The sequence below is a fragment of the Callithrix jacchus genome, chromosome X, assembly GCF_049354715.1.
Source record: "Callithrix jacchus isolate 240 chromosome X, calJac240_pri, whole genome shotgun sequence".
Classification (NCBI taxonomy): domain Eukaryota; kingdom Metazoa; phylum Chordata; class Mammalia; order Primates; family Cebidae; genus Callithrix; species Callithrix jacchus.
The window spans coordinates 98,539,571-98,683,749 of NC_133524.1; the positions used below are offsets into that span (position 1 = coordinate 98,539,571).

At 42.1% G+C, this 144,179-nt stretch overlaps 2 protein-coding genes across 16 annotated transcripts; both read right to left on the bottom strand.

Annotated features, from left to right (window-relative positions):
• Window positions 1-28,927: 28,927 nt before the first annotated feature.
• Window positions 28,928-99,014, bottom strand: LOC128930704 (nuclear RNA export factor 2-like). Of its 12 annotated transcripts, XM_078363314.1 has the most exons (26): window positions 88,638-91,452; window positions 88,382-88,465; window positions 87,613-87,757; window positions 86,299-86,385; window positions 68,875-68,982; window positions 48,598-48,693; window positions 38,564-38,732; window positions 38,183-38,336; window positions 37,792-37,875; window positions 37,576-37,680; window positions 37,378-37,458; window positions 37,155-37,224; window positions 36,908-36,996; window positions 36,680-36,787; window positions 36,380-36,489; window positions 34,588-34,624; window positions 34,141-34,209; window positions 33,999-34,054; window positions 33,751-33,858; window positions 33,572-33,630; window positions 33,334-33,449; window positions 33,203-33,245; window positions 32,543-32,615; window positions 31,827-32,009; window positions 29,351-29,411; window positions 28,928-29,201 (listed from the first exon to the last, which is right to left on the bottom strand). In XM_078363314.1, exons 4-26 carry the CDS (start codon window positions 86,306-86,308, stop codon window positions 29,157-29,159), a joined length of 2,034 nt encoding a protein of 677 aa, XP_078219440.1. In that variant the 5' UTR covers window positions 86,309-86,385; window positions 87,613-87,757; window positions 88,382-88,465; window positions 88,638-91,452; the 3' UTR covers window positions 28,928-29,156. The 12 variants fall into 12 exon arrangements, with proteins under 12 accessions (XP_078219440.1, XP_078219443.1, XP_078219444.1 ...); XM_078363317.1 differs by lacking the exons at window positions 68,875-68,982; window positions 86,299-86,385; window positions 87,613-87,757; window positions 88,382-88,465; window positions 88,638-91,452 and adding exons at window positions 48,886-48,944; window positions 49,591-49,722; XM_078363318.1 differs by lacking the exons at window positions 68,875-68,982; window positions 86,299-86,385; window positions 87,613-87,757; window positions 88,382-88,465; window positions 88,638-91,452 and adding exons at window positions 48,886-48,944; window positions 49,584-49,722.
• TCP11X2 (t-complex 11 family, X-linked 2) lies at window positions 62,653-115,879 on the bottom strand. Of its 4 annotated transcripts, XR_013531626.1 has the most exons (12): window positions 115,843-115,879; window positions 115,245-115,382; window positions 107,351-107,483; window positions 104,203-104,323; window positions 103,278-103,498; window positions 102,060-102,196; window positions 101,595-101,812; window positions 101,315-101,496; window positions 100,401-100,564; window positions 99,345-99,493; window positions 68,875-68,982; window positions 62,653-68,398 (listed from the first exon to the last, which is right to left on the bottom strand). XR_013531626.1 is itself a non-coding variant. In XM_078363326.1 (11 exons), exons 2-11 carry the CDS (start codon window positions 115,369-115,371, stop codon window positions 68,980-68,982), a joined length of 1,455 nt encoding a protein of 484 aa, XP_078219452.1. In that variant the 5' UTR covers window positions 115,372-115,382; window positions 115,843-115,879; the 3' UTR covers window positions 62,653-68,979. The 4 variants fall into 4 exon arrangements, 3 of the variants coding, with proteins under 3 accessions (XP_078219452.1, XP_035143717.2, XP_078219453.1); XM_078363326.1 differs by having other exon boundaries at window positions 62,653-68,982; XM_035287826.3 differs by lacking the exons at window positions 62,653-68,398; window positions 68,875-68,982 and having other exon boundaries at window positions 94,317-99,493.
• Between the last annotated feature and the right edge of the window lie 28,300 nt (window positions 115,880-144,179).

Genomic DNA, 144,179 nt, shown 5'->3' on the forward strand with positions numbered 1-144,179 from the left:
TGTATTTCTATAAAGCTAGAAATTAGGGGGATATTGAGCCGTGTGTGGTGCTCACACCTATAATCTCAGCACATTGGGGGTCCGAGGCAGGTGGATCACCTGAGGTCTGGAATTCAAGACCAACTTGGCCAACATGGTGAAATCCCACCTCTACAGAAAATACAAAAATTAGCTGAGCATGGTGACAGGTGCCTGTAATCCCAGCTAATCAGGAGGCTGAGGCAGCAGAATGGCTTAAATCCAGGAAGCAGAGGTTGCAGTGAGTCGAGATCACACCATTGCACTCCAGCCTGGGTGATAGAGCAAGACTCTGTCTCAAAAAAAAAAAATAATAATGGGATATTGAATTAAAGAAAGCTTTGACTGTCTTGTGTGTCAACTTAACATTCCATAGGCTAGATACAAGGGTAGTTTTTATTTCCTTTTATATGAAGCATAACTAAATGGTAATTTAGAATCACAATTATGCAGTTAACATGTCATAAATATTTTAAATTACTCATTTATGTTATTTTATTAAATAGTTGCCAAGCAAGAAAGCTATCAAAGGCTATTGGGGTTGTGTCAACAGCATCCAGGAGCCAACTAGAAAAGGGTTGCAACAGTAAATTTGAGCATCATTAAAAACAATAACTGCAATGAACTGATGAGTTGAAACACATCAAATATGTTAAACTCTAAGAATTCATAATAATACCAAAAACATCTTTATTGGCCACCTTTGGAGGATGATACTAAGGGAATCCAAATTGTCCCCTCACAGTGACCAGTTTTTGAGAGGAATTTTCCATTTATAGAAGGTTTTTTGGCCAGGTGCAGTGGCTTACACCTGTAATCCCAACATTTTGGGAGGCCGAGGCTGGTGGATCATCTCAGGTCAGGAGTTCAAAAACCAGCCTGGCCAACATGGTGAAACCCCATCTTTACTAAAATACAAAAAATTAGCGGGGCATGGTGGTGTACATCCAGTAACTGGGATTACAGGGAGGCTGAGGCAGGAGAATCACTTGAACCCAGAAGGTGGAGGTTTCAGTGAGCCAAGATGGCACCACTGCACTCCAGCCTGGGCAACAGAGTAAGACTCTGTCTGAAAAAAAGGGGGTTGGGGGTTTTTGCTTGTTTGTTTCTTCGTTTTTGAGATGGGAGTCTTGCTTTGTTGCCCAGGCTGGAGTGCAATGGTGCAATCTCGGCTCACTGCAGCCTCTGCCTCCCAGGTTCAGGCTATTCTCAGCCTCAGCCTCCCAAGTAGCTGGGATTACAGGTGTGCACCACCACACCCGGCTAATTTTTGTATTTTTAGCAGAGGCAGATTTCTCCATGTTGGCCAGGCTGGTCTCAAACTCTTGGCCTCAAAAGACCTGCCCACCTCTGCCTCCAAAAGTGTTGAGATTACAGGTGTGAGCCACCACTCCTGGCCAATTTCCTTTTTTTTTTTTCTTACTAATAAATGAAGAAGGAATTATAGAAATGGAGTATCACCGTCTTACAAATCCCTAATGAAATAATGAATCTAGGCTATTACCATTGATGGCCACTGACATCAAAACAAAAAGAGCTTCAGTCAGATACTATGTACCTCTTGAAAGAAATACAAACAACACTTATGAAACATTCCTTCCAGAAAATCAACCCTGAATCAGAATAAGCCTCTAGATCTACCAGTTTACAGGAAAATAGGAAACAAAATAATATGTTAGACAATACCACATGGATGCAGTCAGCAAATTCCAGAATGTGGAAAATTTTACAGGCTAAACAACCTGTTTTCTTCAACAAAGAAGTTGAAATAATTTTAAAATATAGCTAGGTGTGGTAGCACATGCCTGTAATCCCAGCTACCTGGCAGGCTGAGGCAGAAGGATCACTTGAGTCCAGAAGTTCAAGTACAGCTTGGACAACATAGCGAAACCCCACCTCAAAATAAAATAAAATAATTTTAAAATAAAATAGGCAGAAAATTAATGAATTAAGAGAAACTTCTAAAAAGTCAATAAAATACAATATATGGACTTTGAATCCTGTGTTACAGAAATTATAAAAGAAAAATTAGGCAATTAAGAAAATTAGAACAGTAAATGAAGATTTAATAATTTTAAGGAACGTTGTCAATTATTTTATAAATAATAATACTGAAGTTATGGATTTTTAAGTCCAAATTGTTTAGAAGGATTAAATGAGACTAGTTATGAGTTTATAATTGTTGAAGTTGGTTGGTGAGAATATGGCAATTCATTATTAATCTACCTTTATATCTATTTGAAAAAGCCCACAATAAAAAGAAGCACATATAGGTAGTACTTTAAAATTCAACAATCTGGCCGGGGGTGGTGGCTTAAGCCTGTAATTCCAGCACTTTGGGAGGCCGAGGCAGGTGGGTCACGAGGTCAAGAGATGGAGACCATCCTGGTCAACATGGTAAAACCCCATCTCTACTAAAATACAAAAAATTAGCTGGGCACGGTGGCGCGTGCCTGTAATCCCAGCTACTCAGGAGGCTGAGGCAGGAGAATTGCCTGAACCCAGTAGGCGGAGGTTACAGTGAGCCGAGATCACGCCATTGCACTCTATCCTGGGTAACAAGAGCGAAACTCCATCTCAAAATAAAGAAATAAAAATAAAAATAAAAAAATTCAACAATCCAAAAACAACAGCATTAAATATGGGCAATAGACATGAACAGTACTTCTCAAAAGAAGACGCATACATGGCCAACAAATAGTTGAAGTGTTCATCATCACCAATCATCAGAGAAATTTAAATGAAAACCGCAATAAAATACCATCTCATGCCAGTCAAAATGGCTTTTGTTAAAATTTTTTTAAAAGCAAAAAAACGGTATTGATGAGGTTGCAGAGAAAAGGGAATACTTATACGTCGTTGGTGGGTGTGTAAATTACTTCAGCCACTAGGGAGAACACTTTTCTCAAAGAACTAGATTCTCAAAGATGTCTCAAAGAGCTAGAGTTGAACTACCATTTAACTCAGCACCCCATTACTGAGTATATATCCAAAGGAAAATAAATTGTTCTACCAAAAAGACACGTGCACCAGTATGTCATTGCAGCACTATTCACAACAGCAGACACAGAATCAACCCAGGTACCCACCCACCAATGATGGACTGAATAAAGAAAATGTGGTATATATTCACCATGGAATACTACAGAGCCATTAAAAATAATGAGATCATGTTCTTTGCAGCAACATGGATGCAGCTAGAGGCCATAATCCAAAGCAAACTAATGCAGAAACAGCAAACCATATACCTCATTTTTCACTTATAAGTGGAAGCTAAACATTGGGTGCACGTGGACATAAAGATGGGAACAATAGACACCAGGGACAGGGGAGGCTAGAGGGGGATGAGGATTGAAAAACAACCCATCAAGTACTATGCTCACAATCTGGGTGGTGAGATGATTCATACACCAAACCTCAGCAACATACAATTTACCCATTTGACAAATCTGCACATGTACCCCTGAACCTAAAATAAAAGTTGAGAAAAGAGACATTCATATATCTCCCTTTTATACACAAAATCATAATAAACCAGAACAGAATTATCTATTTGTGCCTTTGTTAAGATGCACATTGTAATAGTTGTGTAATTCTTAAGTAGATTATAAATTATCTTTAAAACAGTTTAGTGGTGATAATCTAAATTTTTTTTGTTTTATTATTTACTATAAATATGCTCTTTGTGGAGTATCTAGTAACATACTTTGCTTAATAACTTAAAAAAATACAAATAAATGCAATTAATGGCCTAAGATTTGAGCTCATCACAGACATAAATGCAGCATTGGTCTAGTTGATGGAAATGATTTGGCAAAAGCAGTAATGAGATCAGAAAAGAGAGTATAATTAAATGTATTCTGTAATTAAATGTTTGCCTACTTGGAGACTTAGGACTGTCCACTTCCACTCTAATTTGTAACTTATTACCAAAGCACCATGTTTCCTATCACCTTGGGCCATTTGTACCTGTCATTCCTTCCACCTGGAATCCCCTCATTTGCCCTCTACATTTGATGAGCTACCTTCTGCTTATCCTTGGAATCTCTTCTTACTCATTGGAATGGACTAAATGTGTCCCTCCTTCCCTCAAAAAATCCATATGTTGAAATCCCAATGCCCAATGTGATAATATTAGGAGGTGGGGCCTTTGGGAGGTAATTAGCTAATAAGCATGGAGCCCTCATGAATGAAATTAATGCTCTTATAAGAAGAGTCCAGAAAAAAAAAGGATGAGTTCATGTCCTTTGCAGGGATATGGATGAAGCTGGAAACCATCATTCTCAGCAAACTGACGCAAGAAGAGAAAACCAAACACTGCATGTTCTCACTCACAAGTGGGTGTTGAACAATGAGAACACATAGACACAGGGAGGGGGACATCACACACCAGGGCCTGTCGGGTATGGGGGGACTAGGGGAGGGATAGTAGGGGTTGGGAGGATTGGGGAGGGACAACATTAGGAGAAATATCTAATGTAGATGACAGGGGGATGGATGCAGCAAACCACCATGGCATGTGTATACCTATGTAATAAACCTACACGATCTGCACATATGACCCAGAACTTAAAGTATAATAAAAAGGAAAAAGAGGAGGAGGAGGAGCAGGAGGAGGAGGAGGAGGAGGAGGAGGAGGAGGAGCAGGAGGGGGAGGGGGAGGGGGAGGAGAAGGGAGAGACCAGAAAGCTAGTTTGCCCTCTTTCTATCATGTGAGAGTACAGTTAAAAGTTAGCTGTCTGCAACCCTGGGAAAAGGACCCTCACCAGAGCCCAACCATGCTAGCACCCTGATTTTAGACTCAAGAAAGGTGAGAAATAAACTCCTGTTGTTTACAAACCACCCAGTTTATGGTATTTTGTTATGACAGTCCGAACTGACAAAGATATTCACTTTGGGAAGGATTCACTACCTCAATGATGTGCTAGAGTCAGTTTGGCCTGACTTAAAAGAGCCAGTTACGAACATCTCTTCCCAATTACGTGTTCAGTGACATCAAGTTAGTACCTTGAAATTCGCCGTGATGAAGTATTTACACCATGGAAGTAAAGAAACACTACACATCAGGGCTTTTATTTTTTTCAGAGAACTGATTGTTAAATATTTTTCAACACACCACTGCCCTGCTCCTTCCCCACCCCATCCCAAGTGTGGGTTAAATGGTTCTGCTCTAGGCTCTGATAATGCCCTAAACTGACACCCATCACTATGTTCTCTGGTTACTTATCAGTCTTCCCCTCCAGGCTAAAATTTTCTTGAGGTTAGAGACACTATATCTCTAAAATCTTACTCAGCTTCTGGCTTACAAACATATATAGGGATTTTTGTTTTGTTTTGTTTTTTGAGACGGAGTTTCTCTCCTGTTACCCAGGCTGGAGTGCAATGGCGCAATCTCGGCTCACCACAACCTCCGCCTCCTGGGTTCAGGCAAGTCTCCTGCCTCAGCCTCCTGAGTAGCTGGGATTACAGGCACGCGCCACCATGCCCAGCTAATTTTTTGTATTTTAGTAGAGACGGGGTTTCACCATGTTGACCAGGACGGTCTCGATCTCTTGACCTCGTGATCCACCCACCTCAGCCTCCCAAAGTGCTGGGATTACAGGCATGAGCCACCGTGCCCGGCCAGGGGATGTTTAAACGTTCTAAAACTCTTCAGGGTCCAGGCTCCCTCTCTCTCCTCCCTATCAAGCAACAGACGGCTACTGTGCTTGCCTTTCTGATTCACCCTCTTCTAGGCTGCCATTGTACATCATCCTCTTATTATTAACATCAAGGGACTGCAATAGCATGCAGATCCAGTAATACCTGGCATAGCAAATTTTCAAATCCACTCATATACAGGAGATAGAAGTAGTACCACAAGTAGAGTTCTGGTGTAGAGGAGAACCCTTGTAAAACGGCTGTCACCAGAAGCCTCAGAGTTCTAGCTCAGCTGGCCATCCTTGTCCGAAACTACAAATTCTTAGACCGCTGGAAGCAACCCAGACATTCCAAGAGTATTTAAGTCTTGCTACTCCACAGGCTTGTTACTCAAACTGTGATCTCAAGACAAGCATCATCAGCACCACGTGAAAGCCTGTTAGACATTAGACAGGCAGAAGCTTAGGCCCCACCCCAAGACCTATTGGATAAGCACCTGCATTTTAACCACATATCCCAGGTGATTTGTTTACACATTTCAGTTTGAGAAGCATGGGTCTATAGAACATTGAATTTACTGAAACTGAGCAATTAGGAACTTAGAGCCACGGAGTTTAGGGTATTAATGTTAGTGGCCCTTCATAATAACAAATACTATTTTTGTGTCACGAAAGTATGGTAAAGATTTATATTCATTTTGGCATTGAATCAAAAAAGAACTCTATAATTTAGCGAGTTCAAATCGACCTAACCCTGAATCTTGAAAGCACACCATCTCAAAATGAAGTACCGTAATAAACACCACAGTTAAACAAAGCCTGGACTTGAGTCCTTCCTGTTCCACTCACTAGTTGAGTGATCCTAAAAAAACTAACCTTTCTAACTGGTCATCTCCTCATCTGTAAAATGGTGATAATAGTACTTTATTTTCAGGATGGTAGTAAGAATTAAATAAGAAAACTGTCTAAAGTAACTGGTGTGTTGTAGTTGCTCATTCAATGTGAGTTCCCTCCCTCCCTACTGCCTCCTTTCTGGGAAAAAAAAAATCGTAATTAAAAAAAAAAACAGCTTGGCTGGGCACAGTGGCTCACACCTGTAATCCCAGCACTTTGGGAGGCCGAGGAGGGTGGATCACCTGAGGTCAGGAGTTCGAGTCCAGGCTGGCCAACATAGCGAAACTCCATCTCTACCAAACATACAAAAATTAGCTGGGTGTGGTGGTGCATGCCTGTAATCCCAGCTACTTGGGACACTGAGGCAGGAGAATCACTTGAACTCGGGAAGCAGAGATTGCAGTGAGCTGAGATTGTAGCAGTGCACTCAAGCCTAGGTAACAGAGTGAAACTCCATCTCAAAAAACAAAAAACAACAACAACAAAAACCAGCCAACCATGTCATGGAGAACCTTTGGAAATTTAACAGGAAAAAAGAAAATAAACAGTATTTTGTACATTATATGATAACTTTACATTTAGATAAGTGTCAATGCCTTGTTTTGGAGAAGAAATCAAGAGATTACAGATTAACTCTCTTCTTCGTTGTTCTTGCTCTGTAAATAACTAGGAAAGACCAGAGACTAGACTTCCCCCTTCCAATCACTGATCTTTGTTATAGACTGCCTCCTTTATTGTCCTGCATCTAACTCAGATCAGATAACACCCCCAAACAGGTACTCCATGCAGTTAGGTCTTCACTGTGGATTGTTAAATATACCTTTCTCGCAAGAAGAAGACCACCTCGACGATTGGTATCATTGCAACCATAAGTTAAGCCTTCCATAGAAAGACACTGAAATTCTGCTAAACTTCCCTGAACCTTATCTATATAAATGATCTTGAACTTCTACTCTTTGGAACACTGACTTGCATTCTTTGGAATCTGTGCTTCCTGGGCAGGCCGTCCCCAACCTTTTCACTTGCATAAACTCCCAAACTAGATTGTGATCTTTTTGCTTATTTTAGGTTGACATAGGGTTGAAGGAAAAAAACATTACGTTCCTTTTAAAGGATTTGGTAGGATTTCCTTTCATTCTTTGGACTTTCTAGATTAGCATCAGGAGTAAATGTTGTATTCATTTATGCTCTCTGGGAAGCTCATTTTGTCCTTATGTCTTCATCTGTCAAAATACATACATAGAGCAGGACAGGGCAACATGGCTGAATAGAAGGCTCCACTGATCGTCTCCCAAACACAAACACCAAATTTGTCAACTATCTACACGAAAAAAGCACCTTCAAAAGAACCAAAAATCAGGTGAGCACTCCCAGTACCTGGTTTTAACTTTATATCACTGAAAGAGGCACTGAAGAGGGTAGGAAAGACCATCATGAATTGCTAATGCAACCCTTCCCCCATCCCCTGGCAGCAGCCACATGGCATGGAGAAAAAAATTCATGTACTTGGGAGAGGGAGAATGCAGTGACTGTGAGACTTAGCATTGAACTCAGTCATGCCTTGTCATAGCAGAAAGCAAAGCCAGGCTGAACTCAGTTGATGCCTGCCCACAGAAGGAGCATTTAACCCATCCCTAGCCAGAGGGAAATTACCCACTCCAGTGGTCAGAACTTGAGTTCTGGCAGGCCTTGTCACCACAGGCTAAAGTGTTCCGGGGCCCTAAATAAACTTGAAAGGCAGTCTAGGCCATAAGGACTCCAATTCCTAGGCAAGTTCTAGTGCTGAACTAGGCCCAGAGCCAGAGGACTGAGGGTCATGTGACCTGTTGAGACATCAGCCAGGGAGGCTAAGTGAATGCTTGTGCCACGCAACCTCCAACCCCAGGCAGCACAGCTCACAACTTTAAAAGAGACCCTTCCTTCTATTTCAGTAGAGGAGAGGGAAGAGTAAAGGAGACTGTCTTGCATCTTGGATATGAGCTCAGACACTGGATAGGGCACTGGGCAGAGTTATGAGACCCTTATTCCAGGACTTAGCTTCCCCAAATGACATTTCTAGACACACCATGGTCCAGAAGGAAACCCACTCCCTTGAAGGGAAGGACTCTGTCCTGGCAGGAAACCCACTCCCTTGAAGGGCAGGACTCTGTCCTGGCAGGAAACCCACTCCCTTGAAGGGAAGGACTCTGTCCTGGCAGAACCCATCTCCTGCTGACTAAAGAGCCCTGGGTCCCCGAATAACCAACAGCAATACCCAGAAAGTACACCGTGGGTCTTGGGTTCCGAGATGTGCAGGTTTCAGGAGAGACCCAGCACATTCCAAGCTGTGGTGGCTATGGTGAAAAACTATATCTGTTTGAGAAATGCAGAGAGAAAAGTAAAGCGAACTTTCTCACCGGGCATGGTGGCGCATGCCTGTAGTCTCGGCTACTTGGGAGGCTGAGGTGGGAGGATCGCTTGAGCCCAGGAGTTTTGGTCTGTAGTGCGCTATGCGAATCGAGTGTCCACACTAAGTTGGACATCAGTATGGTGACCTCTTGGGAGCAGGGAACCACCAGGTTGCCTAAGGAGGGGTGAACCAGCCCAGGTCGGAAACGGAGCAGGTCAAAACTCTCTTGCTGATCAGTGGTGCGATCTTGCCTGTGAATAGCCACTGCACTCCAGCCTGGGCAACATAGTGAGACCCTGTTTCTAAAAAAAAAAAAGAAAGAAAGAAAAGAAAAGAAATAGATAAATAATAAAAAGTAAATAAATAAATAAGAGAACTTTCTCTTGCACCTTAGATATAAGCTTGGTCCTTGGAAGTACAGCACTAAGTGGGTTCTCAGCGTCCCTGATTCCAGGCCTTGGCTCATGGACAGCATTTCTGGACCTGCCCTGGGCCAGAGGAGAGTTCATTGCCCTGAAGGATGAGTCCCAGGCATGGAAGCACTCACTATAAGCTGACTGAACAGCCCTTGGGCATTAAGTGAACATTGATGGTAATCTAGAAGTACTCCCCCATGGGCCTGTGGTGGCAGTGACCATGGAGTGAGGCTTCTCTGCCTATGGGAAGGGGAGGGAAGGACACAAGCCTGGCTGGCTTTGCCACCTGTGAATTGTAGAGCCCTAGGGCTTTGAGCAGACATAAGTGGTAGCCAGGTAATGGTTACAGAGGTCCTTGGGCAAGACCCAGTGCTGCGCTGCCTTCAGGTCTGACCCAGGAAAGTGTCAGTGGTGCTGGCCACAGGTGCACTTGTGTCACTTCACCCCTAGCTTCTGAAGGCTCAGCACAAAGAGAGAAAGAGAGAGAGAGAGAGAGAGGGGGGGAGAGAGAGAGAGAGAGAGAGACTCTGTTTCTCTGTTTTAGAGAAAATAAGGGAAGAGAAAAAGAGTCTCTTCAACATCCAAGTCCTTTTGAATACCCAGAAAGCCTTCCCAAGAAAGATGGGTACAGATAAGCCCAGACTGTGAAGAATACAATAAATACCTAACTCTTCAATGTCCAGATGCAGATGAATATCCACAAGCATCAAGACCATCCAGGGAAACATGACCTCCCCATACAAAATAAATAAGGCACCAGGGACCAATCCTGGAGAAAAAGAGACAAGTTGTCTTTCAGACAGAGAATTCAAAACAGCTGGATTGAGGAAATTCAAAGAAATTCAAGATAACACAGAGAAGAAATGCAGAATTCTACCGTATAAATGTAATAAAGAGATGGAAATAATTTAAAAGAATCAAGCCGACATTCTGCAGCTGAAAAATGCAATTAGCTTACTGAAGAATATATCAGCGTCCTTTAATATCAGAATGAATGATGAAGAAGAAAGGATTAGTGAGCTTGGAGACAGGGTATTTGAAAATATAGCCAGAGAAGACAAAAGAAAAAAGAATTTAAATAAATGAAGCACAACTACAGGATCTAGAAAATAGTCTCAAAAGAGCAAATCTGGGCGAGGCATGGTAGCTCACACCTGTAATCCCAGCACTTTGGGAGGCCGAGGCAGGAGGATCACAAGGTCAAGAGATTGAGACCATCCTGGCCGACATGACGAAACCCCATCTCTGCTAAAAATATAAAAATTAGCTGGGCATGGTGGTGCATGCCTGTAGTCCCAGCTATTCGGGAGGCCGAGGTGGGAGAATTGCTTGAACCTGGGTGGTGGAGGTTGCAGTGAGCAGAGATCATGCCACTGCACTCCAGCCTGGTGACAGAGTGAGACTTCATCAAAAAAATAAAAGAGCAAACCTGTTATTGGCCTTAAAGAGGAGATAGAAAAAGAGATGGGGTAGAAAGTTTATTCAAAGGAACAGGAACAGAGAACTTCTGAAGCTAGAGAAGGATACCAACATCAAAGTACAAGAAAGTTATAGAACACGAAGCAGATTTAATCAAAGAAGGCTACCTCAAGGCATTTAATTATCAAACTCCCAAAGGTCAAAGATCAAAAAAAAAATCCTAAAAGCAGAAAGAGACAAGAAACAACATGCAATGGAGCTCTGAAACAAATAACATACATCTGGCAGCAGACTTTTCAGTGAAAACCTTACAGGCCAGGAGAGAGTGGCATGACACGTTTTAAGTGCTAAAGAAACAAAGGTTTTACCCTTGAACAGTATATCCAGCAAAAATATCCTTCAAACATGAAAAATAAAACTGAGGAAAAATGAGAACACATGGACACAGAAAGGGGAGCACTAAACACTGGGGTCTATTGGGGGGAAAAGGGGAGGGCCAGTGGGAGGGGGAGGTGGGGAGGGATAGCCTGGAGAGAAATGCCAAACGTGGGTGAAGGGGAAAAGGAAAGCAAAGCACACTGCCATGTGTGTACCTACGCAACTGTCTTGCATGCTCTGCTCATGTACCCCAAAACCTAAAATCCAATAAAAAAATTAAAAAAAAAAAACTGAGGGATTTCATCAATACCAGAGCTATCCTACAAGAAATGCTAAAGGTAGCACTTCAATCAGAAAGCAAAGGACATTGATGAGCAATAAATAATCACCTGAAGGTATAAAACTCACTGGTAATATGAAGTGCACAGAAATACTCAGAATATCATAACACTGAAACTGTGGTGTGTAAACTACTCTTAGCCTAAGTAGAAATACTAAATGATAAAAACCAATCAAAAATAATAACAACAACAAGTTTTCAAGACATAGACAGTACAACAAGATATAAATAGAAACAACAAAAAGGTAAAAGCAAGGTGGGGGAATAAAACTAAGGTGTAGAGTTTTTATCAGTTTTCTTTTTGTTTGTTTATTTCTATGTTTATACAAATAAAGTTAAGTTGCTATCAGCTTAAAACAATGGGTTATAAGATAGTATTTCCAGGCCTCATGGTAACACCAAATGAAAAACATACAACAGATACACAAAAAAATTAAACAGCAATAAGCTAAATCCTACGATCATAGAAAAATACCCTCACTGAAAGGAAGACAGAAATAAAGGAGAGAAGGAAGTGAAGCCCACAAAACAACCAGAAAGCAAATAACTAAATGGCAAGAGTAAATCCTCACTTATTGATAATGAAATGGAATGTAAATGGACTAAACTCTCCAAGCAAAGGACATAGACTGGTTGAATGGATGAAGAAATAAGATATAACAATTATAAATATATACGCACCCAATACTGGCACACTCAGATATAAAAAGAAAATGTTTTTAGAAGTAAAAACAGATAGGCCTCAATACAATAATAGCTGGAGACTTTAACACCCCACTTTCAGCATTATACAGATCTTCCAGACCAAAAAAAATCAACAAAGAAACATCAGACTTAATCTGTACCACAGAACGAATGAATCTAATAGATATTACAAAATGTTTCATCCAATGACTGAAGAGTATACATTCTTTTGCTCAGCTCACGGATCATTCTTTAGGGCAGATATATGTTAGGTCACAAAGCAAATCCTAAAACATTCAAAAATTGAAATAACATCAAGCATCTTCTCTGACCACAATGGAATAATCTGGAAATCAATAACTAGAAGAATTTTGCAAACTATACAAACACATGGAAATTAAACAATATGCTCCTGAACGATCAGTGTGTCCATGAAGAAATTAAGAAGAAAATTTTAAAAATTTGTGAAACAAACGATAATGGAAACACAACACACCAAAGCCTTTGAGAAAAAATGAAAGCAGTACTGAGGGAAGTTTACAGCTATAAGCACCTACATCAAAAAAGAAGAAAAACTTAAAATAACCTAATGATGCATCTTAAACAACTAGAAAAACAAGACCACACCAAACACAAAGTTAGTAGAAGAAAAGAAACAATACAGATCAGAGCAGAAATAAATGAAATTAAAATGAAGAAAACAATACAAAAGATCGATGAAAGGAAAAGTTGGTTTTTTGAAAAGATAAAACTGACAAAACTTTACCCTAACTAACCAAAAAAAAAAAAAGAGGGAAAAGTCAAATAAAACCAGAGATGAAAAGGAAAAGACATTACAACTAATACTGCAGAAATTCAAAGGGTCATTAGTGGCTACTAAGAGCAACTACATGCCAATAAATTGGAATATCTAGAAGAAACTGATATATTCTTAGACACATACAACCTGCTAAGATTAAACCAGGAAAAAATCCAAAATGTGATCATACCAATAACAAGTAATGAGATTGAAGCCATAAATAAAATGTCTCCCAGCAAAGAAAAGCTCAGGATCTGATGGCTCCACTGCTGAATTCTACCAAATATTAAAAGAACTGATACCTATCCTACTCAAACTCTTCTGAAAAATAAAAGAGGAGTGAATACTTCCAAACTCATTCTACAAGGCCAGTATTACTCTGATACCAAAACCAGACAAAGACACATAAACAATATAAGCCAATATCACTAATAAGTATTTATCCAAAAATCCTCAACAAAATACTAGCAACACAAATTCAACTACACTTTAGAAAGATCATTCACCATGACCAAGTGGAATTTATCCGTGGGATACAAGGATGGTTCATAGGCAAATCAATCAATGTGGTACATCATATCAACAGAATGAAGGACAAAACCGTATGATCACTTCAATTGATGCTGAGAAAGCATTTGATAAAATTCAGCATCCCTTCTTGATAAATACCCTCAAAAAACTGGGGATAGAATGAACATACTGCAACATAATAAAAGCCGTATATGACAGACCCATAGCTCTTATCATACTGAATGGGGAAAAACTGAAGCCTTTCCTCTAAGATGGGGAACATGACAAGGATGCCCACTTTCACCACTGTTATTAAACATAGTACTGTGTATTAGTCCGTTCTCATATTGCTACATAGAAATACCTGAGACTGGGTAATTTATAAAGAAAAGAGGTTTAATTGGCTCATGGTTCTACAGTCTGTACAGGAAGCATGAAGCTGGTATCTTCACTTCTGGAGAAGCCTCAGGAAACTTACAATAATGGCAGAAGTAGGCATGAGCAGGCATATCTTACATGGCAGGAGCAAGAGCAAAAGAGAAAGAGGGGGGTGCCATTCACTTTTAAACAATCAGATCTCACAAGAACTCTATCATGAAAACAGCACCTAGGTGATGGTGCTAAATCATTCATCAAGGATCTATGCCTAAAATCCAATCACCTTCCACCAGGACCCACCGCTCCCCAACAATGGAGACTACATTTAGACATGAGATTTGGTAGGGACAGAGATCCAAACTATATCATAAAAGAAATCCTAGTGATCGCAATCAGGCAAGAGAAAGAAGTAAAGAACACCCAAATCAGAAAGGAAATAGTCAAATTATCTTGATTTGCAGAAAATGCGATCTTATATTTAGAAAAATCTAAAGACTCCACCAAAAACTATCAGAACTGATAAACAAATTCAGTAACGTTGCAGGATATAAAATCAACATACAAAGGTCAATAGCATTTCTATATAGCAACAATGAACAATCTGAAAAAGAAATCAAGAAAATAATCCCATTTACAATAGCTACAAATAAAATAATATACCTAGGAATTAAGTTAACCAAAGAAGTGAAAGATATTTATAATGAAAACCATAAAAAACTGATTAAAGAAATTGAAGAGGACACAAAAAACTAGAAAAATGTTCCATGTTAATGGATTGGAAGAATCAACATTGTTAAAATATCCATACTACCCAAAGCAAACTAAAGGTTCAATGCAATCTCCATCAAAATACCAATGACATTTTTCACAGAAATAGAAAAAAAAATCCTAAAATTTATAGGGAACCACAAAAGACCCAGAATAACCAAAGCTTCCCTAGGCAAGAGGAAAAAGAATAAAACTGAAGGAATCACATTATCTGATTTCAAATTATACTACAGAGCTATAGTAAAAAAAACTGCATGATGCTGTCATAAAAATAGACATATAGGCCAATGGAACAAAATAGACAACCCAGAAATAAAACCCTATATCTACAGTGAACTCATTTTCGACAAAGTGTCAAGAACATAGATTGGGGAAAGGATAGTCTCTTCAATAAATGGTGCTGGGAATATTGGATATCCATATGCAGAAAAATGAAACTAGACCCCTATCTCTCCACATACAAAAATCAAACCAAAATGAACTCAAGCCTTAAATCTGAGATCCCAAACTATTAAACTACTAAAAGCAAACACTGGAGAAACTTCCTAGGACATTGGAGTGGGCAAAGCCTCTTGAGTAGTACCCTGAAACCAGACGAAAAATGGGCAAATGGGATTACATCAACTAAAATTAAAAATAAATAAAATAATTTTTTAAAAAAACTTCTGCATAGCAAAGCACAATCAACAAAGTGAAGAGACAACCCACAGGTTGGGAGAAAATGTTTGCAAACTAATTATCTGATAAGGGATTAATAACCAGAATACATAAGGGGTTCAAACAACTCTATAGGAAAAAATCTAATAATCCAATTATAAAATAGGCCAAATATCTGATGATGTTTCTCAAAAGAAGACATATCAATGCCAAATAGGTTTATGAAAAGGTGCTCACAACACTGATCATCAGAGAAATGCAAATAAAAGCGACAATGATAGGTTGGGCGAGGTGGCTCACGCCTGTAATCCCAGCACTGTGGGAGGCCAAGGTGGATGGATCACTTGAGCTCAGGATTTCCAAACCAGCCTGGCCAACCCGGTGAAATCCCATCTCTACTAAAAATACAAAAATTAGCCAGTGTGATGGCACCCACCTGTAATCCCAGCTGCTGGCTGAGGCACAAGAATTGCTTGAACCTGGAAGTGGAGGTTGCAGTGAGCCGAGATAAAGAAAACTATAAAAAACTGATTAAAGAAATTGAAGAGGACACAAAAAACTGGAAGAATGTTCCATGTTAATGGATTGGAAGAATCAACATTGTTAAAATGTCCAGAATGTTAAAATGTTCTGTCAGATGTCCAACAATGTTAAAATGTCCCCACTTGCTCTGTATCAGTTACAGAGCAAGACTCTGTCAAAAAAAAAAAAAAAGTGGCCAGGCACGGTGGTTCACACCTGTAATCCCAGCAGTTTGGGAAGCCAAGGAGGGTGGATCATGAGGTCAAGAGTTTAAGACCAGCCTCCAGCCTGACCCACATAAGGAAACCCCTGTCTCTACTAAAAATACAAAAATTAGCCAGGCATGATGGTGTGTGCCTGTAGTCCCAGCTACTCGGGAGGCTGAGGCACGAGAATTGCTTGAACCTGTGAGGTGGAAGTTGCAATGAGCTGAGATCGCGCCACTGCACTCCAGCTTGGGCAACAGAATGAGACTTCTCAAAAAAAAAGAGAAAGAAAGGAAAGAAACCACCTGCAATGCAACAATTCGATACCATCTTACCCCAGTTAAACCGGCTTTTATCCAAAAGACAGGCAATAACAAATGCTTGCAAGGATGTGGAGAAAAGGGAACCCTTGTACACTGTGAGTGGGAATGTAAATTAGTACAACCACTATGGAGAACAGTTTGGAGATTCCCTCACAAAAGTAAGAACAGAGCTACTATGTGATCTAGTAATCTCACTTCTGGGCATATACTCAAAAGAAAGGAAATCGGTATATTGATCATATATCTGCACTCCCATGTTTATTGCAGCACTATTTACAATAGCTAAGATTTCGAAGCAACCTAAGTGTTCATTAATAGATGAGTGGATAAAGAAAATATCGTACTGGCTCGGCGCAGTGGCTCATGCCTGTAATCCCAGCACTTTGGGAGGCTGAGGAGGGTGGATCACGAGGTCAAGAGATCGAGACCATCCTGGTCAACATGGTGAAACCCCATCTCTACTTAAAATACAAAAAATTAGCTGGGCATGGTGGCACGTGCCTGTAATCCCAGCTACTCAGGAGGCTGAGGCAGGAGAATTGCCTGAACCCAGGAGGTGGAGGTTGCGGTGAGCTGAGATTGCACCAGTGCACTCTAGCCTGGGTAACAAGAGAGAAACTCCGTCTCAAAAAAAAAGAAAAGAGCATAAATGTGAATAAATCAATATTGGCATCCATGCTGAACCACAGGAACTTCGGTGAGTCCCTCCTCCTGTGCTGGCCTCAGCTCTAACAGAGAAGAAGACTCAATACAGAAACAGTGGTTGTGAGCATTGGGCTTGTAGAGTGAGGTACATGTGGAATTGCCCTTTAGTTGAGAGACACTTAATCTTGAGTAGGCAATTTCTTTTATCTGAATTTCAACTTTCTTCTTGTGCTACATGGGAATTGGGATGGTACTTGCTCCTTAAAGTTGAGGTGAGGATTAAATGGATTGTTGCATTGAAAGTACTCAGAACAATGATCTATTAGTCCGTTTTCACACTGCTGTAAAGAACTATCCAAGACTGGGTAATTTATAAAGAAAAGAGGTTTAATTGACTCGCAGTTCTGCAGGCTGTACAAGATGCATGGCTAGGGAAGCCTCAGGAAACTTACAATCATGGCGGAAGGCAAAGGGGAAGCAAGGCATGTCTTAACTTGGTGGCAGGAGTGAAAGAGAGAGAGAGGGAGGGAGAGAGAGATGGGGGAGGGAGAGAGAGAGAGAGAGAGAGAGAGAGCGAGAGGGAGAGACAAAGTGCCACACTTTTAAACCATCAGATCTTATGAAAACTCACTCACTATCAAGAGAGAACAGGAAGGGGGAAATCTGCTACCTTGATCCAATCATCTCCCACCAGTCCCCACCCCCGATACTTGGGGATAATAATTTAACCTGAGATTTACGTGGGGACATGGAGACAAACCATAGCAAATGTCCAGCATCTTCTAGTGATGAATATGCATTTGCATCATTCATGTATTTATTCTTACTCCTCCCAACCATCCAAAAAGAGAGTTGTGTGAATGAGGTTTGCATTGCCAGGCAATGTAATTGTTCTGTGGTGCTGCGCCTTCATCTGTGTTGGGAACAAACTAGTTGACATACAGTTTAAAGGAAGACTATAAAAGCTCAGTAGCAGTCCCAGATATGTAACATTATTTAATATATAACAGATTTGGCATTTCTAACCAGTGCATTAAGATGCCTGATTAAAGAAATGAGAATGTATCTGTAGATGGTTCAATAAAAATCAAAGTTCAATACTGTCCCCATGGTAAATTATTTAATATTAATTAAAACATCAACAAAACAATAAAGCCCCCAAAATTATGTATATATCACAGTTCTATGAAATGTCACTGCAATATACATGCAATATATTCGCACGTATGCAAGCAAACCAAATATAAAAAAATAAACCACAGGAAAACGTTACATTTTTTTTTTCCAGTGACAATGGGATTCCTGGTTATTGATATTTTCTTCTCTATGATTAACTGTATTTTAATCATTTGAATCATTTGGTAAAATGAGTATACTTTTGTGATAGAATAAACTTTAGGCTTCTAAAATTTTTGTTACTTATCCAACACATCAAATATGCAAAATCTTATAGAGAGCCATGAAGTGAACACTTGTGTATCTACTACCCAGATTAAGCAATAAACTTGACAAATGTTTGAGCCCATCCCGTCATTTCAGTTGTCCTTCCTTTACTCTTCAAATGGAACTCATAACCAGAATGTGGCGTTTATATTTTCCATAAATTGCTTTATAATTTTATCGTGAATAAAAGCATTCTTAAAGTATTATATATGTTGAATGCATGAATTTTCATACTGTAGGTGTCTTTATTTTCCATATGATCATGAACTGAAATTACATTTTTCTTATGTATATATAGTCTTATTCTTATAGGTCTAAGGGATTTATTTTCATGGCTATAGAATATTCCACTGTAAGAATGAAACACAATGTATTTTTTTGACTAATGGTGATGGACATTTTTGCTTTTACTATAGTTTTGCTCTTACAAACAATGCTGAAATTACCATGATTACAGATGAGGCCATGTACCCACATGCCGACATTCTCTAGTTTCTTGCTGCTCAAAGTGTGATCGATGAAATAGTAGCTTCAGTATTACCTAGTATATTAGCCAGGGATCTACCAAGAAACAGAACCAATAAGGTGTGTGTGTGTGTGTGTGTGTGTGTGTGTGTGTGTGTACTTTTTAAGGAATTGGCTCCAGTGAATGTGGAGCCTGGAAAGCCTGCAGGGAAGTCTGGCAGGCTGGAGACCCAATGAGGAGCTGCAGTTCAAGTCTGAAGGCAATTTGCTGGCAGAATTTCCTCTTCCTCAAGGGAGGTAAATCTTTTCATTCCTGAAGGCCTTCAGCTGGTTGGATAAGGCCAATCCACATTCTGTAGGGTAGTCTGCTTTACTCAAAGTCGACAGATCTAAATGCTAATCTCATCTAAAAATACCTTGACAGAAACATTTGGAATAATGTTGGACCAAATATCTGGGTATGTGGATAGGTACATGGCCTATTTAAGTAGGCCTAAGTTGATACACAAAATTAACCATCAGACCTGGGATCTTGTTACAAATGCAGATTTTAAGGCCTTGTTACAGACAATCACATCTCCAAGCTCCCACAAAGTGTGCCCTCCTGTTATTACACCACCACCTTTCTTTGATGCAGGTTAGAGTGCTAAGAACACCCAGATACCGCTTCTACCCATCTTATTTTATTTTGGTGGGGGTGAAGAACAGAGTCTAACTTTGCGTGACCTAGGTTTGAGGTTTCTGCTCTGGGATATGGCCATCAAAGGGGAGAAAGGTTCACATCTAACCACTGGCTTTCTCCAGCACAGGAGTAACAGGAGGGTGGGATCATAAGGAGTGCTGCATAGAGGAGGATTCTGAGATCATTAAGGGGATGAAGCTATTAAAGCCTCATGAGCAGACAACTAGGATTAATGGAATCCATATTTGCCACGATCAGCAGCAATTAGGCACTAGGGCTGAGGGCAGGAGCTATAGGCAGGAATCCCAGGCAGGAACCTGGGGTTCCTGACTATCATTAGGGGTAAGGGGATCAGTTCAGAGGCAAGTCCTGGGACAAACTATTAGGAGTGCAGATTAACACACAAGAGCCAGAGGTATTCTAAGGTAAGGCACAAAAGTTACTTGGAGAAGACAGATAGAAAAGGGCATCACGAACCCAGGATTGGAGCCCGCGTTGAATTCGCAAACGGTGAGTCAGTGCTGCATTTCCAGACTGATCTTTGTTGCCCACAGAACGGGGAAACTCCCAAGTATAGAAAGACACGGGACGCCAGGCAGCCGGGGCGGCGGCGGCCGGCCCTACCCAGCAATCCCCACAGGGCGCGCTTGTCCGGGTGCCTTGTTGAACCGGCAACCTGAGACTTGAGAGGGCTGGACTTGAGACTGAAGGAGACTTGCACAGTAGCCCAGCCCAGGGGATTGCAGGGACAGATCGCTTGGGATACCCAGTGGGACGAACAAAACCGAGATTTCAAACTATCCCGGGCAGACGGTCCAGACGCTCTGTGGGGGAGGGGCGTCCACCACTACGGAGGCAACCTGCCCCAACTGATATACACGCCCACTGCTGAGGCAGCCAGCCGTTGCCAAGGCAACCCGCCCCAACTGAGATACACGCCCACTGCTGACGCAGCCAGCCGTTGCCGAGGCAACCCGTCCCTACTGAGATACACTCCCACTGCTGACGCAGCCTGCCGTTGCTGAGGCAACACGCTACAACGAAGAGACTCCGCCGCAGGGCGTGGCGGAGACCACAGCAGAGCCCGCAGGAACAGCGCGAATCACACAACAGCAGGGCGGAGCCTCGGCAGCCAAACACTGGCTAGTCTGCCTTTGAGCTGGGCAGGACACCTGATCGGACATCCAAAAATAAAGCCCAAACCCCTCAACACAGAGCATTTGAGAAAAAAAAAAGGGTTGTTTAATGAGCTGTGTTGCAGCAGAATCAAACATAGCAGCCTAACAGCCCTGAATGAACAACAGAGTGCACAGCTCAGCAATTAAACCCCTATAAAGTACAAACTGTCTCCTCAAGCAGCTCCCTGACCCCTCTATATCCAAAAGACTGTCATTAGGCAGGCATCATCCTGGGACAAAGAGAGCAGAAAAAGAAACTGGTAGCATCCCTCGCTGTGCCACGGCTACTAGAGGTGCACCCCAGACAAGCAGGGTCTGGAGCGGACCTCAACAGTCGTACAGCGAAGGGGCTAGACTGGTAGAAGGAAAACCAAGCAACAGAAATACTTCATCATCAACATTCTGGGTGTCCACTCAGAGACCCAAACGAAAAGTCAGCAACTACGCAGACGACCAGGGGACAAATCCACAAAGATGGGAAGAAACCAGCGCAGAAAGGAGGAAAACACCCGAAACCAGAACACATCGCCTCCTAGAAAGGACCAAAACTCCTCACCAGCAAGGGAACAAAGCTGGACGGAGAATGACTGTGACGAAATGACGGAATAAGACTTCAGAAGATGGATAATGAGAAACTTTTGTGAGCTAAAAGATCATGTATTAAATCAATGCAAAGAAACTAAGAAACTTGAAAAAAGATTCGAGGAAATGATAACAAGAATGGATACCTTAGAGAGGAATATGAATGAATTAAAGGAGCTGAAAAACACAATACGAGAACTTCGCGAAGCAAACGCAAGTTTCAATAGCCGAATTGACCAAGCAGAAGAAAGAATATCTGAAGTCGAAGACCAACTCAATGAAATAAAACGAGAAACCAAGATCAGAGAAAAAAGCGCAAAAAGGAATGAACAAAGTCTCCAAGAAATGTGGGACTACGTGAAAAGACCTAACCTACGTTTGATAGGTGTACCAGAAGGGGACGAAGAGAATGAATCCCAGCTGGAAAATACTCTTCAGGACATCATCCAGGAAAATTTCCCCCACCTAGCAAGACAAGCCAACACTCAATTGCAGGAAATACAGAGAACACCACAAAGATATTCCGCAAGAAGAGCAACCCCAAGGCACATAATCGTCAGATTCAACAGGGTTGAAATAAAGGAGAGAATACTAAGGGCAGCCAGAGAGAAAGGTCGGGTCACCCACAAAGGGAAGCCCATCAGACTCACAGCAGATCTCTCGGCAGAAACACTACAAGCCAGAAGAGAGTGGGGGCCAATATTCAACATTCTTAAAGAAAAGAACTTTCAACCCAGAATTTCATATCCAGCCAAACTGAGCTTCAGAAGTGAAGGAAGAATAAAATCCTTTGCGAACAAGCAAGTACTCAGAGATTTTGTCACCACCAGGCCTGCTTTACAAGAGCTCCTAAAAGAGGCACTACACATAAAAAGGATCAATCAGTACCAGCCATTCCAAAATCACACTGAATGCTAAAGAGCTTCAACATAATGAAGAATCTACAACAACTAACAGGCAAAACAGCCACTTAGAATCAAAATGGCAGTATCAAATTCACACATAACAATATTAACCCTAAATGTAAATGGACTAAATGCACCAATCAAAAGACACAGACTGGCAAATTGGATAAAAATCCAAAACCCATCAGTGTGCTGTATCCAGGAAACCCATCTCACATGCAAGGATACACAAAGGCTCAAAATAAAGGGATGGAGGAAGATTTACCAAGCAAATGGAAAGCAAAAAAAAGCAGGAGTTGCAATTCTCATCTCTGATAAAATAGACTTTAAAGCAACAAAGATCAAAAGAGACAAAGAAGGCCATTACATCATGGTAAAAGGATCGATACAACAAGAAGAGCTAACGATCCTAAACATATATGGACCCAACACAGGAGCACCCAGATACATAAGGCAAGTTCTTAATGACTTACAGAAGGACTTAGACTCCCACACAATAATAGTGGGAGACTTTAACACTCCACTGTCAATACTAGACAGATCAACCAGACAGAAAATCAACAAGGATACCCAGGGCTTGAACTCAGACCTGGAGCAAGCAAACCTGGTGGACATTTACAGAACTCTCCACCCCAAATCCACAGAATATACATTCTTCTCAGCACCACATCACACCTACTCTAAAACTGACCACATAATTGGAAGTAAAGCACTGCTCAACAAATGCAAAACAACTGAAATCATAACAAACAGCCTCTCAGACCATAGTGCAATCAAGTTAGAACTCAGAATTCAGAAACAGACCCAGAACCGCACAGCTTCATGGAAACTGAACAACTGGCTCTTGAATGTTGACTGGGTAAACAACGAAATGAAGGCAGAAATAAAGAAGTTCTTCGAAACCAATGAGAATGAAGACATAACGTGCCAGAACCTCTGGGACACATTTAAAGCAGTCTCTAGAGGAAAGTATATAGCAATAAGTGCCCATATGAGGAGAATGGAGAGATCCAAAATTGACACCCTATCATCAAAATTGAAAGAGCTAGAGGAGCAAGATCAAAAAAACTCAAAACCCAACAGAAGACAAGAAATTACTAAGATCAGAGCTGAGCTGAAGGAGATTGAGACACGAAAAACCCTTCAAAAAATCAATAAATCCAAGAGCTGGTTTTTTGAAAAGATCAACAAAATAGACAGACCACAGGCCAGACAGATTAAAAATAAAAGAGAGAACAACCAAATAGATGCAATAAAAAATGATAAAGGGGAAATCACCACAGATTCCACAGAAATTCAAACCATCATCAGAGAATATTACAAACAACTCTATGCACATAAACTAGTAAACCTGGAAGAAATGGATAAATTCCTGGACTCCTGTGTCCTCCCAAGCCTAAACCAGGAGGAAGCTGAAACTATGAATAGACCAATAACAAGGTCTGAAGTTGAGGCAGCAATTAAGAGCCTACCTCACAAAAAAAGCCCAGGTCCAGATGGGTTCACAGCCGAATTCTACCAGACACACAAGGAGGAGCTGGTACCATTCCTTCTAAAACTATTTCAAACAATCCAAAAAGAGGGAATCCTTCCCAAATCATTTTATGAGACCAACATCATCCTGATACCAAAACCCGGCAGAAACCCAACGAGAAAAGAAAACTTCAGGCCAATATCCGTGATGAACATAGATGCAAAAATCTTCAATAAAATATTGGCAAGCCGATTGCAACAGCACATCAATAAACTTATTCATCATGATCAAGTAGGATTCATCCCGGCGATGCAAGGCTGGTTCAACATACGCAAGTCTATCAACGTAATTCACCACATAAACAGAACCAAAAACAAAAACCACATGATTATCTCAATTGACGCAGAGAAGGCATTTGACAAAATTCAACAGCCCTTTATGCTAAAAACCCTCAATAAACTCGGTATCGATGGAACGTATCTCAAAGTAATAAAAGCTATTTATGACAAACCAACAGCCAATATCATGCTGAATGGGCAAAAACTGGAAGCATTCCCTTTGAAATCTGGTACTAGACAAGGATGCCCTCTCTCACCACTCCTATTCAATATAGTACTGGAAGTTCTAGCCATAGCAATCAGGCAAGAAAAAGAAATAAAGGGTATTCAAATAGGAAAGGTGGAAGCCAAATTGTCTCTATTTGCAGACGACATGATAGTATACCTAGAAGACCCCATCGCCTCAGCCCAAAAACTCCTGAAACTGATAAACAACTTCAGCAAAGTCTCAGGATATAAAATCAATGTGCAAAAATCACAAGCATTCGTCTACACCAATAACACACTTAAAGAAAGCCAAATCAAGAGCGAACTGCCATTCGCAATTGCTACAAAAAGAATAAAATACCTTGGAATACAACTCACAAGGAACGTAAGGGACCTCTTCAAGGAGAACTACAAACCACTGCTCAACAAAATCAGAGAGGACACAAACAGATGGAGAAACATTCCATGTTCATGGTTAGGAAGAATTAATATCGTGAAAATGGCGATACTGCCCAAAGTAATTTACAGAATCAACGCTATCCCCATCAAGCTACCATTGACTTTCTTCACAGAACTGGAAAAAACCACCATGAACTTCATATGGAACCAAAAGAGAGCCCGCATAGCCAAGTCAATTCTAAGCAAAAAGAACACAGCGGGGGGCATCACTCTACCGGATTTCAAACTATACTACAAGGCTACAGTAATCAAAACAGCATGGTACTGGTACCAAAACAGAGATATAGACCAATGGAACAAAACAGAGGCACCGGAGGCAACACAACATACATACAACTATACAATCTTTGATAAACTTGACAAAAACAAGCAATGGGGCAAGGATTCCATGTTTAACAAATGGTGTTGGGAAAACTGGCTAGCCATGTGCAGAAAGCAGAAACTGGACCCCTTCCTGACACCTTACACTAAAATTAACTCCAGATGGATTAAAGACTTAAACATAAGACCTGGCACCATAAAAACCCTAGAAGAAAATCTAGGCAAAACTATCCAGGACATAGGAGTAGGCAAGGACTTCATGAACAAAACACCAAAAGCATTGGCAACAAAAGCCAAAATAGACAAATGGGACCTAATGAAACTCCACAGCTTCTGCACGGCAAAAGAAACAGTCACTAGAGTGGATCGGCAACCAACACAATGGGAAAAAATTTTCGCAGTCTACCCATCTGACAAAGGGCTGATATCCAGAATTTACAAACAACTCAAGCAGATTTATAGGAAAAAAACAAACAAGCCCATTCAAAATTGGGCAAAGGATATGAACAGATACTTTACGAAAGAAGACATATATGAGGCCAACAATCACATGAAAAAATGCTCATCGTCACTGGTCATCAGAGAGATGCAAATCAAAACCACATTGAGATACCATCTCACGCCAGTTAGAATGGTGATCATTAAAAAATCTGGAGACAACAGATGCTGGAGAGGATGTGGAGAAAAAGGAACACTTTTACACTGTTGGTGGGAGTGTAAATTAGTTCAACCATTGTGGAAGACAGTGTGGCGATTCCTCAAGGCCTTAGAAATAGAAATTCCATTTGACCCAGCAATCCCATTACTGGGTATATATCCAAAAGACTATAAATCGTTCTACTATAAGGACACATGTACACGAATGTTCATTGCAGCACTGTTTACAGTAGCAAAGACCTGGAATCAACCCAAATGCCCATTGATAATTGACTGGATTGGAAAAATGTGGCACATATACACCATGGAATATTATGCAGCAATCAGAAATGATGAGTTCGTGTCGTTTGTAGGGACATGGATGAATCTGGAGAACATCATCCTCAGCAAACTGACACAAGAACAGAAAATGAAACACCGCATATTCTCACTCATAGGTGGGTGATGAAAAATGAGAACACATGGACACAGAAAGGGGAGTACTAAACACTGGGGTCTATTGGGGGGAAAAGGGGAGGGCCAGTGGGAGGGGGAGGTAGGGAGGGATAGCCTGGGGAGAAATGCCAAATGTGGGTGAAGGGGAGAAGAAAAGCAAAGCACACTGCCATGTGTGTACCTATGCAACTGTCTTGCATGCTCTGCTCATGTACCCCAAAACCTATAATCCAATAAAAAATTTAAAAAAAAAAAAAAAAAGAAAAGGGCATCACTCACCCTGGAGTTCCTGCAGTTGCTTCTGGACTCCTTCCACTGAGGTTCCCTGGCTCTGATGAGGATAGGGAGGGCTCCACTACCCACCCACACCAACAAACCTTGTAAGAAGTGCAACTTTGGGCCAGGCGCAGTGGCTCACGCCTGTAATCCCAGCACTTTGGGAGGCCGAGGCGGGTGAATCACAAGGTCAAGAGATCGAGACCATTCTGCTCAACATGGTGAAACTCCGTCTCTACTGAAAATACAAAAAAAATAGCTGGGCATGGTGGCGCATGCCTGTAATCTCAGTTACTCAGGAGGCTGAGGCGGGAGAATTGCCTGAACCCAGGAAGCGGAGATTGCGGTGAGCTGAGATTGCGCCAATGCACTCCAGCCTGGGTAACAAGAGCGAAACTCTGTCTCAAAAAAAAAAAAAAAAAAGAAGTGCAACTTTGCTGGGTGACTGTAATCCCAGCTACTTGGGAGGCTGAGGCTGAAGTACTGTATGAGCAGAGGAGTTTGCACCCAGGAGTTTGAGTTCAGCCCGGGCAACATAATGAGACCCCAAACTCTAAAAACAAGTACAGCCTGTTGGAGGTTTCTATAAACTTGATGCTATCATAAGCAATGGGCAGGAAAACAAATAACATATGGGAAATAATGTCTCTTCTCAGGGATAAGGCCTTACAAATTCCACAGCCCCAGCTTCCCTGCCACCCTATCTCTAAGGAGAGTGTGCCAAGGCCCAAGGAAATGAACACAGCAGCTGTGGCTGGACTCTCCTGGCTGTGGCTGCCATTTGCTGCTTTCTTTCCTAACCAGCCTTTCCAGTCCACACTCCACACAATTGGCACATGGATGAAAAACATCAAGAATAAAGTCATCACTGCAGAACTATCTATATAAAATTATAGCATAGTGACATAAATACCTTTATGCCAATGACTTTGTTGACTAAAATGGATATAAAACTGCATCTGCATTATAATTTATTTTATATAAAAATATGTGTACATATATATATTTATGTGCACGTATAAGTTTATTCAATCATTTATGACTGAATTGTTCTCAATGACTCTAAAAAATGGCTGTCAATTTACATGCTCAGGAACAATGTATGCAAATACTCATATGTCCTCCCTTCAACTTCAGAAATAATCTTGGGAAGCATACACTTTGCCTGACAATTTAAACTTCCACGATTGTGTCCTAATGGACAATTTGGAGAGAGTGTGTGGGCGTGTGTGTGTGTGTGTAGAGCTAGAGTGCTCAAGAGATAAGAGAGTGAGTTCAGGTGTTCAGAGTTAGCATTTACTGGGAGCATAGAACCACAGGAATCTTGGGAAGTGGCAGAAGGATGAGTGACTGAAAGACCATGGCATCTGAGCTGGCTAGAGAAGGAGGTCAAGGCTGTGGAAGCCTGATGATGTACATAGAGGAAGTAGAGAGGCCATGTGATGGGTTCCATGGTTCCTGCCCACAAAGGAGCCCTGGCAGCTCTCAGATCCTGAGTTGAACAGGCACTGTGGTTGATGAATAACATGTGAGACCATCTCTAGGCCCCAAGATGACGCTGAGAAGCACAGCAGTGCTTAGCATCTCTGCTCCCTAGGTGAGAGAACCAAGGCTTAGAGAGATACGGGAGGTTGCCTTTGACTGTTGAGGCATTACAGGGAAGAACAAGATGGGCATTATTCTTTTTGTAATGACAACTATCCCCTTAGTTCCTAGTTTTAAGAAATTCACACTCCAACATACGGATCCCTAATGTACATGTACATAAAGAGCTGAAAGGTACAAGTGGTAGGAAATAATGTATGCCAAACACAGAAGTGGAGGCATAATTTATAGGACTATGACTTGACAACGTCATACTGCTATTATTTTAATTTTGAAAAGTATGCCTGCTGATTGTCTAATGTGCAAGCATCACAGAAGTGTGGGCAATAAATTGGGCAAATGTCCCGCTCAACTCTTGCCTGCAATTTGGAACTGACCACCTTACGGTCAGTTCTCAACAACTGCTAAATGCCAGTCATTGAGAACTGACCATAAGGTGAGATTCTATGCTACTGCTGTTTGTTTAGAAGTGAAAATAAATGGCTGAACACCGTTGAGAACATGGACATGGAGCACCCGATGTCAGCTCTCTGAGGAGTGCGCTGGGCCGACGAGCTGAGTCTTCTTCCCCCTGCAGGTGCTGACCTCAGGCTCCTCCTCGAATAGTGCACCTTCAGGAAAGGGAGGGGTCGAGACGGTGGATGAAAGCTCCTGGTGTGCCAAGGTAACATGCCTGCTTCTGTGGGCCTCAGATCGAGCATCTGGCAGGGTTCCACTGTCTCTCAAGGTCAGTCTCTGGAAGGAGCGTGTGTCCTTTCTCATCAGGGTTTATTGACAAAATTACCTATGAAGGAAAGCCAGATTGATGTACCTGCTAAGGCCAGCCAGGGGCGAACAGCTATGCAGGGCTTTCAGCCCTGGCCCCACTGGCGCATGGTTGGGGCAGGAGAAGAGCAATCCAGGGCACACAACGTACACCGTGCAATGTCACTCTTTATTATGAAAATAAACAGGGATCATGAGTGGGGCAAATACACAGGGCAAGTGGCTCTTCGGGTGGTTATGGCATTGCAGCCTGCCCGTTAACTTTGGCTTCCTGATCGGCCAGGCCTCCAATGCCGCTCCTGGGCATGGCCTTCGGCTGGTGAAGAGAGGAAACAAAGAGGATGTGAGCGAAGACAAAGAAGACGTGGAAGGGCTTCTTTCAGGGGGTCTGTTTGAAGGCCTCCACTGGGATCTTGCCCTTGGTCTAGAGGAAGTAAAGAAAAGAAGGAGTTGGGATGTTAGCAGAGCCAGGTGCCCTGAGTTCCATCCCCATGCTACCCGGACTCCATCTTCTTGGCCCTCCTGACGGCCCAGAGACAGCCGTCTTTTGCCCACTTGATTCCCAGACCTCACCTGGAGCACAGTGAAGATCTGACCAGCTCTGGTGTAGTTCCACTCATTGTCCTGAAGGCACCTGGGGTGGCAGAAGAACAGGTGCTCTCCATTACTGCCCCAGGACAGGCACGCCGACCGGGCAATGCCACACTTACTCTATGCTACCTTTCTTCCGGGACACACGTACCAATATGAGCACTCTTGTAACCATGAAAAAAGGCCTAGGGAAAACCAAAACGCCTATCCCTGACATTCATGCCCACCAGAATCCCAATCAGAAAAACAGGGGTATTGAAATGAACAAGGGAGCTTAATACATACTGGTAAAGAAAGATGTTCAAGAAATAACAAGTGGAAATTCAATAATACGTTTCTTTTTGATTGAGATATAACGCACGTACTGTAGCAGTCACACCATTTTAAGGTGTACAATTCAGTGCTTTTACGTATATTCACAAGATTGTGCAACCATCACAACTATCTAATTCCAAACTATTTTGATCACCTCAAAAAGAAACTCCTTAACTGTTAGAGACGACTCCCCGTCCTCCCTTTTCCCCGGATCTTGGCAACCACTACTCTGCTCTCCGTTTCCGGGGACCTGCCCGTTCTGAACGCTTCATGTGAATGGAATCATGTAATTATGTGGCTTTTTCTGACTGGCTGCTCTCACTCAGCACACAATGTTTTCAAGGTTCACCCATGTCATAGTATACATCACAACTACATCCTTTTGTATGTATGAATGAATAATATTGCAATAGTATTCCACCGTATGGATGCGCCACATTAATCTATCCATTCATCAGCTAAAGGTCACTCGATGTGTTTCCATTTTTTGGCTATTTTGAATAATACCACCATGAAAATTCATGTGCAAGTTGTTGAATGGGCATATATTTTCATTTCCTTTGGCGTGGGATTACTGGGTCATGTGTTAACTCCGTATTTAAGATTTTGAGGAACTGCCAAAATCTTTTCCCCAGCGACTGCTCCATTTTGTGTTCCTAGCAGTGATACATGCGATTTCCAGGTTCTCTGCATTCTCCCCGACATCTGTAATTTTTCTTTCATTGATTAAAGCTATCCTAGCAGGTATGAAGTGGTAACTCAGTGTGGTTTTGATATGCATCCCCCTAACGACTAATGATGTTGAGAAGTTTTGCACGTGCTTGTTGGTCTTCTTTGGAGAAACGTCTATTCAAATCATCGCCCCATTCTCTAACTGGGTGGCTTGTCTGTTTCTTGTTGAGTTGCAAGGTTTCTTCTTGTCAGCGATGTGATTTGCAAATCTTTTCCCGTTTCACCGAGTCGGTTTTCCACTTTCTTGATAGTGTCTGTTGATGCACCAAAGCTTTTAATTTAGATGAAGTCCAATTTACCCTTTTTTCCCCCTTTGTTTGCTTGTGCTTTTGGTTTCCTATGTAAGAAATGGTTGCCTAATTCAAGTGTACATCTTCATGAAGAGGTATATCTTCATGATGTATACATCTTATAGTGTTTTACAGTTCTAGCTCTTACTTTCAGGTCCTTGATCCATTTTCAGTCAGTGTTTGCACGTGATGTGAGTTAGGGGCCAAAAGTAATTATTTTGCAAGAGGATATCCACTTGTCCCAGCAACATCTGTAAAGAAGACTATTTTTTTCGTCCGCTGGATTTTTTTCAGCACCCTGAATGATAATCAACTGAACATAAATGACTCGGATTATCTGTGGACTGTCAATTCTATTCCATTGATTCCCTTGTCTGTTCCTACGTCCAGACCATGCACTCTTGATTAATATAGTTTTGTAGCAAGTTCTGAATTCGGCAAGTGTGAGTTTTCTAATGTTGTTCCTCTCTTTCAAGATGGTTTTGGCTGTTTTGGGTCCAGTGCATTTCCACATGAATTTTGGGATTACCTTGTCAATTTCTGCAAAGAAGACAGTTGCGATTCTGGCAGGGACTGCAATCAATCTGTAGGTTGTTCTGGGCGGTACTGGCATCTTAATGATATTAAGCCTTCCAATTGATGAATAGGGGATGTCTTTCCATTTATTTAAATCTTCTTTCGTTTTTGTCAGCAGTTTTGCAGATTTCAGAGTGTAAGATTTGTGCTGTGCTTAAGTTTGTTCCTACTTATTTCTTCTCATGCTACTGTAAATGGACTTCTTTCCTTAATTTCATTTCTTGGATTGTCCCCTGCAACTACGTACACAGAAGTGCGAATGATTTCTGTATATTGTATCTTGCAACCTTGCTGAACTTTATAGTAGTCTGTTGTGCTGGATTCTTGCAGATTTTACATACGGAAGGTAATGTCATTTGGACATTGTGCCATTTGAACACTTATTTACCTATACCTTTAAAAGCATGATACCTTTTTCATGGGCCCACTTCTTTTTCAAAGCAAAATATCCCGGTTGTTATTTATTCCAAACTGCACGTGAGTCTCCACTGCTCACTCCTCTGATGTCCCAACCCCCCCCATCCCCATGTACTCCCAGCACTCACTTCTGAGACCATTCCAGCTTCATCCCAGACTGGGCAGAGAAAGCCTGCACCATTTCCTGCCGCTCCTGGGAGAGGGAGAGCTCAGAGCTGGAGGAGGGTGTGGACACTGGGATGGAGAAGGTACTCTGAGTCTCTTGGGGGCTGGCGTCCCTCACAAATAGCTCGTCATTCACGATGCACAGACTGGAGGAAAGAAAAATGCACCCTCAAACCGGATAGGTAGACAACTCCACACCCCCGACAACAGGATCCTTCTTAACCACTGCCACTCAACAACCAAATTCCTTCCATATCCCTACTGTGGCCCCCTCCCAGAGTTTTTTGGCTGATACCCTCTTACCCTCCCACGGAGTCCACTTTTGGAGAGACTGTCTACCAGCTTCACTAGATTTTCAGATCTAAGCCCAACACGTTTACCCTGCACAAGTGCCCAAGGAAGTGGATAGCCTTATTCCGATTTTCAGAGAAAGGCACCGAATCACAGAGAGGTCGGCTAAGTTGATGAAGGTCACACAGTTTGTGAGTGTTGAGGTGAGGAAAAGAACCCTACTCTGACTCCAGGGCCCGCACTCTTAAACACTAGGCAAGACTGCTCCTTGGATCTACCCGTCGGCCTTCCACAATATTGAGAACACTCCAAGGACTGCACCCACCACATTCCCACAACACTATCCCCAGGCTGGGATGGGTGCTACCACCCACAGCACAGCACTAACCTGGAACTGCTACCGGGGGTAACGATGAAGGTCCGGGTGAAGGCGAGAACAGAACCCTGAGACTGTCCTTCCACTTCAAAGACAACAAACACCACCACCTTAGAGTTGTACAGGCTTTACATGCTCACACAGTGATCCCCAGTCAGTCTCGCTTGACACTCACACAGAAGGGGGGTAGACCAGGACAACTGTTCACATGGAGTCAGGAGGACATGGCAGGAATGGGGAGGGCAACAACGGGAACAATCCGCTCCCAGTGATAGGGCCCCTATCATGTGTGGGGCCCCGTGAAAACCACAAGTTCACTTGATTCCTATTTCACAGTAGCCCAAGAGATGGGTTATTGTTGGTCCGATTTTGCAAATGAGGCAACTGAAGGGTTAAGTAACCAGCACAAGTTCACAGGGTAGGAACCTGGGATGAGAGCTGTCAAACTCCACAGTCTGTGTCCTTAAAGTACGCCTGAGCTGAGCAGGGCAGACAGGCATGGACCTAGTTCAGACCAGGGTGGTTTGCGGGCACAGTGGGGGTGGGAAAACGTGGAGGGAAGAACAGGAGGCAAAGGGACAAAATCAGGGAAGCTGGGAGAGTTCTGAGAGGGAGCCCAGCTGGTGGCGGGAAGCAGTGGGGATCTGGGGAGGGGACTCTACAGACACTCACCTTCCTTGAACACCCCGTTGACAGAAAAGCAGAGCATCCACTTCTGAAAGGGAAGGGCTCAAGTGCTCAGGATCCTCATTAACCTCCTTACCCACCTCCTTACCTTCCTCTGGGAGGAAGCAGGTACTCACCGTCTGGTACCACATGTCCACCAGGATAGAGCTGAGGTCATGCTGAGTCTTGGGCAACGTGCTGAGGAAGTCCACAATGTCACGTTTTGTGTGCTTCAGCAGTTCCTCCCTCAGGTCTGTAGAGGAGAGGAGAAGGAATGAATGGGGGTCGGGGGCTGCCACACTCTGATCTGTGGCCTCTGTGATTGTTCCCGCCACACCCCCTTACCTTGCCCACTCTTCCCCCTCACACACTTACAGGGGTCCTTGAGTGTTTTTATATTCCTGCTATCCTCGAAGTACTGGCTCAAGCTCTTCCTAGGAGAGAAAGAGGAGCAGGAGTGGGTGGTCCGGCCGGTGCGGACATTTCCAGGAGCTGGCCTGTGTCTGCTGGGGAGACACACGGCCACGGAGCAGGGTCTGAGCCCTGATACTCACGGGGCTGAGTCCTCGGGGTTGAAGGGAATAGTCATGGAGAAGCAGGCCTCCTCATGGTAAGCACCAAGGAGACCCCGTCGATCTCCAGAGTCATAGATTGAGTAATATCTGTGGGAAAGCAGTGAGGATAGGCTGTCTCTGTGGCCTGGGCCCCAGATGAGACCGGAGACCCCCCATGAACTGACCTGTTCATGGGTGGCCCAGCCTGCCTCAGCCCTCCACTTCCTCATGGTCCCAGGGATACTCACTGCTGCAGGAACTGCAGGACTGTATGCTTTAGGGTCTCAGATCCATTACAGCTTTCCTGAAATCAAAAGACAATTTGGACCTATGCAGTGGACAAAGCCTCCCTTACAACACTCCAAATCTTGCTTGGTCCTTCTTCCTCACCTTGCAGGGTTTCATTAACTCAGAGCTGTCGGTGTCAACATTCATTGCTGGGGCTAACTCTCGGCCGTCCTGGAGAAGGAAAGAGGAAGTCAGCAGTGGAGACCAAGGAGGTGGAGCCGGATGACCGGTAAGATGAACATCTTCCCGGGGAGAAAAAGCATCAGAGGCCAGGTGGGAAATGGCCCTGGAATTTCCGGTGGGCGGCTTTCTCATGAGGTGCCAGACATCTCTGCAATTACATGCCAGCATGGGTGTTTGTATGCGTGTGTGTTTATGGACACATTTTTCCAGGCAGAATATTCTTGTCCTTTTCAGGAATCCATGCCTCTAAAATGGACGAGGGTCTGATATAAGCATGTAGTCTAGGCAAGACCCAAAGGACTTGAGGGCAGGTGTGGAGGTCATGTTCTTGAGTAGGAGGAGACTGACGGTATGATAGATACTTACCAGGCGTAACAACTTGGGGAAACAATTCTGGATGGCACTGTCCGAAACCAAAAATAGAATGAAGTGACTGACAGTTCAGGGTTGTGTGGCCACTCTCCCTCTCCTTTGTCCTGGTTAGCTTCCACCTAGACTGCCCTGACTCCCTTTTCTCCAGCGCCACAAGAAGCAGCATTGGGAGCCCAGGCTCCAGGGCTTTCTTCCCCTCCCTCTCTTCCTCATCTTTTGCCAAGCCAACATGCAACATGGAAGGCTCCGCAGGGAGCAGGAAATGGGGTGGGAACCCAGGGCTCTGCTACCTCACTGGCTGTCCATCAACCTGGCCAAGAGCAGGCAAGCCCTTAGGGATGGCCCGGGGTGCTGGGACAGGGAGGTGAGTGAGGCCGGGCTCAGGGGACAGGAAGGGGAAGGCGGGGGGGATGACAGTAGAAATGGGGTGAAGGTAGGGGTGGGAGATGAGAGACAAAGGAGAAGCAGGATGCAAAGCAAAGGGAAGGGAAAGATGCTCTACTGTGGGGGTGCACTTCAGGGAGGAAGAGAGGAGAAAAGGGTTTCCCTGCTGAAGCCCTTTCCCTCACCGCCCCCTGGCTGGCCCTGGAGACCGAGGCAGGAAAGGAAAACATGTACCTGTTGGGCTCGGGCCCACTGGATGCAGCTGGAGCCTTTCTCACCTGTGTGAGCTCAGTCTGAGCTGGGCATGGGAGACAGAGCAGCCACGGGGACAGGAGACCTTCTCCCAGGAGGAGTGAAGCGTCAGGCCCCAGCTCGGCATGGGGTTCAGAGTCTGGGGACCCCCTCTCCCGGCCACTGCATTGTCTTCTGGTGGTCCCTGGTGCCTGCACCCCAATGTGCTGGCACCTTGACCGAGGAAGGCTACCCGTCTCTGGCTACCCAGGGCTCCTCTGAGGGCCCAGGCAAGACAATGTGAGGTGTGCAAGGAAGGAGGGGCAGTGGCTTGAGAGGTCTGTCTTTCTGTCTCCTCAACCTCTTCTGCCCAGTGCTGACTCGGGAATGTGGCCCACTTCTGGTTCCCTGAATCCTTAAAGCCAGGTTTCTCCTCTAGGGGGGCCCAGCTTCTGGCATTGGGCCAGAGGAAGAGACGGCACGACAGCAGCCACCCAGGGCCTCGCCCCCCAGCATGGGGCACGGAAGCCCCCACGCCAGCCCAGGACAGGTGTGGGGACCTTTCTGGAGCAAGAGAAGGAGAACCCCTCTCGGGGGAGAGTGGAGGGAAGTCCCATCTCACCATGGAGGCAGGAAGGCCTGTCTCAGCATGAGGCCCAGGGCCACAGGACTCTTCTCGGTCCAGGGCACCAGCATCTGAATACTGCTGGTCCTGGGGAGGTGGGGGAGCCCCACTTCCTGGAGCACACCCACAGAAGACCGCTGGAGGAGGCTGGGCGGAGACAGGAGGGAAAGGCACCCCAGAGCAGGTGAAAAGGGGAGCGTGTCAGAGGAAGGAAAGGAGACAGCTGAGCATAGATGATTGAGTGATGCCGAGAGAGGAGATGGAGGGGGAGGGGGAGGGGGAGGGGGAGGGGGAGGGGAGGGTGGGAGGGGGAGGGGGAGAGGGAGAGAGAGGGAGAGGGAGGGAGGGAGGGAGGGAGAGAGAGAGAGAGAGAGAGAGAGTGTGTGTGTGTGTGTGTGTGTGTGTGTGTGTGTGTAGGAGCGGAGGAGGTCTGTGGTTCCTCCCAGAGGACCAAGGCTGCCTCTTCCTGCAGTGGGGCACCTTCAGATACAGCTGTTATGCAGGGAGCAAAGACGCCCAAGAAGGGCGACAGGGGTTGCCACTGACCTTACGTAGGCAGACTCGTCAGAGAAGGTGCTGCATAAGGGGTTCCCTTCTAGCCACAGCTCTTCGAGCTTCAGCCCTTTCACCTTGCCCAACTCCCACACCGACTTCAGCTAAGAAAGATGGGGAGAAAACTGGAGGAGGGCCAGGGAAAGACAGACACCTGGGACCCTGGGCCCCAAATTCCCCCAACCCTCACAGTCACCTACAGACACCAGACACCTCTGCCTGCCTGTTGCCAACATCCTGACGTGTACTGCCATCCATCCTCCACCCAAAGTTGATCTGGCTCCCCCTTCTCACCTCATTTCTGGAGAGGTTCAGGATCTTGACTTTGGGGGCCTTCTCTGTAATGTCAGACAGGCCATCCAGCTGGTACAGTTTGTTGTTGCACAAGTTCAAAGACAGTAGCTTTGGGTCAAGAAGAGTTAGTGTGGCAGCTACTGTCTTGGGCCTCGGAGACAAATCTGCCCTCCACCTTTTCTCTTCCACCCCTCTTACCAAAAACCAGCACTTGGCCTAAGGCTTTACCTCAGGGAAATTCGATTCAATGACCTTCAGGGTGGCAGCCATGCAGTTTCTTCGATTCAGGATTATATCAATATCATGGCCCGTCAAGTCTTCGGGAAGCCAAGAGAACGGAATCAGAAGGCTGGGAGGGCCCTGGCTGGACCAGAGCCAGCACCAACCCCTCCCTAAATTGCCATTCCTAAGTCTCCCTCCCAGGCAGACTGCTCTGCCCCCCCACTTGCCTTAGAATTGCTGCTGTCAGCCATACCTGGGTCAAAGCGGAGACTTTGGAGATCAAGAGCTTGCTTGGAGACATCATATCGTTTGTCCATGGTCAGCTGCAGAGGTCGAGATGAAGACAGAGACTCTGAGGTTCTCGTGGTGGTGGTGGTGGTGGTGGTGGTGGTGGTGGTGACAGGGAAAGAGGGGGCCAGGGGAAGAAGAGGTGCATCCAGGAAGTGGGTATGCAATGATCCTGGAGTCCATATTACCTTTAGCAACTGCATTTGGCTTGGCTTCAACTTATTCTTCACAGAGTAGGGTGCAGTAGACTGATTGACAAATATACATATCTGCAGGAAGAAGAGGCAGGGTAAGTACCAGGACCTCTAATCCCAATGAGGGTGACCAGCCTCCTGGCCTGTCTTCCTGCCCAGAGACTAAGGACAGGGAATGCCCTCCGCACACACCTTCCGGTTCTGGTCATCACAAATCGTATAGTTGACATCCTTCAAAGCGGAGGCAGTACCAGCACCTTGCACAAAGAAGTGTGCCCGATTTTGGAAGTAGTGGAACTACAGGGAGTGAGGGCAAGAGCAACGGTGTCGGAGGCCAATGGCCCCTGCTGAGCCAGGCCTCTCCCCGTACCCCGTGCCCACTCATCTGGCTTCACCATGCTCTCTTACATCGAGTGGAGTGAAGGGGACACTGCAATGGCTCTGGATTGAATTCATTAGCCACGCCTTGTCATACTTTCCCCCATAAGGAATCTGAGGGTAAAAAGAAGACATAGGAGAGAAGGGAGAGACAATATGGAACAAACGATGGAGAACAGAACCAACCAGCTCTTTTTTCTTTCTTTTTTATTCCAACCTTCTACGTAGTTTGGACTTCTAAAAAAGCGACCCCTGACATGATTTCTTATTTATTTGTGTGCCAAATATGGATTCCCTAAACTCCCTTTCCCCTCATTCTGAAGCTCTCCTCCAAATAATCAACTTAGGGTGTTTTATGTGGTCTCCTTTCTATCAGGTTCCAGAGTAGTCTACCTAATGCAGACCTCACCAAGATACTCACTGTGACCTTGAACCAGGCCCTCGTTTTTCCATCTCGCGTGTCCTCCATCATTTTTCTCTCTGGAAGTTTTCTGTTTCTCCACGTGGTAGTATAGATTTGATCTTCACTATGCCATTTCACTAGCTTCCTGCTGCGTTCGATGTTATAAGGAGTGCTGTGGGGAAGAGGCGAGAAGGCCGGTATCCATTAAGTCTAAGGAAGTCTTCTATACACGCTCCCCTCACTGACACCAGGGCTACAGTTAGGATTGCTTAGCCATTATTCTGCTTCCAGCATTCCTCAGTTCTCTAGTGAGAGAAAAGAAGGAAGACCACGGAGGACAAAAGGGTTGCACAGTCCCGGGGGACTGCTACGTGCAAACCAGGCTGCCTGGTCGCTTACTGTCTTAGTTGGCGGTCCTTGTGGACATCCCCCATCTCCACGCTTCCATCATTCTCCTGGCGCTCTGAAGGCAGAAACTCATGCCCACCGTGTTCATAACGAGGGTTCCTCTTGTCAAAATTATCCTGGAAAGGACTCCCACCTTTCGTTCTCCCATGGTCATGGCGTCCTGCAACGGGGAACAAGAAGACAAGTTCGAAGACACGTCAATGGCCCGCTTACCACTTACCGTGCCGTGGGCTAACTCCATGGTAGGGCAAGCAGAGCGCCAACCCGCCCCAAGGGACTGGTCGCACAAGCCCCAGCAAACAAACTCCTCTGCCTGTCCAGATACAAGGGCCTTATCTCACAGGTGGCACAATCAGGGGAGGAATCTTGGGAGAGGAAGCAACTGTGTTGAACCTCTTAAAAAAAATGGAGCAGGAATTACACAGAACAGAGGTGCGCGTGTCCATAGCTTAGACTAGATACCAGACGCACACCTGGAGAGGGTCCTAATCTTGCCTTCTCTCGGGCTTCTCCAATCTAACACACCAACCACACCAACACCTGGGAGACAGCCTCTCTCGCACCTCCCAAATCCAGTCCCCCAAATGCATTCTGTGAACCATCAGCAAGCTGTACCTCTTTCCCGGTGCAGCACAGGCTTTAATGACAAGTGACACTGATGTAACAGCTTCTGAAGCTGCCCCCCTACCTCCAGCCTTGCCCTCAACAATAGTCAGTTGGAAATATCCAGAGCAGGCTTTCTTTTTGTCCAGCCTGAAATGCTTTCAGCCCAAGAGACAACTCTTCCCAAGCAAGTGACAGAATTCCCAGAAAGAAAGAAAATCAGCAAGGATATTGAAAACCACTACAGTAACAGGATCTGAAGGACATAAGTAAAACACTGTGCCCAACAACGAAAGCAGAGCATGCTTTTTCTTTCCCCCTCTACCGTCTTGTAGCACTCACGAAGGTAGACCATCTCCTGGGGCATCAAACAGACCTCAACCAATCTCAAAATGTACACGTCGTCTCAGGGTACCCGTATGAATAAAATTTCGGTCACTGCTGATCTCTCTGCAATGTACTACTGATTATGGCCGGGCCTCAGATGAACTTCTGTGGGGGCTGGGGACGGCGGGTCACTGCTTTCACTGTGTGTGACCCACTGTCAGGACAGTTCTGCTCCTCTCGGCTGTTCTGGGATTTTCCCTGTGTGCCATTAGAAGGGATATTAAATGTAGGCAGAGCGTTTGACCTAGACATTCCTGATGCTCGGTCCCCACAACTTGGAGGTGGACCTGGAGGGCTCACTTTCTCTCACACTCTACATCCCACCGATCAGGATGGATGTATCTTCTCTTGGCTCTACCTTTAAGATATATCCAGAGTCTGGCCACTTCTCACCCCCTCCATTGCTACCTACCCTGGCCAGGTCACCAACATCTGTCTCCTGCATTATGCTGCCATCCACCCTGTCCTTCCGCTTTTGCCCTTGGCTCCCTTACCATCTATTTTCAACACAGCAGGCAGAGGGACCTTTTTAACGCCTAAGTCCAATGTTGTCATCCCTCTACTCAAAATCCTTTAACAGGGGTTTGGGGCCCATCGGTATGTTAAAAAGCTAGGAGTACATAACAATACGCAGCTACAGTGACAACGACAACAACAACAGCAACAACAAGGACCCCTATTGCTGACATTTGGAGGATGCCCGGAAACAAACTCATTTTCAGGAAAGTCCATAAATGAAAGGGAAAAAAATCAAAGATTAAAGTGAGGGTGAAGGGCACGTGGTGAATATATGGAGCACAGGAAGAGTCACCGTCATTTCTGAGAACCAGCATTACTTCAGAAATAATGTCACTGAGGGGAAGAAGGTGTAAAAGTGAGCTATCCAACAGCTACAGCTACAGCCTCAGGCAAGGCTTTGTGTTGGAAGACAGCACAGATGATAAAAAGCCACAGAGGGAAGAGACAGAGAGAGAGAGAGAGAGACGCTGAAGACAGAACACACACAGGCGCACATCCACTTGCTGAACTCTGGCATCTCAGCACAATCCCTGTCTCGTAGCTGCGCTGCCAGTGTTACAGGCGATCCCAAGAGTACTCTAAACCAGCTAGTGCTTCTCACCCAGACTGCCTGGGCTTCCCCTCCGGCCCCACCATGTACTGGCTGATCCTCCCACACAGACATAGTAGTGAGTATCCTTTATGACATCACGTGCATTCCTACTGGTACTTCCTGTGTTATTCTGGAATTCTGCCTATGTCACTGCCATGCCACTGAGTGCATCAGCATCCCTGCTACGGCACAGAAAGAATGGGGTAAGAAGAAAGCCAACACTTGCCCAGTGGCAACCAACAGTTGCTCCGTGTTGGGCACACTCACTAGGTTTCTCTTGACCTCCTCACAGAAATCCCATGACAATCGTATCCACAGTCTCTTTTCAGATCATGGATATGAGGCTCACAGATGTCGGGTACATTTCCCAGCCAAGTAAGTGGCAGAACGGGAATTATGTCGTCACTGATATTGGTCTGCCTCTACACCCTGAGTGCTCCTCCAGTGACTGCACTGGTTCTCCCTTAAATGGCAAGCTTTCGGGTCTCAAGGACAGACTTTGGTGAGCAGGCCAGGGATGATGTTTTGTGTTAGTCACTCCTGTTGGGGTGGGAACCAGGTGCTTGGATAAGGTGGAGATCTCTGTCTTTGGCCAGATGGGTGAAATCTGTTTGGGCCATGGGTTTTCAGATTAGGAGTCACTTTGGGCGGGTGGTGTCTGTGGCACAGAAGAAGGGCCTCATTAATATTTGTTAAAAGAATGCATGTGATGTAGGTTTGGGATCATTGGCAAAACCACTTTTGAGAATACATCCACCTCAACCATTTCTACCGACATGTATTTGTATTTATTCCAGACCTATTCGGGCTGCAAAACTATTTCATAACCTGCTTGCAAAACTAGAATGAACTACTTTTTTCTTCTGCAACATTAATATTTTTTTCATTAATGTATCCTTAGAAATAGAACTAAGTACCTCCCTGCAGACTAAGGCTAGAACGGCAGCTTTGAGGATCTCAGAGAAGGAGGCTTTTGCAAACAGCAGTGACGGAAATGAGGAGAGGCGTTCCCTGAATCCAGCAGACAGAGCTTTCTGGGCATGGGGTCTCTGTAGGAAGAATGTTCTGGACCTACAGGCATGTTGTGTTCACTCAGCCTTCCGACAGACAGGAAGTACCATCCCTGTCTCAGGGAAAGGGAAGAGTGTGGGTCTGTGTGTCCATGGAGCCCATGCAAGCAAGTATTTGTATTTTGTGTTACATGCTTCTAGAATTAGGTTACAGATAGGCATGACTCCAAGTCATGTTGGGAAACGCATCGCCACACAACACTGGAGACCACCACACATTTCTTTTCATGTGTCATGTATTATATATGGCCAAATTTTGTTTCTTGTTCAGAATACACTTTTTTCTTTTTTTTTTTAACCTCTCGGTGTTTTAATATTTGAATTGACTGACAGTTTTAAAATAAGAAAGTAATAGAGTTCTCTGCACACAAAAGTAATGGAACAATATCCGCGGGTTGACCAGGGTTACAGAGCACCCCCAGCGGGGGAGACCAAAAAACCCAGTGGAACACAGCCAGGACTTCAAAGTGGGTATAAGATTTTGAGTCCCTGATCTACCATTCCCAGGAGAAGCACATGAATATTTCTAAGCATAAAGTGGTATTTTCCATGAGATTTACACCACCATACCCTTCCAGTAACCGTGTGTGAGTCTAATTTTCTGCGATATGCCTAACCATTCAGAAGTCATTCTTACACTTTGATCCAGACATTTCACTTTTTGAATTTATCACATAAATCGATCTCTGTCTAAATATATACATATAATTATATGGCTGTGCCTTACAGGTGCCTTGGGACAGAAGGATGACGGGACCAGAGAGTGGCTGATATTGTCCTGGGAGAAGTAGAAATGACTGTCCTTGGAATCAAGTAGACATGGCAAGGAAGGGGCATGACATACAGAGTGAAAAGGCCAAGGGATGGATGTGTGGGTCAGAAAGGAGAGGGTGAGGTGAATACAGAGAAGACAATGAAACACACATTGAAAAAGCCCCTAGGGAACTGAATTCATCCTGGTGATACGCTCCCCTCTGGAAGCCCTCCTTCCTTCCTGTCCGTGTACATCTTGTCTGTCCCTGTTACTTCACTTCAAGTTGAACACCAGAGAAACAGTTCCCGCACAGTCCACAAAAGGAGAGATGGTACAGGGCAACAATGTGCAACGACGAGTTTCTTGCCCAGAAGCCTGGAGTCAGGGGTCACTGGCTCCAGACACCACACCCATCATTGCCCATCAGACTCTCAGTGGGCCCTCTCGTACCACTCATTTCAGCCTTGACACAGAGTCGCACAGGATTGGTTATGGGCACAGGATTTGAAATCAGATCCATCAGGATTGCAATCCTGGTGCTAAACTGTATGAACCAAGGCAAGTAACTCGCTGTGACTCAAGTTCTTTTTGCTCCTTTTCCCCGTGACTCAAAGATAGTAACAGTTTCAACCTTGCGGGCTACTGTAAAAATTAAGTGAGTTAACACACGGAACTATGTGAAAAGCACCTGGAGAAATGCCTGTGACCTAACAAGCACTATAAATAAGTTGTCTGTTGCTATGTCCAGAACCTAGTACAACATCTGGCATTTACTGAGGGAGAAATATGTGTTAGTTGTATTCGTTGTCATTAGTCTTCCTGGAAATGACAAGGAAAAGAGACGAGTGAGTTGGATCCGGTTGCCATGTCAGCCGTAGTTTTACAAAGCGGCAGTAGTAAAACAGGGCAGCCCCGGCCCCAGTGGGGCGTCATGTGACATATGGATGAAGGGAACCGAAATAAAATGCTGGGAGCATGCAACAGGTTATGTGGAAGGATTCAGTAGGGGACTTAAATGCCCATTTCCAATCTTTGAGGAAACAAAATATATTATTATGCAAGAAATGTTTCAGGTTTAAGTGGCAGACTACAAGCAGCCAGGCAGAAGATTCGTCACACCACGTGATACAAAGGGAAAGGAAAAAAATGTCAGGTTATAAAACTGTATATTATAGTACGATTCCTCAGAAGAAAATGCCAATGAAAAATTCTGTTTTCATTTGTAAATATAAACACAAATAAGTCAGAGTAAAGGGACACGTGAGAATGTCAACCATGTGTAGAAGCAGGTGGCTGGAATGCAGAATGGTTATACTTTCACACCTATGCTTTATACTTGTACAAGTGGATGATTATGGCTGGGTCAGGGTTTTGTCAAGGGCTTGGGAAGAAGCACGTTTCCTATTGACCCATATACAGCATAATGGAAACCATTTATTATTGATAATCAGGTGTGAGTATCTTCCCTCTGATTAATAAGGTAACCTCACTTTTGACGACTCATTCAGCTTCTCCTGATCCCAGGTTCTTATATGTAAAAACCAGGGATTAGGGCTAGCTACCACATCAATCAAGATATAGAACATATAACACACCCCAAAAGGTTCCCAGTTGATCTCCTCTTCATCCCTTGGCCCCATGCAAACACTGATCTGCTTTCCGTTAGTACATATTCGTTTTCCTGTTCTAGGATTTCATAGAAATGGAATCAAAGGCCCTGTACCCCTTTGTGTCGGGCTTCTTTAACTCGGCATGTTTCTGTGACCCATCCATGTTCCTGACTTTTCCTTGCTGAGTAGTAGCCCCTTGATGGACACACCACAATTTGTTCACTTTTGATGTTGTTTTAATGAAGTTTCAGGAGGAAGTGAAAGGAGAAACTTGCCTTCAATTAGCCATCTTTCTTGGACAGCCTTCTATTCATTTAACACGGACATAATTTCATCCTTTATCACTCCTTTGCCTCTCTGGGGAAATATTATCTTAATGTCTGCTTCAGTCACTTCCATTTTTTCTATTCCCTCAGTGCCAATGAGGGAATTTGTTGAGTTTGTGCCATCCCTTCCATGTTGACCCTGGGTTGTGGCTGTCTTCTGCAGAAGAAACTCCACTGCTGAATCAGCCCTGGGCTCACAGACACTTTGCTTTAATCCATACCCTGCTCTGGCCTTGCTGGCAGTTTAGCTTCAACCCGGACACAAGCTGTGGTGGCCCCTGCTTTACCAGTTTTCTCACTTCCTTTCTGTTTGAAAAAGACATTCTCCTCGATTTCTTACATGGGAATCTTTATTTCATATTTTCCAGTGTAACTCTGTATTTATCATATATTGTAACGTTATCATTCTGAAGCCACAATTACAACATTTTAAAAGTATATATAGTAAAATACTTGCATTCTTATCACTTAAATTGCTCAAGCAGTTCTCAACCATGATTACATTAGAGCCACTTGGAGACGTTGAGACAATTCACTAGCACCAGGGCACACCCAGAACAATCAAAGCAGAACCGGGGTTAGATCCAGGCAACCACATTTTTAAACTCTCCACGTGAATTGCAGTGTGCAACCAAGGTTGAAAACAACTGTGCTAAAGCCTCAGCTTTTGGCTTATGCTTGCCAGAGGATCCTAGGAATAGCTGCCTCCTCATTTTGCTGACCTCTCATTCAGCACCGTTTTGGGGACCCAATGAGTCTATTAGCTTAGAGCGGCGGTCAGCAACTATGGCCCGTGGGCCAAATCTATCCCAAATCCCCATTTCCTTCAAGGTCTTTTGCTTGCAACCAATTTTGGTGCCTAGCAGTGTGTTAATCAAGGTCCCAACCTGCCTATGCCAGAATTCACTCGAGCTGTTTTATACAAACAAGATATCTGTAATAAAATATATTACATAGCTTACAAAAACTCTGTGAGGGCCAGAAAAGCAGGCCTGGATGCTGCACAGCCAGGAGAAGTCTACCTGCATTATGAAACCGCCACAGCTGAAATGCCACTGTTGCCTGCCCATTAATTGACATGCATGACAGAGACTGAATTCTAGAAAATCTACAATGGCTGCCCCATAAAACCCAGAGACCTCCCTCATCGCAGGTAGTCCACCCCACATATAGCTCCCATGTTATTCAGTTCCACCTCTGAGTCTCATGTTGGCACATATGCTTCACATGATAGATATCCCATTTGGGACCCTAACTGCAAGGGGCTCTGGTAAATTGTGTGTGTGTGTGTGTGTGTGTGTGTGTGAGAGAGAGAGAGAGAGAGAGAGAGAGAGAGAGACAGAGACAGAGAGAAAGAGAGAGTGTGCACCCATGCATGTGGTGGTGTGCATGTGTGTTTCCTTTCATGTTCCAACTTTCTAGTCTCTACAGTACAGGAAAGCATGTAAGAATGTTCAAGAGTGTTAGAATAGCTGCCAAGTAAGCAGATTCGTCGTATATTTCACAAGACATTTTTTTTTCTATTGTAAATAGTGTATTTACAGTAGAGATGGTATTTTCTATTTGTTACAATGGTTTGTGTGTATTCGTCTTATATCCAACAAACTTGTTAATCTTCATTATTAATTTTAATTTTCTGTAGCTTCTCTTGAGTTTCATATGAAGATAGGCACATTGAGAGCTATAAATTTATTTTCACTTTTATACATATATTCATTTATGTACGTAGGCATGCATACACCGCAGTTTACTGCACTGCCTAATATGATATAAGGCTTACTGCACTAGATTCAGTACGACATTGAACAGAATTTGTCATACCAGTCATCTTTATCCCTTTTCTGATTGTAAGGAGAGTACTTCTAATGTTTTACTATCAAGGGCAGTGTCTGATGTGGTATATTGTTTCGCTGCCCACTGTCAATTTAAAGAGATAGCTTTCTATATTGCCTATCCGCTGAGAATTACTGTTATTCTTTTTATTCAATTCTGGCTGGTTGATTTATTGCATACCTTTTTTTTTTTTTAATGATCTTTGCGCTATGTGTCCTGTCCTCCTCCCTTTATTCAGCTAATGTGTTAAATACATTACGGATCTCTTAAACTGTTAAACAAAGCTTGCATGCTTGGGATTAAATACAACTTCGTCATGCTGTATTATCTGTTTTACCCATTGTTGGGTTTAGTTTGGCATTAATTGATTTACATTATTTGTGCTTATATGACTAATTCAGATCGGCTAGTAATTTTGCCTTTGCACGTATTCCTTGTCAAGAATATAATGAACAAACTAAGATGTTCTATTCCTTCAGTATGGAAAGTTATATTTTTCCCCTGGAATTCATCTATTTAATCTAAATTTTCAAATTATCACATCTTTTTCATAATGTGATCTTGTCCATCTTTTCTGTCACTGTAAGTGTGACACTATCTTCATTCCAAAAGTGTCTTACCCGCACCATCTCCCTAACTTTCTCTGCCCATGTGGCCAGAGATTTTGTCATTATCTTGTGTTTCTGAAACACTGACATCTAGCAATTTTGTTCAACTCTATCACATCTGTTTTCAGTTTCATCAAGGTAGGCTCTAATTTGTATCATTTTTCCTTGACAGAGTGGAAAGGCGTGGAGATTATTCTATATTAAGTGAATGATCAATGAACTGTCCTTTCATCTACCACCTGATTTTATTTTTATAATAGAATACAATGGATATTCGAATATCCAAACATTCCCTTGATTGGAAAAGACCTTTGACTTATCAATGCTGGTCTTTTTAACCAGTGTCATCTTGTCTGTTCAATTAAACTATCAGATGGTTAAGGAAGAGGGAATTGCATCGTTGATGTAAAATAATTTTTACTATAAGCTTCCCGTAAGAGAACAGCAGACAGTGTAGAAAGAAGCAGAAAGGACATCGACTTTGAAATCACACCAGGGTGGATTCAAATCCTGATTCTGTCACTTACAGCCGATGTGGTGTTAGGCAAGTACTTAATCCCTCCCAGCTTCGATTCCTTCATGCAGTAGTCAGTGCTGCCACTTACCAAGTGTTTACATTCTCCCCTGTCCCAGCGCACCTGGTAGAACTGCCTGTCCTGACTGCCTTCCTTGGGGCATGGTCGTGCATGTGACTAGCTCTGGCCAATGGGTTGTGAGTGACCAGTGACATGGATTATTTCCGGGCCAGAACGTTTGGTTGTTGGTTTGAGATCCCTTAGGGCTCTCTCCCACTCTGATGCAGTGACTAACCATTTTCTAGATGGTGGCTACTCCATTAGTTTGGGTCTCTGGGTCATTCCAGTAAGAATCGCTCAGACCCAAACGTCCCCCATTCCATGAAGGATGTGCACCTGCCATAAACATGTAGCAGGAGTGAGAAATAAGCCACTGAGGTTTGGGGGTTGCCAGTAAGCACAGCGTTACACTCAGCCTCTCCTGACTCATATAGCTCATCTATCAATTAAAATAACACCCTCTCAGGATTTTCCTGAGGGTTAATGCAGTAACTTGAATGACGGCCAAGGTTATCACGGTGCTTGACATATAACAGGGGCTCAAACTATGGCAGCTATAATTATTAAGTAATAACAAAATGGTTCTGAAGAAGTGTGTGTGTGTGTGTGTGTGTTTTGTTTTTTGGTTTTTTTTTAATAAAATGAGCAGTACTGCATCTGCTTGTCCTGACGGGTAAGTTGTATCCTGTTTTCAAGAGTGGGGCACTTTATTTGCTGCCACAGGTAACACTTCCTAATCACTTGCATTTATGCACATATTGTTTGCTACCACCAAGGTATCAGACGCATGCTTGACGGTATCTCTGAAGAGTAAAAATGTGGAAAGCTTCAAGCAGGAGAGACTGACTAATGACATAAAATAAAATGAATTAAAGAGCAGTAACCAATTTCCTAATGAGCAGACTACAACTACTATAAACCCACACTCCACTGTTCTGAGTATAAACAAAGGCACAAGGTTTTAAAGCGTTAGAAGATGTAGTCTGAACAGGGTTTCCCCAAATGTTTTCTGAAGAACACTGGTACCTCAAATGCTCTATGGAAAAACTGTGCCATTCCCATATAAGTTGGGGAGAGTAGCCCTCCCTTTCGGACTCAACGGTGTATATTAGTAGATCATCTAACAAATTCCTACAGTATTAGTTTACCTTCAGTTCTGTATGTCCCACACTTCCTTAGAGTAGAGCACATTTTGTTGTTGCTTTGTCCTGGCCCTAGTGTCTCACAGAACAGACTTGGAAATGCTGAAATGAGAGAAAAATCGATTATTCGAGCTGCATGTGATATCAAATATCACAAGTCATAATATTCTCTAGCCATCTGCCAAGCAATACTTAAAACCCCCTAAGTTTAAGCACTATCTTGCTAATTAGCGCAACTTCATTCACCCAATGCCACTTTCATAACGTACCAAATGTTATCACCCATGATTGTACCTTAAATCCATTCAATATACTTTTCCACAGGAAGAAAAGGAGAGTTTTCAGGAAGGAATCTAAGAAGCAATCACAAAATCGGGGGGTGATGGGGGAAGAATCAGAAACAAAAGAGTGTCAAGCTATACTACTATAAGCCACTGAGGGATCCTAAGCACAAAATAAAATTTGTCACCCCACTCCCCAATGTACTTTGTAAAGCCAATGGAAGTTCAATTAAAGTATAACAAGTAAATTCTGAGTCTTCACATCATGACGACTTGGACACTTTCATTGAAATATCAAATTCTCTTTAAAAAAAAAAACAATAGCACTTCTCCTCTCTCCCTTTCGCCCACCCCTCTGAGCCCATGTTTAGAATGTTTAGTAGAAAAATAAATCACGGAAACAAAGAGAATCTTTACACAATAAAACAAAAGACAGAAATTAAGACGGGGTCTGGAATCGCCTATACAAACTGGCATCTAGGAAGTCTCGAATGTCCTTAATAACAGCATGGTCCGAGGAGGGGCAGAAGAGAGAATCACCTGGCACAAACAGTGAATCAGGCAGGGTGACGGGGAAAGGGTAGGGCTTCCAGTGTGGGACCGGGGTGGTGGGGGAGGGGGGATCCCATCGGGCTTCCACAGCCCTAACCCTGACAGACGACTTACAAGTTTGTGAATTCCCGCCCCGCGCGGCCCCGCTACCCACCCCACCTCTCACATCTTAGTCCCACATTCTGCCCCAGAGCTTTCTCCTCCTTCACTTCACTCTCTACCAACGACAGCTCCTGTGAATCCAAGATCAAGGCGGACGGCAGACATAGATGCATAAAGCGCGCGAAAGCACACAGACGCATGCGCGAGAGCATGCACGCACGCACGCACGCACGCGCGCGCGCGCGCATGCGCGCACAAACACACGGTTTCTCCGGCAAGCGTATGCAAGTTTGGCCACATTAAGAAAGTCCTCTGCCTACCTCCACCCAACCCCTTCACCCCCCGGCCCGCTTAAGCCCCCCCCAACCTCCACACACAGCCTCTGTTATTTGAAGATTGCTCAGCCGCCCCTTAAAGCCCAATTCTCAGAAAACTTCTTGTAATGGCTGGTTCCCCTAATACCGGACTTCCTTCCACCGCGGCAGGATATGAAAGTTGCCGGACAGCTTGAGCCGCAGTCCGATAAAACTTTCGCCTGAGTCAGGGTGTGGAGCACAGTTCTAACGGTAGTCTACCTCGGTAGTTCTTACTCCTCAGAAAGTCACGGTCAGAAGACCTTCCCTACACTTGAAGGGTGGATGCCTGTACCTGACGAGAAGGGCGGCTGCCTGTACCTGACGAGAAGGGTGGCTGCCTGTACCTGACGAGAAGGGCGGCTGCCTGTACCTGACGAGAAGGGCGGCTGCCTGTACCTGACTAGAAGGGCGGCTGCCTGTACCTGACGAGAAGGGTGGCTGCCTGTACCTGACGAGAAGGGCGGCTGCTTGTACCTGACGAGAGGAGAGGTCACAGGTCACACAGCTGCCGGAAGTACGTCTCCGACAAGACTCGCGAGAGTTCAATCTTCCGGTGACTGAGAGGGCGTGGAATCTCCTGTGACCACAGGAGCCACGTGTACAACAGACCTTGGTTAGTTGCGGTGCTCACGTGACCACAAGGGTTTTGCCTGCCACATGATGGTAGGAGCCACTTGGCTGCCCACACACGGATCTGCAGAGTTCGGCAGCTCACAATCTTCCCATGACAGAGAGGAATGAGCCTGACTCTGTGGCCATGGGGAGAAGTGGGTGGGAACAGTGTACGTGACCATAGCATCCACATGCCCCTGACTTCACATGCCGAAGACATCTACATGACTTCGAGGGCTGAGACTTCCACATGGTGGTAGCCAGTAATGGCCATGTGAGGGAAGAATCCATGTAAGCAACAGGGTTCAGTAGTCCACCATGCTCTAGTGACTGGAAGAGCTGGACCCACCACATGACCATAGCAGCAACATGACAAGAGAGACCACACGACCTCAAAGTTTTAGAGCCCTTGGTGCTGATATGACCAGGAGAGCTCTACCAGTAGGGCTCATAATTGTAGTATTCGCATGATGGCGGCATCTACGTGACCTGCAGCCTTAGGATGCGGCAAGGCTCAAGTACCTAGGAGCGGTGGGTCAGCTTGGGTCAACTGCCTGAGGGAAGAATGCAACCACTGTAGAGTTCTCCTGATCTACATGTTTCAGGAGACCATTAAGTTCATGAATCCCAGACCTCTGATAATGCTCACGGTTCTGAGACGGTGGTACCTCCAGATAACCTTCCACAGCAGATAAACTTGAGCTTTCTCTACACCCATCCCTTTTTGTTTGTTTGTTTGTTTGTTTGAAATGGAGTTTCGCTCTTGTTGCCCAGGCTTGAGTGCAATGGTGCAATCCTGGCTCACTGCAACCTCTGCCTCCCGGGTTCAAGTGATTCTCCTGCCTCAGCCTCCTGAGTAGCTGGGATTGCAGGCACCGGCCACCACGCCTGGCTAATTTTTGCATTTTTTTTTTTTTTTTAGTAGAGACAGGGTTTCACCACGTTGGCCGGATTGGTCTGGAACTCATGACCTCAGGTGATCCTCCACCTTGGCCTGCCAAAGTGCTGGGATTACAGGCATGAGCCACCGTGCCCAGTCCCTCTATCCTGCCATAATATATTCTATGTGTTTTGGTTCTAACAAACATGAAATTTAATACTTTACAGTGAAAAAGATCCTCACTAAAACCATAATCGTAGACACTACACTACTGCAAGAGCCTAAGCCGTCCGTACAGGTCAGCACTGTTGACTTAATTTCATACAGATGCAAAGGAGATTAAGGCAAACCTGATGAATTTGAGTTGTCCATTTGAAAAAGAAAATGTGTATAGTGATTAGTATGTGCCACACACTCCAAAGGTTAACACATTTAAGAGTGCTAACTCTATGGAGTAGGTACTATAGCAGAATTTTACAGACAAGGAAATGGAAGCACAGGAAATTAAATCACTTGCCTAAGAGGTCACAGACATTGTAGGTGGCAAGCCAGCTGTCTCCTCCAGGCAGTATGGCACTAGACTGTTCTGACTGCCCCCGGGTTTTCCAAATGAAATTAATTTTAGTTCAGCCTTATTAATTCACACAAACTGGAAGCCAGACCCAGTTACTGACGTGTTGAGATCTTGGATGTTCTCTTTGAAATGCCCACTAAGTAATTTCAAGTATTATTAGTAAATAGCACCAGTCAATGCTGAATCTAATTAAGGACCTCAGGAGACGCAGTTAAATGTAACCCACTACTAATATATAAAATATGTGTATATAAAAGACAGCATAAAATGGCTTGAGGTTAGTTGAAAACATTTCCTTCTTATAAAAATTACTGAAAAGAGAACTATCAGCACGTTTAAAACATCATACCTGGCTCTTGCCTGAACTACAACAATTTTGAATTCGTAGCATCTGAATTATAATCAGATTTTACCATTTCATTATTCTGCCTGTGTCTCCCCAGAAAGGACAGAGAAAAGAGAAGGAGAGTACACATTGCAGTGGTTGTTGTTGTTGTTAATCGCAATTTCACGAACCCCATTATTGCTGATTTGTGTGGGAAAGTGCGGCTTCATCAGCATATCCAAAATGAATTTGGTGGAGTGGAGTCTTTCTGGTTTGCTTGCAGAGGCAAGCAGTGCTATCCAAGCATTGGGATTACTCTGCCAGGTTCCCACCCTGTGGCCTGGCTACATAAATAAGCAGAAGAAAACTCAACAGACCAAATGTTCCACCACACTTAAAAGTGCAATATACTACTGAGGACAGCAGGCTGTGTTTGTGGTTCTAAGGTTATCAAAGGAAATCATGACATTTGGAAGGAAGGACTAGGAAGTGCAAATCAGTGGGTCTCGGATAATTCTGGAAAATTACTTATGGGACAGACGTAAATAAAGGATATAAAATGGGGCCACATATTTATGAAAGAACCTTCAATGAAATTTCATGTTGGATTTAGGAAGTATCTACACACAGTCACAGGATGGAAGCCTACTTCAAGACCTGGTATCTGCCCCAACCCCAGTTCCTATCATTACATACAGATGAACAGATCACCAGTAAAAGGCACAGCAGAATTTTATCTAGCCCACCTATGCTCAACTGGAACTTACTCAGTATTGATGGTGATTATGGTCAAATTCTTTCACCAAAAGACAAATCCTGATTATAACTCTTACTTTAAGTCATATTTTGCTCCCATCAGCCTTGATACTCATATCATTAACCCTTCCTTTGAGATGATTATCGGGAGTTTGTTCGGATTTTTTTTTTTTTTAAGTTACATCAATGGAAGTCTGTAGGCGCTCTAGTATACACAGACAGTAGGGGAAGGTAACTCTATGGACAAAGGTTCATATGTCTGGGGTCCAGTTTAGGCACTGAATTTATTAGGCACCATGTTTATTTGGGTGAGGCAGGTTGACAAGCCATTTCTCTTGCATGTGATATGGCAAGATTTAGCGGGAACAACTTTCTCTTCTTTTATCTTTTTGTTCTGTGGTGAACATTTTGGAGAACTGTGCTAGGGGCTTTAGGAGGAGTAGCTTTACCTAAGACAGAAACGAGAGAAAGGGGAGTACTGGAACTCCCTTTCTAGAACTTACTTCTTTAGAACTCCCCTAAGTATCAGAACGGTTGTGACGTCGTTAAATTAAACATAAATACTCTCATGTTTTTGGTTTGAACACGGATACATACGCCTGAACTAGATGTCCTATGTAAATTAACTTTCAGAAAGTAAAATGACTTACCTAGCAACAGCATAGCAGGGAAAGCATAAGCTGGGACGCTGTCATTACCGACATTGGATTCAACATATATTTTTCTGTGTTCCTTTGTGAAATTCGTTAACGTCGCTAGAAGTAACTTTACGTCAGTGCCAAGCAATGGGAAAAAAAGAGAAGCAGTTGCACATAGTGCTCGCTGGCAAATTGCTCAATATGCCAACCCCTCAATGCAAGGTAAAATTCAACACCTCTAGGTAATAGGCTCACTTTTTGAAGACTACCACAACATACAAATACAAAATTGCATCTACAATGAAAACTTTTTTCAGGCAAAGGATGGAGAGGAGTGAAAACGTAGGGATTCCATAGAGCGTGTTTACTCAAGAGCAGTGCCATTCGTGAGGATGCAGCTCTCTGGTACAATGTGGAAACTCCCTCCACTGTGAAGACCATTAAAAAACAAAAAGAGGAATTATGATTCAAAGATTTCTAATGTATTAAGAGGAGAGAAGTTTAAATTTCCCAGATTGCTTCTTGGTATCTGCTCAAGGCAACCGCATTTTTCAATTCAAGAAATAGTTCTAAATACTCTCTTGGAAAATATTGTCAGATCATTTAAAAAATGCAGTCAGCCACATTGTTTTCTTTTTGGTGTATGAAAAGTTTAGCCTTTGTTTCTTGTGATCAGCTTATCACTGATAAATTATTATCGGTGATTAAATCCTGTGGAAAAATGCAGAATATTTAATGTTTGTTTTATTTTTTTAATCCTTGGATTTTAAACATAGTTTGTCAACAGTTATAGAATGACTCACTGGCCAGATGGCTCAGTTAGCTAAATCAATCAAGGAGTTAGCAAATAATGAACCAATGAACATGATTAAGCTCATTTGACAGGGTAGTTGAAGGCTAAGGCAAAACATGAGCAAAAAGCACATTACATACCTTGTCTATGCGATACTACAACGTCTTTATTAAGAGCTTCCATTTATAGATGGATAATTAATTTTCCAATCTGCATATTCGCAGATTGGGTGATTATCTTATTTTTAATTTTCTTTTCATATACATATTTGGTATTGTTATGGAAACATTCTTTTTAAAGCACGAATAAATGCAGGTATTGGAGGAAAAGGTTGTTCTTTAATTTTGGTACATTATATGAGTCTGACTTAATTCTTTTTTGTTGCTATTGACTCAGGGTGGCGGCAAAATATTATGGAAACTATTTAGGGAAAGTTATAGATTGTAGTTTCAAACCTTTTGGAAGGCCAAAAGGTTTTATTGAGGCAGGCTGAAGGCAGCCACCTCATTAACATTAGCATAGGAAAGAGACAGACAGAGATCAAAGGCTTTACCCCACACCCGTTTGTCTCCACTCTGTTTACTCCTGTTACCTTTGTGCTAGATAGCCCTCTCCGTGGGAGATCAAAGGGGAATTACCTGTTAATAGTGTTTACTCTGGGCCCCGGAACCTAAAGCTTATATCATTGTATAACCACTATTTTAGCCATGTTAATTATCCACAAGTGTGTTAACTTAGAACATCTGCTGTAAAATCTTGAGGGAATAAAAGTGTGAATGGACACAGGGTCTGGGTTGATTGGTTGCTTTTCACCCTCTGAAAGCAGCCAACAGCCATCCCTAGCCCACTTGTATCACTGTAATGGTGTGAGAGTGCATTCATTCATCCATCGTTGAGTCAGGGTCTGCAGGTCAGACTTTTGCAGGCAGTGACCAAAGTCTCAGGTGGTGACCCTGATGTGATCGGGGCCACATTTTTTTGTTTTTTGTTTGTTTGTTTGGTGAGATGGAGTCTCACTCTGCCACCCAGGCTGGAGCGAAGTAGTGCAATCTCTGCTCACTGCAACCTCTGCCTCCCGGTTCAAGCGATTCTCCTGCCTCAGCCTTCCAAGTAGCAGGGACTACAGGTGTGTCTCACCACACCTGGCTAATTTTCTGTATTTTTAGGAGAGATGGGTTTTCACCATGTTAGCCAGGATGATCTCAATCTCCTGACCTCGTCATCCACCTGCCTCAGCCTCCCAAAGTGCTGGGATTACAGGTGTGAGCCACCATGCCCGGCCAGGTCTGACTTTCTTCTAAAGACCCAGGGAACCTCAAGAGGCATCCATTATGGGATTCTTAAATCTCACAGTTCTTAAGATTGCTCCGTACTGAAATCTGAGGATCTTCAATATCTTTATGAAGTCTGTGCTGGTGTTGACAGAAAGATAAAGCTTAACAGTAAATATGAAGAATTCATTTACTGCTAGTCAAATTATCCTGACGCAACATCATCTCAGGACAACACTGAATAGAAAACTTTGCCGATGAGTTGAAAGAGAATGAATATGGGATTTAAGAATCCCACAGTGGATGCCTCTGGAGGTTCTTCCAAAACATACACTGCACAGGGGAGAACTCTCATGCTTTGTAACTGCCTATTCATGAATTCAATATAGGTAGCTCCTGAACAAAAGTATCTGTCTTTGTTATCCTGAGAGTCATTCTGTTTGGAAACAAGAAGGACTTGAAGATTGTGGTTACTACACTCATAGTGGTATATAGGATTTGAGTCTGTGCCTGCAGGTGACATTTTTGTTTACCTACACAATACACATTCTTTACCTTCCTGATAAGGCTCGGGCCTCCATCAGTGTATCTCCTCCCAATACAGTCATGTGCTTGGGGATATATGGCCACTTTCTTAGCTCCAAGAGTGTGCCCGGAATTAGTCTAATCTAATCCAATAATCCAATGTCCAATCCAACAGTGGTTGGGTCGAGATTTAGCCTGGATCTTTACATCTTTCAATTACTGGCACAGTTAACCATGAAACGCACCCTGCCTCAGAACTCTCAGTTATATTAACAAATGTCTTTCCTTATTGGATAAGCCAGTGAGACTTGCACTTTCTGTTAGTTGTCGTTTAAATATCCCAGACCAATACACATACAACTTTATGGCCATTCTGGACATCTTCCAAAGGTGGCTTTCTAAAATAAAAACAACGTATTGGTCTTTTGGTCAAAGACTTTTACATCTCATTCAGAGTTTCTACACCTAATCTTGTCACAATCCTGGATGATTTCAACATTCGTGTAGAAAACCAGTCTGATTCCAAGCCTCATGGCTTCTATTTTAATGGTCCTGTCAACTTGACTTTGACTCTCATTTGACTGCCATGCTCATGGCCACTCGCTGGATTTTGCTACTTCTTGGAACTGCCCCACTCTGAAATAGTGCACTTTTATATTTTATCGAGGCAACTTTCGTATAACTCTGAACATCGTGTTTTATATATTTCTCGGCTACGTTTTTGAGCGCATTTAAGTTCAGCCTTTTGGCTCTTTGATAAAAGTTCTATCATGATGACATGGTGGCCTTCTTTATTCAGAATAATGGTTGTTGTCTTAACGCCTTTTTTGTCTGCCAGTAATACAAAAGTAACAGTTTAAATGGTTTGACTTAGGTCTGGCATATATATATATATATATATTTTTTTTTCTTTGACCATCACTTAATTTGCTTCACTTCTGTGACAGGCCAGAAGAGTTATGTTCATCATGCCCAATGTTGAGATGGCATTGCTATGAAACACAAGAGGGCCAAGGTGAGAGAAGGGGCAATGAACAAGCAGGCGTATGACATGCTGGGCTTTCATAATCCTGCCACTTCTCAAGTTCAGAAGACTCTTTACAGGCCGAGAGGCTCTGGTGGATGGCAGGAAAGATGTGGGAGAACTAAGCCCCAGATAGGACTACACTAAGACTACTTTATGACTCAAGAGTGTTTCACCGAGGAGAGACAGGGGCATTTACTGCTGAGGATTTGGGACTGGAGTACAGTTAGACAGCAGGAATGTTTTGGTGACCGATGGCACAGCATAGTGAGAAGAGTCAGTAATAGCATATCGTATATATCAATCGCTTTAAAAGTAGATTTTAGATATTCTCAGAATAAAATGTGATAAGTAGGTGAGATGATGGACATATTAATTAGTTTGAGTTAATCTTTCTAAATGTATATGTACACTTTTCAAAGTATCACATCGTACCCCATAAATATATACAGTTTTTGGTCAAATTAAAAAATAAATAAATAAAATTTAAAAACAAATGAAAGGAACACAGAGCTTGAAGTCCACCTCTTTGCTATTACTAATAGAACCTCTCTTTTACTTCATGATACTTGACCTTTCTTAGTCTCAGCTTTCTATTTAGCTATAGACAAAATTGTTACAAAATAACAAGGTGCAGAGTTTTGAGATACAGTGCAACGTTTTCCCTTTTTCGGGACACGATTCTGTGCCTTTTGACAAAAGCATGCAACCACGTGACCAACCCAAGAATTAAGATCTTGGACATGTCCACACCTCCATAAGGTGCCCTCATGCCCTTTTAAAGATGATCTTCTACAGCCCAGGAGAACCACTGATTGATTTGTTCTCTCTCTCTCTCTCTCTCTCTCTCTCTCTCTCTCTCTCTCTGTTTTTCCCTTTTCTATAAAGCCAAATAAATGGCATTGTATGTAGACTTTTGAGTATGTATTCTTCCACTCAGCATAATGTATTTGAGAGGCATCCATTCTATGGTACGCATATTATGTTATCAGTACTTAGAACCTGTCTTGCTGTCCAGTAGTGTTTCATTGTGCGTACACACCACAGTTTGTTCATCCATTCCCCAGTTAATGCGCATTTGGGATGTTTCCAGTTTTTAGCAAACTAAGAAAGATTTGCTTGCAGGTTATTCTGGGAAAAAGGTTTTCATTCCTCTTGGGTAAATACCCTGGAGTGGGATTGCTGTGTAAGTGTATCTTCAGTTTTATGCAAAACTGCCAAATTGTTTATCAAAGTGTCTGGGCCATTTTATATTTCCACCAACAATGAGCAACAGTCCCTTTTGTTCTATTTGCAGCACTTGCCATTGAAACAGCATGGTACCAGTACAAAAACAGACACGTAGACCAATGGAACAGAGTAGAGATCTCATAAATAAGACCGCACATCTACAGCCATCTGATCTTTGACCAACATGACAGAAAGAAGTAACGAGGTAGGGATTCCCCATTTACTAAATAGTGCTGGGAGAACTGGCTAGCCACATGTAGAAAACTGAAACCAGACCCCTTACTTACACCTTATACAAAGATTAATTCAAGATGGATTAAAGACTTAAATGTAAAACCTGAAACTATAGAAACCCCAGAAGAAAATCTAGCCAGTGCCATTCAGGATATAGGCACGGGCAAATACTTCATGACAAAAATATCAAAAGCAATTGCAACAAAAGCAAAAATTGACAAAGGGGATCTAGTTAAACTAGAGAGCTTCTGCACAGTGAAAGAAACTATCATCAGAGAGAACAGACGACCTACAGACTGGGAGGAAATGTTTGCAATCTATCCATCTGACAAAGGTCTAATATCCAGAATCTACAAGGAACTTAAAGATATTTACAAGAAAAAACAACCCCATTAAAAAAGTGGGCAAAGGACATGAACAGACACTTTTCAAAAGAAGACATTTATGTGGCCAAAAAACACATGAAAAAAAGCTCAACATCACTGATCATTAGAGAAATGAAAGTCAAAACTAATATGAGATACTATCTCATGGCAGTCAGAATGTGATTTTCTTTTTTTATAAAGTCATGAAACAACAGATGCTGGCGAGGCTGTGGAGAAATGGGATCGCTTTTACACTGTTGGTGGAAGTGCAAATTAGTCCAACCATTGTGGAAGACAGTGTGGCAATCCCTCAAAGACATAGTATCAGAAATACCATTTGACCCAGCAATCTCATTACTGGGTGTCTACTCAAAGAAATATAAATCATACTATTATAAAGATACATGCACACGTATGTTCATTGCTGCCCTATTCAGAATACCAAAGACAATGAATCAACACAAATGGCCATCAATAATAGACTGGATAAAGAAAATGTGGTACATATACACCAGAGGATACTATGTAGCCACAAAAGGAACAAGATCATGTCCTCTGCAGGGACATGGATGGATCTGGAAGCCGTTACCCTAAGCAAAGTAACACAGGAACAGAAAATCAACCACCACATGTTCTCCCTTAAAAGGGGGAGCTGAACAATGAGGACATATGGTACACGGGAAGGGGAACAACACACAATGGGGCCTTTCAGGGGGGTGGAAGGAAGGGAGAGCAACAGAATAAATAGCTAATGCATGTGGGGCTTAATGCCTAGGTGATGGGCCAATAGGTGCAGCAAACCACCATGACGCACGTTTACCTATGTAACAAACCTACATGTCGGGCACATGTATCCCGGAACTTAAAATAAATTTTAAAAACACATGAAGATTTTTAATAAAGAAAAAGTTTTAGGTCTAAAAATGACATTATCCATTAACTTCATGAAAGTAGAAATCCAACAGGTCACATTTTTAAAGCACTGTGAAGTGAAAGTTGAAATGTCAATGAAAGTGAAATGAACAATTAATAACTAGCCACATACAATTTTTTTTTTTTGGAGACAGAGTTTCACTTTGTCCCCCAGGCTGGACTGCAATTGTACGATCTTGGCTTACTGTAACCTCCACCTCCCGGGATCAAGCAATTGTCCTGCCTCAGCCTCCCTCCCAAGTAGCTGGGACTACAGGTGCCCGCCACCACATCTGACTAATTTTTTTTTTTTTTAGTAGATACGCAGTTTCACCATGTTGGCCAGGCTGGTCTTGAACTCCTGATCTCAAGTGATCCACCCGCCTCAGCCTTCCAAAGTGCTGGGATTACAGGCGTGAGCCACCGTGTCTGGCCGTCACATACAAATTTTACTTAAGATCAGTGTATACGACTATTGGATTAACAAGAAAATTCAAATTAAGAATATTTTACAAAGTCACAGTAATTCAGAGAAAGTCTTGCGACCAGAGTCAAGGGACTTGAATTTAACTGCTGCTACCAATACCAGTTTAATGTTACAGAAAACATCAATTCTGGCTTTGTCCACTACTATTCACTAAATAGAAGCGATTCTTTCAGAAAAGTGCTGGAAACATAAAAATATCTTCAAATATTAATAAAGCATTCACATTCTAAACTTAATTATACCATATATTATACCAGAGAAGGTGGTGACATTCCAAATAAAACTAAATTCAGAATTTCTCATGGAAAAAAAAAAGGAAGCGTAGTATGAACAGTTCTTGCCTTCGTCTCATCTTATAATTGTGATATGGAGTAGACATATTTTTTCCCATGACTTGGCAAATTTTGTTTCTCAGTTTTAAGTGTTGATCAGCTTCCATCATTTTATTCTTTGTTCTTTCTATGTCATGAACATCTCCAAGGAATCCTGTAGTGTAAACTTTTTTGCAAGTGTCACTTTCACTGGGATATCTTAATCCTTTCCATCAAAATCTTTTTCCAATTTCTGCGTCCAGCATTATTTCTTGTCATTTACTTGCCTGCTTTTCTCTTTGTTGGCCAATTCCCTTTTTAAACTATCCAATTCTTTGGGAAAATGTCACATGAGTAGTTCACTGGGAGACAAGGAGGTAACTCAGCTTCATTCTTGGCTGTTGATGCATGAAATAAATAATAGATACTCAGTGACCAAACACGGTGAGATTTTAAAAGAAAAGTGGCATGACTGGTCACTGATCCTGATGCTCATCTATTACTTAAATAGTGATTTGTGGAGTGACACAAGCAGAATTTGAAAGAAGTGGCATGACTGGCCGCTGGTCATGATTCTCATCTGTAATTTCAGTAGCGACTTGTGGACTGAAAAGCCAGCAGCAAAGTGTGGTCTTTATGTAACTACTGAGAGTTAGTTTACCATGGTAACTGAAATTTGACCCATACTGTGAAGGGAGTGATGTTATTTAACTAAATCACGGTAAATGACCTTCCTGCATATCGGAACTGTGCAAAGGGAGGACTGCATATAAAAATACACTTGACCTATGTTTAATATTAACCTGATATACAGCAACCGAGGTACACTCACTCCTTAGTTCTAGGAAGTTTTTCATAAATTCCTGGAAATTTTGTACATAGCCATCACGTCAGTAAATAGGGACACTTTTTTGATGACTTCATTTCCAGTCTGTGTGCCTTTTAGTGCTTTCCTTTGCTTTATTGTATCGATTGGGTCTTCCAAGGAGGTATGGAATAGGAATGCTGAGAGTGATTGTCTTTGCTGCAGTGCTATCATTTCAACATGGTGACCAGTATAAACACATTAGTATTTGTCTTCTTTTTTTTTTGTTTTTTACTATGTGTTTGACCCGTAGTATCTTATCATTTCATCACGTAAACAATACACATAAGTTATTCATTATTCTACATTTTTTGTTTCTCACTAAGTCTTGAATATTCAGTGTGCGTTTTACAGTTATCGTACATCACATTTTATAGTAGTCAAATTCCTAGTGCTCAGTAGCCACATGTGGCTAGTGTCTACCATGCTGAACAGTGCAACTCTAGGAGAAGAGCAGAGGGAGCAAATGCATATGGAATGATGTGTACCCTGAAGGAAATGTACATGAAAAACCGGTATGGGAAAGTAAGGGGAGAGAAGTGGGGTAAGTAAGCAGAGGGAAGTAAGAGAAAAACCTCTCGGAGGATGTAACACTTAAGTTATGGCCTGAGTCTTGATGAGCTACCCAACAGCATATAGAGGCCAACGTGGATTGAGCAGAGTCTGCAAGGGGCAAAGCAAAAAAACAAACAAACAAATAAACACATAAATCTGCCATATAGATGGGTTAAATAGCTTTTCCAAATCCCCAAAGAAAAGAGTGGGGGAAACAGACAAATCGTAGAACGATCTGTGCCGTGAGTGACTTGGTGTAGGGTCTTATTTGCCTATTCATTCTTAGCACCAGGAACAGTACCTAATTAATAACAGAACTTTGGTGAATCTATGTGAAATAAGGGCAAACTGAGCCCCAGGCTTCTGAGACCCAGGAAAGGAGATAGCAATATCCTGATAAAGACACCAGTAGGTAGTGGGCATAGTTTGTTTATTGTTACTTATCATTTTAATTGCCAATGGTTTCTCATAAGCAGCCTGAGGCAATCATGAATACAACAAGATCAAAGGAATTCAGTGAGTAATATTATTGGCTTCAGTAACCAGCACCTACTCCAGAAAAACATCCAGGAAAGGTTTCAATTGTCCCGACTGGTGTCAAGTACCCATAAGTGAACCGATCAGTCTGGACGGGGAAATGGTGTGCCATGACTGGGTCAGCCCACGTCACATACCCATCACTGTGGTCATTAACGAGATGGAGGATGTAGAGGGCAATGGGCTAGAGACCCACAGCACTTCTCAATGTCTGCTGTTTCCTTCTTAGGGCTTTTCTCTTATAGAGGTCAGTTACACACCCAATCTCCCCAACACCAGTTTCCTGGAATAGCAGAATTTTACATTATGTGTCTTTAAAAACTGGGCTTCAGGCAAGAACACTCTGTTTTAGTGGCCACACGTCAGTGATGAAACAGCTCCTTGTCCCGTGAAAATCACTCAGGATGGGTGTTCTAGTTCATGTTGTTCTGTTGTACTGCCTGCAGCATCACCTTCAACTGGGCCTGCAGTTCAGCAAGCTTTCATGTCCAAACTGCCACAACAACGCCATTGTTCATAGCCGTGGACAGGAACAGGATAAATCACATACTTCAGCTCCATCCAGGCTGTTAAGTGCTGCAGAGGACTTGTGAGCACAGGCATTGTGATGGGGTTGAAGACAAAGCTAGGAACACAGAGGTGGGAACAGTGGCTCAGGGCTGGGGTGACAACAGAGAAAGTAAAATCAGTTATCAGGCAGTTGTCTACCTCCAGATGCTCCAGGGTCCCTGAGACCTTCTCCAGCAGAGCCAAGAATGACCCAGAAACTTCCCAGGACATCTGATTGTTACTCAGACTCAACAGTTTAGATGGGTAACCTGAGAGCTCTGGGATAGGACAGTGATGTCTCTGGTAGAAAGTCCACAGAGAGACACATACAGTGGATACAAATGAGATAGCAGGACTCTGTAGAGGGAAAAAAGGAAGGTATTTCTGAAGAATGAGGGTTGGACTAGAGCAAGCAGTTCTGAATTATAGATGCTTATGACTCTAGAATAAAGTCATCCGTATGTCCATTGTAACAGCAGTTAACATTGTGGGCTTTAGAGTCAGACTTAATAGATTTGTGACCCTAAGAAAGTTACTTTTCCACCCTAAGACACAGTTTTTTAGTCTTTCAAATGTGTACAATAGCAATTATTATACAGGGTTGTGGGAAAGATTCAGTAAAAAGAATTTAGCTTAGTGCCTACAGTATAATTAGCAGTGTACCTAGTTCACTTACTTGATGGGGATGGGTCTGGGAAAGCAGCCGACTGAGACTTACCTTTGACGAATTTCCAAATGACAAGTTCTCCATTCAAGTCCTAAGCCTTGGGAAAACTACAGGAACAAAATGATGTGGCAGTATTACCTATTGTGACCACTACATGGGGATTTGCATCAGTGCTACAGCATAAGTTATTTCTCCAACTGAACGCCTCCCCTTCTTCTCTAGAAGGCTATAAACTCCAGTAAAAGGACTGTTTTCTCTTTCATCTTAGTGTCTGCACGTGATTAACTGACTGACTGACTGACTGACTGGGCACAGCTGACTTTTCTAATCCTTTCTCCTCAGCATGAGGGACTACATGCTCTAGCTTGGCCAGTTTCAAACACCCAGCAGTGCCCGTGCTGCTGTGGAAGGAGAAATGGGTTACAAGGTGTTTTAAGAATATCTATGACTAGTCGCACTCCTTTGTTCATAATGGGGCATTCAGGGAACCCAGGTCCCTCCCCAGCCCCTCATCCGGAAATTTTGTCCAGCCGATCCATGAGGCAGAAGAAAGACAAGCTGAGTTCCTGGGGGCTGTTCATCTGCTCAAGATGAGTGAGAAAAGTTGAGAAGTTTCTCTGCTTACAGGATTTTAAAGTGATTTTAGACAGACTAAGTCTGTCCAGGTGGGTCTTCGGTGCCAAAAGGGTGTTGACTTCACCCAAATAAGCCCGATCTCCTTCCAGGTGATCAGTGCATCCCAGTTCCAGAAACTGCAGGATGCTTTCATGGGCAGACACTTGATCAATTTGCAAATCTCTGCAGCAAAGGTGCAAGGACCCAAGGCTCTGCTCAACTTTACTCGACAGGAAAGAAAAGAGTTGCCTTCTTCTCAGGGGAAAGGTCCTTTCTCAAGGGAAAGGTCCACTAACAATCCCGTGCATTCCTTGGTTGGGCTGAGACTCAGGCTCTAAACGTACAATTTCCAGGGGCCTAACACTGCACTTGGCTTCTTCTCTTTTCAGGATAGAGTGCTGAGAGTAAACACAAGACTGAAAACAAAATGGAAATGTGCTCCTGATCTAAGAACATGTGGTTCTGCTGTCTGGGTCCTGCCTTAAACCTAGCACCCTCCGTTTTGGCCCCCTGTAGAGAGAGGAAGACAGAACATGAAAGGTAGCTGATTTTAATCTAACCCAGCAAGATCGATGAGGAGAAGCAGGGACAAACCCTTTATCTTTGCTCTTCACTCCACATAAAATCTACCAACAATTTTTTTTTCCATACAAACTCAACATCTTTCATTATTTTCCCCATCCTTCCTTCTCCTCTGATCCCCCCAGTCTCAATGCCCATGTTGTTCTTCTATGTAATCACACCCAGTAGGTAAATCCATCAATAGCATTCTCAATCACCTCTATTCCATAATCACCTCTGTAAGACATTAGAGTCTTTAAGGTGACCTCAAGTGTTGGACCACCAACCTCACAGAGATCCTCAGCATTCACCCTCAACTACCTTTAGGAGACTGTTAGGCCATCCCCTGCCTCAGGCTCCAGCATACCCTCCTGATGACTCACTATGTCTCCAGTGTACAGAGGGTTACCAAGAGGAAGAGTTCTGGGCAGGGAAGATATGCAGACCATCAGTCGTGGCTCCCAAGATTTCGTAGTGTGACTCTGTACACTCAGTGGCCCAACACGGAGACAACGGGAAGGCCAAATCCTCACCATGGCCTTCAGTTTCATCTTCTGCCCTCCCAAGAAGGCAATGATAAACAATGGAACATAGAGGCCCCATGGGAGCTCCTCAAGAGCATGGAGAGCTGCAAGCTCTTCACTCGGAAGACCCCATGCAGCAAGCTCTAGCAGTGTGGCTGGCGCCTTTGGGTCCATCTTCACGAACCTGCTTTAGGGTGAGGAGCATTAACAAATCCTGAGAAGATTTCCACAGTCTCTTGACTGCCACCAAGGATAGTAATGAATGAAATACGCATCGAACAAATCTAGGGTGAATCCAACAGCCACTTCAAGAGAACTATACTAGAATAGAAAAAGACTTGTATGTGTGTATAAATGTCTGTGTTTGTGTGTGTGTGTTTGTATACACACATACACACATTTAGATAAGATAAAATGCCATCCAAAATCAGCTGTAAGTCAGCAGAAGGCAACGTCTAACCACCCAGACACCTGCCTCCCAATGTTTCCTGTGAAAAGGATATAAACCAATCACAAAGGAAGATGATGTAAATCTATACAGAAGCCACATCCTCATCGTTACTTAGAAACGGATAATGCCAAATCTTTAGTAACGAGTAAAAAGAGAAAAAGCATGAAATACCAGCACGTGATCTGTCATGCTCCCATCACCAGGCTTCGTGGCAAGCAAAGACAGACCAAGAAAAGCTGCAAGAGATACAGAGAAAGGAAGAGGCAAGTTGATCTGAAACTACAGTTAAAATGACTGGGCCCATACTAAGTCTAAAAAACACCGAAAAGGTGTCCCAGATAATGAGAGCAGGGACTATAGGGAAGGGCCTCTAAAATAGGTGTAAGGTAAAGAGGTAGAGATGATCTTAGAATGTAGTCTTTGGGTTGGGTGCAGTTGCTCACGTCTGTAATCCCATCACTTTGAAAGGCCCGAGGCAGGAGGATCATTGAGCCCATGAGTTTCAGATCAGCCTAGGCAACATAGTGAGACCTCATCTCTGCAAAACCTTAAAACATTAGCCGAGTGTGGTGGTGTGTGCCTGTGGTCCCAGCTACTCGGGAGGCTGAGGTGGGAGGATCGCTGGAGCTCAGGAAGCAGATGTTGCAGTGAGTCGAGATCACACCACTGCACTCCAGCTTGGGCAACAGAGCGAGACTCTGTCTCGAGAAAAGAAAAAAAGTACTCTTTGAAATGCACGGCTTCTGGGGAAGAGTAAGGGCAGACAGCAAGGGAGAAGCATGCTTTGGCACTTTGGTAATGATGGGAAAAGAAACAAGGGGAAAATGAAGAATCTTGAAACACATAGGACAATCACAGAATCACAGCTCTCATCACTTCTTTGTCCACTACCAAAATAAACAAACGAAATCAGTAAATCTAAGGCCTGAATTTTTCTACACTGACAGAAAATAGCACCATTAAAATAGGAATCCAGAAAAACAATCCAATATCATATAAATGAACAAAAGGAAGGAGAATTCCTTACAAATCGTTCCAGAAAGAGAAAAAGAGCAGAAGAAAAAAGTTCACACGTATTAAACAACCATGAGACAGAAAAAAACAACAACTGTAAGTCAACCCTCCAAACAGAATTAATTCCATTCAAAGAAGCATTTGAGATTATAAAACCTGCCTTGATTTAGAATATAATTTAAAATGCTAAACTCAGAAACGGACTTTAAAAAAGTCTGAAGTAATGATTTGATATCCAGCTCAGCTGATCCTTCACAAATATCACGGTTTATAGAAAATCGGACAGGAACTTCGGAAATTATGTACCCATCAGCACTTCCTGAGGACTACACTAGAGAAAGGGTCTACAAACTATGGCCCACTGGTTGGAATATTTACTATATGGCTCTTTACAGAAAACGTTTGCTAACCTATATTCTAAAGGGTGAACTGGGATTGTCATTCCAAAGGTAATGACAGGAAAATCTTCCCTAAAACATCTGAGGGTGAGCTTTTGGTACCTAATACCAATATGAAGGTGGAGCAAGGAAAACGACTAATGTGCATTTATTTTATATTTTGGAAAAAAGAAATAGTGCAAGTAAGTTGAGAGAAATGAGAGGGATAGGAAAAACCATAGTAAACTTTTTTCTTTCATAAGGCAGTAGATGAGTGTCGAAGGAGACTACAGGTTAAAAACTAACTAGTGGACCAGATAGTAAAATGCTCAATAAGAAAACAGGTGCTAAAAATCTTCTTTTTTTTTTTAATGACAAAGTTTACATGTTAACGTTAAAATTGAAACTTCACAGTGAAGATATAATACTTAGGAATATTTATGCACAAATTACCATAGCATCCACCTTCGTAAGGCCAAAAAGTATGGAGACGTTGAACCACAGTAGTAACAGGAGATTTAATACATGGCAAGTCTCAGTACAAGGCAAATCTGGTGGTACAATAAAGAGATGTATACAGAAAATCTAAACAACATAATTAATAAGATACATTGTATGTGTGTATACACACATAGGCATAGATACACACACACACATGCACACATAACTCTACACCTTGGAAATGAAGAATAAACCACCTTGTCAGAAGCTGATGGCATGTTAATGAAACACGACTATAATTATCTCACAGTGAAGACCTCATTAATTTCCTTGAAGTAGAAATATTCCACCCACCCTTTGCAATCGTGATGAAACAAAAGTAGAACTTACTAACAGAAACTGAAATCAGAAAGGGTCTTCTACCTGGAAAAAAAAAATGGTTAAGCCTTCTATTAAGCAAACGTTGAGACAAAAAGGAGATGCAAACTGAAGTTACAGAAATATTTAAGAAGAGTGACAATGAGCGCTTATGTATGAGAATCTGTAGAAGATATTTAAAGCAGTGATTGGAGGCAGATTCAGACCGCTAAATACTCTGATCAGTAAAAATGAAAGAACAAAATTAAATAAATTAAAGCATTGTCTCAAAAATCTACTAAAAGAACAACCAGGGAATCCAAAAGAAACACAAATAAATAAATAATACAAAGAAATTGCCAGTCTTGGTGGCTCACACCTGTAATCCCATCACTTTGAGAGGGTGAGGTGGCAGGATCACTTGAGGCCAGGAGATTGACACCAGCCTGGGCAACATAAGGAGACCCTGCCTCTACAAAAATAATAATAATGATGATAATCATTAGCTGGGCATGATGGAACATGCCTGTAGTCCTACTTACTCAGGAGGCAGAGGTGGGAAGATAGCCTGAGACCAAGAGCTGGAGGCTGCAGGGAGCTATGATCACGCCACTGTACTCCAGACTGAGTGATCCAGGGAGACTCGGTCACTAAAATGAATGAATGAATGAATGAATGAATGAATGAACGAGCTGAAATTGATAAGATACATAGTAGGAAATCAATATGTGCATATTTATTAGATCAAAATCCTGTTTCATTTTCATGGACCAACTCACTAGCTAGATTAATGAAAGAAGAAAGGGAGAGAGCACAAATGCACAAAATAGTAAATGACAAATGATAATCATTTAAACAGAAAAAAATGAGGTTACTTTTCAAGGCTGTATGCAAATAAATTTTAAAATGCACATGAAATTGATAATTTCCTAGGAAAAACAGATTATCAATATTTTCACTCTAATGTTGGAAGGCTTAAATTGGCCAATTTTCATAGAAAAATTTATTAAGGAATGACTCCCATGGAGCACCTGGCTCACATGCTATTACAGGTGAATTCTAATGAACTTCAGAGATCAGATAGTATGCCAGAGTACCAATGCTCTATAAATTATTCAACAGCCTTAAAAAGGAAATTTTCATAACTCCCTTGATGAACCAAGTGTGACATGGGGAGATAAGTGTAGATGTAAAAAAGCTAGATAAAATATTAGTGAACAACACCCAACAACGCATTTAAAAAATCATAATATACTTTGGCAAAGTAGGATTTATCCCATCAATGCAGGTTGGTTAGATATTAGAAAGTACCTTGATATCATCCACCATATTAATACAATTAAAGACAAATATCATATGGTTATCACCAGAGATGCTGAAAAAGCCTTTGGAAAATTCAACACCTCTTTATGTTAAAAAATAGAAAAGCCTCAAGAAAATAGGGATCACAGGATGCTTTCCTAACATGAAAAAACATATATACCTAAGTCAGAATGCTAGTAACTTATTCAATGCGGTGGGGGGCGGGGGGCCACTCAAAGTTTTCCCCGGGGATCAGGAACAAGGAATGCGCGCTTACTACCTCACACCTATTCAATCTTGTATTACAAGTCTTATAGTCAATTGACTAGAGAAATCAATCATTCTCATAGGAATGAATTTCAAGAACTAAAAAGCACAGCAAAGGAAAGAATCAACAACGTGAAAAGGCAACTTTCACATGGGAAAAAATAGTTGTGAACCGTATATATGAATAAGGGTTTAATATCCAAATTTTATAAGGAAATCATACAACTCTATAGCAGAAAAACAATCCAATTTAAACAATGGGCAGAGGGCCTGAATAGATATTTCTCCAAAGAAGACATACAAAATGACTAACAGGTATAGGAAAAGGTACTCAACATCATTAATCATCAGGAAAATGCTACTATGAGGCAACACCTTACGACCATCAGGATAGCGATCATCAAAAAGCCAAGAGATAACACACATTGCTGAGGGTGTGGAGAAAAGGGAACCCTCGTACACTGCTGATGGGAATATAGATTGGGGCAACCATTATGGAAAACAGTACGGAGGTACCTAAAGAAATAGATTTTTTTTTCTGTTTTAGAAATAAAATAGTAGTCCTACATTTTTCTATTTTAGAAAAAAATATGGTTGTGAAAAATAGAACTATTGTATGACTCAGCAACTCCTTTTCTGGGTATCTACTCAAAGGAAATAAAATAACCACCTTTAAACGCAGTTGATCTTTTAAAAGTACCTGAACTCCCATGTTCACTGCAGAATTAATCACAAGCCAAGATATGGAAACAACCTAGGTGGGACGGATGTTTACATGCCCAACGAAGGGACGGATGGATACAGAAAATGTGTTGTATATTCACACTTTTAAAAGGAGATCTTGCCACTTGCCAAAACATGGATGAACCTGGAGGACATTATGCTAAGTGAAATAAGCCAGATACAGAAAGAGAAATATTGCATGATCTCGCTTATATGTGCAATCTGAAAAAATAAAAGTAAAATAAAACTCAAATATACAGAGGCCGAGAATAAAGCCGTGATTACCAGGGTCGGGGCGGGGCAGAAGGAGTGGGAGGAGGAAAGGGGGAGGTGTAGGTCAGAGGATACAAAGTAGCAGATATGTAGGATGAAAGAGACTAGAGATCTAGTGTACAACATACAGAATACAGTTAATAAAATTGTACTATTAAATATGATGTGGCATTTTTGCTAAATGAATAGATTTTAGCACCCCCTGCTACCGAAACCAAAAATGGGTAACTATGTGACATAATGGTTATGTTAATTTGCTCCACTATAATGATTGTCTTACTATTTATATGTGTCCCATAACATCATGCTGTATACTTTAGATATACACAATAAAACTTACATTTTATAAAATAAGTAAAGCCATCTCTATGTGCAGGTGATATTATGGTATACCTGAAAAACCCTGTGGAAACAATGATAAATCAACCGAAACAGTAAAAGAAGTCACTAAATATTCTATTGAGGATTTTTGCATCAATGTTCATCATGGATATTGGCCTGAAATTTTGTTTTTTAGTTGTGGCTCTGCCAGGTTTTGTCATCAGGATGATGTTGGTCTCATAAAATGAGTTAGGGAGGATTCCCTTTTTTCTGTCATTTGGAAAAGTTTCAGAAGGTATGGTACCAGCTCCTCTTTGCACCTCTGATAGAATTCTGCTGTGAACCCGTCTGGTCCTGGACTTTTTTTGCTTGGTAGGCTATTAACTGCTGCCTCAATTTCAGACCTTGTTATTGGTCTGTAAAGAGATTCCAGTTCTTCCTGGTTTAGTCTTGGGAGAGTGTAAGTGTCCAGGAAGTTATCAATTTCTTCTAGATTTACTGGTTTATTTGCATAGAGGTGTTCATAGTGTTCTCTGATGGTAGTTTGTATTTCTGTGGGATCAGTCGTGATACCACCTTTATCATTTTTTGTTGCATCTATTTGGCTCTTCTCCCTTTTCTTCTTTATTAGTCTGGATGGCAGTCTATCTAATTTCTTGATCTTTTCAAGAAACCACCTCCTGGATTCGTTGATTTTTTGAAGTTTTTTATGTGTCGCTATCTCCTTCGGTTCTACCCTGGTCTTAGCTGTTTCTTGTCTTCTGCCAATGAAATACTGGCAAACCGAATCCAACTGCACATCAAAAAGCTTATCCCTCACAATCAAGTAGGCTTCATCCCTGGGATGCAAGGCAGGTTCAACATATGCAAATCTATAAACGTAATCCATCACGTAAACAGAACCAAAGGCAAAAAACACATGATTATCTCAGCAGACACAGAGAAGGCCTTCGACAAAATTCAACAGCCCTTTATGTCAAAGATTCTCAATAAACTAGGTACAAATGGAACATATCTCAAAATAATGAGCTATTTATGACAAACCCACAGCCAATATCATACAGAATGGGCAAAAACTGAAAGCATTCCCTTTGAAAGCCAGCACAACACAAGGAGGTCTTCTCACACCACCCGGATTCAACATCATAGTATTGGAAGTTCTGGCCAGGACAATCAGTCAAGAGAAAGAAATAAAGGATACTCAATTAGGAAAAGAGGAAGTAAAATTGTTTCCATTTGCAGATGACATGATTGTATATTTAGAAGACCTCATAGTCCCAGCCCCAAATCTCCTTAAGCTGTTAAGCAACTTCAGCAAAGTCTCAGGATACAAAATCAGTGTGCAAAAATCACACGTATCCCTACACACCAATAACAGACAAACAGAGAGCCAAATCATGAGTGAACTCCCATTCACAATTGCTACAAAGAGAATAAAATACTAGGATACAACTAACAAGGGATGTCACGAAGGACCTCTTCAAGGAGAACTACAAACCACTGCTCAAGGAAATAAGAGAGGACACAAACAGATAGAAAAAAAAAAACATTCCATGCTCATGGTTAGTAAGAAGCAATATCATAAAAATGACCATACTGTCCAAAGTAATTTATAGATTCAATGCTATCCCCATCAAGCTACCATTGACTTTCTTCACAGAATTGGGGGGGGAAAAAAAGCCTTGAATTTCATATGGAACCAAAACAGAGCCTGCACAGTCAAGACAATCCAAAACAAAAAGAACAAAGCTGAAGGCATCACACTACACGATTTCAAATGATACTACAAGGCTACAGTAATCAAAACGGCATGGTACTGGTATCAAAACAGATATACAGACCAATGGAACAGAACAGAGGCCTCAGATATAGCACCCCACATCTACAACCATCTGATGTTTGACAAACCTGACACAAACTAGCAACGGGGAAAGGATTCCCTATTTAATAAATGGTGTTGAGAAAACTGGCTAGCCATATGCAGAAAGCTTAAACTGGATCCCTTCCTTACACTTTATACTAAAATTAACTCCATATGGATTAGAGACTTAAACATAAGACCTAAAACTATAAATACCATAGAATAAAACCTAGCCAATACCATTCAGGACATAGGCATGGGCAAAGACTTCATGACTAAAACACCAAAAGCAATGGCAACAAAAGCCCAAATTGACAAATGGGATCTAGTTAAACTAAAGAGCTTCTGCACAGCAAAGGAAACTATCATCAGAACGAACAGGCAATCTACAGAATGAGAGAAAAGTTTTGGAATCTACCTATCTGACAAAGGGCTAATATCCAGAATCTATGAAGAACTTAAACAAATCTACAAGAAAAAAAAAAGAACAAAAACTGGGCAAAGGATATGAACAGACACTTTTCAAAAGAAGACCTTTAGGCAGCCAACAAACATATGAAAAAAAAGTTCATCATCACTGATCATTAGAGAAATGCAAATCAAAACCACGATGAGATACCACCTCATGCCAGTTAGAATGGCAATCATTAAAAAGTCAGGAAACAACAGATGCTGGAGAGGATGTGGAGAAATAGGAACAGTTTTACACTGTTGGTGGGAATGTATATTAGTTCAACCATTGTGAAAGACAGTGTGGTGATTCCTCAGGGATCTAGAACTAGAAATACCATTTGACCTAGAAATACCATTTTACCCAGCAATCCCATTACCAGGTATATATCCAAAGGATTATAAATCATTCTAGTATAAAGACACATGCACACATATGTTTATTGTGGCACTGTTCACAGTAGCAAAGACTTGGAACCAACCCAAATGCACATCAATGATAGATTGGATAAAGAAAATGAGGCACATATACACCACGGAATACTATGCAGCCATGAAAAGAAGATGAGTTCACATCCTTTCCGGGGGCATGGACGAAGCTGGAAACCATCATTCTCAGCAAACTGCCACAAGAACAGAAAACCAAAGACCACATGTTCTCACTCATAAGTGGGAGTTGAACGATGACAACCCATGGACACAGGGAGGGGAACATCACACACCAGGACCTGTCAGGGGGTGGGGGGCTAGAGGAGGGCTAGCATTAAGAGAAATCCCTAATGTAGAGGACGGGTTGATGGGTGCAACAAGCCACCATGGCACGTGTATACGCATGTAACAAACCTGCAAGTTGTGCACATGTACCCCAAAACTTAAAGTATAATAAAAAAGAATGAAATACAATAGAAAGGAAAACATCTATGCAATCCAATATTTACGATTCAAAGCCCGACACATCCAAATTAACCATAAACAAAAGTAAGATGAAAAAGAGAAATACAGCTTTATGAAGAAGAAGAGAAAACCTGCCTGAAGAATTGTAAAGAGAGAGCATGAAGTGATTAGCCATATAATTGAAGCTAATCACACCTGCGGGTAAGGGATACATAGACAGTGGAGTGGAGAGTGGACCACTGAGCAATCCAGCTGGATTTGCCTTTCCTGTTAATCCCTAAACCTTGACCCTAGGTAACGTAGGCCAAAGTAGGCCTAATTTATAGAAAATTTGTAGAAAAGATACTGGTGTAATTCACCTCGTTGGAAGAAGACTTGGAACCATCTTGGGAGCTACACTTCCTTTAAAAATCTTGCCATAAACAAGACCCAGTCTTGTGGGTGGGGCCCAGCGTCTTAACAGTTCCTTCTCAAAGCAGCCGGGGAAGAGAACTTCAATTGGCTCAGCTTGGTCAGGTGATCTCCTTTGACTTATCAGCTCCATGGGTGGGGGATGAGGCTAGATTCCTGCCCCTCCCCCTCCTGGAGCTGGTGGGAGGGGGAACAGGGAAGGAGGGGAAGAGAAGGCAAGGGTGGGGAGGGTGAGGGGCAGGGAGGATGGTGAGCCGGGGGGGTTGGGAGTGTGTGAAGTGGAAAGGGAGGGTGTTCTGATTATAAGCCTGCCCCACCTGCTGAGATCATCTTAGGTGAAAAGTGAGCCACAATGTCATTGCATATGACCCCCAGCACTGGCCAGCCAGGGTTTCTTTTCTTTTCTTTTCTTTTTTTCGTTTTTTTCTTTTAATGGAGTCTCACTCTGTCTCCCAGACTGGAGTGCATCGGCGGGATCCAGGCTCACTGCAATCTCAGCCTCCGGGGTTAAAGCAATTCTCCTGCCTCAGCCTCCCTAGTAGCTAGCATTAAAGGCACCTGCCACCATGCCCTACTGATTTCTGTATTTTCAGTAGAGATGGGGTTTCACCATATTAGCCAGGCTCATCTCAAACTCCGGACCTCATGTGATCTGCCTGTCTCGGCCTCCCAACGTGCTGGGATTACGGGCGTGAGCCACCGTGTCCAGCCCCAGAGAGGGTTTCTACCAGTCCACGCCTCAACACAGACAGTTAAAAGTCCAAATTTAGGCCGGGTGCGGTGGCTCACGCCTGTAATCCCGGCACTTTGGGAGGCCAAGGCGGGTGGATCATGAGGTCAAGAGATTGAGACCATCCCAGCCAACGTGGTGAAACCCCGTCTCTACTAAAACTACAAAACTTAGCTGGGCATGGTGGCGCATGCCTGTAGTCCCAGCTACTTGAGAGGCTGCAACAGGAGAATCGCTGGAACCCGGGAGGCGGAGGTTGCAGTGAGCCGAGATTGTGCCACTGCACTCCATCCAGCAGCCTGTGACAGAGCAAGACTTTGTCTCAAAAAAAAGAAAGAAGGAAAAGTCCAAAGTTAGTGGACATGTAGCAGGGGATGTTTACTTAAAAACGGCGTGGCCACTTGATGGCAAAAGGCTGCCAGATATTAGTGTCCCTGGTTCTCTGATATATTAAAGAAAGAACTGAGTCCTGACCAAAGATAGGAAAAATGTGTTTGTCTTCTACAGTGAAGCCAATATAGCATCTACACTGACACCTGACAAAGGCGGCACAAAGGAGAAAACTTCCACCCATCTAACAATGCTATCAATTACAAGGCAGCCAATACTCCTTTGCATGCCCAACCCTCAGCCCACACTCCTGATTCCATTTCTTGCCTATTTGATTTTCTTTTCCTCACAGTCATCTTTTGGAATACGATATATTTTACTCAATGCTGTTTTTGTTTTTCATTGTCTGTCTCCCATAGTGGAAAAAGTACAAATTCCAGAAGGGTAAGTATCTTTGTCTATTGCTCATTAATGTATCCTAAGTTCCTATAACAATGCCTGCTTCACTGGACAATTTGAATGAATAAATGAATTAATAAATAAATGAATTTTTCTCTAGCCACACTAGCCTCCTTTTTATTGCTCTAACACTATCTCTGCAAGCATACTCCCATAGCATTCTGTGTTTTTCTGTAACAGCCTGGCCTAAGCTATCCCTATAGTGACCTTGCTTACTTAGTGTACATCTCTGATCACATGATCAGACATGTGGTACTTTTCTTCACGACAGTTAGCATGTCACCGTGTTGTTTTTATGTTTTGTTGTTTTCTATTACTCTAATTACAGGTAAAGACGCAGATCAGCTGTGTCTGTTTTAATTTTTGCAGTACAGTGTCATCTTTCAGTAGATGTGGTAATGAGCATCAGCTATCTTAGGATTGAATGCATGGCATTGCCACTCTGTAGCTAAATAACCTCAGCCAGGTAAACTCTTCCAAGGTTTTATTATCCATCTTTAAACTGGGAATAGTAATAAATTCAAGCTCATAAGGCTGTTGATGGCGTTTCATTAAGGTAGTTCATGTACAGTTATGCACCACATAATGACTTTTTGGTCAATGATAGACCACATATATGATGGTGGTCCCATCATATTATAAGGTTATATGTTCAGATTCCTGTTCTGACACCATCCTAGCACACAAGATTGCTGGTTCACCTTGCCTCTTTACAGATGGCTGTGGTGGGAGCTGAACTTTTACCCTAGCCCCACTGGCACTTTTCCAATAAAAAACGGGGCACCAATTCACAACACCTTGTTACCTCAGAGGTGGGGTGGGGGAGGGTAGGCACAGTTATTTGCTAGGCCTCAGGGAAAGGGCAACTGGATGGCTGACTCAATATTTTGTTGCTGCAGTGTGGTGGGGCAGAAGCCTAGCTTCGCACCGGTCTCTGAGAACATCAGGGGAAGGAGTGGAAAAAGAGAGTGCCAACAAATCCTGCCTTCCACCACCTGATTCCAACTTGAGGATGGGTGGAAGAGGAGGCATAGCTCTCCCTAAGGCCTAGCTGGCACAGGAGGCCAGCGGGGGAAGGCAGAGAGTGTCAATTAGTCCCACCTCACACCATTTGATTGAGTTTGGATGTGTGTAAAGGTTCACGTTTCCACTGGACATCACTGACCCCAGAGATGGGGATCAATGGAATGCTTACTAGTCCCAGCGTGGACTGCCTTGTTCAGTGTTATTGATGTCAGGTGAAGGTGAAGGCTCATCTTGCTGTTGGACACCACTGACACTACCCTGACAGGTGAATGGGATCATCACCATCTGCTTCAGAGAGGCAGGATAGAAGACAAGTTTCCTTCTTGTTCCCTGAAACCTTGGTGGGGTGGGGGAGATAAGGTTTTTCCATTGTTGCTTGTCTAGCGTAGGGGAGGGGAATTTGTCACAAAGGTTACTTCAGTTTTTAGATCATGCCTTCTCTGGTCCTTTGGCTGAGGAAATAGGCTTTTCTTGGTTGCTTTGTGTCTGCCGTTGTCAGTGGTTCTGGACTGGAGGCGTCTGTGGTACCCTCTCTGTGACATTGCGTGGAAATAGAAAAACCAAGAGAATGCGCTGCCTGCGTTCTTGCTCGAGTCCTGAGAGCACGAGTCAGTCTGCTTTCTCCTTTCCACGTTTCAGAGTTCCCTTTGCTGGTTTGCTGTTATATTCAGGGTGTTCTGGTGTAGAGGGACCATGTGGGAGGAAAGGGCAAACTCTAGCTTGGCCAGAGCTGGAGGTCTCTAGGATGTTTATTTTTGAGAATTTTATTTTGACATCTCTGGTGGCCCTACCAAGATCTGCCCATCTCTGGATCATCTATTGGATTGTAGAGCAAGCAGTCCCTTGATTAGTAAATATAGCAATAAACTTGCCTTTGTGGTATTTTGCTTCTCCCAGAACTTCCTGATTTCTGAACTCCTATGACTCATGATGCATTCTAAATAAAATCTGCCATATTAAATTCATTTTCTAGGCTTTCATGTTTACAAGTGTGCCTATTTAACTCTCTGAGACATATTTATTTATTTATTTAAATATTTGTTTCTCTCAGCAGTGACCAAACACCAGTTGCAAACTGATGTTTTCCTTACACAAGATTTTTTTACAAGTCAGAGTCTGAAATGTCTGGTCTGACTTGAGGATGGAATCTATGAATGAAAATAACTTCCCTGTGGAAGATACTGGTAAACTTTTTGTCTGCTCTGAGTCTGTTGTCCTGGCCTTGCTAACAAGGTTTGACAGTGAAAGACTGTGAAACCTTCTGAATGTGAAATAGTGTATTGGAAGTGTTTCTCTGTTTAATTAATTCCATAGGTTGGGGGTCATGACATTCTAAAATACATGAGAAAGGAGACGATTTTCTGAAGAATAGGGAAGGCGCATATTAAAACCGTTACACTGACCAAGTGTCCATTCTCCGGCATCTTCTTACAATGACTTCTCACTACAGGCCAATACCTCTGACGAATATTGATGCAAAAATCCTCAATAAAATACTAGCAAACCCAACTCAGCAATACATCAGAAAGATCATTCATCATGACCAGGTGGGATTTATCCCTGGGATGCGAGGACAGTTCAGCATATGCAGCTCAATCAGTGTGACACATCACATCAACAGAATGAAAGATAAAAGCAGTATCATTATTTCAATTGATGCTGAAAACCCATTTGATAAAATTCAACATTCCTTCCTGATAAAAACCCTCAAAAAACTGGGTATAGAAAGAGCATACCTCAGCATAATAAAAGCCATATACAACAGACTCACAGCTAGTATCATACTGAATGGGGAGAAAGTGAAAGCCTTTCCTCTAAGATCTGGAACACGACAAGGATACCCACATTCACCACTGTTACTCAATATAATACGGGAAGTATTTGCTAGAGCAATCAGATAAGAGAAAGAAGTAAAGGGCATCCACACTGGAAAGGAAGAAGCCAAACTATCTTTGCTGATGATATGATCTTACATTTAGAAAAACCTTAAGACTCCACCAGAAAACTATTATTAGAATTGATCAAACAATTCAGTAAAGTTGCAGGACACAAAATCAACCTACAAAATTAGTAGCATTTCTATATTCCAACAGGGAACACTCTGAAAAAGAAACCAAAATTAATCTTACAATAGACAAAAATAAAATTAAATATCTCAGAATTAACCAAAGAAGTGAAAGATCTCCACAATGAAAATTACAAAACATTCATGAAAGAAATCAAAGAGGATACAATAATGGAAAGCTATTCCACATTCATGGATTGGAGGAATCAATGTTGTTTAGATGTCTGTAATACCCAAAGAAAGCTACAAATCCCACAAGAACACCAATGACGTTCCTTACAGAAATGGCAAAAGCAATCCTAAAACGTATATAGTAGCACAAAAGACCCAGAGTAGCCAAGGCTATCCTGAGCAAAAAAGAACAACACTGGAGGAATCTCATTACCTGACTTCAAATTATGCTACAGAGCTACAGCAACCAAATCAGCATGGAATTGGCATTAAAACAGACCCACAGTCAAGTGGGACAGAACAGAGAACCCAGGAACAAATCCATGCACCTACATTGAACTCTTTTTCAACAAAGGTGCCAAGAACATACATTGGGAAAAGGATAGTCTCTTTAATAAATGGTGCTGGGAAAACTGGATGTCCTTATGGAGAAGAATGAAACTTGACCCGTATCTTTCGTCTTATATAAAAGTCAAAGCAGAATAGATTAAAGACGTAAATCTGAGACATCAGCCTATGAAATTACTACAAGAAAACACCGGGAAAACGCTCCAGGACATCATTCTCGGCAAAAATTTCTGGAGTAGTACACGAGAGGCACTAGCACCCAAAGCAAAATTGGACAAATGGGAACACGACTAGTTAAAAAGCTTCTGCACAGCAAAGGAAGCAATCACCAAAGTGAAGACACAACCCACAAAAAGGGAAAGAATATTTGCAAGCTACCCGTCTGACAAGGGGTTAATAACCAGGAAGGCAGCAAATCACACTGCCACGTGTATACCTATGCAACTATCTTGCATGTTCTGCACATGTACCCCAAAACCTCAAATGCAATAAGAAAAAAAATATAACCAGTATAATAGATACGGAGCTCAAACAACTCGATTGGAGAAAATCTAATGATCAGATTAAAGAATGGGAAGAAGGTTTGAATACACATTTCTCAAAAGAAGACGTGCAAATGGCAAACAAGCAGATGAAGAGGTACTCAATATCACTGATTTTCAGAGCAATGCAAATCACAACCACAATGAGATGTCTTCTTACTCCAGTTAAAGTGGCTTGTATCCAAAAGACTGGCAATAAGAAATTCTGGTGAGGGTGTGAAGAAAAGGAAACTGTACACTGTTGGTGGGGATGTAAATTAGTACAACCACTATGGAGAACACTTTGCCAGTTCCCAAAAAGAATACAATTTGAGCTACCTTATGATCCACCAATCCACCTGCTGAGTATATACCCAAAAGAAAGGAAATCACTATATTGAAGAGGTATCTGCACTCCTGTTTGTTGCAGCACTGTTTACAATAGCAACATTGGGAAGCAAACTAAGTGCCCGTCAACAGATGAATGGGTTGAGAAAATGTGGTACATATGCCCAGTGGAGTACCAGTCATAAAAAGAATGAGATCCAGTCATCTGCAACAACAAGGATGGAACTGGAGATCTTTATGTTGAGTGAAGTAAGTCAGGCACAGATAGACAAACATCGCATGTTCTCGCTTATTTGTAGGACCTGAAAATCAAAACTATTGATCTCGTGGACACAGAAAGTAGAAGGATGGTTACCAGAGGCTGGGAAGGGTAGTGTGGGGGCAAGGGGCAGGTGGGGATGATTAACGGATAAAAAAAAAAATAGAAAGAATGAATAAGGTCTAGTATCTGATATCACAGCATGTTGCCTAAAGCCAATAATAGTTGAATTGTACAATTTAAAGTACCGAAAAGGATATAATTAGATTGTTTGTAACACACATGACAAATTCTTGAGGGGACGTGATGTGATTAACACACATTACATGCCTGTACCAACATATCTCATATGCCCCATAAATATATACACCTACTATATACTCACAAAAAAGTAAAAATGAAACATAATTAAAAGAACTTAAGGGTAAGGAACTAGGCTATCTGGCAGTAAAGATAACTAAGCAAAACATTCAAGGTACTGCTGACTTTGTTCGGCCACTTAGACAAAAATGAGAGAAAAGATAAATGTTTTAAAGATGGAATGTGTAAATTAAAAGAGAGGAAGAAGGTAAATATTTTGAAAAATTTCACTCTAGCCATGTAAAGAATGAAAAGGCATGTTTAGGAGTGCAAACTAAAGGCATGGCCAAGTGACCACTCGGCTAATGAGATTACCAGGGATAGAAGGGGAACAGGTGCCACTGAGTAAGACAAAGACCACCGGAGAAAGGCCCTGACGGCATTTCAGAGTGTTTCCAGGCTGCTCCTCCACTCACATGCTCAGAGCAGAGCCCAAAGGCAAAGTTTCCAGAGAGGCACCCACAAGACCTCAACATCTGCTGCCCGGTGCTGCGTTTAGTGCCTGCTCCCCGCACCTTCATACAGCACTCCTTAGCTGTCCCCGCCATAGTTCAAGGGGGCCCAGGTGCTGAACAGGCTGCCGGTCTGGAAGGCTCAAGTGGTGGACCTTGGCAGCATCCAAATGGTGCTAATTCTGCAGGTACACAGCATTCACAAACTATGGGTCTGTGACCGCCTCCACCTAGATTTCACAGAATGTTGCAGACAGCCTGAGGGCCCATGTAGAGACCTGACACAGGGGCACAGCTGCCAGAGACAGTCCCAACCAGACCAGTACCTGATAGGGCCGTGGGAACAAGTCAGTCACAGGGAGTCCCAATTGGGGTCACATCTAGTAGAGGCGTGGGAGCTGGACTGATACCAAGACCCCAGAACTGTAGCGCTACCAGCATTTAATGCTACACTGGGAGAGCTGGAGGAACAAGACTCCAATCTGTGAGAGCTGCTGGGTGGGCTGAGCCCAGCAAAGCCATAGAGGCATGGCTGCCTGAGAATTTGCGGGCTCAATCCCTGCCCCAGTGTGCCCAGAAGGCAGAACTTGGAGCTAAGAAACATTATTCTCAAGCCTCAAAATTTAATGTTGTTTGCTCTGACGAGTCTTGGACTTTCTTAGCACCAGTTATGGCTTTTCTCTGGCCTCTCTCTCCCTCTTGGAATGAGAATATCTATCCTAATGCCTGTCCGGCCATTGTATTTTGGGAATAGACAACTTGTTTTGATTTCACAGACTCACAGCTAGGGGAAATTTGCCTCACTCTGGATCCTGCCTTGAGTCTCACCCATCTCTGATGTAGATGAGACTCTGGACTTTGGGTGCTGGAGTGAGTTAAGACTCTGGGGCTACTGGGATGGAATTAATGTATTTTGCATGTGATAAGGACATAAATTTGGGGGCCAGGGGCAGGAAGCAATGGTTGGTTTGAATGTGTCCACGAAAAACTGTGTGTTGGAAACTTAATCCCCAGTGCAACACTATTGAGAGGTTGGGCCTAATGGCAGGTGTTTAGGTTATGAGGGTTGCACCCTCATGAATGGATTAATGCCAGTTATAAAAGGGCTTGAGTCTATGAGTTTGATCTCATGCTCTCTTTCACTTGTGCTCTCTAACCTTCCCACCTTCTGTTATTGGATGACACAGCAAGAAGGCTCTCATCAGATGCAAGACCCTTCCTTGAACTTCCCAGCCTCCAGAACCGTAAGATATAAATTGCTGTTCTTTATAAATCACTCAGTGATACAGTTTGGCTCTGTGCCCACCCAAGTGTCATCTTGAATCATAATCCTCACATGTGGACGGAGGGACCTGGTGGGAAATGACTGGATCATGGGGGAGGTTTTCTGCATGCTCTTCTCATGATAGTGACGAAGTTCTTGCAAGAGCTGATGGTTTTGAAGTGTGGCGCTTCCTCGCTCTGTCTCTCTGTATCTCTCTCTCTGTATCTGTATCTCTCTCTCTGTATCTGTATCTCTCTCTCTGTATCTGTATCTCTCTCTCTCTCTCTCTCTCTCTCTCTCTCTCTCTCTCTCTCTCTCTCTCTCTCTCCCGATTGCTGCCAGGTAAGAGATGCCTTGCTTCCCCTTTGCCTTCTGGCATGATCCTTGGTTTCCTGAGGCCTCCCCAGCCATGCGGAACTGTGAGTCAACTGAACCTCTTCCGTTTATAAATTACCCAGTCTCAGGTAGTATTTTTATAGCAGGGTAAGAACAGACTAATATATAGCGAGTCTTGGGTATTCTCCTATAGCAGCAGAAAATGGACTAAGACAGGTATCTCAGGATTCACTTGGCCCTCATCCTCAGGACAATGAAAAACAGTCAGCCTGGGCCCTCACTACCTACCACCTCTAACTGAAAGTGAGCCTGCTGGGTGTCCTGTGGGTTGAAATGGGAGAGGGTCTCAGAACCCTTCATGCCCTGTGAGGTCCCGAGGCCAAGGATTGGCACTGGCCTATTCACCCATGGTGTGGCATGTTGGAACTGACCTTTCACCACTGTCTTCACATGGTGTTTGTGAGGAGAATCTGTGAGATTTGGAGCTGGGGTTCAGAGAAAATTGAGGGGATCTGTCAAACAAGGCAAGAGTAGACCACAGACCACATTTTCAGGGTCACATGAGCAAGACGGAGTTTTCAAAATAACTCCTTTCCAGAAGGGCATAGTGAGGAGAGCCCTAGGAGTCAGAAGAGACTCTACTTCCCGTTCTTCGTGCCCCCTGAGTTTGCTACCAACACCCAGGGAGCTGTTTCCAATTGAGTCACCCCTGCAAAGCAAATTATAGTCAGCAGACCTGGAACCCAGGTACTTGTAGCTACAGACATGGGGGAACTCTGAGGGCCTGCTGCTTGCCAAGCTCTGTGTTTGCTGCATTGCATTATATTTTTTTTCCTTCATGTGCTCCTCAAACAGGATTCTGATATGCAGAATTACCAACTTCTTGGCCTGTCTTAGGTTGCTGAGATGTAATGAGTTGTAGAAGCTTGTCAGGGTTCATTCAGATGCTACAAGAAATTGCCATCATTGGAGCGGAGCTCTATTGGATGGGCACGATTTCACTACACATAGTTTTAATAAACTCTTGCTCATCACATATTCTTAAGGAAGGACAAAGTTACAGAAATATCTGAAAGTAACTGAATGACAGAAAAAAAATGTTCAGTCCCTCTCACAGTGAGCATATTAGAGACAGACATGGAAAGTATAAATGAAATAGGAAACATAATTTAGTGGTCACTGGAATGAGAGTAGAAAAAAAAATCACACCTTTTCCTTTTAAAATATTGAATGTACATAGATGCTATCTGTTTGTCAGAGTCAGACTTCTAACCTCAAAAGTCCCAGGACAGCTCAGTTTACAGGGAGGAGGGAGTGATAAAAGGGACTGATATGCAGTGCATCAACCAGAAATTTCTATAACTGTCCATCCCTTGACAGCAATCCCTTCTTGTGTCCCTGTGCCCCGAGAGAGGACAACCAACCCCTGAGACAGCAGAAGATAAATCTGCACATGAGAGTTTGAACATTCTAAGTGATGGAAGTGTAATATATAAATCACACACCTACACAGATAGGTGTAATTCTCAAGTCAAGAGTTACAATCTTTCTTTAAAAAAAAAAACATAAAATGAACACTTTTTAAAATAAATATATATATATATATGTGATTTCTTTGTAAATTTGCTGTTACATATTTTCAAGTGTTTCTCTCAAGAAATTTTCCTAATTAAAAAACACTAAGCATTATAAATGTATATTTACAAGATGAAAGCATTCTACATCTTCCATCTATATGACCCTATCACTATGACCCATACATATTCAATGTAAAAAGATTGGTGTATATTTTCAGATGTGTTTCTTTTTGGGTCATATGTTTACTTGCCTGCCGTAGTCTGTGTTCTACTGCTGTAATAGAATGCACAGACTGGGAAATTTATAAAGAAGACAATTTTATTTGGCTCAGTGTTCTGGTGGCTGGGAAGTCTCAAGAGCATGGCACCGGTATCTGGCCAGGGCCACTGAAGGCATTACATGATGATAGAGTGTGTGAGACAAAGAGAAAATGGGGTTCTCACTTAGCTTTTTATCAGGAACCCACTCCCATGATAACTGACGCACTCTCGCAATAATGGCATTAATCCACTCATGAGGGCAGAGCCCTCGCGACCTAATCTGTTCTGAAAGGTGCTACCTCTCACCATTGTTATGACAGCAATTAAGTTTCCAACACATGAACTTTGAAGGACATATTCAAAGCGTAGCACTACTTTAAATATTTTTGTGAGTATTTGGTTGTTGGCTCTTTTTAAAGTTTGCAATCACATAAATAATTCACTTCAAATTCGCTTCTTTACTTATTTGGACATCATATTTTCATTTCTTCGACTAAAGTGTGGTTTTGTCACAGGCCAAGTCTCACTAATGCAGGCCCCATACAACTGTTTCAGTTTTGACTCAGTGGTGAATTTAAATACTAAAAGCTAAAACAGCCAGTGCCCTTATACAAAGGCTAGAATGTAACAAAGGTCCACCAAGAATTTTGCCTAGGCCTTCCTGGGCCTTAAAGCATGACAAGATAATGAAGAAATTGCTAACAGGACCCGTTCAGGATTAAACAAGTTTCATGGGAGGGGTCTGAAGAAACTCACCAGGTTTCCACAAACAAGCTTTATTGGGGACCAAGGGAACTCCCCAGACCTCCATGGCTTATCAGGAGACAAGATAAAGGTAATCACCCCAGCACACAGACCCATTTAGATACAGTAAATGTACTGACGCTCCAGAGGAAGATCTTAGTTATACATTAGAAGAAGCTAATCACTTATGTCTTTTGATGAATGCATACTTACACGTAGACATATAGCTGAGGAGGTATATAAGCTCAGGAGAACTTTGTAATTCTGAGTTGGTCTGGCAACAACTTCCAGGCCTTCTCCCTGTAAACAATTACAGAAATAAAAACTTCCTTTTCTCCCAGTTCATCTGCATCTCGTCATTGGGCCTCAAGAACAAGCAGCCCGACCCTCGGTTTGGTTTGGGGACAGTTTGGCATGTGTCCAGGGGTTTATTAGAAAAGCGTTTTGCTTTATAGGCAAAGTATTTGTTGACATCTTTTGTCCCATTCTCCACTGATTAGCATAAGTCCTTTGTGGTCAAGCGTATTATGATCTAAGTGGGTAATACTGTTTACAAATATTTACTCATGGCTTTTCACACTTTTAAATTTTTTTCTTCTGGCAGTGCAAAAACTGTTTTAATTTATTCATTGATTTTTTAAATTTAAAAATAAGGCAACTCGTGGTGGAAAACATAAAACTGAGTATTGGTGTTGTATCAGCTACTCAACCACTGGAGATTCCAGCCGTCAAAGCCTTGAAGGCTTCAGAACACAATGGAAAAACAGCTTTAGATCTAATTCTACACTTGTGAATAATGGGGTTCATTGAATGCGTGTTTGGCTTAAAAGTGATACCATGTCTAGCGCCTCTAGCTTAAAGTAATTAGGTAAATGTTAATTTCCTTCCCTCCTTGGAGGTCATTTTTTCCTGTGCTTCTGCCTGAACTCCACACGCCACCAATCCATGTGTCCCTATACGCACGCCTCTGGACCTAGGGGGCTGGATTTCATCTCCACCATGATCTTCACCATCAAGTGAGGGGAATTTATGTGTAACTTTCGGGCATGATGTAGACACCAGGGTACTTAAAACTAGACCTGTGGCCCTGGAAAAGCTTTTTAAATATGTTACAAATAGAAGAAAACCTAGGCAATGCCACTCAGGACATAGGCATAGGCAAGGACTTCATGACTAAAACACCAAAAGGGATGAATAAAAGGCCATAATAGACAAGCGGGATGTAATTAAACTTAAGAGCTTCTGCACAGCAAAAGAAACTATCACTAGAGTGAACTGGCAACCAACACAATGGGAAAAAATTTTTGCAATCTACCCGCCTGACAAAGGGCTAATATCCAGAATCTACAAAGAACTTAAATCTACAAGAAAAAAAATTTAAAAACCCACCCAAAAGTGGGCAAAGTATATGAGCAGACACTTTTCAAAAGAAGACATTTATGCAGCTAACAAACATATGAAAAAATGCTCATCATCACTGGTCATTAGAGAAATGGAAATCAAAACCACATTGAGATACCAACTCACGCCAGTTAGAACGGCGATCATTAAAAAATCTGAAGACGACAGATGCTGGAGAGGATGTGAAGAAATAGGAACACTTTTACACTGTTGGCGGGAGTGTAAATTACTTCAACCATTGTGGAAGACAGTGTGGCGATTCCTCAAGGACCTAGAAATAGAAATCCCATTTGACCCAGCAATCCCGTTACTGGGTATATGCCCAAAGGATTATAAATCGTTCTAGTATAAAGACACACGCACACGTATGTTCACTGAGGCACTGTTTACAACAGCGAAGACTTGGAACCAACCCAAATGCCCGTCAGTGATAGACTGGATAAACAAATAGTTTCTTTTTTCACAAAGGCTGAAAGAATGTCAAGTGCAATCATGATAAAATCTCCTTACTCAGGGATTCTCTTCTTTATTGTGGCACAGATGACTATGATAGTGACCCTGCTCTGCGCTCGCTGAACTAAAGCTCCTGTCACTGCACTAAGACACTTAGTTTGTGCCTCCCCTCCCTTACACACTCTGCTGAGGGGGCTAGTGGCTATTACAGGGTTGGGGTCACAGCAAAGACGGCACAAACATAATTTTAATTGAGATAGTGAAATATTTTCTGTAGTCTGGAACTAAATGAATTATACATAAGAAAAATCACGATCAATACCCTACTCAGCAATAATCACCATGTGGCTGGTTCCTGAGAAGCTGTAGTGTGCAGGAACAAGCTCAAGTGTGCAGGGAAAAGCTTGTGGAAGAGCCAAGGGACATACATAAAGTCACCAACCTGCTTCTGTGTAAATAAAACTTGTTATGTGATCTCCTTCCATCTTTGTGAAACCTTTCACAATCGGTATTACCACTGTCCTACCTACAAGGAGGGGAAAAGTTAGAGCTGATTAATAACTTGCCATAGGTCACGATACTAGGAGAAAGAGAGAGAGAGAGAGAGAGAGAGAGAGAGAGAGAGAGAGAGAGAGAGAGAGAGAGGAGAGAAGAGAGAGAGAAAGCAGAGAGAGCAGAGACTTAAATACTGGACTTACCCTAAAGTACAAGCTGTTTTGTACCGGCTCCTGGAGCCACCACTGCTGGGACTGCCCTTTAACACTGATCAATCCAGAGGCTGGAATTCTAAGACCTCCAGGCATTCTTCATTAACTCTTAAGACATGAAACCATATTACTTCTTTAATCATAAAAATCTATTATAATTAAAAAATAGATGATTGCAAAAAAAGTAAAAGACATATGAAAAAAATTGGGAAGACAGCTTGGCAAATATATCTCAGATGAGAGATCGACATCCTTGATACACAAATAACTTTACAGAAGAATACGAAGATGATGTCAACCTGGAATTCTCATGAAGAGCAACAAATATGCCAAATAAAAGGCCATGAAAATGTTCCAAGTTACAGTAACTACAGAAGTTGTAATGCAAAACTTGAGATAATGCATTAAATGAAAAGATAAATTTTCAGAGGGCAAAGGCTGGGACACCGAATAGACTTCTTTTCTTTGCCCATGGGAAGGATGCTACGAAACAGGTTCTTCTCGTGTACTGTGGGTTTTCATGTCAAACTTTTATAATTTTAAGTTTCACTTGGCAGAATCCCTTAAAGTTTAAGATGTTTATACCATTTGTATGAAATTTAAAATGTTTATGCCCTTGGTGTAGAGAAAGCCCCAGGGAGCTGATGAGGGCCCAGCATAATACGGGCCCCTTTTGAATTTCTCCTTATGGTCAATATCCCTGCCCCCACCCCGCAACCCATTGACCCTGCTGCTAAGGGTTAGGGGTTAAACATTTTCCCAGTGTGCTGATGAGAAATTCTGTGTGGAAGTCCCCACACAGAGGCCGATCCTCAGACATGCCGACCTGGCTCCATACTTGTGTATTCCTTTACACCAGAGCCTCTGGCCTCACAAACCTCTCCCCTGTTGATTTTTCTGAATTTGCAGTTTACTCCACCCTCAGGGCCCCAGTGGAGTTTGTAGTCAGCAATGGCCGCAGCCTTATCTCCTTGTGTGCAAACTGACTCTGCTCTGAACTCGCTGAAACTAAAGCCCCTGTCACTGCACTAAGATGCTTAGTTTACGCCTCCCTTGCAGACACACAAAGTCACAGATAGAGAGGCAGACATGAAAGACAAGGGAGTTCATGCTTGGTGAAGATGGAGGTGTATTAATAGTGGTCCATATACGTGTTGGAGGGCCCTAGTCGTCATACATTTCACAGATCACAGCCTGCATGGGGTGATGGGTACTAACACTCACCCTGTGCCACATAGAGCTGTAAAGAAGACTTTGGGGCTCAGGAGAGAAGAGTGGGCTGGGAAATTAGGCTAGTGCTGGCACTTTAAGACTACGGCCTGGCACTTTAGATGATGAGGTTTGTTAAAGCTGTTAACATTTCCAAATGCCCCACCTTGAATTCTGGAAAGAGTGAGCCATTGGCTCTTCTGCCTGAAGATGCAGGTGCCGTTTGATTGTGAAAAATTGAAGGGAATTTAGCTGACAGAGTTACAACAAAGCCTTTCAGGCAAAGATCTGTCTGAATACTTAGGGAATTGAAACAAACAACTAACAGAAACATAGTTCAGACTTACTCTGAAATATGTGACCTATGTTCCTTGCCACATAGACCCCAGCAAAAGCTGCTTGAGTATACTTACAACATGGCAGCTAAAGCCCCCAGAACAGGGGGTGAGCGAGAGCGAGAGTGGCGGGCCACGGCCAGTCTCTAAAGTTGCACACGGTCATTTCTACTCGTTCTTCTACATTTATCCCCACTTCCTAAGAGCAATCCAATCCAGAGCAAATCTTGACTTCCTTGAACCCTCCACAAAAATCAGTTAACACAAACCAAAATCCTAAAATAAGTCATCTCTAACACCCTCTTATTGGGAGACCCCCATGGGTCTCCCTGGTTTACATTCTTCCTCACTGCAACGAGCCAAAAGCCCACGTATGTTTGGCTCCAGGTGTGCTCCTGGTGATCTTTTGGCTAGAGAACGCTGCCAGTGACATGGTCCAAAACTGGCTGGCCACCCAGAGGTGGCCATGCAGAGCTTCCTAAGCCTCGTCACTCCTTGTTGCCACAGTATTGGGGCTCCGCACTGGTCAAAAAATTCTGTGAGGGGCAACATCCACTGTAGATGCCTGTACAAGCTGTGGGTAGATTGTCTGTGGAACGGTGAGGAGTGTGAGGTGTAAGTAAGGGCTGATTAGGACACAGGGCAGCAAATGGCAGCCACAGCCAGGAGGCTCCAGCTCCAGCTTCTCTGCTCATTTCCCCAGGGCCTGGCGCACTCTGCTTAGGGATACGGTGGCAGGGAGGCTGAGACTATAGTATTTGTGAGGGCTTAGCTCTGGGAGGAGGCATTATTCCCTGTATGTTGCTTCTCTTCCTGCCCATCGTGTATGAAGGCATCAAGCTCACAAACACCTCCAACAAGGGGTGCTTCTCTCAAGGAGCCTCTGTGGGGGAATGAGCCCAGAAGCAGCTATAGGAACTCCAGAGGAGAGTAGCCTTCAGGCCCTCTTCCATCCCTCATCTCCAACTAACTTTTGTGCTTTCCCTCAGAATACCTCTGTGTCCTGTGTATTACTCTGCGCTCCTAACAGCTTGTCCCAGAACTTGCCTCTGAACTGACCCCCTTACCCCTGGGGTTCCTGCCAATAACTCCTGCCCTCAGCCCTAGTACATAATTGCTACTGATCTTTGCAAATACGGATTCCATTTGTCCTAGTGGTCTGCTCGTGAGGCTCTAATGGCATCATTCCCTTAATGATCTCAGAATTCCCCTCCATGCAGCACTCCTTATGATCCCACCCTCCTGTAACCCCCATGTTAAACAAAGCCAGTGGTTGGATATAAACCCTTCACCCCTTCAGTGGCCACATCCAAGAGCAGGAACTTCAAACTTGGATCACACAAGGTTAGACACTGTTCCTCAACCCCGTCAAAAGAAACTAAAGTGGGAAGAAGTGGTGTCTGGGTGTTCTTAGCACGCTAACCTGCATCATGGAAAGGTGGTGATTTAACGGTGGGAGGGCGCACTTTCTAAGGCTTGAGGAGGGAGGTGATAAAGACATACCCTTAGGGAAACCAGTAGTCAGGGAATCCCAGGACACTGCTTGCCCCCCAGGAGAATGTCACTGTTGAACAGGCTATCTGCAGGCTGGACTGGACTCATCACCAGCGCTCTGCCAGCACCTTGTTGGCACTTAGCGATTGCTTGATGTGCACATGAAGTCTTAGCTATCACTCGGTCTGTATCACTGTAATCCGCAGTGTATTCGTTTGCTTAGGAGTGCCCTAACAAAGTAGCACAGACTGGACAGCTTAAACAACAGAAACTAATTTTCTCACAGCTCCAGAGGCCAGAATTCCAAGACACGGTACCGGTAGGTTTGGTTTCTTCTGCGGCCTCTCACCTTCACTTGCAGACAGCTGCCTGCCGTTTTGCCGCCTCTTCGTGTGGTAGTCCCTGTGTGTGGGTGCATCCCTACTATCTCTAATACTATACGTCCTAACTGCCTCTTTTTACAAGGACAACAGGTAGATTGGATGAAAGCACACACTAATGGCCTCCTTTTAACCAAACTACCTTGTTAAATGTCCTACCTTCAAATACAGCCACATCGTGAAGCACCGGGGGTTAAGCTTTCAATGTATGAATTTTGGCGGACCACAGTTCAGTACATAACAATCGGCGACATTAAAGCACAGAGCAAGGAAGGGGCTTGCCCGCCATTTCAGTGGCAGGTTTTACAGCTTCTAGACTGTTATTTCCTAGGTCAGGCAAGGCCTGGATTTTGCCCAACCTTCCTCCTTTGTCAACACGGACGCCCTATTTACCAAACCTTCAGTCCGATACTTTATGTGACATCCTTTCAATTTTCTTCTTTGGGGTACCTGTGCTCTCCCAGGCAATAGATTTTCTTTCCTCAAGTTTCTGCTCCAGTTTGTTTATAGATGCCACTGACCTCTGAAGCGGGAGCACATCCTTACATACACTGTCCACAGTGAGACGGAAGAGAGGTAATGACAGAGCCCAAGAAGTGAGGATGCTGTCTGTTTACGGGTTGAATTGTGCCCCCCACAACATTTTGTATGTTGAAGAGCTAGCCTTCAGTACCTCAGAATGTTACTTTATTAGAAAGTAGAGTTGTTGCAGTTGTGATTAATTAAGATGAGGTCATACCAGTGTCCGTATAAAAGGGGGAAATTTGTACAAGACATGCACAAAGTGAAAGTAATGTGAACAGTCGTCGGGAGAACACAGCCATCTCTAAGCCAAGAAGAGAGGTCTGGAACAGATCGTTCCCTCACCACTCTCACAAGGAATCAGTGCTGCTGACACCTTGATTTCAGATGTCTAGCCTCCACAACTGTGAGAAAATGCGTGTTTGTTGTTTAAGCCACCCAGTTTGTACACTTTATCACAGAAGCCCCAGCAAGCTAATCCACCTTGTAATCCACCTCTCACAGAGCTCCCTGCTGCCCTTAGTAACTGCGGTGCATGCTGCTGTTCAGTGTCAGGGAAAATGGTGTTTTCCAAAAGATCTGTGGCTCCGGAACTCAGACAACTCTTGGCACTCCCGGCATCACTGGGACCTTATGTGTGTCCCAAACTTACCACCTGCCTGATGGCAGTGGGGTGTTTAGGAGTAGAGGCTCTGGTAACAGATTGCCTCCATCTGATTCTGGGCTCAGTCACTCAGTAGCTGTATGATCTTGTCCAACTTTCACTGTGCCTAATTCCTCAGCTGTAAAAACTGGCATATAATGCAACCGATCTCAAGGGCTTCTTTTGAAGACTAACTGGGGCAATTTAATTACAGATGGCGTAACTGTAGCTCACACTGCCAGCGTAATAATCTCTCTGGTCCAGATTATGCCTGTGCCTGCGCTCTGCATAGGGGCATGGTGACACAGGACAGGCATCAGAAAGGGAAGAAACAGCCTCTAAACCCCCAAATTACTTCGGTTGTGATGTGTTACCTCCCAGGATCTGACTCAGGAGACCATTCTGACCTTGGGGCGGGCATATAAGGTGGCCGATCAGCTAGCCCTAAAGGCCCAGAAGCCAGGCAGACGGAAGATTCTGCAGCTGGGAAATCGAAACAAAACCTTCCCAACCACTCTTTAAGCCTCAAGTTGGCATAAAGAAATTGGCAATACATAGATTCCAGTCACTGAGGCTCTCTACCTCCTCTCTAGCCTTGGGATTTGAGGTCCTTATGTGGTACCGCATGCAGAGAGACCTTCCCACACTTCTAGAGACTTTGCCTCTCAGAAGAAAAAAACTTCCTTCTTAACTACTTTCTCTGCTGCCAAGGTCTTCGCCTTGGGAGGGCAGCCGCCACTTTAGCACTAGGTAGACAGTGGTCAGCCACAGTGCATTGCTTTGCTAACCTCCCTTGCCGGACTTATCCCGGGGTTAAGCCACTGTGAGGCCACAAGGAATACCACCCACAGGGGAGCTTCTGGTAATGGAGATTAGTAACCACTGGGGGTTGGGGCAGGAATCTGACGGCTGATTAGGTATAGGATTTCTTTTTAGAATGATGGAAATGTTATCAAAATAGATTATGGGGAACATCGCACAACACAGCGAGTGCACTGAAAAGAAAGACTGAATTGTATCTTTTAAAACAGGAAACTTTTTGTCGTGTGAATTCTATCTCAATAAAGAATGTGGCAGAAGGGAGGGATTCGTGCAGCAAAGAAAGCCTTTATTGTCTTAGAGAATACCTAAATGATCACAGACTGTTGGTAGAAATATGGGTGATAAAGGCACTGCTGCTGAGGGCTCAGAAAGAAGTAAGAAACATGTTTTTGGAACTGGAAGACAGGGCATTCTTGTCACATGGTGGCAGAAAGCTCAGCTCAGTCTTGCCTTACATTTGTGTGGAAAGCAGAACTTATCAGGGGTGAATCTGAGTATGTATTTGAGTAGACTTTCCAGTAACGTGTTGAAGCTGTGGCCTGGTTTCTTAGTGGTGCCTATGGTATAATACAAGAATAAGAAGAGAAACTGAGGGATGAGATATATTAAGCAAAAAGGATCCAAGACTTTAAGACGTGGGAAATTCTCAGCCTATTCAGACTGCACAAAATGCTAAAGTTAGGAGATTTACTCTCAGGAAAACATGCACTAAGGAGAAAGCCAAGGATATGGCTGGAGAATCTTTTGCAAGAGCTTTGAAAGAATAAAAAGATCAGAATATTCACAGGGTTACATGAAATTATGCATGTGACTCATGTATCCACTCAATCATCTCAACGGAATCTAGGAATATAGATAAGATTATCCAGGAAAGATCTGTGAAGGATCCTCTTGTCCAATGGAAAGAATCCTTAACACATGAGGTTTTTAAAGAATGCCATGCCAGCAGAAACACTGCCAACTTGAACTAAAGTGACAGAGGATGAAATAAAAGAAGGCTGTTGGACTTCCAGAGTTCTACAGGCAAGAAACAGGCTGATAAAAGTACTCTGCTGCAAACATGTATTACTCTTCAAAACAAAAAGATGACTCTGAGGACAGAGCCTGGCTCTGTCCACTTAAAGGGTGGAGCCTCAGGCATAGAGGGCAGAGCCTCTAGCCACACAGGAATATTCCCAGGCCTTGAAACCTAAGGGAGTTTACCTGATTAGATTTCAAGTTGGCCTGGAGCTGGTAACTTTTTGCTTGCTTTCAGTTTTTCCCATTGGGAGGGTGACTGTCTATAACTATCATCCTGTGTCTGAGTCACCACTACAATCAAAAAGAGGTAACTTCTTTTTCTAGTTCGCATGGCCACGGATGAAGAGAAATTTTGCCTCAGGAAGGATCACACCCAGAGTCTGTCTCATACCTAGCTTAGATTTACAGATGAGATTTTCGACTCGAGTTGGTGTGTCACGTGTTAAGACTTCTGGGGATATTCAGGTGAGGCAAACGTAATTTGTGTGTAGAATGAACATGAATTTTGGTGAGTTAGAGAGGAGAATGTGTTAAGCTAAATAATGGCCTCCAAAGATATCCACGTTGTAGTCTCTGGAACCTCTGACTGTCCCCTCATATGGCAAAAGGGACTTTACAAATGTGACTCAGCATCTTGAGATGGGGGGATTATCCTGCCAGGCACTAAATGTAAGAATGTTTCCTCATTAAGAGGGACGGAGGCCGGGCGCGGTGGCTCACGCCTATAATCCCAGCACTTTGGGAGGCCGAGGCGGGTGGATCACGAGGTCAAGAGATCGAGACCATCCTGGTCAACGTGGTGAAACCCCGTCTCTACTAAAAAATACAAAAATTATCTGGGCATGGTGGTGCGCGCCTGTAGTCCCACCTCCTTGGGAGGCTGAGGCAGGAGAATTGCTTGAACCCAGGAGGCGGAGGTTGTGGTGAGCCGAGATCGTGCCATTGCACTCCAGTCTGGGTAACAACAGCAGAACCCCGTCTCAAAAAAAAAAAAAAAAAAGAGGGAGGGACATTTCACATAGAAGGAGGCAATGTGATGACTGACACAAGGTGCTATAATGCTGGTTTGGATGACAAAGGTATGGGAGCTCTGGAAGCTCCAGGGAAGAATCCATTGCCTTGCCCAGGAACAAAGAATATGGCTCCAGAAGCTAAAAAGGGGAAGGCAACGGATCATCCCTTAGAACTCCCAGAGGGAGCCTGGCCCTACTGACTCCCTGATTTTGACCCACTGAAACTGGTTTTGGTCTTCTGATACTGAGGACTGTAAGAGAATAAATGCATGTTACTTTAAGCCACAAAGTTCAGGGAGTAATTTGTTATAGCATCCATAAGAAAAGAAGAAAATAAATAATACAGGAACCTGTAGATATCATCTAGTCCAGTGGTTTTGAAACAGTCCCCAAAACTCCTTCCAGTTCTACTTCAACTCAAGCAGCCTAGCTTTGATCTCTCTTATTCATGGCCTTCTGAAAAGATTGCATTTTTTTGAAAAACGACTCTATAGAATTGAACAACAAAGTCAGTAATTTCGTCAGGTATAGAATTCTACAGATGAAGACAAAGAAAAAGCCCAAGAAAGTTAAATGATTTTCCCTTACTCACTCAAAGAAGACCGGATAAATAAATATATAGACAAACAAACAAACACAGGTTCTTACCCTCATTTAGAGCACTTTCTACCACACTGTTCTAGAATTGGAAAAGTAGATTGGAGACAAACTGCCAAGGAATAAATGAAATAATGTATGTAGGGTGCTTAAAAGACTGCCTGGGGCATACGCACTCACAAAAACCAGTTATAATTGTAATATGTACTTGCATATGCACAGAATATTTCTACGAGTATACACAAAAATCTGGTAATAGTTTCCTCTCAGTAGGAGAAATGAGATACAAAGGTGGGAAAGAAACTGAATTTTCTCTGTGCTGTATGTCATTTTTAACCATGTGCATGTTCCATTTATCTATCTATGGTCCATCCACCCATCCCTAAAGGGTGAACAGAATTGAGTGGAGCTATCTTTCCTTGCTTAGGACCAGGATTCCTATTTCCTCCATGTGGAAGCACAAGAGGATCAATAAACTCAAAATCTCTAAGAAATCAAGACAAATCAGATTGTAATTATAAAGTATGAAGCAAAGTTTCACTGCAGCCCAAAGTCATCTCCATAGGGATCCCTTCAGAGCACATTTGTCTGCATGATAATCTGCCTTCTGGAATTAATATATTTTTAAAAAATTGTATTAATATTGTCCAGTCAGATTAGAAAATTTGACTAGGCAAGGCTCACTGCCAATTTATTAAACATGAAACTTTCATCTGCCATGGTCTCTGTCCTGAAACTATCTAGTCACAAGATTAGAACACCTGAATGATCCCCTCCACAGCTTGCCTGTGTGCCTCATCTCCAGCCAAGGTAAAAATAGAACTCTGTTTCCCCAGCTATGTCACCCGTCTAGTATCCATCCTCTAGGAAAGCCATTAGGTAGTTCCCCTGGGACTCATGGAACTCCAATCTCATCTGTTAATTTTCTTGGACTGAGTAAATTGCACTCAGCTCCTTCCTCCTCCAAAATAACGCGGACACTAATTTTTTTTTTCACCCAGTTTGGGTCTATCCCGTAAGTAAGCTGCTATATTCCCCTGTCCATTCTAAATCCAAACCTAGTCCAGATCGAAACCTAATTTTTTCCCCTAATTTTCTAGATTGCTGGTTGTTGGCTGCACTTGGCCTGAGAATGATGGGATAAACTGCTGCAATCTCTAAAAACAAGCCCAAGTCCTTGTGGACCAAGAACATTTATCGTTTGTGACGCAAGTCAGCTGATGTTCATAACCTGGCAGTTGGAGTCCCAGAGTAGGAGCGGGAAGAAGCATGGCAGCTGCCCCACTCTTGAATACTCACATCGATTCTGTCAAGAAGAACAAGATGTTCTAAGCCTAGAGATATGGAAAGAGAAGATTCATTCAGCTGTAGAAATAGGACCAGGGGTGAACCTGATATGACACTCACTGACCTAATTGCTTGGGTTTACTGTCATTATCAGAGGTTCCAAGCCAGACTCCTAGAATCACTGGAAGGAAAGAGAAGTCCCATGGAAGCCGAGACCTGTCCTTAGCTGAATGCTTGTTGCCAGACAATATCAAGTTTCAACCAATCCCCAGTTTTCATACTGCTTCAAACCACATGCTAGAACAGTAGTTGGGAACTCTTACTATTGCTGTATCCTTGAAAATTATAAGGAAATGTGGTGCTATAAATGGGAGTTCTATGTCTTCTCTTCATCTGGAATTCAGTGAATTTCTGACTTCCAGAAGCCCTTATATTCATTCTCTGGATAATCCCAAAAAGAGTTTTCCCAGCCCTCAAGGGAATGATTTTTCACTGGAGAAAATGATGCTGGTACCTGTAGGGTAATGAGTTACTCCTCTCCCCCACCAGACTACCTAAGGCTGTATGTCTGCTGCCTGAACCCTGAAGGCCAGGTGGTGATCCAAGGCCATGCATGGTGCCCCGCTGAGGAGACGATGTGTCCCCGAAAACCAAAACATCCCGGAGGGTACCGGGAAACATACCAAGAAAAAGAGTCTCATTGCATATGGAAGGCAAAGAGCCAGAAAATTAGCTTAAAAGCTGCTTGCAGGTGAGTGGCAGTGCAGATCCCCAGAGCTGTCCTGCTGCCACCCAGGAATGCCCTATACGTAAGTCCCAATCAATTCATCTGCTTATCAAGCTGGACTTGTCCAGGTCACTCTTTGTTCTTTTAGCTCCTCCCCATTTTTTGGGGGGAGTTGGGGGCATTATTGTATACAGTCCCAGGTTTTTCCCTTATCAGTACCTGATGCCCTGATTCTGGCTCAGGCCAGAATACCGAAGAATAATCAGCCGGCGAAGGGAAAGCGGAGGGCCCACTGGATTCTCACTCAGCTAGTTAGGGGATGAGGGTGCAAAACCAGGCTTCAGCTAGAGCACAGGAGGAACTGAAATTTACTTGCAGCTCAGAAGTTTATTAGTCAAGGGGATTGGGCCAGATGGTGTTCATATGCTTGACTCCTGCATCCCAGTGTCCTGGCTGTAACGAGGAAGACGGCTGATTGTTTCACTAGCTGCAGGTGATGTCATAGCAGAAACATGCTGACCTCTCTCTCCTGGGTCCCCTTTGCCATGGCTGGGGTCCAGCACTATCAGATAGGCTCCACGTCTGTTTCTTGTGCTTGAGCTGGAGGGATGATGCTTTTTAGGATACCAGCATAGTATGGGCTAAATACCTGCTGATTATGGTGCATCAGACTGACAAACATCCAGCCCAGTTCTGCCAACTCTCTTTCAATGAGAATGAGGCCTCTAGGAAAGTGTAGCAGAGACTCCTTCATGCCATGCAGCAAACAGAATTTCAGAAACAAACGGATCCGCTGATCTATGAGCAGGGGGAAAACAGTGAAAAGAGGAACAAAGAAGGTTCAGAAGAAATTCACAATGCCTTTGCACTATCTGCTCACCAAAGTTTTATGTTAACCGAGTTATTCACTGACCTCTTCACTCATTTGGGTAAACCATATACATGAGATTTTTGTTTGTCTGGGGGAAGGGAATGCCATTAAGCTCCCAAAGGAAAGTGTGTGATCAAAAGAGGCCGAGCTAGTAAATTTCTGGCGGTTCCTAAGATTACTTTATATAGCTGTACACGGGATCCCAGTGCACGTTTAACTTAACGAGAGGACCGTAGGCCCAGTACTTGAAAGTAACGACACATGTTGCAGCCAGTGCACCAAGTTCAGGCCCAGGAATATTTGTGGCAAACTGGCTTCCACACTCTCCTCTGGAAAAATGTTTTATTTTTGTATCCCAATGCAGACTATGATCAGATGCTAAACTTCAAAGCAGGTGGCCAAATTCACTGCTTCCATTCCAGCATGGAACATGTCCTACAGCCTAACTCAGCACCGCTTCCATGGAGAGCAGTACGGACCCACGTGGTAGCTTAAAGCATAGGATAGAGAAAGGGCTTCTCCATATATCTTGGCTGACAGTTAGAAAATGACCAGGAATAACTCCGTGGGGTTAGTGCAACAGTATCCCACCCCTGTGAGTCACAGATCTTGGGTGCAGAGCCACCTTCAAACCACATACGCATTCTTCAAACAGAAGAAGATCTATTAGAATCGTGCACATTATAGACGAGGAAACTAAAGCTAAAATACTTTCCAAATGATCATGCCTTTTCATTTTTAAATGGGTAGGTAACTCACTTTCAGGGTAAGGTCTCCCTGCCCACCCCCCACATTCTTGCCACTTTTCTGCAACACGACCATGGGGATTCTTACCAACGACGCTACGAATGCAGTTCACTTTCTTGGCGATGTCCTGGAGTTGGCCTAGAAGAGATGCTGTATTTTCACTGCTCAGAGCAGTGAGGCCCACGTCCTTGAGGCCTTGATGGATTTCCTGAGACACCTGTTCACTCACACTCAGCATAGCCTCTTCGGGCCTAGATAATGAAGGGCAAAAGGCAGAGTGGGCCAGGCAGAGGGGCAAAGCCCAGAGAGCCTCATAACAGAAGCCAGACCTATCCCAGCAAGAATTCCAGATCTCTGCCACCAGAAGACAGCATTAGCCACTGGGCAAGTGAAATATACCCGCAAGGTACCACCTGATCCAAGCATACAGTACCATATGCCACTTCAAAGAAAACAAAGTACATTGGGCAAGGGTTCAGTGCCATCCTTGGATCCACTCAGCATTCTCCACTCCCATCAACTTTATTTAAATATTGTTTTAAGTTCCTATTGGGTATTTTTCATGGTTTTTCTCCTACTCCATCGATTAAATTGCACATATATTGAGATGCCTTGACTTCCAACTCCTCCTTTTACCTTGTTACAGTATCCCTGCCCCTACATGCAGTGAATGGTCAATATCACTGACCAACTTCTGGATATGCATAGCACAAATCCACTATCATTCAATCAAGGATATAATGACTCACTGATAGCAAGCACATAAGGGATATTTGTGGCAAACTGGCTTCCACACTCTCCTCTGGAAAAATGTTTTATTTTTGTATCCCAACCCTCAATACAACTTATCAAAGACACCAAAATACTTGGAGATGGTTCCCAAAGGCCTTTGTGTGGTTTGTGATGAAGAATAAGCAATAATTGTATTAACTATTAACATTACCAGCCTATGTCCCAAATACCACACATTTTCCTCTTTAACAGAGATCTGTGAATCTCACCTGGAGATAAATTCCTCAGTCAGGGCCTTGGTGATGCATTTCAGTCTATCCACAAATTCAGGTGAGCTGAATAAAACTCCACCAGAGAAACTTCTGGCCACTAGCAAGACTGAGTCCAGAATGGTTAACTGGTGCAACTGGAATGCCATTTCCTGGAGCCGGATCCTGTCCATCAGCAGAGTCTGGTGTGGGAGCGAAGGATAGCCCATCAGAAGAGGAGGGTTCAAATGCAGGCACCAAATACAATAGAATAAGGCAATGCCCCAACACACATCCCTACCTCGGGGAATTCTTCGTTTTCAGGATCCCAGCAGAGGAGGTTGAGGTAGCCTTGGTATAGCACCGTTGTTGGACTGGGCGGCTCGGAGTCGTAAGCTGCCCGGTTTGGAAGTGAACACGCCGTGCAGGAGGAGCCAGGTGAGTAAGGAGAACTCGGACATAGCATAGTGATGTCTGTGGCTGCTTTGGTTAGCCATTTTGTGGTATAACTGAGGAGACCTACGACAGAGAAGGGAATATGCATCTTAAAATCCCAGGGCTTAAAGACAAAGGCTTTGAGACATGCTCTTGGTCAATAAAGACGTGTTTTTGTAGGTCTTTCTGTCTTAGAAAAACACTCCTTCTCCCTACCCCTTGTCCGAGGAAGAAACATTCTATTCAAAAAATAGAAAATAGTCTCTACTGCTATAGGAAGGCAGACCCAAGATCAAATCTCCCCTCTCCTGCCCTTAGATTTTAAACATACTGGGCCGCTTATCAAGGAGTTCCTGAAATTTAGCTTGTTCATGCTGGATGGAATGCTCCTGCTGGTAGGGTCGAAAACTCTTGATGGTATAGTTCGCCATGCCCATTTTCATTAGGCCCAGAACACGGAAGATGCCCCTGCCATAGGGAGAAACAGAACATTTACACTATTAAAGGAAATCTAGTGTGAAAGGGTGGAATCCAAGCAAGGAGCCATAAAAGCAGAGTACTTGAGAGTTAGAAGAAGCCTGAAGGCCGGGCGCGGTGGCTCACACCTATAATCCCAGCACTTTGGGAGGCCGAGGCGGGTGGATCACGAGGTCAGGAGATCGAGACCATCCTGGTCAACGAGGTGAAACCCCGTGTCTACTAAAAATACAAAAATTAGCTGGTGGGCATGGTGGTGCGCGCCTGTAGTCCCAGCTACTCGGGAGGCTGAGGCGGGAGAATTGCTTGAACCCAGGAGGCGGAGGTTGCGGTGAGCCGAGATCGTGCCATTGCACTCCAGTCCGGGTAACAAGAGTGAAACTCCATCTCAAAAGCAAAAAAAAAAAAAAGAAAAAAAAAAGAAGAAGCCTTAAAAACAAACAGTCCTACTTCAACTTATGAATGATGGTACTGTGGCCAGTGACCCAAGACCATAGAGTGAGTCGATGGCAAAACTAAGGACAGTTATACCTCCTGACATGTTAACTACCGGATTCGAGCTCTTCCCCCTGCAGTCATTCTGTCACCTTGAAAAAAGTGGAAGGAAATCACCAAGGCGTTAACAATTACTATGTGGGTAGTTGGGATGTGGGTAACTGAATTTCTAGCTCATTCAGCAGATCGTTTTACTTTTGCAGGTCCTGGTTCTTCTAGCTGTGAAACACGGATAATCCTCTGTCCTGTCCCCTCACAGGGTTTCAGTTGGGACGAACAGGAGAACATCTAGGAAAAGGCAATTTGCAATCTGTAGGAGAAAGAATTACTGTACCTTAATGTCTTAACAATATCATGACATAAAGGAGGCCCAACTGATCCAAAGATCATCGAAGGAACCCTGAGAGGCTATCCTTAGAAAGTAAAAGCCAATTATCCAGAAAGGAGAAAAGGTGCCAGTCAGGTCGTCAGTACACAAGAGCCAGATAAGACAGGGACTATATCACAGTATCTTGCTCAGAGTTCTCTAGCACAGTGTCTAAGGCAGATTTAGGGGACAGAACATCTAGACTCTCACCTCAGTAACCGCACTGGATCTGTTATGGTCTCTAGTTTCTGCACTGCTTCATCTCGAACTGGTGCACATAGCAGGGCCATCAAATTGAGAATGTAGTTAGAAAGACGAGGGACATCCAGGGCCCCATGTTCTGCTTCCTGCTTGAGAAGATCTGTGTCCAGAGCTGCTTCTATCTCGTTTCTTAGGCGGCTCTGCCGTGGTAATAGCAGTGACAGCAAGATCTGCCCAACAAAGGAAATCAAAGGAGCCAAGTTCTGTTTAGAACCCCAAACTTTCTCCAATGAACTACGCTCTTAGGCCAAAGCCACCCCAGATTATGTCTTCTGGGGGTCAGAAAACTGAGTCTATAGGTTTCCTAGAGAGTATGATTTCTTTCTGTTTAGAGGACAATTACCATTCAAGGTTTCACTGGGATCACTTATAGTAGTAGTCATTATTATTGTTTAGGTAGAATGAGGTTAAACATATAAATAAAAACAAGAATGTGACTTTAAATGTGTGGGATACAAGAAATATGAAATACACACCACCACAAGGAGATGAGGTATTCTTAATAAAGGATAAGGACATTTTTAGATTGTTTTGCTCCAAAGTGTGAGGATAAAATTGAAATAGCCTTTTGACCCAAAAATGTAAGTTCCTTGTGGGCAAGGGCTTTCTTATTCATCTCTGTGTTTCTGAAACACATAGACCATAGTGGGGCTTCAGTAAGAATTTGTTTAATTGAATTATATATTGTTACAGTAATTGCTCAATTGTCAAGTTTCATCTTATACAAATAAAACGGAAGCTGCCCCATCCTATCTGTTTAAGTAGTAGGCCACATTAAAAAGTATGCTACTTAAGATATTCATAGCCATTGACAATCCAAAGTTTTGAGATGCCCAGGAACTTCCCATCCACGAATGGGAGGTTGGTTACTCACCTCCTTAATTTCTTTTAGAAGTCTAAGAGCACAGGTAAAGTCAGGAGGAGTACTCAATAGCTGTTCTTTCAGATGGGTCCAAAAAGCATTGCGCATTGTCTCTGCGAATGTGCCCTCCACACTGTAAGAAGGGTTAAATGAGCAGATTTCTCTTTGCCTAGAGAATTCATACAGGATCATAATCTCCCAAACAGCATTTAAAATTAAGAAAGACCATTACATTGATAGGCTAGGAGGACCTATGTTTGTTTAGCCTTGAGAAGGGCTGAATAAACTGAAGTTAGTCTCAGATGGAAAAGCACTGGCTACATTCTCTCAGAAGAGTAACTCATGGTTCCAGAGATGCTCTCTTCCTGCAGCAGGAAGAATCATAAACTAGGAGTTGAGGCCCCAGTTTCTAACCCTAGTTCTGCATGTAGCCTGGATATGTGACTTACTTTCCACTGCCATACACTTAAACCTTTGAACCAGATGCTATTTCCTTCAGGCCTGAAATCTGGGAAAGGATTTTACCTCTCGATAATACTTGAAGGTGTTTTGAGACACTTTAACTTCAGCAACCCCAAAACTGAACTCTTTATCGTTCTCCTTTAAATTTGTTACTCATGTATGTTTTGTTCTGTAACCAGAAACCAGAGACTTTTTCTCTTTAGAAAATATTATAGTAATGTATGCATTTTATTTACAAATATACAAGTGATTAAAATATATGAAACAAAAATTCAAAGTTTCTCCTCTAACACAACAATCTAACCTGTAAAAGTTCAACTTTTATCCATCTGAGGTGTACTGTAGTCCTTCTTAATTCCTTTCCCCTCATGTCTTATCCACTGAGTTACCAAATTCCAGGGATTTTACTTCCTAAATATCTCTGGAATCAGTCCCCACCCAGTATCATCTCTTTCTTGAGCTATTGCTATAGTCTATTAGCCACCTTATACCCATAAAACTTTACCCCAACAATGACACATATCTTTTATAAAATCAATTAGTTTTTCAAGATACAAATCTGATCATAATAGCATAGTCATTTAAGCTTTTCAGAAGTTGCCTATCACCAGCAGTGTATATGGCCTTTAAGACCCTTCACGATCTTATTCTGCCACTTCTCCTACCTTAACTTCCTTTCTCCTCCTATTCCTTGTGCTCTAACAATAACAGTCCACTTATAATGAATATATAATTGCCTTCCAACCCTCTATGCCTCTGAAATGACATTTCTTCTTCCAGGAGAGTTCCTTCTCTCCTAAACCACCTGAAAAGACTCGACTCAGGTATTACCTTATTAGGAAAGTTCACCGACCTTCCCTAGGAAGCTGAGCACTACATAGAATTCCACACACTAGATAGATATGAGATGACTTGTCACTCTATTCAATAGCTATTTGACTATCTTCCCTACAGAAGCTTTTTGATGGCAAAGACAGTAACTCACTTAACTTTATGTTTTTACCTTTCAACATTCTGCCTTCCACCTAATAAGTACTCAATAAAAGTTTGTGGAGTAAATGTCTGATGATGAGATTTCCCTTAAAAACCAGTAACTGTGATTAGTATAATTTTATAAGCCCAAAAGGAAAACTAATTGTCAATTATTTGTAGATAATGGATAACCCCAAACTCTATTTCAACCTCTTTTCCAGTACACATTTTGAATTACTACATTTGAAATAGCCTGTTAATTTTTGAAAAAGAAAAGTGAAATTCAAGCCCTAAATAATATTATTCCTCCAGATTCATCTACCCACCCCCTGAGATCCCTAGCCACTTTAACAGACCTTCATTCTCTTAGTTTCACTTTTTTCTGCACCCCTACCAGCAGAAAATTGAATCTAACTCTGGCCCCAGGGACTATAAAGGCAATGAGGAAGATGCTGCAAGACCTGTGTTTTGGTAACAAATTCCTTCAGGTAAGCTACCCTTGGCAACAGGCAAAGGCAAATCTAAAGAGTATGAAGATCAAGAGAACCACTGACAAAACAAGGTGCTTTACGTAACAGAATCCCAAAAGCGACAAAAATAACTGAAGCATTTAAAGTGGGAAATTAGAAATATCATAAAATACTGATTCTGAGAAAGAAATCAACCCATTTAACTCTTAATAAACCACTAGAAGCATTCAGTTCATAAATACTGAATGATTCTTAAACATATGTTGCAATATCAATACAATTAAGAGAAACCAATATAAAGCCTAATTGCAGAAGCACACTATTTATTGACGGGGTTCTAATCTTGATTCGCAGAATCATTATTACACTGATTATGAAGCAGATTTCCTATCCCGCTATTAGAAAACCTGCTCATCCGTGCCTGTTTAATCCGTAGACAATTAAAAGATTAACAGCTAGGAGTTAATTCTTCCAAGTCTCTCTGAAAAGATCTGAAAATCACTCTATGTTTCATTATTACCTGAGATCCTGAAATGAACACTTTAACAATACAGAATTAATATCCCTTTTCCAAGATGCTTGGGATCAGGAGTATTTTGGATTATGGAAATTATTTTTTTTGAGACAGGATCTCACTCTGTCACCTAGACTGGAATGCAGTGGTATGATCGTGATCTCAGTTCACTGCAGCCTTTGCTTCCTGGGATCAAGGGATCCTCCCACCTCAGCCTCCTGAGTAGCTGGGACTACAAGAGTGCACCACCTTGCCTGGTTAATTTTTGTATTTTTTCTGTAGACAGGGTTTCGCCATGTTGCCCAGGCTGGCCTTGACTTCCAGGGCTCAGGCAATCGGCCTGACTTGGACTCGCAAAGTGTTGGAATTTACGGGCATAAGCCTAGCCAGATTATAGATTTTTTTTTATTTTGAGATATTTGCAGTATACTTATAGTATACTGCAATGAGCACTTCCTTTTAGCATCATGCTGGCCTTGAAATGTTTTGGATTTTGGAGCAGCATGGATTTCAAATTTGGGATGTTCAACCTGCAACTGCAATGGTTTATTACCTGTTTAAATATAATTTGCTGCTTTGACCTTTTTAAACTAATAACTACATTGATTTGTTGGTACTATATAAGACATACCCAACCATTAAATCTATTAACAAGATGCTTCAAACCTGACCAAAAGTCATTTGTGCTATGTACCTACTCCAGGAAGAGTAAAATGGAAAATAGAAACTGAATAATCTGTACCTATTTGGAGGTAAAATTGTCTCTTCCACATAGAAATCTTCGTTTACTATGATTTCATGTGCAATGCTCAGCCTGGAAACTTCATTAACTGTCTCTATCAGCTCTGTGACAGAAAAGGCATCAGGTCTGCCCTCTGGGGGGAAAAACATCACCATCATTAATAGGGAACCCACATAAATAGAATTTTTATTTTGAGATTCACTCTACCAAGTAAGGCTTCCAAGTCTAGATTCATCAAACGGATCTTACCCAGACTCATTCAATTATTTTAATACTAGACGTTTTCTGAACTTTTTGCCCTTCAGTAACACTGAAGGTCTCAGATAAGTCATGCATGGGAAGAAGAAATTCGTTTTTTCAAAAACCCAAAACAGGTTTCAAAACCTTCCACTTGAAATGTAAAACAATAAGTAGAACACAGAAGACAATGAATAAGTTGTGATTTGTAAGAATTAATGTGTATCTAAAAGTTATTGTGTTCTCACTGTTCTTTTCCTACCTCAGAGGCTACACACAAGATGAAGGCTAAAATCTCCTTATAGATACCACACAAATTCTTACTAGATGGTTCTAAAGCTGAATCATGCTTCTAAAACAGCATTTTCTAAATATGGGGATTCAATAGACAAAATTTCAAAATAACATGAGTGGCAGATAATGATTTCACAATTTTTATTTTTCCACATATGGACAGGAAGGCAAACAAAAAAACAATGAGACTACCCTACCATCATCAAAATAATCACTTCATAAATAGAGAAGGTATTTTATCATCTCAGAAAGTATAAAGAAAACACAGTCAGCATTAAGAATACTCTTTGAAGGGCAGGATCGAAGATGGCTAAATAGGAACAGCTCCAGTGTGCAGTTCCCACCAGGAACAACATAGAGGATGAGTGCCCACCACATTTCCAAACAAATTTTCACTGCCCACAGACCAGGAGATTGCCAAGCCAAAAAGCGCCACGAGTTTTCAGCACAGTGGTTTCAGCTGGTGCTGTGCTGGCACACAGAAACTCACAGAAATCTGGGCAGCCATTTCACCTGTCACCTGGAATGCCTGGGAAGTAGAGTCACCCATTCAACTAAAAGGGAGGGGGCAGAGACAGGGGAGCCAGGTGATCTGGCTAAGCAGGTACAACCCCAACAAAACAAGAAATCTGAAACGCTCTGGATTGAGAGTTTCCCAGAAAGCACAGCAGGACCCAGGACAGTTCAGCTCAGTGGGGGAAAAGGTGACCACCACTACCGAGGCAGTTCACAGAGCAACTGCACAGAGCCTGCAGCAGCTGGGCAGAGCCTGCAGCAGCTCACCAATGCCTCTGCTGGCAGAGGGTGATTAGACTACTCTGTGCGGGGCAGGGCATCTATGAAAAAAGGCAGTAGCACGACAGGAACTTATAAATAAAGCTGACCTTCCTAGGACAGAGCACCTGGGAAAAGAAGCAGTTAGGAGTTCTCAGACTTAAAAGTACCTGCCCAGCAGCTCTGCATGGAACAACAGAGCTCCCAGCACATCACTTGAGTTCCTATAAGGGACAAACTGTCTCCTCGAGCAACTCCACGATCCCCATATACACAAAGTGACACCGCATAAAGGAGAGCTCAGGCTCACATCTGGCGGGTACCTTTCTGGGATGAGAATAGCAGAGGAAGAAACTGGCAGCAACCCTTGCTCTTCTGCAGCCCCTGCCAGTGATCCCCAGGCAAGCAGGGTCTGGAGTGGACCTCCAGCAGTCCTGTAGCTGAGGGGCCTGAATGTTAAAAGGAAAACTAAGAAGCAGAAAGAAATAGCTTTAACATCAACAAAAAGGACGTCCACTCAGAGAACCCATCCAAAAGTCACCAACTACAAGGACTACAGGTAGATAAAGCCACTAAGATGGGACGAAACCAGTGCAAAAAGGATGAAAACAACAAAAACCAGAACGCCTCTCCTCCTCCAAGGGATCACAATTCCTCAGCAGCTAGGGATCAAAGACGGATGGAGAACGAATCTGATGAACTGACAGAAACAGGCTTCAGAAGGTGGGTAATAACAAACTTCTCAGAGCTAAAAGAACATGTGCTAACCCAATGCAAAGAAACTAAATACCTAGAAAATATGTTAGAAGAGATGCTAACTAGAATAAAGAGGTTAGATAAGAATATAAATGACTTGATGGATCTGAAAAACACAACACAAGAACTTCATGAAGCATTCACGTTTCAATAGCCGAATCAACCAAGCAGAAGAAAGGATATCAGAGATTGAAGATCAACTCAATGAAATAAAATGAGAAGGCAAGAATAGAGAAAAAAGAGTGAAAAAAATGAACAAAGCCTCCAAGAAACATGGGATTATGTGAAAAGACCTAATCTAGGTTTGATAGGTGTACCTAAATGTGATGGAGAGAATGAATCCAGGCTGGAAAACACTTTTCAGAATATTATCCAGGAGAACTTCCCCAACCTAGCAAACCAGACCACCATTCCAGTCTAGAAAACACATACCAAATGGTAAAGACAATTGACACAATGAAAAAAATGCATTGACTAACAGGCAAAACATCCAGGAGCATCACGATGGCAGGATCAAATTCACACATAACAATATTAACCTTAACTATAAATGGCAAATGGGATTAAAAAGTCAAGACCCATCGGTATGCTGTATTCGGGAAACCAATCTCATGTACAAGGACACACATAGGCTCAAAATAAAGGGATGGAAGAAGATGTATCAAGCAAATGGAGAGCAAAAAGAGCAGGAGTTGCAATCCTAGTCTCTGATAAAATGGACTTTAAACCAACAAAGCTCAAAAGAGACAAAGAAGGGCATTATGTAATGGTAAAAGTATCAATGCAACAAGAAGAGTTAATGATCCTAAATATATACTCACCCAATACAGGAGCACCCAGGTACATAAAGCAAGTTCATAACGACCTCCAAAGAGACTTAGACTCCCACACAATAATACTGGGAGACTTTAACACTCACTGTCAATATTAGATCAATGAGACAGAAAATTAGCAAGGATATCCAGGACTTGAACTCAGATCTGGACCAAGTGGACCTAATAGACATCTACAGAAGTCTCCATCCCAACTCCACAGAATATACATTCTTCTCAGCACTGCATTGCACCTACTCTAAAATTGACCACATAATTGGAAGTAAATCACTCCTCAACAAAGGAAAAAGAACAGAAATCACAACAAACAGTCTCTCAGACCACAGGGCAATCAAATAAGAACTCAGAATTAAGAAACTAACTCAGAACTGCACAGCTTCATGGAAACTGAAAAACTGATTCCTGAATGTCGAATGGATAAACAATGAAATGAAGGCAGAAATAAAGATGTTCTTTGAAACCATTGAGAATGAAGACACAATGTTCCAGAGTCTCTGGGACACATTTAAAGCAGTGTCTAGAGGGAAATTTATAGCAATAAATGTCCATATGGGAAGCGAGGAAAGATCTAAAATTGACACCCTATTGTTAAAATTGAAAGAGCTAGAGGAGCAAGATAAAAAAAACCTCAAAAGCCAGCAGAAGACAAGAAATAACTAAGATCAGAGCAGAACTGAAGGAGATAGAGACACAAAAAAACCCTTCAAAAAATCAATAAATCCAGGAGCTGGTTTTTTGAGATCAACAAAATAGATCGTTAGCCAGACTAATAAAAAAGAAAAGGGAGAAGAATCAAATAGATGCAATAAAAAATGATAAAGGGGATATCATCACTGATTCCACAGAAATACAAAAACTACAATCAGAGATTACTACAAACAACTCTATGCACATAAACCAGTAAACCTGGAAGAAATGGATAAATTCCTGGAAACTTGCACCCTCCCAAGCCTAAACCAGGAAGAAGTTGAAACTTTGAACAGACCAATAACAAGGGCTGAAGTTGAGGCAGCAATTAATAGCCTACCACACAAAAAAAAGTCCAGATCCAGATGGGTTCACAGCTGATTTCTACCAGATGTACAAAGAGGAGCTGATACCATTCCTTCTGAAACTATTCCAAACAATACAAAAAGAGGGAATCCTTCCCAAATCATTTCATGATACCAACATCATCCTGATACCAAAACCCGGCAAAGACTCAACAAAAAAAGAAAACTTCAGGCCAATATCCATGATGAACACAGATGCAAAAATCTTCAATAAAATACTGGCAAAGTGACTGCAACAACACATCAAAAAGCTTATCCATCACAATCAAGTAGGCTCCATTACAGGTATGCAAGGCTGGTTCAACATACACAAGTCCATAAACGTAATCCACCACATAAACAGAAGCAAAGATAAAAACCACGATTATCTCAATAGATGCAGAGAAGGCCGTCAACAAAATTCAACAGCCATTTGTGCTAAAAAAAAAAAAAACTCTCAATAAACTAGGTGTCAAAGGAACATATCACAAAACAATAAAAGCTATTTGGAACAAACCTATAGCCAATATCATAGTGAATGGGCAAAAACCGGAAGCATTCCCTTTGAAATATGGCACTAGACAAGGATGCCCTCTCTCACCACTCCTATTCAAAATAGTATTGGAATTTCTACCCAGAGCAATTAGGTAAGAAAAAGAAGTAAAGTGAACTCAATTAGGAAAAGAGGAAGTCAAATTGTCTCTATTTGCAGATGATATTGTTGCATATTTAGAAGACCCTATCATCTCAGCCCAAAATCTCCTTAAACTGATAAGCAACTTCAGCAAAGTCTCAGGATACAAAAATCAATGTGCAGAAATCACAGGCATTTCTATACAACAATAACAGAGTAACAGAGAGCCAAATCATGAGTGACCTCCCATTCACAATTGCTACAAAGAGAATAAAATACCTAAGAATACAACCAACAAAGGATGTAAAGGACCTCTTCAAGGAGAACTACAAACCACTGCTCAAGAAAATAAGAGAGAACACAAACAGATGGAAAAACATTCCATGCTCATGGTAAGGAAGAATCAGTATTGTGAAAATGGCCATACTGCCCAAAGTAATTTATAGATTCTGTGCTATCCCCATCAAGCTACCAATGACCTTCTTCACAGAACTGGGAAAAATCACTTTAAACTTCTTATGGAACCAAAAGAGAGCCCACATAGCCAAGACAATCCTAAGCAAAAAGAACAAAGCCAGAGGCATCATGCTACCTGATTTCAAACTATACGACAAGGCTACAGTAATCAAAACAGAATAGTACTGGTACCAAAACAGAGATATAGACCAATGGAACAAAACAGATGCCTTGGAGGCAATGCCACACATCTACAACCATCTGATCTTTGACAAACCTGATAAAAACAAGCAAAGCAATGGGGAAAGAATTCCCTGTTTAATAAACGGTATTGGGAAAACTGGCTAGCAGTGTGCTGAAAGCAGAAACTGGACCCCTTCCTGACACCTTAAACTAAAATTAACTCCAGATGGATTAAAGACTTAAACATAAGACCTAATACCATAAAAACCCTAGAAGAAAACCTAGGCAAAACCATTCAGGACATAGGCATAGGCAAGGACTTCATGACTAGAACACCAAAAGCACTGGGAACAAAAGCCAAAATAGACAAATGGGACCTAATTAAACTCCAAAACTTCTGTACAGCAAAAGAAACAATCATTAGTGTGAACCAGCAACCAAGAGAATGGGAAAAAATTTTTGCAATCTACCCATCTGACAAAGGTCTAATATCCAGAATCTACAAAGAACTAAAACTCACAAGAAAAAAACAAACAAACCCATCCAAAAGTGGGAGAAGGATATGAACAGACACTTTTCTAAAGAAGACATATATGAGGCCAACAAACATATGATAAAATGCTCATCATCACTGATCATTAGAAAAATGCAAATCAAAACCACATTGAGATACCACCTCACGCCAGTTAGAATGGCGATCATTAGAAAATCTGGAGACAACAGATGCTGGAGAGGATGTGGAGAAATAGGAACACTTTTACACTGTTGGTGGGAGTGTAAACTAGTTAAACCATTGTGGAAGACAGTGTAGCACTTCCTCAAGGACCTAGAAACAGAAATTCCATTTGACCCAGCAATCCCATTACTGGGTGTATACCCAAAGGATTATAAATCATTTTATTATAAAGACACACGCACAGGTATGTTTCATAGTGGCACTGTTTACAAGAGCGAAGACCTGGAATCAACCCAAATCCCATCAATGATAGACTGGACAAGGAAAATGTGGCACATACACACCATGGAATACTATGCAGCCATAAAAAACTATGAGTTTGTGTCCTTTTTAGGGACATGGATGAATCTGGAAACCATAATTCTCAGTAAACTGACAGAAGAACAGAAAATCAAACACCACATGTTCTCACTCATAGGCAGGTGTTGAACAATGAGAACACATGGACACAGGGAGGGGAGCATCACACACTGGGGGGTCTGTTGGTGGGGCCAAGGGAGGAACAGCGGGGAGTTGGGGGTTGGGGAGGGATAACATGGGGAGAAATGCCAGATGTGGGTGACGGGGGGATGAAGGCAGCAAGCCACATTGCCATGTGTGTACCTATGCAACAATCCTGCATGACCTGCACATGTACCCCAGAACCTAAAGTACAATTAAAACAAAACACTCTTTTAAATTGAATCAATTTAATATTATTTTAAAAACTCACTACAACATCTCTATTATTTTATTTCATTCAATATTGGTAAGAACTATGTCACAGCCCAGCACTGGAATTTGGGAACCAATGTTCTAAATTCATTGTACAGAATACTTTCCGTAGTGAAACAAAATGTATATAGTAGCTACAATAATTACTTGATATGTAAAATAAAAGATGCAATAATAAAACTATTTGGTAACTCAATTTCAATGTAGTTTCATAACTTGTTCAGAGAGTACTATTTGTCCTCAAGATATAATCAAACTCACATATAAGAGTCCAAAAACTCACTCCAAGAAGACAGTCTATTTACGTCCATTTATTTTTCACTTAAGCTGTTGATGAGACTTTTGTTGAAAAGTTAGTCTCATATACTCTTATTTCCTTTCTATACTAACTAAAAAGCTACATATGTTTAAATATACCATCTAATTAATTCATTAAGACATCATTTATTTGAGAGGTATTGTAGCGTATGAATTGTGTCATTCTGCTTACTAGCAGTGACCCCAAGTGGCCACCAGAGAAACACGTGATTCAACTTCCATCTTTTTTCCGGTTTCAGTCTTCAAGAGGTTAGATCAAACTGCTACACCTGGATAGGTCTGTAGATTAATCTTTGGTTAAATTCATTGGAGATTATTATAAAAGAACTGCAATTTGAGTTTCTGTGAGGTTGGACTAGTCAAGCCAAAGCTTCAAATGCCCAACATAAGGTGTAAAAAAGACTTGAAGTCCCAATGTTCACAGAAAAATGCTATTATTACAGATCTACATAATTTTACCCCAGAGCAGTGATCATTTTTATGTAAACAAAGCACCCCTGGAAAAGGACAGAACACAATTGAAACAACAGATAATTTGGATCACTTCTGAGCTGTCCTAGATCTACCATTCACACTTTACAAAATCAAAATACAAGAATGCTACTTATTTCCCATGCTTTGAATTGACTAAATCACTCTCGACTATAGTCAAACACAAGTAGTTTCCTTTGTTGTCCCCTTCCTCTAAAGCCAAAATCTTTTAATTTTACTTACCAATTAGGGGCCTAACTCCTGCATGTAAAAATTAGAGGGGGCAGAAAGACAAGAGAAAGAATAATCCAAAAAAGGACTAACAGAAGGATTAGGAAGGAAAAAATGGAAGGTTGCAAGGGTCTTCTATATCCCTTAAAGGCCCTTAAACCACAGGCTGTCTATTCCTTTAGCCTAATTATTGTTCATAGAAGTGATGACATTATTCTATACCTACCAGGAGACTGGTCATCTAAACAGAAACTCCTGCTTTTCGGGCTCTGCCCTGGTGTTTTAGGCTCAGGGGCCCCACTCTCCACTTCACTGAGATCATTCTGGAGCACAGTTTCCTCAGTCTTCGGCATCTTGATGTTAACTGGAATTGGAGAGAAAAGTAGAGGCCAGTTGTGTAAGACATGACTCTCACCCAGGGACAAGAAGTAAGAGGGCTTCTCAACTGCAGTTGTGTGCCCAGGTGACTGAACCCGCTGCCCTCGGTTGAAAGGATTAAGCATCAGGGCTCAAAGCTTCTCAAAGGAACAACTAGGGTGTTCAAATAGTCCTTGAGGGGAAGAGGAATTAGCGGCAGTTCCTTTACTGAAATCAAAGTTTAGTGTTGGGCAAGCGTAAGGGGAAAACAAGGCCCAGAGACGGACAATAACTCACCAGAAGGGGGGCACACTGTACATTACTAACCAAGCTAGGAAATGAATCTTCCTCGGCTCTGACTACCTTTGATTGGTCCTGGAATACATTCTGACTCCTTAACTACTGCTCCAGACCTTCCTGAAGGGGCTCAAGGTCCCCCCACGGCCTTTGGGACCCTGGTCACTCACCTCCTCCTCTTCCTTGACTGGCTGCCCCTCTGTGTCTGCTAGTGAATCCCCTCTGCCTCCCTAGCCCGGTCCTGGGAAGTACCATTGTAGCCAGAAGGAGAGGGGAGATTATCAGGGATGAGTCTGACGGAACCACGGAGATCATGAGGTCCACCTGGAGTGCACCCCTACCTGTTACACTAGATAGGAGAGTCCAAACATGAAAACAAAGGGTGACCCATTTCCAGGGTAGCGGGTTGGTGTTACTTGCCCAGGGTGCCTTGGAAACCAAGAGAGCAGGAAAGGCAAGCAAGGTCTCACCACTGAGTGATAAAAGGCAGGAGGCTGAGATACACATAATGAGGCTTTATGTTCATACCCTCCTACCCAGGCTCGGAGCCCCTCAAGAGCTTGAAAGTAATCTCAAGCCCTGCTCCTCATGAATGAACTGTTCAAAGCTTTTATCCTATCCCTACTGCCCTGTGGGGATTCAGTTAGGTTGGTGGCAAAAATATTAAGGGAAAGTAATGGATTCCACTTTAGCTGGGAGGTCTGTCTCGGGAAACAAGCCCATAGCCTCCACTTAAGCAGTTATAACATCTTCTACTGGAGCCCCTGCAGCCAATTGCAGGGCAGCCTTACCAATATCTTTATTCATCATAGCATTAATCACAGTTTCATAGCCACATCTCGTTCCCCTATAATTTGGGCCGATGTGGGGATGGCATATCCCAGACCCCGAGTAAACTCCATGCCACCTCAAGGCACCTTATGGCGCCTGGGGCATCTTAGCTCCTCCCTTAACACCTGGTATGGGACATATCATAATTGTAGTTGCAACTATACTATAACCTTTATTCATAACCACACTGATTAGTGCCTGATTTGCACTACCCATCCATATGTTTTCCTTATGGGAACATTTCCATTACACCCCAAAAGTCCATCGTTAAGTCAAAGTCTGCAGGACACAGCCTCACACGTAGTGACCCCTACAGTGCCCCAGAAAAAAAAAAAAGCATTTAAGTAACTATTTAGGGGAAAAAATCAGCATTTGTTGTTTGTTTGTTTCACTTCATGCTGTTCATACAGCCCCTACAAATAAAGAACCAACTGGGCTACAAAATTCCAGAAGTTTTTTTGTGTTTTCTTTTATCTTTTGCATAAGTGAATCCACCACAGAAAGTAAGGAGAGACACATGAACTGTTAAACTCTCATTTTACAAATATGGAAATCAAGACTCATTTTAAAGGAATAGTCATGGAAGCTGTGTAGTAAAGGGGCAAGACTGTAAGCTTGAAAGGAATTCTACATTTTGGTTCGGGTTCTTTCAGCTCAATTATTTCCATGCTCTTCACTGCAATCCAATTGTGAGCTTCAGATCTCATCTGTAAACTGAGGGCACTGGAATGAATGATCCTAAGGGGCGTCATGTTGTTCACTCTTTAGTCCTAGTCTACTTTGTCACTCCACTGGCCAGTCACCACAGTGATGTGAGGACCCCTGGATTGGCCTATTTCCTGTATGTATATGTTTCCACACTATACTATTTGATCCCTCCCTTACCCTGACTTAATTTCTTAACACATAAAAATTGTTTCTTATAAATCAAGACTATACTTTGACCAGATTCTCACCATCAATCTCGCCTCGTTAATGATAGTAGTACAATGTGAATATCTTGCACAACATGTGGATTTTGAAAAAGGAAGTTATGGGGAAGAGGCCCAAGAACTTTCCAGCCTAGGAAAAATCCACCTTAACCTCCAGGCACAACAGGATATGAGGGGACTTGGCTAGTAAAGGTACCACTTAGCTAAAGAGTTTATTTTACTAATAAATACTAAATCTTAATTTCCCCCTCATCTTTCCTAATATTTGCTGCAGTAATGTCAACTGTGAAACAAATTGCTCTCACATCAAACCCAGGAAAAATGTTTAAATATATTTTTCTTGATTTGAATATAAAATTATACATTCATAAGGTATATGTTTCACTATATCCAAAGTTCATTTTTCATTTAAAAATAAGAATTCTATTTTATTTATTTCTAAGAAAACTTTCCAGAATGACAAAAATTCATTTTTTCACAAAATTGCATTGTTAAAAAAAAACAACTCTACCTAGTGATACCTAAATTTCTATTAGCACTTCATTCAAATAGTGAAATCGTCTTTTTAAGTGTCTTTTAATACTGAAATCCCTGGGAGAGGTAATGAGTGGAAATAGAAGTGTAGAAATAATAAAAAAGGAGAAGTATAGGGAAACAGCAAATTACATTTTTCCTAGGGATGGCCCAGATACTGTATTTAATAATATGTATTATCAGTAGTTGTCAAGAACCAACTACAGGGACAGAGAAAGATGGTGGAATAGAAGCCTATACCTTTTGGACCCCCTGCAGGAACATCAAATTGTAACCAATATCTGCATACAGAAAAGTATCATCATGAGGACCAACAATCAAGGGAGCAATCACAGTGCCTCGTTTTAACCTCATATTGTTGAAAGAGGCATTGAAGAGGGTCAGAGAGAGACAGTCTTAAATCCCCGATGCCACCCCTCCCCAATGCCCTTGCAGCAGCTGTGCAGCTCAGAGAGTCTGTGCACTTGGGAGAAGAAGAGGGCAGTGACTAGGGGACTCCACAGCTAACTCAGTGCTAACCTGTCATAGCAGAGAGCAAAGTGATGCTGGGCTCAGCCAGTGCCCATTCACAGAGGAAGCATTTGGCTGCTAGCTAGAGGGATTCACCCATTCCAGGGTGGAGAAATTCAGTCTCTTAGCAATCCACACCACTATAGGCCAAAGTGCTCTGGAGTTCCAGGTAAACTTGAAGAGTACTCTAGGACACAAAGACTGCAATTACTAGGAAACTCCTAGGAAATTATACAATATGCACATAAATGAACAGTGGATCAATAAAGAAGTAGAAAAGGACAGACAACTCTATGCACATAAACTAGTAAACCTGGAAGAAATGGATAAATTCCTGGACTCCTGTGTCATCCCAAGCCTAAACCAGGAGGAAGCTGAAACTATGAATAGACCAATAACAAGGTCAGAAGTCGAGGCAGCAATTAAGAGCCTACCACTCAAAAAAAGCCCAGGTCCAGACGGGTTCACAGCCGAATTCTACCAGACACACAAAGAGAAGCTGGTACCATTCCTTCTGAAACTATTTCAAACAATCCAAAAAGAGGGACTCCTTCCCAAATCATTTTACGAGACCAATATCATCCTGATACCAAAACCCGGCGGAGACCCAACGAGAAAAGAAAACTTCAGGCCAATATCCATGATGAACATAGATGCAAAAATCTTCAATAAAATATTGGCAAGCCGATTGCAACAGCAAATCAAAAAACTTATTCATCATGATCAAGTAGGATTCATCCCGGGGATGCAAGGCTGGTTCAACATACACAAGTCTATAAACGTAATTCACCACATAAACAGAACCAAAAACAAAAACCACATGATTATCTCAATTGACGCAGAGAAGGCATTCGACAAAATTCAACAGCCCTTTATGCTAAAAACCCTCAATAAACCCGGTATCAATGGAACGTATCTCAAAGTAATAAAAGCTATTTATGACAAACCAACAGCCAATATCATACTGAATGGGCAAAAACTGGAAGCATTCCCTTTGAAATCCGGCACTAGACAAGGAGGCCCTCTTTCACCACTCCTATCCAATATAGTACTAGAAGTTCTAGCCAGAGCAATCAGGCAAGAAGAAGAAATAAAGGGTATTCAAATAGGAAAGGTGGAAGCCAAATTGTCTCTATTTGCAGACGATATGATAGTATACCTAGAAGACCCCATCGCCTCAGCCCAAAAACTCCTGAAACTGATAAGCAACTTCAGCAAAGTCTCAGGATATAAAATCAATGTGCAAAAATCACAAGCATTCCTCTACACCAATAACAGACTTAAAGAGAGCCAAATCAAGAACAAACTGCCATTCACAATTGCTACAAAAAGAATAAAATACCTTGGAATACAACTCACAAGGAACGTAAGGGACCTCTTCAAGAAAAACTACAAACCACTGCTCAATGAAATCAGAGAAGACACAAACAGATGGAGAAACATTCCATGTTCATGGTTAGGAAGAATTAATATCGTGAAAATGGCTATACTGCCTAAAGTAATTTACAGAATCAACGCTATCCCCATCAAGCTACCATTGACTTTCTTCACAGAACTGGAAAAAACCACCATGAACTTCATATGGAACCAAAAGAGAGCCCACATAGCCAAGTCAATTCTAAGCAAAAAGAACACAGCGGGGGGCATCACACTACCGGATTTCAAACTATACTACAAGGCTACAGTAATCAAAAGAGCATGGTACTGGTACCAAAACAGAGATATAGACCAATGGAACAAAACAGAGGCATCGGAGGCAACACAACATATCTACAACCATACAATCTTTGATAAACCTGACAAAAACAAGCAATGGGGAAAGGATTCCCTGTTTAACAAATGGTGTTGGGAAAACTGGCTAGTCATGTGCAGAAAGCAGAAACTGGACCCCTTCCTGACACCTTACACCAAAATTAACTCCAGATGGATTAAAGACTTAAACACAAGACCTGGCACCATAAAAACCCTAGAGGAAAATCTAGGCAAAACCATCCAAGACATAGGAGTAGGCAAGGACTTCATGAACAAAACACCAAAAGCATTGGCAACAAAAGCCAAAATAGACAAATGGGACCTAATGAAACTCCACAGCTTCTGCACGGCAAAAGAAACAGTCACTAGAGTGAATCGGCAACCAACAGAATGGGAAAAAATTTTGCAGTTTACCCATCTGACAAAGGGCTGATATCCAGAATTTACAAAGAACTCAAACAGATTTACAGGAAAAACAAACAAGCCCATTCAAATTTGGGCAAAGGATATGAACAGACACTTTATGAAAGAAGACATATATAAGGCCAACAATCATATGAAAAAATGCTCATCGTCACTGGTCATTAGAGAGATGCAAATCAAAACCACATTGAGATACCATCTCACGCCAGTTAGAATGGCGATCATTAAAAAATCTGGAAACAACAGATGCTGGAGAGGATGTGGAGAAAAAGGAACACTTTTACACTGTTGGTGGGAGTGTAAATTAGTTCAACCATTGTGGAAGACAGTGTGGCGATTCCTCAAGGCCTTAGAAATAGAAATTCCATTTGACCCAGCAATCCCATTACTGGGTATATATCCAAAGGACTATAAATCGTTCCACTATAAGGACACATGCACACGAATGTTCATTGCAGCACTGTTTACAATAGCAAAGACCTAGAATCAACCCAAATGCCCATTGATGATAGACTGGATTGGGAAAATGTGGCACATATACACCATGGAATATTATGCAGCAATCAGAAATGATGAGTTCGTGTCGTTTGTAGGGACATGGATGAATCTGGAGAACATCATTCTCAGCAAACTGACACAAGAACAGAAAATGAAACACCGCATATTCTCACTCATAGGCGGGTGATGAAAAATGAGAACACATGGACACAGAGAGGGGAGTACTAAACACTGGGGTCTATTGGGGGGAAAAGGGGAGGGCCAGTGGGAGGGGGAGATGGGGAGGGATAGCTGGGGAGAAATGCCAAATGTGGGAGAAGGGGAGAAAGGAAGCAAAACACACTGCCATGTGTGTACCTATGCAACTGTCTTGCATGTTCTGCACATGTACCCCAAAACCTAAAATGCAATTAAAAAAAAGAAGTTGAAAAGGAACCTGAAAAATTTTATGAAACAAATGATAACAGAAACACAATATACCAAAACCTATGGAATAACAGAAAAAGCAGTACTAATATCAAAATTATAGCTGTAAATGCCTACCTTAAAAAGAAGAAAAGCTTCAAATAAAAAACCTAGTGAGGCATCATAAAGAACTATAAAAATAGGGAGGGGGGACTCAAGATGGCGCTGTGAGAACAACCCAGGATTGGAGCCCGCGTTGAATTCGCAAACAGTGAGTCAGTGCTGCATTTCCAGACTGATCTTTGTTGCCCACAGAACGGGGAAACTCCCAAGTATAAAAAGACACGGGACGCCAGGCAGTAGGTCTGCCTGGCGAAGCCGGCAGCCGGGGCGGCGGCGGCCGGCCCTACCCAGCAATCCCCACAGGGCGCGCTTGTCCGGGTGCCTTGTCGAACCGGCAACCTGAGACTTGAGAGGGCTGGACTTGAGACTGAAGGAGACTTGCACAGTAGCCCAGCCCAGGGGATTGCAGGGACAGATCGCTTGGGATACCCAGTGGGACGAACAAAACCGCGATTTCAAACAATCCCGGGCAGACGGTCCGAGACGCTCTGTGGGGGAGGGGCGTCCACCACTACGGAGGTAACCTGCCCCAACTGATATACACGCCCACTGCTGAGGCAGCCAGCCGTTGCCGAGGCAACCCGCCCCAACTGAGATACACGCCCACTGCTGACGCAGCCAGCCGTTGCCGAGGCAACCCGTCCCTACTGAGATACACGCCCACTGCTGACGCAGCCTGCCGTTGCTGAGGCAACACGCTACAACAAAGAGACTCCGCCACAGGGCGTGGCGGAGACCACAGCAGAGCCGGCAGGAACAGCGCGAATCACACAACAGCAGGGCGGAGCCTCGGCAGCCAAACAGTAGCTAGTCTGCCTTTGAGCTGGGCAGGACACCTGATCGGACATCCAAAAATAAAGCCCAAACCCCTCAACACAGAGCATTTGAGAAAAAAAAAAAGGGTTGTTTAATGAGCTGTGTTGTAGCAGAATCAAACATAGCAGCCTAACAGCCCTGAATGAACAACAGAGTGCACAGCTCAGCAATTAAACCCCTATAAAGTACAAACTGTCTCCTCAAGCAGCTCCCTGACCCCTCTATATCCAAAAGACTGTCATTAGGCAGGCATCATCCTGGGACAAAGAGAGCAGAAAAAGAAACTGGTAGCATCCCTCGCTGTGCCACGGCTACTAGAGGTGCACCCCAGACAAGCAGGGTCTGGAGCGGACCTCAACAGTCGTACAGCGAAGGGGCTAGACTGGTAGAAGGAAAACCAAGCAACAGAAATACTTCATCATCAACATTCTGGGTGTCCACTCAGAGACCCAAACGAAAAGTCAGCAACTACGCAGACGACCAGCGGACAAATCCACAAAGATGGGAAGAAACCAGCGCAAGAAGGAGGAAAACACCCGAAACCAGAACACATCGCCTCCTAGAAAGGACCAAAACTCCTCACCAGCAAGGGAACAAAGCTGGACGGAGAATGACTGTGACGAAATGACGGAATTAGACTTCAGAAGATGGATAATGAGAAACTTTTGTGAGCTAAAAGATCATGTATTAAATCAATGCAAAGAAACTAAGAACCTTGAAAAAAGATTTGAAAAAAGATTCGAGGAAATGATAACAAGAATGGATACCTTAGAGAGGAATATGAATGAATTAAAGGAGCTGAAAAACACAATACGAGAACTTCGCGAAGCAAACGCAAGTTTCAATAGCCGAATTGACCAAGCAGAAGAAAGAATATCTGAAGTCGAAGACCAACTCAATGAAATAAAACGAGAAACCAAGATCAGAGAAAAAAGCGCAAAAAGGAATGAACAAAGTCTCCAAGAAATGTGGGACTATGTGAAAAGACCTAACCTACGTTTGATAGGTGTACCAGAAGGGGACGAAGAGAATGAATCCCAGCTGGAAAATACTCTTCAGGACATCATCCAGGAAAATTTCCCCCACCTAGCAAGACAAGCCAACACTCAATTTCAGGAAATACAGAGAACACCACAAAGATATTCCGCAAGAAGAGCAACACCAAGGCACATAATCGTCAGATTCAACAGGGTTGAAATAAAGGAGAGAATACTAAGGGCAGCCAGAGAGAAAGGTCGGGTCACCCACAAAGGGAAGCCCATCAGACTCACAGCAGATCTCTCGGCAGAAACACTACAAGCCAGAAGAGAGTGGGGGCCAATATTCAACATTCTTAAAGAAAAGAACTTTCAACCCAGAATTTCATATCCAGCCAAACTGAGCTTCAGAAGTGAAGGAAGAATAAAATCCTTTGCGAACAAGCAAGTACTCAGAGATTTTGTCACCACCAGGCCTGCTTTACAAGAGCTCCTAAAAGAGGCACTACACATAGAAAGGATCAATCAGTACCAGCCATTCCAAAATCACACTGAATGCTAAAGAGCTTCAACATAATGAAGAATCTACAACAACTAACAGGCAAAACAGCCACTTAGAATCAAAATGGCAGTATCAAATTCACACATAACAATATTAACCCTAAATGTAAATGGACTAAATGCACCAATCAAAAGACACAGACTGGCAAATTGGATAAAAATCCAAAACCCATCAGTGTGCTGTATCCAGGAAACCCATCTCACATGCAAGGATACACAAAGGCTCAAAATAAAGGGATGGAGGAAGACTTACCAAGCTAATGGAAAGCAAAAAAAAGCAGGAGTTGCAATTCTCATCTCTGATAAAATAGACTTTAAAGCAACAAAGATCAAAAGAGACAAAGAAGGCCATTACATAATGGTAAAAGGATCGATACAACAAGAAGAGCTAACGATCCTAAACATATATGGACCCAACACAGGAGCACCCAGATACATAAGGCAAGTTCTTAATGACTTACAGAAGGACTTAGACTCCCACACAATAATAGTGGGAGACTTTAACACTCCACTGTCAATACTAGACAGATCAACCAGACAGAAAATCAACAAGGATACCCAGGGCTTGAACTCAGACCTGGAACAAGCAAACCTGGTGGACATTTACAGAACTCTCCACCCCAAATCCACAGAATACACATTCTTCTCAGCACCACATCACACCTACTCTAAAATTGACCACATAATTGGAAGTAAAGCACTGCTCAACAAATGCAAAACAACTGAAATCATAACAAACAGCCTCTCAGACCATAGTGCAATCAAGTTAGAACTCAGAATTCAGAAACCGACCCAGAACCGCACAGCTTCATGGAAACTGAACAACTGGCTCTTGAATGTTGACTGGGTAAACAACGAAATGAAGGCAGAAATAAAGAAGTTCTTCGAAACCAATGAGAATGAAGACACAACGTGCCAGAACCTCTGGGACACATTTAAAGCAGTCTCTAGAGGAAAGTATATAGCAATAAGTGCCCATATGAGGAGAATGGAGAGATCCAAAATTGACACCCTATCGTCAAAATTGAAAGAGCTAGAGGAGCAAGATCAAAAAAACTCAAAACCCAGCAGAAGACAAGAAATTACTAAGATCAGAGCTGAGCTGAAGGAGATTGAGACACGAAAAACCCTTCAAAAAATCAATAAATCCAAGAGCTGGTTTTTTGAAAAGATCAACAAAATAGACAGACCACAGGCCAGACAGATTAAAAATAAAAGAGAGAACAACCAAATAGATGCAATAAAAAATGATAAAGGGGAAATCACCACAGATTCCACAGAAATTCAAACCATCATCAGAGAATATTACAAACAACTCTATGCACATAAACTAGTAAACCTGGAAGAAATGGATAAATTCCTGGACTCCTGTGTCCTCCCAAGCCTAAACCAGGAGGAAGCTGAAACTATGAATAGACCAATAACAAGGTCTGAAGTTGAGGCAGCAATTAAGAGCCTACCTCACAAAAAAAGCCCAGGTCCAGATGGGTTCACAGCCGAATTCTACCAGACACACAAGGAGGAGCTGGTACCATTCCTTCTAAAACTATTTCAAACAATCCAAAAAGAGGGAATCCTTCCCAAATCATTTTATGAGACCAACATCATCCTGATACCAAAACCCGGCAGAGACCCAACGAGAAAAGAAAACTTCAGGCCAATATCCATGATGAACATAGATGCAAAAATCTTCAATAAAATATTGGCAAGCCGATTGCAACAGCAAATAAAAAAACTTATTCATCATGATCAAGTAGGATTCATCCCAGGGATGCAAGGCTGGTTCAACATACGCAAGTCTATCAACGTAATTCACCACATAAACAGAACCAAAAACAAAAACCACATGATTATCTCAATTGACGCAGAGAAGGCATTTGACAAAATTCAACAGCCCTTTATGCTAAAAACCCTCAATAAACTCGGTATCGATGGAACGTATCTCAAAGTAATAAAAGCTATTTATGACAAACCAACAGCCAATATCATACTGAATGGGCAAAAACTGGAAGCATTCCCTTTGAAATCTGGTACTAGACAAGGATGCCCTCTCTCACCACTCCTATTCAATATAGTACTGGAAGTTCTAGCCAGAGCAATCAGGCAAGAAAAAGAAATAAAGGGTATTCAAATAGGAAAGGTGGAAGCCAAATTGTCTCTATTTGCAGACGACATGATAGTATACCTAGAAGACCCCATTGCCTCAGCCCAAAAACTCCTGAAACTGATAAACAACTTCAGCAAAGTCTCAGGATATAAAATCAATGTGCAAAAATCACAAGCATTCGTCTACACCAATAACAGACTTAAAGAAAGCCAAATCAAGAGCGAACTGCCATTCGCAATTGCTACAAAAAGAATAAAATACCTAGGAATACAACTCACAAGGAACGTAAGGGACCTCTTCAAGGAGAACTACAAACCACTGCTCAACGAAATCAGAGAGGACACAAACAGATGGAGAAACATTCCATGTTCATGGTTAGGAAGAATTAATATCGTGAAAATGGCTATACTGCCCAAAGTAATTTACAGAATCAATGCTATCCCCATCAAGCTACCATTGACTTTCTACACAGAACTGGAAAAAACTACCATGAACTTCATATGGAACCAAAAGAGAGCCCGCATAGCCAAGTCAATTCTAAGCAAAAAGAACACAGCGGGGGGCATCACACTACCGGATTTCAAACTATACTACAAGGCTACAGTAATCAAAACAGCATGGTACTGGTACCAAAACAGAGATATAGACCAATGGAACAAAACAGAGGCACCGGAGGCAACACAACATACATACAACTATACAATCTTTGATAAACCTGACAAAAACAAGCAATGGGGCAAGGATTCCATGTTTAACAAATGGTGTTGGGAAAACTGGCTAGTCATGTGCAGAAAGCAGAAACTGGACCCCTTCCTGACACCTTACACTAAAATTAACTCCAGATGGATTAAAGACTTAAATATAAGACCTGGCACCATAAAAACCCTAGAAGGAAATCTAGGCAAAACTATCCAGGACATAGGAGTAGGCAAGGACTTCATGAACAAAACACCAAGAGCATTGGCAACAAAAGCCAAAATAGACAAATGGGACCTAATGAAACTCCACAGCTTCTGCACGGCAAAAGAAACAGTCACTAGAGTGGATCGGCAACCAACAGAATGGGAAAAAATTTTCGCAGTCTACCCATCTGACAAAGGGCTGATATCCAGAATTTACAAACAACTCAAGCAGATTTACAGGAAAAAAACAAACAAGCCATTCAAAAGTGGGCAAAGGATATGAACAGATACTTTACGAAAGAAGACATATATGAGGCCAACAATCATATGAAAAAATGCTCATCGTCACTGGTCATCAGAGAGATGCAAATCAAAACCACATTGAGATACCATCTCACGCCAGTTAGAATGGCGATCATTAAAAAATCTGGAGACAACAGATGCTGGAGAGGATGTGGAGAAAAAGGAACACTTTTACACTGTTGGTGGGAGTGTAAATTAGTTCAACCATTGTGGAAGACGGTGTGGCGATTCCTCAAGGCCTTAGAAATAGAAATTCCATTTGACCCAGCAATCCCATTACTGGGTATATATCCAAAAGACTATAAATCATTCTACTATAAGGACACATGTACACGAATGTTCATTGCAGCACTGTTTACAATAGCAAAGACCTGGAATCAACCCAAATGCCCATTGATAATAGACTGGATTGGAAAAATGTGGCACATATACACCATGGAATATTATGCAGCAATCAGAAATGATGAGTTCGTGTCGTTTGTAGGGACATGGATGAATCTGGAAAACATCATCCTCAGCAAACTGACACAAGAACAGAAAATGAAACACCGCATATTCTCACTCATAGGTGGGTGATGAAAAATGAGAACACATGGACACAGGGAGGGGAGTACTAAACACTGGGGTCTATTGGGGGGAAAAGGGGAGGGCCAGTGGGAGGGGGAGGTGGGGAGGGATAGCCTGGGGAGAAATGCCAAATGTGGGTGAAGGGGAGAAGAAAAGCAAAGCACACTGCCATGTGTGTACCTACGCAACTGTCTTGCATGCTCTGCTCATGTACCCCAAAACCTATAATCCAATAAAAAAAAAAATAGGAATAAATTAGAAGAAAACAGAGTAAATTAGAAGAAAAGAAGTAATAAATATCAGAGCAGAAATAAATGATTTTGAAATGAAGAAAATACAAAAGATTAATGAAACAAAAAGTTGGTTTATTGTCAAAGGTAAATAAAATTGACAAATGTTTAGCCAGACTCATGAAGAACAAAGTGGAGAAGACCCAAATAAATAAAATCAGAGATGAAAGAGGAGACATTACAACTGTTACCACAGAAATTCAAAGAATCACCAGTGGCTACTATGAGCAAGTATATGCCGATAGATTGGAAAATCTAGAAGAAATTGATAAGTTTCTAGACACAAGCAATCTACCGAGATTGAACTACTAGGAAATCCAAAACCTGAGCAGGCCAGTAACAAGTAACACAGTCAAAGTCTTAATAAATAGTCTCCATCTATGGGGGGTGGAAAAAAAGCCTGAGACCTTATGACTTCACTGCTGAATTCTACTAAATATTTAAAGAAGAATTAATACCAGTCCTACTCAAACTGAAAAATAAAGGAGGAGAAAATACTTTCAAACTCATCCTACGATGTTAGTATTGCCCTGATACCAAAACCAGACATACACACATCAAAAAAGGAAAACTACAGGCCAATGTCTTTGATGAATATTGATGCAAAAATCCTCAACAAAATACTAGCAAACACATTCAACAATACATTAGAAAGATATTTAATAATGACCAAGAGGGATTTATCCCTGGGATGCAAGGATGGTTCAACATACACAAACCAATCAGTGTGATACATTATATTAACAGAGTGAAGAACAAAAACCGTATTATAATTTCAAGTGATGCTTAAAAAGCATTTGATAAAAATTTAACATTATCATAAAAATCCTCAAAAAACTGGGTATAGAAGGAACATGTCTCAACATAATAAAAACCATTTAAAACAGAGACCCACAGCTGGTATCATAAGAATGGGTAAAAAGTGAAACTCTTTCCTGTAAGATCTGGTACACAACAAGGATATCCACTTTCACCACTGTTGTTTCACCACTATAAATCTACTACAAGAAAACATTGGGAAAACTCTCCAGGACTTTGGTCTGGGCAAAAATTTCTTGAGTAATATTCCATAAGCACAGGCAAACCAAGGCAAAAATAGACAAGTGGAATCACATCAAGTAAAAAGCTTCTGCAAGGCAAAGGAAACAATTGCAAAGTGAAGAGCTAACACCCGGAATGGGAGAAATATTTGCAAACTACCCATCTGACAAGAGATTAATAACCAGTATATATAAGGAGCTCAAACAACTCTATAGGAGAAAAGCTAATAATCCTATTAAAATGTGACCAAAGGGTCTGAATAGATGTTGGGATTCACTCAGGGTAGCTGGCAAAATATTAGGAAAATATTAGGAAGGTTATAAGATATAGCCTCAAACCTTTTGGAAGACCAAAATATTTTTATTAACTTACGGAACAGGTTGAAAGCAGCCAGTTCTTACATTAGAGCATTAAGTCATAGAGTGAAAGATTAAGGACAATAAAAACTTCCCCAGTTAAGTTTGTTTACCCCACATCGCTTTGTCTCTACTCTAACTGTTTACTCATATAAACTTTGTGCTGGATGGCCCTCTCAGGGGGAGGTCGAAAGGGAATTACGCACTAATAGTGTCTATTCTGGGCCCCAGAACCAAGGCCTTTTTTCATTCATAAAACCACTCTGTTAACCATGCTAACTATCCACAAGCTAGTTAACTTATAACCTCTGTTATTAAATCTATACTGCATAAGTGCAAGGAGGAACAGGGAGTTATGGTTGGTTAGCTGCAGTCGCTCTCTGAAAGCAGCAGACAACCAACCCTAGCCCACTCGACACTGTGTTCTGTGTGTGAGAGTGTATCTTATTCATCTGTTGCTGAGTTAGGGTCGAAAAGACAGACCTGCGCAGGTGGTGATCAATGTCTCAGGTGGTGACCCCCAATGTGCCACGTCTCAAATATTTCTCAAAATAAGACATACAAATGGCAAACAAGCACATGAAAAGGTGCTCAACATCAGTAATCATCAGATAAATGCAAATAAAAACTGCAATGAGGTATCATCCCCACCACAGTTAAAATGAATTATAGCCAAAATACAGACAATAACAAATGCTGGTGAGAATGTGGAGAAAAGGGAAATTTTGTACACTGTTGGCAGGAATGGAAATTGGTATAACCACTATGGAGAATGCTCAAAAAACTAAAAACAGAGCTACCATATCATCCACCAATACCACTCTTGGGTATATTTCCAAAAGAAAGGAAATCAGTATATTGAAGAGATATGCACACTCCTATGTTTATTGCAACACTGTTCACAATAGCTGAGATTTGGAAGCAACCTAACTGTCCATCAACAGGTAAATGGATAAAGAAAATGTGCTATACATACACAATGGAGTACTATTAAGCCATAAGAAAAGAATGAGATCCTGTCATTTGCAATAACATGAATGGAATTGGAGATCATTAAGTTAAGTGAAATAATCCAGGCACAGAAAGACAAACATAGCATATTCATACTTATTTGTAGGATCTAAAAATCAAAACTGGCCGGGCATGGTGGCTCACGCCTATAATCCCAGCACTTTGGGAGGCTGGGGTGGGCAGATCACTTGAGATCAGGAGTTGGAGACCAGCCTGGCTAATATGGTGAAATCCCATCTCTATTAAAAATACAAAAGTTAGGTGGGTGTGATGGTGCATGCCTGAATTCCCAGCTACTCAAAAGGCTGAGGCAGGAGAATCGCCTGAACCTAGGAGGTGGAGGTTGCAGTGAGCTGAGATCGCACCACTGCACTCCAGCCTGGGTGACAGAGCAAGACTCTGTCTCGTAAATAAATAAATGAATATCAAAACCATTGAACTCATGGAGATAGAGAGTAGAAGGATGGTTACCAGAGGTTGGGAAGGGTAGTAGCGGGTAGTGGGGAAGGCGGCAATGATCAGTGTGTACAAAATAATTAGAAAGAACGAATAATACCTAGTGTTTGATAGCAAAACAGGCTGACTATAGTAAATAATTATTTAATTGTATATGTAAAAATAGCTAAAAGAGTGCAATGGGAATATCTGTAACATAAAGGTTTATTGCTTGAGGGGATGGATACCCCATTTTCCATGATGTTATTATTACATATTCCATGCCTGTATTGGAACTTCTCATGTATCCCATATATATAACTACCATGTACCCACCAAAATTAAAAGTTATATAGTCAACCAGAAAAATGTTAGAAGTTGAGGCCTAGACAGATGAAATGAAAATGTGCCCTCTTCCCCTCCAAATTTCAGTTAACAATAACTGCTTTTTATGTAACTATATATTAAAATACATGCTCTATGCCCACAATACTACCTGCACAATAGGTAAGATGTTATTTTATGTCCATTTAATAAGGTAACAAGATGAAAATATGAACACTAGGTAAATTAATAAAGATCACACAGCAAGCAAGGGAGATAAGTTTTGCACACAGTTTTTCTGACACTTGATAATATATTTTTTCTTTTACATGACACCACCTTGCATCTATGGCAGAGAAGCTGTTGCCAAAATTTAGGAAAACCTAATTTGCAGTGGTATGATAAGTACCAGAAGTTGGGTACATACAAGAAGTGTGATACGAGGTCAGAAAGAAGGCAAGATAGCTTCCAGGAGCTTGAAATTAAGTATTAACCCAGCCTTTAACTGAGGCCCACAAAACAAGATTATAAGGATTACTGGGCTTTCAAGGTGATAGAGTCTCTGTCTTATACTGGCTCTCCATTTAACCTTAAGACCTTTTCTAACGTTTCATAATGGCTAATATGATATTTGTCAGATGTGCCCCATCATTTATCAGGACATTCTCTTCTTGGTAACATAATTCTCTATTAAAGTGAACATTACTCAAAAATGCAAATATTTTTAATGTATCCTAAGAGAAAATGAAAAGCCTCTAATTTAAGGTGGAGTACAAAGCTTTCCTTTTCATATAACATTTTATAAAACATTGAGGCAGGAGAATAGGGAACATAAGGCAGGAGAATAGCAAAAGGAATTAAAACTTGGTTAAAGGGCAGAATAAGTAAAACCAGAGAGCAGAAGCAAGGTGAAGGGGTGGGTGAGCAAAAAGCAAGATAAGAGGCAGAAGTTGAGCATCCAAAACATAAGGAAGAAAAAAAGTGAGCAAGAACCCCATGGCTAGCAAGATCTGAACCAAACCAGTAAGGGTTAGCCCTTCAGGGATAGGCATGTGCATTAAAGAGAAAAAGTATCCTTAACATTAAAACTCGCGCATATGGACTGAATATCATGCAGGTATTTAAAATTATGGGACAGAAGCGACCCTACAAATGCACAGGGGCCAAAGTAACTAAGCAACACACCTGTCAATTAAAAGGCCGACACTGGCTAGAGATTGGGCATCTTTGGGAAGAGAAGAAAACACACACACACACACAAAAAAAAAAAAAAAAAAAAAAAAAAAACTCAAAGTACACCAATCTAATGCTCATCTCATCTCGCAGAGGTCAGTCTACTCTCCCACTCTGAGAGTGTAATACTGTGCTCAACAAATTTTTGCTGCTTTGCTGTCTGTGTGTCTTGTCCAATTCTTTGTTCAGGATACCAATAGCCTGAAAATGTGTGGCGCCATCTGGTAACAATATGACATGACTTTTGTGAACTATGAGTTATACATCATGTTTGTTCGTTGTATATTACTGTGAATAATGCACCTGGTTACCCACTCTGGGTACCCATATCACAGTTGGTATATGCATTCAAGAGAACTGTATGCATTTAGCAGGGAATTTTTACCCTTCAGATGTGCTTTAACCCAACCTCAATACTGTGATATCAACAGCCTGGAACTGTTTGGCACCATCTGGCAACAATATTATATGACTTTTATTAACTATGAGTAATATATCCATGTTCGTTTTCACTTAAAGACAACCCTAAATCTTTGAGTAAAGCGTTTCCTCCAGGAGGAAGGACCATATATATTTGTTGGCTTCTTTTATTCATTGGCACATTTGGGGTTATGCACTTGGGGTACACATATCACAGTTGGCAAAGTCATTTATGAGAATTTTATGCCTTCAGCAGGGAATTTTTACCCTTCAGATGTGCTTTAACCCTACCTCAATGCTGTGATCAATTATTATTTGTTAAATTATATTTTATGTGTACTACTCCAAAACAGAAAATTATACTGAGTCAATCTTATCCATAAGGACACGAAGACTAAGTAAAACAGAGATATTCATAGATGTCCATAAATGGTATAAAATTACAAAATTTAAGAGGAATACTGGGTAAGAATAATTTAGTTAACACAAAAAATTTAAACATTTCATTTTATAAAGAAGCATTTGAGGCTCAGAGAACTTCAATTAGAGTTTACAGAACTCTACCAGTTTACAGAAAAGTCAGGACTAGAACCATATCTTGGATTGTTTATTTCACAACACATATAGCCATGCAAGAGCAATTCAGCTAAGTATATACATTTGCTAAAGAAAAAATGTAAATGATACACAATGGATTTTAAAACTAAGGTGAAGTTAAGTAGAGCCTTATTAGTCAAGATTCTGCAGAGAGACAGAATCAATAGGCTACATATAGACATGGTTTATTAGGGAAATTGGAAAGGGAATTTATTAGGGAGAATTGGTTCACATAATTACAAGATGAACTCCTACAATAGGCTGTCTGCAAGCTATGGAAGAGAAAAGGCAGTAGTGGCTCAGTCCAAGTCCAAAAACCTCACAACCAGGAAAGCCAACAGTGCAGCCTTCAATATGTGGCAAAAGGCCTGAGATCCCTCAGCAACCCACTGGTGCAAGTCCCAAAGTCCAAAGATCATAGAATCTGGAGTCTGATATCCAAGGCAGTAGGAGTGGAATGAAGCTTCCAGCATGGGAAAAGGAAGCCAGAAGACTCAGGAGGCAAATTTATCCCACCTCCTTCTGCCTGCTTTGTTCTAACCATACTGGCAGCTAATTGGATGGTGCCCACCCACATTAAGGGTGGGTCTTCCTCTCCCAGTCCACTGACTCAAATGTCCATCTCTTCTGGCAACATACTCACAGACACAACCAGAAACAATAATTCACCAGTCATCCAGGCATCCTTCAATGGAATCAAGCTAACTCCTAATATTAACTATCACAGAGTCCAAGGTCACCATACAGTGTACTGTGGTGGAAGATAAACAGCTAACTAAAGTGGTGGGGGCACATAAATACAGGATGGCACCTTTATTTATTTTATTAGAGATGAAGGTCTTGCTATGTTGCCCAGGCTGAACTCAAACTAGTGGGCTGAAGCAACCCTCCTTCCTCAGCCTCCCAACTAGCTGGGATCACAGATGCACACCACTATTTCCAGCTTCAAATAAAACCACACAAAATCATAAAATACATTTATTTCATTACTGTCTCCTTTACAGTACATAACTACACATCAGCATTATCTGTATTTACCTTTTACCAATATGTTTTCTTCACAGAACCCAAAGGGAGTATGAGAAGGTTCTAGGTAATCTGAGAGCAGTCTAAAATGGAAACTTCCAAGCAAAAAGTGAGGCATAATGGGTGGAGAAACCATTAGAGATCTTCATAGAAAGAAGATACAAAGCAGTGGAAGATGAAACTTCTGACAGCAGCACTGGTGTCTACTTCTCCATTCACATTTCACACCATTCATTCCTAGCATATGGCAGTAATGACCTTTGTTCCTTCTCTTGAGCAGGCCATGTGCCTTCCTACCTCAATGTCTTAAGCCTGCTATTTTTTCTCTCTATAATGCTTTCTTCCTTCATTACCCACTTTTCCGAAACTAATTGATTCCTCGTTGTTCAAGTCTCAGCTTTCAAATTCTAAATTACTCAGAGAACCTTCTATGTTTCCAGTCTAAACAAGAGTTCCCTGTTAGCCCCTCTCTTAACATTCTGTACTTTTTTAATCTCTGGGACACACTTGAAGCAGTGTCTAAAGGGAAATAGCACTAAATGCCCACAAGAGAAGTGAGGAAAGATCTAAAATTGACACCCTAATGCCATGATTAAAAGAACTAGAGGAGCAAGATCAAACAAATTCAAAAGCTAGCAGAAGACAAGAAATAACTAAGATAAGAGCAAAACTGAAGGACATAGAGACACACACAAAAAAAAACTTCAAAAATCCAGGAGCTGATTTTTTAAAAAGATCAACAAAATAGACCACTAGCCAGATTAATAAAAAAGAAAGAGTGAAGAATCAAATCGATGCAATAAAAAATGAAAAAGGGGATATCACCACCAATGCCACAGAAATACAAAATACCATCAGAGTACTACAAACACCTCTATGCATATAAACCAATAAATCTAGAAAAAATTGATAAATTCCAGGACACTTATCCCCTCCCAAGATAAAACCAGGAAGAAGTTGAATCCCTGAATATAACAATAAATAGGTCTGAAATTGAGGCAGCAATTAATAACCTACCAACCAAAAAAAAATCCAGGTCCAGACAGGTTCATGGCCGAATTCTACCAGATGTACGAAGAGGAGCTGGTACCATTCCTTCTGAAACTATTCCAAACAATACAAAAAGAGGGAATCCTCCCTAACTCATTTTGAGACCAACATCATCCTGATACCAAAACCTGGCAGAGACACAACTAAAAAAGATAATTTCAGGCCAATACACATGATGAACATTGATGCAAAAATCCTCAATAAAATACTGGCAAACAAATCCAATGGCATATCAAAAAGCTTATCTATCACAATCAAGATGGATTCATCCCTGGGATGCAAGGCTGCTTCAACATACATAACTCTATCAACGTAATCCATCACATAAACAGAACCAAAGACAAAAACCACATGATTATCTCAATAGATGCAGAGAAGGCCTTTGACAAAATTCAACAGCCCTTTGTACTAAAAACTCTCAATAAACTAGGTATCTGTGGAATGTATCTCAAAATAATAAGAGCTATTTGTGACAAACCCACGGCTAATATCATACTGAATGGGCAAAAACTGGAAGCATTCCCTTTGAAAACTGGCACAAGACAAAGATGCCCTCTCTCACCACTCCTATTCAACATATTATTCGAAGTTCTGACCAGGGCAATCAGGCAAGAAAAAGAAATAAAGCATATTCAACTAAGAAAAGAGGAAGTCAAATTGTCTCTATCTGCAGATGACATGGTTATATATTTAGAAGACTCCATCATCTCAGTCCAAAATCTCCTTAAGCTGATAAGTAAGCAACTTCAGTAGAGTCTCAGGGTACAAAATCAGTGTGCAAATATCACAAGCATTCCTATGCACCAATAACAGACAAACAGAGAGCCAAATCATGAGTGAACTCCCATTCACAATTGCTACAAAGGGAATAAAATACCTAGGAATACAACTAAGGGATGTGAAGGACCTTTTCAAGGAGATCTACAAACCACTGCTCAAAGAAATGAGAGGACACAAACAGATGGAAAAACATTCCATGCTCATGGTTAGGAAGAAGGAATATTGTGAAAATAACCATATTGGACAAAATAATTCATAGATTCAATGCTATCCCCATCAAGCTACCATTGACTTTCTTTACAGAATTGGGGAAAAAAACCTTAAACTTCATATGGAACCAAAAAAGAGCCCACATAGCCAAGACAATCCTAAGCAAAAAAAGAAAAAAAATGAACAAAACTGAAGGCATCATGCTATTGTACTTCAGACTATACTACAAGGCTACAGTAATCAAAACAACATGGTACTGGTACCAAAAGAGAGATATAGACCAACAGAACAGAACAGAGGCCTCAAAAATAATGCCACACATATACAACCATCTGATCTTTGTCTAACCTGACAAAACCAAGTAATAACGAAAGGATTCCCTATTTAATAAATGGTGTTGGGAAAACTATCTAGCCATATGCAAAAAGCTGAAACTGGATCCCTTCCTAACAACTTATACAAAAATTAACTCCAGATGGATCAAAGATTTAAACATAAAACCTAACAGCATAAAAACCCTAGAAGAAACCCTAGGCAATTCCATTCAGGACATAGGCATAGGCAAGGACTTCATGACTAAAACACCAAAAGCAATGAAAACAAAAGCCAAAATAGACAAATGGGATCTAATTAAGCTTTAGAGCTTCTGCACAGCAAAGGAAACAGACGTTAGAATGAATTGGCAACCAACAGAATGGGAAAAATGTTTGCCATTTACCCATCTGACAAAGGGCTAATATCCAGAATCTACAAAGAACTTAAACAAATTTACAAGAAAAAAAATAACCCCACCAAAAAGTAGGCAAAGGATATAAACAGATACTTTTCAAAAGAAGACATTTATGCAGCCAACAAACATATGGAAGAAAGTTCATCATCACTGATCATTAGAGAGATGCAAATCAAAACCACATTGGGATACCATCTCACACCAGTTAGAATGGCAATCATTAAAAAATCAGGAAATAACAGACACTAGAGAGTATGTGGAGAAATAGGAATGGTTTTACACTGTTGGTGGGAGTATAAATTAGTTCAATTATTGTGGAAGACAGTGTGGTGATTCCTCAAGGATCTAGAAATAGAAATTCCATTTGACCCAGCAATCCCATTACTGGGTATATACCCAAAGGATTATAAATCATTCTACTATAAAGACATATGCACATGTATGTTTATTGTGGCACTTACAATAGCAAAGACTTGGAACCAACCCAAATGCTCATCAATGATAGACAGAATAAAAAATGTGGCACATATACATCATGGAGAGTTTACTTGTGGGAGTTACCATGGAATACTATGCAGCCATGAAAAAGGATGAGTTCATGTCCTTTGCAGGGACATGAATGAAGCCAGAAACCATCATTCTCAGCAAACTGACACAAGAACAGAAAACCAAACACCACATGTTTTCACTCATAAGTGGGTGTTGAACAATGAGAACACATAAACACAGGGAGGGGAAACATCACACACTGGGGCCTGTCAGGGGGTAGGGGACCAGGGGAGGGATAGCAGGGGATAGGGGGATTGGGGAGGGATAAGGAAACCACTGTGGCATGTGTATACCTATCTAACAAACCTGCACACTCTGCCCATGTATACCAGAACTTAAAGTATAATTTTTTTTTGCCTTTATTTAATTCCATTTTAGGTTTGGGGGTACATGTGCAGAACGTGCAAGATAGTTGCATAGGTACACACATGGCAGTGTGTTTTGCTGCCTTCCTCCCTTTCACCCACATTTGACATTTCTCCCCAGGCTATCCCTCCCCAGCTCCCCCCACCGCTGTCCCTCCCCTATTCCCTCCAATAGACCCCAGTGTGTAGTACCCCCTTCCCTGTGTCCATGTGTTCTCATTTTTCCTCACCCGCCTATGAGTGAGAATATTTGGTATTTCATTTTCTGTTAAAGTATAATTTAAAAATAAATAACAAATAAAAAGCACGTGTGTTAAGGGCCTAAGAACTGATGGTATCCATTAAAAATCAATTAAGTAATGGTTTACCTAATAAACAGAACCACCAGGCTAAGTGTTGAAGGCCCTTCCTGCTTCTGCAGAGTGAAACAAAGGCAAACAGTTCATATATTTTTCTGTGTGATTTTCTTTATTCTGTTTACTAAATAGCAATAACAGCAGCCATTGCCCTTGCTGAGCATTCACTAGATATCAAGCACCATGCTAACTGCTTTCTTCTAAGAATTATCTCATGGAATCTTGCCCATTATGATATTATTTCTAGAATGTATATTTTCTCCTGCTGGAGACTCATCCTTATTTTGAGAGAAGACACTGAAGCGGTTCCACAAAAGAGGCAGTTACATCAGTTAGGAAACAATGCATGATTATCAAAACCAGAGAAAATCCACCCATCAGACAAGCAGAGTTCAATAAGCACTAAGCTCCTCCATCTGTCAGGTTTGGTGCTATTTTCCAAGAAGGTTCTTACCCTCAAAGAAGATAGTAATAATATTACTTTATAATAATAAAATAAAAAAACTTAGCTTCTACTTTTTACAAACATTCACATTTAGATACCCATATGTGGATAGCTTTAGATCCCCTATTTCCCTTACTGATTGTATATTATATTCCAGAGAAGACAAGTATTATCCTTTAAACATAGTCCCTATATTCCAGAACTTGGCTTAACCTGGGCTCAGTGCCAGAGTTCAGGCCAATTAACTGGTGGGACAGGTGAGAGTTTACTTGTGGGAGTTACCTTGTTTGAGAAATTAGATTTGGATGGAGAGACCAGAGTGGGAAGAACCACTGAGAATTGCATGGTGCCTGTTCCCAAGCTCCATTTGGCAGTGATTTTCCAGTGCTTTTGTCCTTGACTCCAATAAGACTTGTTTTTCTTGCTCCCAGGAAAAGTTTCACAAAACACTATTTATACTTTCTCTGTGTGATGCACTGATATTTTCTGTTCTGATTCTATTTCATTTTATTTTCTCTAATGCTAGTGTTGAATTAGTGGGTAATTAGACAGGAATTACCACCATATGTCCTGATTTGCCCAGCACAGTCCTAGTTGATGCTGTTATCCCCTATAATTATTAATGATTCTTCCTTTCAGCCATTAAATTGATTTCATAATGCACTGCTCAGGTTTGGAAAATCTTGCTGTGGAAAAAGAAGCTTCAAGCAGCAAGTGAAGACACTGTTTTCACAAGGAGGGAAGAGGCCCAGGCCCCTGCAGAGCTGCCTCAGGGCTAAAGAAACAGCGCTGAGAAGGATTCACAATTTCTGAACCAAGGTCTGTGCCTTTGGCAGGGTACACAGGCAGCCGTGAGATGTTTCTCAGTGAGTCATGGAGCAGGGTCCCTTTTCTCCCACAGACCTGAAAGATCTTTGTTTCAATCCAGAGACGTACAGAGATATGTGCAGCTTGTTAAGGAATTTGGGATTCATATACTGCAGTCTGCAGGTTAGAGCAATAATCTAGGAACATCAAATTATTTCTGACAATGTTTAAACTCACGGTTTAAAGGAGTTAAATGCAATTGATTTTCATAAACATCTGTGTGACCAGGCTGGGCAGGGCGGCTCATGCCTCTAATCCCAGTACTTGGTGGGCTGATCGCTTGCTGTCAGGAGTTCGAGACCGGCCTGGCCAACATGGTAAAACCCTGTCTCTACTAAAAATCAAAAATTAGCTGGCCGTGGTGGCACATGCCTGTGGTTGCAGCTACTTAGGAGGCTGAGGCATAAGGATCACTTGAACCCGGGAGCTGGAGGTTGCAGTAAGCCAAGATTGCACCACTGCACTCCAGTCTAGGCAACAGAGTGAGACTCAATCTTAAATAAATAAATAAATAAATAAGTCTGTGTAACCAAAATATGCTAGAAACAAATGATAGCTACTTAACAAAAAAAAATTCTGTACTTTTTAATAACAGGAATTACCACAGTTTATAATTATACATTTATTTGCATAATTAGCATTTACTGAATATTGAACTTCATGAGACTAAGCTTTCTGAGGGTAGAGGCTGTGCATTTGGTTCTTCACTGTGCCTAGAACATAACAGATACTCAATAAATTAAGTGTGGAATGAATGAATAACTATAAATGCCCTAACCCCACAGGGTAACAACACTGTTGGGAGAATGACATAAAATGGAACACCCTTGCATGCTGAATGTGCTGGACTCATCTTAGTTACCAGAGTCAGCCTTTCTTTCTTTGTGTTATAAACATGTTTCCTCTCTGTGTCTCTTTCAGTTCTTGGTTTCAGAACTCTGATCCACAACCTTCCCGGGAAACTAATCCCCTTATCTATAATTACCCAAGAAGACAGCCTTACATAAATCAGATTTGCAGGAAGCCAGATTGCTATCTCTAGTAACAATCGAAGAAACCAAACAACTTCTGTAACAATTGGCCCCAAATTACCAACACTTGATTAATAACTGGCAGCTTTTTCAATTTTTGTTCCTGCATCCACCTTAGGACCAACCAGGGCAAACTAAATATGAACCTCCTAACCAGTCACATAAATTGTTCTGCTTCTACTTCGCCCGCCTACAGCTTTCCCATGCCAAAAACCTCCAATCAGGAAATGCCTGAAGTCATCCCTTTTTTCCACTATGAAGTTTTCCCACTCCTCTGCATGGTTTTGAGTACCTGCCAAAACACGGGTGATGATGTCTGACTCATTTGCTATAGTAAGTTTCAAATATATAGTCTTTGCTTATTCTCATTTGGTTGTTTTTCCTGTATTTCCACACCAGGAAGAGTCTTCAAAGCTGACAACAAATAAAGAAAGCATCAGCTTGAGAAAAGAGAGAGAACATTTTATGCCCTGAGACCGCAGGTGTTTTCCCAGGACCTTGGAATGTGGCAGCAGAGGGTTGCAGCATCCCAGAAGCAACTCAGAGAGGCCTATTCCTGGGTAAAGGCTCTCTCACTATTGCCCTCACTCTTGCTCTTTTTCTTTCCCTGACCTGCTTGTGTGCAAGACGGTTAAGAGGCAACCTCATCCCAGAGATACTAGGCTGATTTCAAAGCCTTACCAAGAGCTGCATCACCACAATTGTACCTGGTGCTCCATGACCTGAATGAGTTGCACACTTAAAGTAATTTCAACAAAAATACAGTCAGTTGGTTTTAAATTCAGGCAAGAGTTGGCATCTTATTTATGTTTTTTGTTTGTTTGTTTGTTTTTAACTAGAGAGATCCTTTATGGACCCCAGAATGCATATTTACTGGCAAAAAATTTTTAAATATCTTTACTTAGAGAATAAAGAAAGGCCACTTTCTGGCAGCAGGTAATATTTTCTGACATCTCAGAATGGAATTGAGTACAGTCTTCCCTTGGTATCCGTGGAGTATTAATTCCAGGAACTCCGCCCACACCCACGTATACCAAAATCCACACATACTCAAGTCCAGCAGTTGGTTCTGCAGAACTTGAGTACACTAAAAGTTGGCCCTCCATATATGCAAGTTTTGAATTCTGTGAATACAGCATTTTCAATCCATGTTTGGTTGAAAAAATCTGCACATAGGTAGACCCACAAAGTTCAAACTTGTGTTTGAGGCCAGCTATTTGAAGTTGTTCAAGGGTCAACTGTACATATCTGAATGCCTTCATAATTATGGCAGGTGTTGGGGAAGTTAGAATTTTGTCTCAAAGTTGGCATATGCCTTTTCTCAAAGTAAGTGCATCGAAGGCCTTAGGCTTTTCTGGTCTTAAATAAATCATACAAACTGAGGGAGCTCTTTAAGAAAGTTGTTTTGGAGTTTAAGCCAAGAAAATTAACCTTGCTACAACTGTGTTAACTGTTCTAAAACTATCCATTTGTCAATGGAAAAATTCCTTTAATTCTCACTTCTTAATTCCCATCTCCTTAATTCCCACTCTTTTTTAAAAAAACAGGGTCTCTCTCTGTCACCCAAGCTGCAATAGTGGCACAATCATGGCTCACTGCAGCCTCAACCTCCTGGACTCAAAGGATCCTCCCATTTTAGGCTCCCAAGTACCTGTGACTATAGGCGTGTGCCACCAGCCTGACTAATTTTTATTCTTTGTAGACATGTGGTTTCACCATGTTGCCCAAGCTTGTCTTGAACTCCTGATTTCAAGCAATCCACCTGCCTTGGCCTCCCAAAGTGCTGGGATTACAGGCATGAGCTACCATGTCTGACCAATTCTCACTCTAAAAACACAATGTAATGCGTTTATATATTTATAGAGTGGATATTCTTGAATGGTTAGGGACATGTTTTTTGTTCCAATAATTTCATTAAATGAACCATGGGACTCACAACTTAAAGGAACTTTTAAATTAGCTCTTTAATTAATCAAATCTGTCTTTCATAAAGCAAATAATTAGCCAGCAATTTGTTTCCTAAACAAGATTTTACATAGCAGATTTTCCTAAACAAAGACCCTTTTAGTTGGTGGTCTGTAGATTTTCTCATTTTTCCTGACTTCAGTAAAGATAAACTTATCATAAAAGGCCAATATGGGATGATGTTAGTGAGAATGGCAGAGGAAGGACCTTGGAAAATTCTTCTCTCCATAAGGACAGTAAGTACATTGGCAAGTATGACAAAAGTCAACTTTTTCAGAACTCTGAAAATTAACCAAGGCTGTGAAAAATCCAAGGTGATTTTATTAAAGAAAAAAATAATTGAATTTCAGAGACAACAGCAAGCATTGTAGTATTTCAACTTGTTCTGTTTCCACCACGTTTTCTTCAGGCCCAAAGTTGTCATAAAACTCAACAGCCATATAATTACAGTGAAAACCAAGAGCCAAAGGAGGGAGGAGAGGATTTGAAGCTGTCCAAAACATCATTCTAAGAGAACACATGGACACAGAAAGGGGAGTACTAAACACTGGGGTCTATTGGGGGGAAAAGGGGAGGGCCAGTGGGAGGGGGAGGTGGGGAGGGATAGCCTGGGGAGAAAAGCCAAATGTGGGTGAAGGGGAGAAGAAAAGAAAGCACACTGCCATGTGTGTACCTACGCAACTGTCTTGCATGCTCTGCTCATGTACCCCAAAACCTATAATCCAATAAAAAATTAAAAAAAAAAAAAAAGAGAAACATCATCATGGGAACTATTTGGGAGCTCCCTGGAAACACTCATTTCAAGTCTTGTCATTATTTGACCTGACCAAGATCTCACTCGGTGTGAACCGTCTTTTTCACAGGGGCATTTGATTTAAAGAAAACAGCAGCAATCGTATAACACAATCGCTCCTTGAGGTGGCAATAAGAGTTAAGACAAACAAGAAGCTGAACAAAAAGCCTAAAGAGTAAAACTGGGGGATAAGATGCTTATAGGGGACTTTGAAAAGCTAAGGCACTTAAAATATCCAAGAATCTAGGAGGCCACTCACATGTGCAGGGCTGTGTGCACACCTAGAAAAGATCTAAGAAGGCTCTAAATTTTCACCTCTAGGTGACCTTGAGACCCAGCACAAGTTGAGGGCTGAGAGAGAGCTGTAAACTGCTTTGACTGAACATTAAAGG

Coding starts and splice junctions, on each gene's coding strand:
- TCP11X2 (XM_035287826.3), bottom strand. CDS start 115,371: ATGCCGAAGACTGAGGAAACTGTGCTCCAGAATGATCTCAGTGAAGTG. Junction 103,499..104,202: donor TTCTAAAAGAAATTAAGGAG/GTGAGTAACCAA, acceptor TTTGTTGGGCAG/ATCTTGCTGTCACTGCTATT. Junction 100,565..101,314: donor ACTGAGGAATTTATCTCCAG/GTGAGATTCACA, acceptor TTCATTATCTAG/GCCCGAAGAGGCTATGCTGA.
- LOC128930704 (XM_078363313.1), bottom strand. CDS start 49,774: ATGCGCGCGCGCGCGCGTGCGTGCGTGCGTGCGTGCATGCTCTCGCGC. Junction 34,625..36,379: donor GACGAGTCTGCCTACGTAAG/GTCAGTGGCAAC, acceptor GGTTTCGGACAG/TGCCATCCAGAATTGTTTCC. Junction 32,010..32,542: donor ACCCCCGGTAGCAGTTCCAG/GTTAGTGCTGTG, acceptor TCTTTCCTCCAG/TCTGTGCATCGTGAATGACG.